This window comes from Balaenoptera musculus, chromosome 13 (genome assembly GCF_009873245.2).
Source record: "Balaenoptera musculus isolate JJ_BM4_2016_0621 chromosome 13, mBalMus1.pri.v3, whole genome shotgun sequence".
Lineage (NCBI taxonomy): Eukaryota > Metazoa > Chordata > Mammalia > Artiodactyla > Balaenopteridae > Balaenoptera > Balaenoptera musculus.
Window position 1 is genome coordinate 31,838,851 of NC_045797.1, and position 144,179 is coordinate 31,983,029.

Genomic DNA, 144,179 nt, shown 5'->3' on the forward strand with positions numbered 1-144,179 from the left:
TTGCCTCAAATGATAATGAACAGTCTTCCACAGTCTACCTTGCTTCTCAGTAAACTCTAAAGCTTCTTCCAGCAGTAAAATTAAATGATAATTATACCTTTACTACTTTCAACCAATACATATTCTCCAGTCATTATGATGAAACAGAAATGCTTTCTTAGGCTAATGTCTGACAAGGAGTTAATGAGTTCTATAGAAAAGTTCAGGAATATTAGCTAACCTGTCATCAATTCGAGAAACTACTTAAAGGGCATGATTAGTCACATTTTCAATAGTTTTTCATTTTTTTCAGCATAATGATGGCCACAGAGAAGACATGACATTTTTGAGTTAGATGGAATTAGATAAAAATGACATAACCTTAAAAAGGAAAAGTTTCAAATACACACCTAACACCAAATAAGGTTTTATTTTTAAGTATCTCTTACTTAAAAATAAGTAATTGTGTAATAGTATCTCTTACACACATGTATAATTAACACATATTTCATTAATATGCATACAAGGTCCTCATTATTTTCATTTGAAGTTTTTTAACTTTTAATATTTCAGGTGTTATTGATGGTTATAGTAGAAATGTTTATAAGGTTTCTTGTGTTATGGATTTCTCTTTCTCTCAGCTGATATGGATTTGGATTCTGTTGGCTATAGAGTAAGTCAGTTTCTCTTCTAGAGCATTCATCTTCTCAAAGCCACAAGATCTAGATTCAATTCACTGGGAAAAAACCTGAAAATCAGCTACGTATACAGCACGGGGCTAAGAACTGTGTGAGAAAAAGAGAACAAAGGTCCCGCCCTCAAGGAAACTGGACCCACATGACACTCCTAGGATGACCGCCCTTTCCCTGCTGGGACAGGGGCTTCAGTTAGAAATAACGAAACCCCAAAGAGTTCTGAACGCCCTGGTGACACTTCCTCTCCCCTTCCTCAGGACATCTCAAGCCTCAGCTGTCCACACGCCATGCCCTGTAACTGGAGGCTGCAATTAGCTGCAATTGTTTTCCATCAGATGCATCTCACCATGCCTCGCACCCGTTTGCCTCAGTCAAGTCTAAGATCATCCCTCACCTAGTATCTTATACCTATGTGTTCAATGTGTATACAAACTTGACTTGGTTTCTTACTCCTTCCCAACCCCCAAACTTACCCTCTGTAATTCATGCTCTGTCCTCCCCCAAATCTGCTAAATGCTCACCTCTTCTCTGAACGTCTCCATGATCTGGCCCTCCGTGCTCTGGCTCCTGCCTCCCTCTACGAAAGGGAGAAATCTCTTATCCCTCCTGACCTCCTACTCCTCCTCTCAGCCTTGCTCGTTCTACCCTAAGCACTCAGGTTTTCTTGATGTTGCTGGAACTCCCTAAGCTCCTTCCTGCCTCATGGCCTTTGTACTTGTTACCTCTGTTGGGAATACTCTTCTCCTAGATCTACACGTGGCCACTGCCTTGCTTCACTCGTGTCTCTACTCAAATATCACTCCTCAGGGACACCTTCTTCTACCACTGATCTAAATTAGCCGCCACCCCTCACACCCACCACAAGTCCCCACCTCACCACTCCCTATCTCTTTTTTTATTTTTATAGCACTTATTACATTGCTATCATCGTCTCTGTTTTGCTGGCTTATTTGCCGTTATCCTGCTGGAGTATAAGCTACGTTTGGTAAAGAACATTGTGCCAAGAACAATGTCTGCCTCAGTTATAGTTACTCAATAAGTATTTGTTGAATGAAGGAGTGAATGAATATTCTAGAATTTCTAGAATGCTCCAGAAAAAAAGTCATGGTTACATAGGTTTCATAAACAGTAAATACTATAAACACAATTTTGAAGATTCACAGAACAAATTTCCTTATGCAAGGCTATGACATGGCTCAGAGTGAGAGATCCTTTTAATCCAGCATTTCACAAACTTACTTCATCACTGTATTCCTTTCTGAGCTTCACCTATAAACACCCTATAGAATCAGAACTCCACTTGGCAAAGGCTGTCGTTGGCTATGGAAATCCATTGAGGATATTTTAGAAGGGGAATGACATCTTCTGACCTTCAAGTAATCCCCTTCCTTCCAGCTCCAATTTTCTAATTTCTTTCCTAGACCAGGAACAGAACCTCAGTCTCAGTAGTCCAGGCTCTTGGAATCTGGGACTCACATGAGAGAACAAAGAGTCTATTTGCTGGTGGCCACCTGGGAGATTTTGTTACCCAAAGAGCCACATGGAGACAAGCAGTGTGACACCCAAGCTTGTCTCACACAGGTCACAGGAACCTTCCATATGGCAGCATCCAATCTTGCCCAGTTCCAGCTTCCTCCCAACACTGAACCACTCTCCTCGTTGGTAAGATGTGTGGGTTGAGTGACATTGTTAGGAGAATGAAGATAAATCTACTTGCCATTGCAACTTGCTACTTTCCCCCAGAAGATCATTGTACTGTCTTCCCATGAGCCTTAGTTCCAGGAAGTACTGCAGTCAGAGCCTTTGGGAGCCTTCCATAGGAAATATCTGGATCATGTTACATGGCCCCAAATCTCCACGGGGGCAAAGTGAGTGGTTGAAGACAGAGAAACGCAGTCTAGAGTGCTCTCTTCAACTTAATTCTAACTTCTGATGCTTAAGTGAGAGCCCACCCCCAAAAAACCCTCCCAATCTTAATTGAAGCCCCCTAACAAATTCTTCCTAATTGATTACTCTTCTTACTTTCTCTCTGCTCTGCAAACCCACAACCAGGTTATTCTACCTGCCTTGGTAGCAGTTTAAAAGTTCACCTGGAAATATGAGAAATTTTAAGCATGAAAGTGGTGTCCAAATGTTTGATTGCACACTGCATGAACAAGAAATTTTGAGCATGTATATTTTTATTTTTTATAAATTTTGAGCAAGTATTCATATAAATACTTGACAAAGTATTTATATGCACCACCATATTAATATATGCACTACAAAACACAAAAAAATTTTTAATTTTAAAGGATGAGGTAAAATTGAAATAATATTTTTAACAGGATTCTTTTGTCTTCAAATTAACTAGTATAGAGCTATGCATCACTTTCTTTTGTATTTAAGAAATCACCCCCATGTTTTATTTTCTTTGTTCTAAGACTTTTAAAGAAAGTTTTTTCAGACACACAGAAAAGTTAAAATAATAGTATAATGAACATCTGGATACTCACCACCTAAATTCAACATTAATTAACATTTTTGCCACATTATCCGTGTGTGTATATGTGTATAATGGAACCATTTGAAAATAAGCTAAATATATTATGCCACTTCAGCCATAAATACCTCAGCTTGTTATCTCCTACAATTAAGAACATTCTTCTTCAGCATCAAAATGCTATTATTGCAGCCAAAGGAATTAACAATAATTTCCTAATATCATCTAATATTCGGTTCATATTCAAATTTCTTTGACAGTCCTAAAAATATCTTTTATAGCTATTTTTTCCAAAGAAAGATCAAATCAAGATTTATGTATTGCATGTGGTGGTTATAATTTTTTATTCTCTTTAAGTCCAGAGTGGCCCCACTACAATCTTTTTAGAACATTGTCTTTTTTTAAGAGATCAGGTAGAACATCCCACATTTTGTTTATCTGATTATTTTATTGTGGTGTCATTTACCACGTTCCTCTGTCCACTATATTTCCTGTACCCTGAGAGTTAGGTTCAAAGGCTTAATTAGATTCAATAAAATATTGTGGTCAAGAACATCACTTCAGGAAGTACATAAGGTCATATTGGTGGGTGAAACTTATCTCTCCATTGTAAAGCTACATTTTCTCATTTGTAAATTATCTGCAGGATGACACTTTTCAGGATGTGTTGATGGCCCTGGTCTGAATTCATGGTTACATTGCAGGGTTAGAAAATGGTGATTTCCTAGTTCTCTCATTTCTCCTCCTTTTATTAGCTGGCATTCTACTGTGAAAAACAGATTTCTGTCATCTACTGGGGCTGAAATACAGTTTTTCCCCAAAGGCAGGATAAATGTTTCTTCAAGTTTGCAGAGTAAGAAGTTAATGAGTTTTTTCCTTCTTTTACTTTGTAAGAAATATTATTAATAGTAGTAACAGTAGTATCTCTATATACTCACAAATTTGTATTTATTTAATATTTTGTTATGAATTAGAGTCACTAGTTTTTTGTTTCACTTCCAACTTTGGTAGTTTAAAGCTATACTTAAATCTCTAATCAGCTAAATAAATGCTGGTGCACTGGGATCTGAAGATCTGCAAGAATTTTTTTCCTTTAAGAAGACCCTGTACATATTTGAGCTTAAGAAGCATTGAAATAGCACCTGTATAAAAGAATAAACTTTGAGACTCGTTACTTGACAAAATGCCAAGAAGTTCACCTTAAAGAGTTATATCAGATGTTTTAAAAGACAAACAGTATTTTTTCAACATTTCTACCTCAGTTTGCTTCCTTAAGTACTGACTTTTGGAGAAAACAGGAAAGGAAAGATCATAACAAATATTGATGGCTAAAATTCCCTTAATTAAAAAAAAATTCCCTTAATTAATTGAAAACTGTAGTGTTGATTATATAGCTTAATCATAGTGTACACTTTAGTGTAATAATTAAAAGGGTTTTTGTTTTTTCCTTTTTGCTGGATGCAGCAGACATCAATTTTGGCTAGCTTAAGGAAAATAAAAAAGACCCTGTGGCACTTCAGTCAAAGGTCTGGGGATCTGCTCTCTAGACGGCCACAGTGCAATTGCCCCAGCTCCGACTCCTCCCTTCTGTTCTTATCCAGGACAAATTCTCTGGAAGGAACACCTGATGGGCCTGTGGGGTCTGGGTTCACCCTGCATCAGTGGCTGAGGTCAGAGAGGTAGGATCCTGGAGCTGGGACGTGGTCCCCAGAGCCACTCTTGGGCATGTTCTCAGAGACAGCAGATCATCACCAGCAGGCAGCCTCTACTAAGCAAACTTCAGATGTTCTTTAAAATGAACTGAGAGTGGCTGTCATTGGCGAGATGATGTGTTGAGTGAAGATGTGGGAATTTCATTAACTGTCATTCTGATTGTGTCGATAGCTCTGTTTTGTTAAAACAAAACAACTTAGGTGACTGTGATTTTTACCATTTAGAGGGACTATAGGTAGGGTGTCAGTTTGGAAAAAAAAGTTTGGGGGAACAAACATGTATCCTTGATTAGGAAAATTTTACCTAAATATCCAGACTGCTACTTCCAGACATTTGTTTATTTCACAGACCAGTAAACCTGCTAAGTCATAAAAGTGTCATCTCTTTATCAGGTGGCATGGTTAATATTTAGGCATAGGTGATTTGTGCCATCTTGAGATGGCAACCATTAATCAGAAATAACAAGTGCTATATCTAAGAAGAAAACAATAGGCAGATTGATCTGTGGCTATTAATTAGACACACCAAGCAACGTGATTTTATCTCCTGTCAGTTAGCACTTAGAGAGCACTGTCCAAAGAATGTAAATCCCTCCAGCATGTAATCAAGGGTGCTGGAAACACAGTTTGCTTCATCTCAGTTTTGGAAGAACAAATTTCTCTTTCAAAAAAGAAGGGATGAATTCCAATTATATGCTTTCATTAGGCTAGCATTAACACAATTATGGAATATTCTGGACTTCTCACGTCAGCACTGGGATGGGGTGGGGGTTGTTTGGAGTCTTAATTAGCTCACATTCTTCAACCTGCATTTTCTTAGCCAGTGGTCAGTACCAGTAGGTGAAAACCCCCCTGGCTTTTCACCTTGCCCTGTTATAATACACAGAATAACAATGATCATGGCTGGGTGCTTGCTGACCTAATGATGCTGACACAGTGGAGGAGTCCAAGCACCAAGACCTCCAGGAGAACCCGGGCACTCAGTATTTATGACAGATGTTAAACATCACGGAATGTCCAGAGATTTCCAGGAGGAGGGGTGAAGGTTCCTTCCAGAATAGAGGATGAGGATGCAGCACTGAGTGGGTTCATCCCATTGTACCTTACGATGCTCCTTCTCCAGCTTCCCCAAACTCCTCACCCAGGAGTTATATTGACAAGTGCTTGGAATCTGGAGGGAACTGGGGAAATTTAGCTTAAATTTTTTTTCTAAAATCTATCAGATTTTCTAAAATCTATCAGATTTGGCATGGGGTATGCCTTGAATCCATAAAATCTCTTACATTTCTACTAGCTAAATTGTTTTTGTTTGAATTTATGTTTTGGCAAAACCCCAGGAGCCATGGGCATAGGGGGATTCGTCCTGGTCACTAAAATAGTTTTCATTGACAGAAATGTTATTGACAGCAGCAGAAATAATGCATGTGTCTGAGGGCTTTATCTTGAGACCGTACTGCTTATCTCTTTCACTGCCAGCCTCGATTGGGATCCTCAGCAATGATTTTTTTTGGCCACAAGTGATAATTGAATATATTTTTGTTATAATATAATAATATATTCTGGGAATACATTAGTACATGGGCTGAATTTGACAGTCCACCCTTACTCCCCTCCCCCTCCCACATCCATTCCCATTCTCACAGGTAAGTACTATTAACAGTTACCTGTATCCTGCTTTTTTTCTATTCAAATGTAAATAAATATACACAGGTACTTCTTCTTTACATAAATGCAGTCATACTGGCCTCGTTATTCAATGACTTCTTTTTTTTTTTACAAACAGCATTTCTTGGAGAGCTCTTCATATTTGTACATAAGTCAAACACATTCTTCTTAATGGCTGCATAATACTCCACAATATGGCAGCTTCATAATTTATTCAACTATTTCCCTATTGATAGATGGAAATTTAGGTTCTTTCCTTTTCTTTTTCTTATTAGAGACAAAGCTGCAATGGACTTTTTGGAATATTCATCTTTATACTCGAACACAAATTTTTTTGTAGTACTGTTTCCTCAAATAGGAACCTGAGTCAAAGGGCTTGCTGTTTCCTCAAATAGGAACCTGAGTCAAGGGGCTTGCACTTTAAATATTTGTAACTATGGTGAAATTGTCTTCCAGAAAGGCTTGACCATTGAACACTTCCTTGTTATCACTGAAAGTTGTCAATATTTGAGATTAAAACTTGGCAGTCAAGAACTCTTTCATCATGTTAACTTGTACCTATGTACAGTGAGGCTGAACGCATTTTCACATACACACTGGCAAACTGCTTATCTTCTATGAATCACCTGTTCATGTCTCTTGTTCATTTTTCTTTTACATTGTTCATAGGAGATTTTTATGTGTATACATTACATATACTGCAAATATTTTCCCTCAGTCTGTTGCTCTATTAAAACAAAATTTCTTTATTTTTGAGTGATGTGTCGTGTTTTTTCTTTATAGATTCTGAAGCGTGGGTTTTGCTTAGAAGGGCTTTCCTTAACATTAGGTTAGGGAACTATTTTACATTTCCTTCCAATATTTTATTTCCTCCATGTTTTTTCTTTAATCCAACTGAATTTTATTTTTCAGAATCTGAGGCAAGAGTATAATTTCATTATTTTTCAACTTGGCCCAATTGGTTTAAAATTGCACTTTTATCATAAGTTAAATTCCTATATACACATGGGTCTGTTTCTAGAATCTCTACGCTGTTTCATTCATCTGTTTGTCTCTTCCTGCATTAATAACAATTTTTTAAAAGCACGTATACCTCTATTGTTTTGATATAGACATTTTGACTAGGTGGTTGAGTCTTCTCATTGTTCTTGTTCAAAAATTATTAATTTGTGTAGTATTTCTTCAAAATGAACTTTAAAATTGCAAACTTGTAAAAACTTTAAGGTGTAAAACTCTATAAAAAATACATTCAAAATTTTACTTGAGATTTCATTGAATTTACTGATTAGAGAGATTTATATATTTTTCCACTTCATTGAGGTATGATAAATAAAAATTGTATGTAAGGTATACAACGTGATGTTTTGACATAATATATATTGTGAAATGATTACCACATCAAATTAATTAAGGTGTCTTTCAACATTGCGTTTTTAATCTAGAAACATAGAGTGCATTTCCATCTATGTCAGTCTCTCATGTCCTATAAAGTTTTAGTATCTAATTCTATAGGTCTTACACATTTGTGTTAGGTTTATTACTAGGCATTTTTTATTTTGTTGCTCTTCTGAATAAGATACTCATTCATTACATTTTCTAACTTGTTCCTGCAGATGTATAGGGAAGCTGTTAATTTTTGGTGATCTTGTATCTAGCCAATTTAAAAAATATCCTTGTTAGTTTTAATAATTTTTCAGTTCATGTGTTTCCTAAGTAGCCAAACATGTTGCAGATAGTAACAGGTTTTGTTGGGGTTTTTTTCCTATCCAATATGGAAAACTCTTATTTCTCTTCATTTCTATTACCTGGGGAGGAAGACTCAGAAGACCATGAAACCGTAAAGGTGGTCATGGAGACCCTTGTCTTGTTTCAGACTTCTTCTCTGGGAACACTTCTAATGTTTCCCTACTAACTGCAATGTTTGCTGTAAACTTCAAATAAATACTTTCATCAAGTTGAAAGCAGTTTAATTCTACTCCTAGCTTACCAAGTGTTTTCTTCTTGTTAGTTTGTTTTTTGAAGAACAATGTTGAATTATCCAGTACCATTTTTGGCTTTTCAGGAGGTCATGATAAGCTGCTCCTTCTTTAACCTGTTAATGTGATGAATCACATTAATAGATTTACTGACACTGAACTACCCTTATACACTCAGCATAAATCCTGGTGCATCATGATATCTTAATGCACTGTTGGAGACAAGTGAGTAATTATTTAGGATATTTATGTCTATGTTCAAACTGAGATAAGTCTAAGTTTTTCAGTGCTGTCTTTGGCTGATTTGAAGAACTGGAGAGTTTTCCATGTTTTTCTACACTCTGTAATAGTTCTTACAACAGGAGGACTGTATGTTGAATAAAGGTTTAATAGACTTCACTTGTAATTCCCAGCATTTAGTACCACAGTAGGGGCAGATCTTTGAATAATTTCCATTTCCTCTATAGCTATTGATCTATTCAGATTTTTAAATCTATTTTAAAGTAAATGTTGATTAAATTATATTTTTATAGAAAGTCATACATTTATCTAGATTTACAAACTTACTGACAAGAAGTTGTACATATTATCTTACAAAAATTTTACAACATTCGTATGTATAGTTCTAACCCTTTTTGTTTCTAATGTCTTTTTTTGCCACATGTCTATTTTATCAATCATTTCAAAGAATCTATTTTTGTGTATTACTGATCAAGTCTATTGCTTTTTTGAATCTTTTATTTCAAGTTTTCACTTTACTAATTCTGTCCTATTTTCCTTGGGTTTATTTTGATGCTTTTGTCTTGCTTCTTGAGAAGACTACTTAGTTCATTTATTTGTATTCTTTTTTCCTAATATATACATTTAAGGCTATATATAACTGTAGAGGCCAAAGACTGAAGCAGGGAGCCCAAGCTGATAGCAGTGGAAGTTCAGAGATAGAGTCAGATTCTGGATATATTCTGAAAGTAGAACCATCAAGATTCTGCTGAGTATGGGAGAAAATGGAAAGTCAAGAATAATATCAAGTTGTTTAGCCTGATCAGGAGAGGAAGCTTTGGGGGGTAGCGAGGAGGGCAGTTAGAATTCAGTATTGAACATGTAAAGTTTGAGATGTCTGTCATACATTCAAGCAGAGATGTTGAGTAGACAATTGGGTATGTAAGTCTGGAATTTAGGGAAGAGGTCAGGTCTTGAGATACAAATTTAGGAGTTATCCGTACATAGAAAAAACATAACAAAACAAAACAGAAGATTGCATGAAATCACCAAGCAAATGAATGTAAATAGGAAAATGAAGACCAAGGACTCTGCTGCAGGGTACTCAGCATTAAGAGCTCATGGAAAAACTAAATACCCAGCAATGGACACTGAGAGTAAGGCAGAAAAATCTCAAGATACTCTAATTTCCTAGAAGTCAAATCAAGGAAGTGCCTCAAGGAGGTAGGAGTGACTTATTGTTTCAAATGTTGCAGAAAGTTCAAGAAGAATGAGGGCTGAGAATTGATCATAGGATTTAGAAGAGTGATCATTGATGCTCTTGACCAAAGCAGTTGCAATGGAGAGGTGATAAGGAAAGCTTGAGTTTCAAAGGTGACAACAAGTATAGACAACACTCTTGGGGAATTTTGCTGTTAAGGGGAGAAGAGAAATGTAATAGTAAAGCTGTAGGGAAAAGTGAAGTCAGAGGAAGATTTTCATTTGTTTTCAGGATGGAAGAAATATTCTTTACATGGTGATGGGAATGGTTCAGTATATAGGCAAAAACTGATGAGATGAGAGCAAAAGGGAGGAATTACCAGTGTGATATCCACGAGCATGAAAGAGGTGACTGAATATGGGGGATTGGCTTTAAATAGGAACACAGACAATTCAACTGTAATATCAGGAAAGACAAGAGAGAATATGGGAATAGCTGGGAGATAGGTAGATACAGGTGAGAGTCTGTAAATTCTCATCTAATGGCTTCAGTTATCTCCATGAAGTAGGAAGTCAAATCTAATCTCAGTACTTAGGCTTGTATCCATTCCGTAGCAACTGACAATGTTCGCTACTTTCTCTTTTAATAGTCCCTCAACTTTTAGCTTCTGCAACACAGCAAGTTCCTGACATCTCTCTTCTCCAATTCCTTTGAAGTCTTCTTTATCTTCCTACTCCTAAAATGCTGACACACAAGATCTTGTCTTCAACTCTCTTTTCCATATTTATCACTCACCCCTTCAGTGATTGTAGACATTACTAGTGTTCACTCCATCTGGTTCTCATCTTTTCTGGGCACCCAAACTGTACTTTCCAGGCCCCTTTCAGTGGGCAAGGAGATGTGACTACTTCTGGCCAATGGGCTGTGAGCATGGGTGACACTTCCAGCATGAAGCATTTAATTAACAGGGTACAACCCTCCACTTTCTTTGTTCCCCTTGCAGTCATGATTGGTAAGTTTTCATGTTCCGGTGGTGCAACTACAAGATGACAGAGGTTCTGAAAGCCTGGAATGATGAGTTGCCACGTGAAAGACACTGGCCTGAAGTCACCCAACACAAAAACCTTGGCTTATGAAAACTTTCCTTGTGTTCAGGCACTGTGATTTGGGGATTACCCCACCATAACTAGCCTAGTTGAATGGTACAGTGATCTAATTGAGTGGTTCTCAAAACATTGAGGCTTAAGACTCCTTTAACTCGTAAAAATTATTGAGGACCCTAGAGAGCTTTTGTTTATGAGGGTCATATCTATACTTACCTGTTTTGAAATTATAACTGAGAAATTTAAAATATTTATTTGCAAATGCTTTTAAAAATAATAAATCCATTATACATAAACATAAATAATATATTTTATGGAAAATAATATTTTAATTTAGTGAAATGAGTGGCATTGTTTCACATTTTTGTAATCTCTCATTTTGTAAATCTCTTTAATGCCTGGCTTAATAAAAGACAGATTCTCATGTTTGCTCTCGTATATTGTTTTGCTCAAAGTATATAGAGAAAATTAGGCCTTATACAGATATATAGTTAGAAAGGGAAGTATTTTAATAGGCTTTTCAGATAATTGTGAATATTATTTTCAAAATGTCACCCAAAATAGACAGATAGCAGCTTCTGAGATGTTAGGTGCAATGTGTAACCTGAAATCATATTAATGAATTTTACAGACTCTGCTACACTAAGTTTCATTGGTCTATCTTATGCCTTGAATGGATCTTTTACCCATGCCTGATTTTATAACACACACTGGTCATTTGGAAAATAATGGCTTGCTCAGTTTTGCAGATCTCCTAAATGTGGACACATTTCATTGTATTATAACACATTTCATTGTATTATATCACCATCAATATCATCAGAAGAGTTTTTAAAGTTTTGGGAAGCTATCAAGCTCACAGCGACATACACAAGTTTTCTAAAATCCTAATTTTTTCTTTGAAAGCTCTATTTTTACAATTATAACATATACTGTTGGTTGTTTTCCTTGAAAAAATAGGCTAAGTTCATTTTTGAGGAATTGTCTGCCACATACTCAAATTTGAATAACCACAGTATGTCTGCCAGTCACTCTTGAAGATAAAAATTGTGTTCCATGAAAAAAATCTGCTAGTTCAGATTGTAACTCAATCAGACAAAGGCTCTTCCTCAAGAATGAGACTGTATTTCAATATACAGCAAGACAGGACATTTAAATTATACTCCAGCATTCCTTTCTTGGACTATTTCATTTCTACCCATTATGCTATTTGCATACTTGCTTCACTGCCTTTGTGAGCTCTCTGACTGTAGACCCCGTGTCCTTTTCTTCCTTGTATTCGCCACAGTGTTCGGTAGTCACTGTCACTGAATGAATAAATATCCTATCTTCCCAAATAGACTGTAAGGACGTTGAAAACAGAAACTCTATGTTATTCTTCTTTGAATCGCCAGCACCTAAGACAGGGTCTTGGGCACAACAGAGTACAACTGTGGTTGTTTATGATAATCAAGTTTATTATGCATATTATATCAAGATGGCCGGTAACGATCTCAGCAATTATTATCATTTTTCTTTCAATACCTACTGTAGAGCAGTTTCATAAGTTAGGTTTGCAGATTGGCAGGAAGAAACCAAACACACATCCACACACACGAAAGAGAAATTAGTGGAACAAGGTGGTCACACAGAGCAGGGTTGGATATAGCATGTTGGTGTGTGGTTTCCGCCTCCATGGGCTGTGTTGGCGACACTGAACTCTGCATAGGTAAATCAGAAGAAAGTCACTATCCATTTATTGTCAGCTTTATATCACCATTCTGGAAAAATTATGCTCACAATCTATTTGCTTTCATTACAATGAATGTTTACAACCACTAGGATCTTCTAGTTCTAGAAACCAACAGTATCAACAAAGCCATCCTCAACCTGGGAGAAATGCAGAATCAGCGCCCATGTGTCACTGAAAAATCTTCACGTCTCCAGCTTCCCAAGGTCCCAGAAAACCCACCTCCCTTCAAGAAGTCAACAAAAAATATCTGCCTTTAGAATTAAACATGTAGGTGAGAAATGTATCTGTTATCATTTTTAGCTTGAAGGAGGAGGCTGGGATATAGTTTAAATTCCATGACCACCACGATAGGGAGAGTTGGCTCTTATCCACGTTCAGGACAGCAATTAACTAAAGAATCAAGTTTTTGTTAATATTGCTTTTGAGCCCACAAATGTCATCAGTTTTCCCTCTATTTTGAGAATCATAGACTTAAATATAGTCCAATTACAAGTGGCAAATTTTTCTTACACTTTAGCCAATTGAGTTACATATTTATACCTTTGTTATACTCAAAAGTGTCTTCAGGATGATTATGAAAGGCACATCAAACTATCCTTAAAAAAAAGCTACCATGAGTTATCACATTACTCTGCTTCCAGGAAGAATATATTCTGATATTGAATGCTTTTTTTTCTTTCTAAAAGCCAAGTGTCACCTTTTGCATTCTTTTTTTTATAATACCCTTATTGAGATATATAATTCATATGCCATAAAATTCCCCCTTAGAAAGTGTATAATTCAGTGGGTTTTAGTATATTTACAGAATTTTGCATCATCACCACTAATTTTATGACATTTTTATCAATTCATAAAGAAAGTCTTCTATGCATTAGGAGTCACGCCCTACCCCCCTCCCTCCTCTAGACCCTGGCAACCACCGATCTACTTTCTGTCTCTATGGATTTGCCTATTTTGGATATTTCATATAAGAGTTTATACAATTTGTGGCCCTTTGTTCTGGCTTCTTTCACTTACCATAAGGTTTCCAAGGTTTATCCATGCTGTAGCATGTTTCAATCCTTCAGTTCTTTTTTATGGCCAAAAAATATTTGGTTGTAGAGAAAGACCACATTTTGTTTATCCATTCATCAGCTAATGGATATTTAGGTGTCTCCCCTTTTTTTTTTTTTTAAGTATTTATTTATTTATGGCTGTGTTGGGTGGGTCTTCGTTTCTGTGCAAGGGCTTTCTCTAGTTGTGGCAAGTGGGGGCTACTCTTCATCGCGGTGCGTGGGCCTCTCACTGTCGTGGCCTCTCTTGTTGCGGAGCACAGGCTCCAGACGCGCAGGCTCAGTAATTGTGGCTCACGGGCCCAGCTGCTCCGCGGCATGTGGGATCTTCCCAGACCAGGGCTCGAACCCGTGTCCCCTGCATTGGCAGGCAGATTCTCAACCACTGCGCCACCAGGGAAGACTTTTTTTTTTTTTTTTAATTTATTTATTTATTTATTTTATTATTTTTTTTGGCTGTGTTGGGTCTTCGTTTCTGTGCGAGGGCTTTCTCTAGTTGTGGCAAGCGGGGGCAGCTCTTCATCGCAGTGCGCGGGCCTCTCACTATCGTGGCCTCTCTTGTTGCGGAGCACAGGCTCCAGACGCGCAGGCTCAGTAGTTGTGGCTCACGGGCCTAGTTGCTCCGCGGCATGTGGGATCTTCCCAGACCGGGACTCGAACCCGTGTCCCCTGCATTAGCAGGCAGATTCTCAACCACTGCGCCACCAGGGAAGCCCTCCACTTTTTGACTATTACGAATAATGCGTCTATGGACATTGTGTACAAGTTTTTACATGGACACATTTTTAATTCCTTTGGGATAGATCTATGAGTGGATCAAGGAACACTTTAAGGATTAACTTAGTGCAAAATGAGAATAAGTTCAAAGAATTTTTTTCACAGGTTTTTCAAGCCCCCAGGACTAAAGGGACATTAGGAAAGAACATTAGTTCCTAAATAACAACAGAGAGAAAATCAGAATAATAGACAATAGAGAAATACTTACCTTTTCCTTGCTGTAATTTAAGTAAATTTTAATATTATACAATTTCTTGAAAACAAATTTAAAGACACTAAGAAAACAATTATAAATCTGTCTTGCTCTTTTTAGATATACATTTTTAGGTTCTTTTAGAATAGAAAATATTAGTGTTTAACAAGGAAACTTTTGGTTTATGATTTATGATTTCAATACTGTATCTACTGTGTTGTGTAGATACCCAAATTAAAGATTCTAAACTATATTTCAAAGATTCTAAGTCATCTAAAATGAAGAGTATTACAGAGCCTAAAGCAGTTTAAGAACAGAGATACAGGGACTTCCCTGGTGGCACAGTGGTTGGGAATCCGTCTGCCAGTGCAGGGGACGTGGGTTTGATCCCTGGTCTGCGAAGATCCCACATGCCATGGAGCAACTGGGCCCGTGCGCCACAACTACTGAGCCTGCACTCTAGAGCCCGTGTGCCACACTACTGAAGCCTGCACACCTAGAGCCTGTGCTCTGCAACAAGAGAAGCCACCTCAGTAAGAAGCCTGTGCACCGCAAAAGAGTAGCCCCCGCTCACCACATCTAATGCAGCCAAAAAAAGTTAATTAAAAAAAAAAAAGAACAGAGATACAGAGATACACTACATAAAATTGGAGAAGAAGGAGTTTCTTCTTGAAATAAAAGGCCAGCATCTTGAATGCTGGCAGACAACTTGCTACTTTCATCTGAGGATAAAAGAACTAATATCCTTTGAGAAAATTATGGTTAAAAATAATTTCTTTATTCTTAATGTAAGGACAGCACATTGAGAGCTAAAATAATCAGGCAGGACTTCAGTTTGAAATAGAAATGGTCAAATTCTTTGAGTTTTCCTAAATACTTTTAAACTCAGACATACAGTAAATTACAGAGTTGGGACACAAAATAACATCCCCAACATGGTGGACATTTCTCTTCTACAGTCTAGTTGAATCTATTTGCAGTATCCATTTGGTACTGATTTCCCTGTTTCAAAGAATAAAAGTGGTAAATGAAATTGCAAAGCTCACATCTAGGGTTCTAGAAAAAATAACAGCCATTATATGATGGCTGTTATTTTTTAAAGCCTGGTTCTGCTTGAAGAGTTACTTTAACAGGAATGAAAGAAGCATGCTTTCCCACCAATTATGTAATCTGCCTGGTTATACTGGCATAAGTATTCTATATAAAGACAGAATCTTTGGAAAAAAGAAAAGAGACCAATGTTTTGTGCAACCTATGGCTTTTACTTTTATTATAAACAAACAAAGTACATGAAAAATATCAATTATTTCTTTTTAACTCTCTGTTTGCTTATTTCCAGATGCTTTAAATAGGATAGAAAAAGCAAAGCAACAAAACAAATTCCATCCACTACACTGAAGGCTGACATTTTAGTGTTTCACTTGTAAAGAGTCAATAGTAAAGTCATAACTATAAAAAGAAGGAAAACAATTATCACTTAAGTGCTTCCTTAGTTCCTGAATTATTTTTCCACAAAGAAATGGTAAATATGAGCCATATATTACTGCAGAGAAGAGTTACTTTTTTCTTTTCATAAACTTTTTTGCTTCTTTCAAAAGCCCTTCCATATCTTCCTTTTCTAGGTCTTCCTTTCCTGGTTCCCAGTCGGAATCTTCATCTGTTGGCTCATATTCTTCTTCCTCATCATCTATAATGCTGTCATTCAGGTTGTACTCACTGGGTTGCCCAACATTGTCATCTTCATCTGAAATGTTTCTCACTGAAAAACAGTTTAGTACATAACACATCAATTGCCACTCAACCTGGGATTAGAAACATCTAACTGTAAAATATCCTTTTCTGCCAAGAAGAATTAATTTTACTTAATACAAAGCTAACTACTACAAATTTCTAGAAAGGGGGCTAAAGCTCTCATTTGATATAATTCTAACTTTTTTTGAAACATTTGCTTAATTCTAACTTTTCCTACCATGAGGCTCCCAAGACTAAAATGTCCTCTGAGATTCATCATAATGGTTCCTTAATAATATCATAATCATATTCATGCTACCCTACCTTCCACTGTGGTAGAATGTATTTTTGTCCCAGTAATCCACTGTCGCTCCCTGTGATGTGATTCTATTTATTCACCCCCACTGACATCAGACTTGGCCAAAGAAAAGTGAGTGGAAGTAACAGCTTCCATGGAGAAGCTTTAAGGGCCTTTCTGTGGTTCTGCTATTGCCATTTCCCCTCTGCTAGGAGAACAGTGTGTCCCAGATAGAGGCTGATCCTTCAGCCTGGATTCAGGATGAGAACACACATGAGACAGAGCCACAGCCAACATGCAGCTACATACATGTAACATGAAGGAGAAATACACCTATTTATCGTTGTAAGGCACTAAAATTTGAGGACTGTTATTGCTGCAAACCTAGCACAATCTGATTGACACACCAGGGTTGTGACCAAATGAGGAAATATAAGCTTATATACTTTGGAAAATTTAGCTCATGCTTCAATAAGACTAGGATTACTATGGTAACAGCCATTAGAATTTACAGATTTCTAAATAACATTATAATAGTAGAATTACAATTCTAGAATTCTTCTGCCTCAAAACTCATTTCTTCCCTCATCCCCCTCTGTTTTATTTTCTTTCCACAGTGAGCAACAGAGTTGGTTTAAAATAAGGCAGTGAGAGACTCTAGGATGATGTGGAGCATTTAAGAAACAGGTAGGAAGATTCTATCTGGAAATCTTCTGAATGGAAGAGGACAATCCCTGTGATGAAGAGCAAATGTATGGGTTAAAAATGTTTGTACTTTTGTATATGCTTTAGCTAACTTCTTCCTAAAACGTTCATATGTAATAGATATAACTTAAATGAAAGTTAAGAAATTTGATGGGGAAAAAATTTGATGGGAGAATGATGACAAAGGAAGTAATTTATCTGTCTTCTTAACTTCCATAGCCCAGACAATTATATTTTTCTTAATAATCACTACTCATTCCAAGAGGATTTGAGATAGCTTATAACAGTAATAATGAGACAATAAAAATACAAATAAAAGTAGAAACTAAGAACAAAGAAAGCAGAATATATGTCAACCTCAATTTTTAACATAATTCATATAAATTGAGCATCAAATTTCTCCCCGAGTTTCTTGGTAGCCAAGGCTAAAAAGGCTACATAATAATTTGCACAATTCTCATTAGCATAAGAAGCACACCAGTTCCTTAAGGGAAGTCTGGCATTATATTTATTTTTGTACACTTCTTATCTCCTGTAAGCATCCTGAGGGCATGTTTTATGTCTAACTAATCTCGACTCCCCATATAACTTTTATGATAGAATACAACTGAAAAACATTTAGAGGGTAGTTTGCAGATGGGGAAGGGAGTGAGGAGGGAAGAACAGCAGTATTTCTGTTCTTGTCCATTTTACTCTTGGAAGTATCTCGTATATGTAACTAATGACATCTCAATAAAGAGTTTCCTTTCAAATTCTGAAATTATCTTAGCAGATTTATAAGAAAAATATATATAAAGCTGAAACAACTTCAGGTTCTCCTACTTTATTGGCTGCTCCTTCTCCATTTCCTCTGCTGGATCTTCCTCATCTTTCCAACCACTAAATTTTGGAGTGCCCAAATTTCAGGTTGGGGCCTCTTCTCTAACGTACTCCTTAGATGATTCCACCTAGTTATATATCCTAAATTCCCAAATTTATTATACCTTAAGCTCTGACCATTGCCTAAAGTCCAGACTCATTTATCTCACTGACTATGTATTATCTCTACTTGGTGACTAACAGAAATCTGAAACTCAACATTTCCAGAACAAAACTCCTGAGGTATTTCACCCAAATCTGGACATTCTCTTATCAATCCTGAATGTATAACTCCTCCAACTTTCTAACCTTCCAGCTGCTTTGGCAAGAAATCTTGGAGTTACCCATGAATATCCTCTGTAATATTTAATATGTCAAAAGATCCTATTGGCTGTACTGTCAAAATACATCCACCACTTCTCACATCACTCCAATACCCTGGTCCCTATACCACCATTTTCTTCCTGGTCTAATCCAATATCCTCCTAACTGGGTTCCCTACTTCCACTCTTATCTGTTCTCCACAAAGAAGCCAGAAAACCTTCCAATAGCTTTTTATCTCACTCTAAATAAGATCTGAAGTCCTCATTTGTAGCTCTTGGCCTCCAAGACCCTACAAAACTGGCTCACTTCTAGCTTTTCTGATCTCATCTACCATTCTTCACTTACACTTTGTTCCAATCCTACCCTCTCTTCGTTGCTCTTTGAATAGTCCAAGCAGGATCACCTCCAGGGCTTTTGAAGCACCATTCCCATTGCCTGGCATACTCTTCCCTCAGAGAATCACCTGCTTGCTCTCTCCTTCAGCCCTTTGCTCTGATGTCAAATTCACAGAGTCCTTCTTTTACTGTTCTATCTGAAATGGGACCTGCCCCCCACCCTCATGCACACCCTTGCCATTCTGTCCTCTTACAAAGCTTTATTTTTCTTCTTAGCAATTATCACTACATGACATCATATAATTGTTAACATGCGCACTGTCCACTTTCGTGAAATACTACAAAAGCAAGGCTTTGTCTCTATTGTATCCTCAGCTCCTACAACAGTGCCTAACACGTATAAGGCACTTTATATACATATATTTGTTAAATATATGAATGAACAAATGAACCATTTGCGAATCAACTGCTGAACACCTTTAGTTTACAGAAACCCTTCTTATTTCAACCTACACTTTTAATCACGAGCCTGCCTGTCAACACAATGTATTACATTAAAGACTTTTATTTAAATCCTGCTAATTGAAGGAGCTTTAAAGCCTCAGTGAACGCTGGAAATCTTTAGCAACTTACTGGGTAGGCTCATTTGTTCAAGCGATAAGGATGTATTAATCAGAAGACTTACACTTGTTTCATCAAAAATTTGTTTTTCTCTATCAAATCATCATTACACTTGATGTTTACGTAAACATCACATTAATGTTCTTTTAACAGGAGGTTCAGAATCTGAAAAAACCATAGGTAACAGAACTCAATGTAGCTGGTAGTCAAATTCCAGAACGGGTACTTTGTGCTTTAAGTGAAAGCACCTGAAGAGCCAAAGTCATGATAAGGGCAAGTCAGTCAGTGCCAGAACTCAGCTCTGTGTCCTTTGTTAGTGGTCCCAGGTCGACATTTCAGGATTTTGAATGCTGACATCTTTGTGGAATCAATTAAGTGGGCCCTCCTGTAGCAAATTCTGTAGTAGTGACTTTAAATATTCCACAATACAAATGCCATCCGATGGGAGGGGTTTTTTTTTTTTAAGTGCTGAAGGTATTTTTAGAGAAATAAGTTTCTGCCTTTCAGTGTAACTGGGCCATAGAGATAACGAAACTTTACTTACTTGGAAAATGCTCTGAATCAGCGCACCTGTTGATCTGAATTATTTCATGACTTCCTGAATCGTGGGAATAATCTCAGGAGGCATGGTTCTGAAATAAATATGACTAGCACCTAACCTAGGAATAAAATGTCTGTCTTTACCATAATAATTAATAAGTTTTTATGCAAAGGGAATTCAGAGAAAGCAAGAGAAAACACCCGTGCAAGTATTTTCTGAGCAAGCTGAAGCATGGTATCTGAATATCTGGATTTAAAGTGATGAAGCCAGTAAAGTTCATATAAACCCTCCTGTTTGCTACACACAAATTTCAAAGAAAGCCTCTCAGACAAGGAAGCTTGTTGGTTAGAAAATCAGACAACTCAGTCATGGGAGTCACATCATAGAAGATCCCAAGCCAAGACCCCAAAACTGTACACAGAACACCATGGTTAGTGAAAAGCTTATTGAAGTACAAAAATAACAGGAGAGGGAGTAGTAGCTGTTTAATATTTTTAATCAATAGCAAAAAATAATTTTTGTAGTTTTATTTTTTGTAGTTGTGACTTCCAATAGATTTCCACAGAATTAAATAGTGTAATACTGTTTTTAAAAAAATAAGAGCCTACATTTAGCATTTTCTTACATTGCAGCTACCTTATTTGAAATATAATTGTTGAGCATGTCTAAGAAATCAGAAGTGAGCTTGTTTCTTCCAAATCAAGGTGAGCTTGGAAAGAATAATTTTTCCTCTATCTTCACATAAGTCACTTTTAAGTTTCTAGCTGCTAGTTTTTGCTGTTTTTATGTGGTGTTCCATTCCCCTCACCCAACAAGAAGTCTCTTCAAAAAATAGCATGGTTTAAGAAAAAGAGATAGACTAGGAGGATAGAAGTATAAAGATCTGCATCATGAAGCCCATGACAATGAACAAGGCATTTAATGGAATTTATCTTTTTATCTGTGAATCAAAGGATGTTGATTAAATGACCTCAAAGATCCTTTCCAACTCCAAAGTTCTAATTTTAAGGACAAAGCAGGAATTTTCATTTTCTCTACATGAATATGAAATGTAGAGACAGGCTGACAGCTTGACTACTTGAAAGCAGCACAAGAGAAATAAGCTGTCACTTTTTTAAAAAAACTGATGGGTAACACTGTTCTACCATAATAATGAAAAATAACAACCTCTAGAAAAAGTAACAAACTCTTTAACATATTTGAAACAACATGCTATTAACTATTTGGTATTAGGATATGGTCATTTCTGACTTTTCTATTTATGCAGAGGAATTTATAATAACAGAATGACAATTCTGAAGTTTGTATCCAATATTTCCTGTACAATTTAAAATTTCACCATCAAAGTCTTATCCGAAGAACCAAGTCTGCAGAGCTACTGAAGAGTATACTGTGTCACACGCATGCTGGAAGATTTTTACATGGAGAAAAAAGTCTTTCCAAATTGCTGATTTTCTCCAAATAGTTTTCTGGTAATAGGCAATAATAAGACAGATGTCTCATTACAGCTTAACATCAATAATTCTTCAGGTTTTATTTTCCTTTCTTTTCCAGTATATCTTAGGACAAGTTAGGATATTAATTTTCATTTAAGTGAAAAAATACTTTAGCCCAGTATCTCTAAAGATGAAAGCTTACTACGCTACAAGAATAAACATTTTTAAATGCCTCATTTTACTACTAAAGACCAAGCTACTAGTTGGGTATTCATATTTTAACTTCGGGAAAGCAGTTTGTGCAGGTCTGATCCACTTTATTATACATTAAGTTTATTTCTTTTTTAAAACACCATTGCATTAGCCTTTTTCATGTTCCAAAATCTCTCAGGTTTCCCCACAGTAAGCAGCAGTTTACAGAATCTCATTTAAGTTTCACCAACCTTCCTTAATAGCTTTCTTTCTAGATCTTTTAATTTCTACTTCTGAAAAGAAAAAAGTCTACATAAGCACATGTGTGCATACAATTGCAGAACTAGAGAAATATGAAAATAGCTATCAGTAGGACATTCTAAATTTTGAGCCATGAATGGTACTGATCACCTAGAATCATGACTATCACATAATAATCAAAGCCAGAAAGAATGACTCCAATAATCAGGTCATAAAATGCTGATGATAATTTCTTTCAAATGCTGTCAACAAGTAAGGTAGCTAAGAAAGTTTAAAATAAAATTTTCCTGGCATTGATTACTCTTGTATTCAATATGTTGTGCTAAAACTGCAGCACTATGAAAAAGTGTGGAAAGTTAGTGAAATTTTAAACCAATTAGATATACAAGAAGCTTAACAGATGATAGCAGTCAAACCTACAAAAATCGGAATACACTGCATGAACTGTTACATGTGTGGACGAACTTTACAAACTGAAGTGTTTTAGCAGTGCTACAAATCAGAAATTAAATAATAAGAATTTCATGAAGTTATTTTGTATTATAAAATTCTATAGTATTTGGTATATAGTATATGGGTCTATATTAACTTTTATTGTTTTATTATGTATTTATGATACCCCCACCTCAAATTTAACATGTGTTAAAAAAAAATCCCACAAACTACCTAGTTCTTCCTCCCGATCTCTATTATCATCTCCAGTCTCCTGATCATTTATACTTTAATTTTCAGTCACTCCTATTTCCTTTACCTCATCCCACCCCCCACACCACAACCAATCAGTTGGTAAATCCTATTGACTCTTCCTTCAAAATCTCACTTGTATCCAATCCTATCTTCCTACTCTCATGGTAGCCTAGTTCTGGTCCTTTATTCAACTACCTAACTAATCTCCAGAAGGCTTCCCCTACTCTAATTCAGACTGCTCATCACCAGGGGTAAAATACTGGCTCACCATTATTTGTCAGTGCACATACCTCTTTGGTCTAGCTTTCAAGAGCTTCTATAATCTGACCTCAATACATCCCTTTAGTATCATTCACAGTGACTTCAGAGACTCTCCCTGTCAGTTAAACTGATCCACCTTCTAACTCCAAACACAACTTTCCATTTTCTACTCAATGTCCTTGACTGATCTATTATTCACTTTGTCTGGGATGTCCTATACCCACCCACGCAAAGCTAAGAAACAAAGATAATTGAAATCCTACCATCTTAAAGACCAACTTAAAATTCCCTTATCAAGTCTACCCTGATAAACCCTGGCAAAAAGTGCTCCATGCCTTTCCTCCAAGATTTTAGAGCATCTCACCCCAAGCATGTAGAGCCAGAGCTGGTTCTCATGTATCTCTGTAACTTTGCTCACTTGGAAGACACATAATAAATGAATAAATGAGTGAATGAGTAAATGAATTGTTACATAAATCAGATTAAGATCTTGGGTAATGTTAAACTTTAAGATTTGGGAAATAAGAAAAACAAGTATGTTAGAATTTTATTTTAGATATCTCTAAATTAAGAAATATGAGACCTCAACATTTAATATTTTAAATACCCCAGACACCTTAATTTATAGGTTTTTAGAGTAGGAAGAGATATTCTGACTATATTGCCACATAACAACTCTTGAAAGTACATTAAATATATAAGGCTAAACTGTTACATTAAAATATCATACTTAAAAAAAACCTGTCTTTCCAACAAAATAAACAGTTTTTCTTAAGAAAAGTTAATTGTTCTAAAAATACATTCTTCATTCAGAAGACACTTCAATGATAATTCAAAGAGGTTTTTCAAAGAAAATTCAGATACTTTTAACTATGCCATATGATGCATATTGACGGTTTTAGGAAAATGGTTCCTAGTTCTGTAAAGATATACAAATGTGTCAAATGCTCTTTCATGGGGCAGTGCTGAAATTTGTCAATAAAATAGAGTTTTAATCAAATATTATTACATTATTGTTCAAAGGAAAGTTAATTTAACAACCATAAATGCTATAGCTTTAGATACAGCCCCAATAAGGAAAAGTATAACATATAAACTCCGTACCATATTAGCTCAGATAAAGTGATTAAATCTGTATCTGGAGTATTAAAGCACTGAAGTGTGTTTCAATAAGAAATAGCAAATAGAATTCCCTTGTGGTGAAATTAATTATTTTTATCACTTGGTTACAAGTTGGCTGTGTTTATACATATACAAAGGCAAGTGGGCATAGCCTGGATAGTACATTTTATTCTCTCCCTCTGTGGGCATAAATACTGGATGCTGAATTGGCCTCTGCATTATATAAATGATACGAAGAAGCCAGAATTTGTTAAAGGGAAAAAATATTAGAGTTCAGAAGCAGGGGAAACAGAAGGTAAAACAGACTGATGTAAACAGGACTGACAGTCATTCGATAGTTGCATCTCTGGTGTCTATCTCCCCTTCTCCTTCCCCAAGACTAGTTTCTACTGGGGATCCCTGTGGTTCTGAAGAAAGGGACTCTGCCTTGGTTCCAAGGGTGGAACAAACTAATCAGTGGTCACAGTGATTAATTCAAGAATAAGAATGTAACCTAAGCCAGTTTAAAAAAAGTTAATTTTATGATTTTTCCTAGGAATAGCGAGAGTCAAAGTTGTTCTCTCTCTCTCCCCTTACATGTAAACATGGGGAGTTTACCATGTTAAATGGAGTTTAGCCAGTTGAATAAGGATGCATATAGTTCCTTGGTGGGGAGAGGAGCCAGTCTTAGGATAAAAATCACCCCTCTAAAGACAGGATGATGGAAGGAAATTGGGTTGTTGGTGACATTACTGACATTATTAATGAGCCAAAGCAACAAATCTTGTCTAATCTAGCCTTACTTCTGGACTTTTCAGTTATAGAAGCCAATATGATCTCTTTATCATTTAGGCCAGTTTGAGATTTTGTTTTAAGGTACCTGCAAACAAAAGAATCATAACAGATACCAAGGCAAATATATATTGTTGGACAATGATTATATAAAACGTCTGCTATATAAAAACTCATCAGTTATTAAATCTAAGAAAATTATTAAAATCAGCAATTCAACAAATTCACAGAAGCAGAGATTAAAAAAATTCACAATAACTGGAAACTGTATCTAGGTTTAACAGTAGAATCCATTTGAAGGTTTCATTTGGAGTTTCCTGAAGTAAAATTACTTACCTGGAAATGTACTATGTCTATATTCTATCTTGTGCTGGGGATTCTTCCTTAAAAAAAAAAAAAAGGGGGGGGGGAGAAAGAAAGCAAATATAAGGTCTAGTTTGACAATCACTGAAAAGGAACAGGACTATTTAAATTAAACTAGAGCACTCATTAACCTATGAATAAAATTAGCAGTAAACCTCTTATTGAAAAGCATTTGCTTTGTTAATGTTGTTGCTGTTAACTATAGTCACCGTGCTGTACAAAGCATTTGCTTTTTAATTACAACATTTACTGAGTGCCTACTCCATGCCAGGCATACTTCTAGATGCAAAGACACAGTGATGAACCAGATAAAGTGCTGCCCTCATGACTGACATTCTACAGAAAGGCAGTATGAGACAAATAAAATATAATACAATATACTGTATTTCTAAAATGTCAATGCCATATATCACATATATAAAGATATGAAGTAAATTAGTATATAAAGTATATAACACAAAATATCAAATTGTGTGTGTGTGTGTGTAATATCTAAAAGGATACTTCTAAGGCTCTTCTAGAATCCAAAGACAAAAGCATGTAAGTCATGTCTCTCCAAAGAACACCAATCAACTGTTATGAGAAAACAAGAAAGTCAGTTTGCATCGAGAAATTTATAATAACATAACCCAAAGTCAAACAGAAACTACTGTTTGAATATCTACTTTTGATTATATATATTGATGATCGCTTCTATCATTTAATTAGACAAATGTTTGGGTACACTGTGTATACAACACATTCTCCACAAAGTACAAAACTACCCAGGCAGCAAAACCCCAAAGCAGCAACTGGTTGATCATGACCCACTTGGTGGGTACCTTTCTCCTAGGGGACTGACAAAGGAGAGCCAGGGAGCGCTGACGGTAGACATGTGCTGAGGTATACAGTTCATATGAAACTGTTGTGAGGATTCAGGAGTAATACACAATAAGTCCTCCGTTTAAGGGCGTAGTAGGTGGTAAGTAATTAATGTTAGCCATTGATTCATTCATCAGTGGTCCAAGAATTAGGCATGGGCCACTTATTACATGCCAGGCTCTGTGCCAGGTGTCAGCGACGTTTCTTATTGTTAATATCTCTTCTTTTGGGGTAACTCTTCCTACAATATGAGCATTAAACACAGTACGAGAGTGCAACCACACAATTAACTGGGGTCATAACTCAATAGTTTTGAAAAGTGGAAAAAAGATTCCCCAAAAGATTGTGTGTTTGGGGTAATTAACCCAAATTTGACCTTTTGATGGAAAAGAAACTTCAAAGTTGAAAGAAATAAACTGGATAAATTAAACGTGATGAAGGGAGCTGCAAATGAACAAAGCTGCCATGATGCTTTGTGGGAAGATCTTCCCTTACTGAACATGCTGGCACAGGTCATTAACTGGTTTAATTCAGTCTTTATTAAAGTACAATTAATGTTGGACATCAGGGGAGGTAGAACAGAAAAATGGGGGACATTAATACCAAAGGTATTTTTCATCAATAATCTGGAAAAAATTGCTGATCCTTTGAGATTGCTTTTGGTAACCTTTCTAAAATCTTTTTTTTTTTTAAATTGTGGTAAAATATACTAGTAACTTTTTATTTTGAAAAAATGTCAAACTACTGAAAAGTGGCAAGATTAGTACACAGAAATTCCATATATCTTCATCAAGATTCTTCAAGTGTTAACATTCTACACAGATGCCTCATTATTATTATTATCTATCTACAGTCATTTGAGATTTAAAGGCTTTTTCTCCTTCCTTTTAATACATGTTTGCTTCAGGTACCAAGAAGTCCTAACCTTTTCCTGCTTTGCCCTTAACAGAGCAGGATTATTGAAAAGTTCAATATGGTCTTAATTGTTTGCTACTGGAGCCTCCTTCAAAAGCTGCTTTAGAAACTTTCAAGTAACTAAATGTCAGACTTTAAAAACAAGTATAGAAATGAAACCAAGTGAGTTAATGGAGACAAGTACAGTTTGTGTACCAAATACCAGTTAAAAGACTGTGGACATCCACTGTCAGGCTAGCAAGATTGAAAGGAAGAGTAACTTTTTTAAAAGGCCAAATGAAGACACAGTATCAGGATTGACATGTATATATTAATATGTATAAAATAGATAACTAATGAGAACCTGCTGTGTAGCACAGGGAACTCTACTTCACTGTACAGTAGAAACTAACACAACACTGTAAAACAACTATACCCCAATTAAAAAAAAAAAAAAAGAAAGAAACCGTGGTGGGGATGGAGGTAATGGTTCAACCCAAAAGTTGCAGAAGGTGGTTCCCCATCATCTTGGTACACATCCACAGGTGCACTCATATACTCCATTTACATAATCTAACCTCACACACTACCTAGGAAAAGGCAAGCCATTTCAGAATAAACGAATAGGGAAAAAAGTTTACACTGGTATATTGCAAAAAGGAAGAGCAGAAATATGTGTTATGAAATTTTGTGCTCAGAAAATTTCAGCTCCATGTGCAGATTCCCATCTGCCTTAGAGGGGGAAAAGCTGTTTCTCTGAGGTTCTGCTAATAGCTTCCAGCCTTTCCTAAGAGAACTTGCTATTTTCATTAAAAGGCAGATGTTAAGACTGCAATGTAGACCAGAAGAAACTAGCTGAGTTGGTACTTTTCCACATTTAACTTAGAGATCAAACTTCCAATTTAAAACAAAAGTATTAATTAATTAATATCAATAGAGATTCTGCTGGTTAATTCATTGAAAATGAAGAAAAAATATCCTCTGGGACAGGTTCAAAAGTTTCCTGTTTTGGGGTATTTTCAAAAATACTTTATTCTTTCTTGATGCTATAACTCACAGAATAGATAGACTTCAATAAGAAAATGAGCCAAAGCAGAAACAAAAATGTATCATCACATTTATGTGCAAAAGCACATACTCAAAAACAAATTTTAGGCATGTTTTGTTTACATAGCAATTTAAATGTAAAGTAGTTAAGTATTCTGAATGTTAAATTATCCTCTCCTTCAAGGTCCCTCCATCTTTATTTACAGCCCAATCCTTCATTTCTACTTTGGGAAAAAAGTTTTTTATTTTTTGCCATTTATAGGCACTTGCTCACAGCCTTTTTTTTTTTTTTTTAACATCTTTATTGGAGTATAATTGCTTTACAATGGCATGTTAGTTTCTGCTTTATAACAAAGTGAATCAGTTATACATATACATATATCTCTGTATCTCTTCCCTCTCACGTCTCCCTCCCTCCCACCCTCCCTATCCCACCCCTCTAGGTGGTCACAAAGCACCAAGCTGATCTCTCTGTGCTATGCAGCTGCTTCCCACTAGCTATCTATTTTACATTTGGTAGTGTATATATGTCCATGCCACTCTCTCACTTTGTCCCAGCTTACCCTTCCCCCTCCCCGTGTCCTCAAGTCCATTCTCTAGTAGGTCTGCGTCTTTATTCCCGTCTTGCCCCTAGGTTCTTCATGACCTTTTTTTTTTTTTTTTAGATTCCATACATATGTGTTAGCATATGGTATTTGTTATTCTCTTTCTGACTTACTTCACTCTGCATGACAGACTATAGGTCCATCCACCTCACTACAAATAACTCAATTTCATTTCTTTTTATGGCTGAGTAATATTCCATTGTATATATGTGCCACATCTTCTTTATCCATTCATCTGTTGATGGACACTTAGGTTGCTTCCATGACCTGACTATTGTAAACAGAGCTGCAATGAACATTGTGGTACATGTCTCTTTTTGAATTATGGTTTTCTCAGGGTATATGCCCAGTAGTGGGACTGCTGGGTCGTATGGTAGTTCTGTTTTTAGTTTTTTAAGGAATCTCCATACTGCTCACAGCCTTTTTGCCAAGAATATTCTTCTAACTCTACACTGCTTGTCTAAGTACCTTGTGCAGGAAAACAACTCTGATAATTACTGGGAAATATCTTCAGAACATCTTGTCCATATCCACCATTTGGTACTTACCACATAATTTCTTATACTGTCATCTAAATTTTCAACACAAATGTTTGTGTGTGTGTGTGTGCACGCGTGCGCGTATTATCTCATCATCTGTCAAATGAGCTGCTGGAGGTCATGGGTTTTTCTTACATTTTTGAATATCTTTTATAGCACTTACAAGAGTACCTTTTACAAGGTGGCATTCAACTATATTTTTCATAAATTATCTACCTACTACAATATAATCAACTCTTTTCCTTCAAAAAGAGTTTTTATTTTAATTGAGCTTTTACATGAGTTTCCAAAATGATGAAATATTTTCTATTTTCCTATTTAAGAGGAAAAAAGACATTTTTTTTTTCTACCTATAGTATTATTTCTTAAGAAAATGATTGTTGAAAAAAACTTGAAAGAATCATTTGCGGGACTTCCTTGGTGGTGCAGTGGTTAAGAATCCACCTGCCAATGCAGGGGACACGGGTTTGATCCCTGGTCCGGGAAGATCCCACATGCTGCAGAGCAACTAGGCCCGTGTGCCATAACTACCGAGCCTGTGCTCTAGAGTCCGTGCTCCACAACTACTGAGCCCACGTGCCACAACTACTGAGCCTGCGCTCTAGAGCCCGTGCTCCACAACAAGAGAAGCCACCGCAATGAGAAGCCCACACACCACAACTACTGAGCCTGCACTCTAGAGCCCGTGCTCCACAACAAGAGAAGCCACCGCAATGAGAAGCCCGCACACAGCAACGAAGAGTAGTCCCCGCTCCCTGCAACTAGAGAAAGCCCGCGCACAGCAAAGAAGACCCAACGGAGACAGATAAATAAATAAATAAATAAATAAATAAATAAATAAATAAATAAAATAGAAATGTCAATCTTTAAAAAAAAAAAAATTCATTTGCAATACAAACCAAAGTTTAAAATTCTCATTGGTTGGTACAAAACACAATTTCTAATAACTTCTAGACTGATGAGTTTTCCTACATTAATGTTAATTTTTTTTTTTTTTTTTGGAAATTGTAATCCATGGATCGTGATGTTTTTAGAAGTCTATCCCTTGAAAGGCAGTTTTTCTGTTGGATATAAGCCAAGGAATGCCTATTCTCATTAGGCTGAAAAGAATGTCAATGTGCTGAAATTGCTCTGCATTCACACCTACAAAGTTAATAATCAAAGTACTCGCGGAAGCTTTTTACACAAACCTAGGACTAAAATATGTTAGAATTTCCTGCCATTAACAATTCATATTACTTCCGCAGGAAACAATGAAAATCCGACAACCATATTAAGCAGACTCCACTGCAATCAGGTTCCTGAGATACTGACTGCTCAGCATCATAGGACACTTAGCTCTAGTCAATCAATCACTCCGGTTAACAGGAACACAGAGTGTCCTTCACAGACGCTTAAGAGACAGATGCCACTGTGACTTGGACCAGTTCTCATCTGGCTTGTTAAACTTTAGATCACCAGCATTATGCTGTGGAAGGGGTTCAGGTTTCGAGATCAGAAGAACCAAGTCTGAATTCAAACTACACTGTTTACTGGTTATGTGATTCAGGGCAAGTCCTGTGACCAGGGCTCCACTTCCTCATCTGTAAAGCAGGGAAAATACTGCCTACCTCACACAGGGTTGTTTGAAGCATTAAATGAAGTGATGTACATAAACATTTGTAGGCCATTAAGCATTTTACAGGTGTCAACTATTTTTATAGAAACAGAAATCAATTTTACTTTAAGATAGCCAACAATGTCTAAAAATTCTATGTGCCAGTAAAAGTAATTGCCAACTAATACTAGAAAGCTGAATTTTTCCTTCAATAATACATATAATTATTTTTGTTGAATATTTCCCCAATTGCATTTCACATATTTATAGAATATTTTATAACATTTGCCCATGCATATCCTATTTTTAAAAATCAGTTATTAATAATAAAGCACAAAGTCTTTTTCATATAACCCTGGGTTAAGGCTAAGTGGCAATACTGTACAGCTCTTTGGGGACATATGAACATCTGAAATAACTTTCAAGGACAATGCAAAATTCCACCCAGGACTTTTTCCTAATAATGAATGGAAATACTTAGAATTCATTCACAAAAGATTTACACCAACCTTTTCCACAAATAGCATTTTCTGTAACTCAGCAGGCCTCAAAATCCTGATTTTTGACTTTTTTTTAATCTTTGGGTTCTAAAGATAGACGTATACACCCATAACTACACCAGGTTTTTATGAGCTGTTACATTTTAAAATATACATTTTCCAAAGCATTTCTGGTCTTAATGATATAGACACATGAATAACAAATACATATCTGAAGGAAGAACACTCAGTAAGAGAAAATAAAAAATGTCTTCAAATTTGCTATGGCCCTAGGGTATTTGGAAAAACACAGATTTGTATAGCTCAAGGAGAATGAGGGAGAAGGAAAACAGTAGGCAATGAAGTCAGAGAAGAACTTGTAAGCCATGGTAAAGAGTTTTGTGGGAGGCTATCGGATGATTCTGAGTAAGAAATCAACATGATATGACTTATTTTTAGAGAATTGCTCTGGTTGCTGTGTGGAAAATGAACTATTAAGGGGCAAGAAAAGAAACAAGGATATCAGTTAAGAAGCTATTGCGGTACACCAGGTCAGAGATGATGGTGGTTATGACTAAGACGACTGAAGTAGAGGAAGTAGGAAATGGTCAGGTTCTTAATGTATTTAAAGGTTGAAATGGCAAGAACTGCTGATGGATTGAATGCGTTATGTGAAGAAAAGAGAAGAATCAAGGGCACTTCTTGGTTTGGGGCCTAAACACTATGTGAATGGTGAAGTCATTTACAAAGGTGGAGAACACTTGGGAAAGAGTTGTTTTCATGACAAAAATCAAGAGGTCTGTTTCTGATATAAGTTTGACCTATTTTATAACCAAGTGCAGGCATTTAAACATTTGAGTCTGAAGCCATTATCCTGAATTAGCTCACCTAGGGAGTAAGAAGGGAAAGGATCAAAGAACTGAACCCTGGGCTCAGCAATAATTACAGGTGGGAAAAAGGAGGCAGCAAAGAAGGCTAAGGAAGAGTAGCCATGAATGTAACTGATCTGACTTTATGAATATGACTATATTTCTCTCTGTTCTAGATTTCCCCACTATTGAATGGAGGCCCCCAGAGCACAAATGATCCAACCTTCTTGTTTTCATGAGGAACTGAAGCCTAGGAAAATCAAACGACATTCAAAGTTTTGCTACAGAATTGGCATAACCATAACTAGAACCTAAGTCTGCTAATTTAAAAACCCATTATCTCTCCATCATAAAGAGCTACCTAAAGATTAACTAGGCAGTGACAAGAACAGAATAATAATTTTTATTTTTGTTTACTTCCAAAAATTTGATAACTTAATACCAAACCTACCACTCAAAATTTTAAAATGAACCTAAAGTACTGTTTTACATCAACTTCTACAAAACTGACTAGTACATCAGATGCTCAATATCCACTCAATGAATAAATGATCATACTATATGTTTGTTTTCATTCCAAAATAATTTATCTTGCACTTCTGAAATTCAACACTTATTTTAAAACCTAAAGCAAAAACATGAATCCTATGTTTTCAAATATTTAAGTCTCAAATTTAGGAGAAAAAGGAAAATTAACAAATATGGTCTGTATTAAATACTGAAAGAGTAAGCCAGCATAAAATAAGAGAAAGTAGTCAATCTGCTAATTGAAAGTCATTACAATTTACTATCTCTGCCAAGAGAGCTCTGAAAATTTGTATACATGTGCAATTAACACTAAATATAAGAAAAACAAACATTAATATGAAAGAGAATGTATATTCAAATAAAGGAGAAAGAAAAACAAAACCACAGAAGACACTCCAGCACATTTTGTCAAGGCTATATGACACATTACATGTCAAGTAGCAATGTTGTTACTGCTACCTCTTTTTTGTTGTTGTTACTACTATTTCTTTTTTTTTTTTTTTTAAAGAAATTCACGTTCTTTTATTTATTTATTTATGACTGTGTTGAGTCTTCGTTTCTGTGTGAGGGCTTTCTCTAGTTGCGGCAAGTGGGGACCACTCTTCATCGCGATGCGCGGGCCTCTCACCATCGCGGCCTCTCCTGTTGCGGAGCACAGGCTCCAGACGCGCAGGCTCAGTAATTGTGGCTCACGGGCCCAGTTGCTCCGTGGCATGTGGGATCTTCCCAGACCAGGGCTCGAACCCGTGTCCCCTGCATTGGCAGGCAGATTCTCAACCACTGCGCCACCAGGGAAGCCCATTACTGCTATTTCTAAATGAAGTTAAACAAAAATTTATAGCCAAGTCTCAGGTAAAACTGTGCAGACAGCGATTAACATTTACTGTAAGATACTTTCTTCTAAGATTGTATTCTTACACATGATTAAAAAACCGTAAGCGTGGCAAGTGATGACAGGTTACTTCCTATATATGCAGAGCCTATAAAAATGTGATCAACTTTGATTATTCTTAACTACAAATAAAATAATCGACAGTCTCACATGACTGATTCTGGGAATCTCAACTATGAGGCAATTAGAGTTTCCCTATTAAAACCTATTTATTTTGCCTCAAATAATATAATATGAATTTACACTAAACACACACATTCCTATTTTTTTATTAAGCAGCTTCTAAAAAATCAGTATCTTGTAGTTTAAGGTGTACATTTGCATATAGGATCAATTAAGATAATACTGCAATAACTTGAAACACTTTGAAAATAAAAGAGAAAATAGCAAAAGACTAGATCATAGCTATAAATCTGGATCAACAAATAAAAAAGATAGTAATTTTAATATCAACGAATTATGCTTGTGGCAAAAACACTTATGTTTTTTCACACTATACAGATCATATTGCAGATTCACTACAATCAGAGCACTTATAGTTGATCACTGATACACTTCCTTACGTCATCCCTCTTAGAAGGTATTATAATTAATAAAAAAAAAATGGGGCATTGGCTTCTGGAAAACATGAAGGCAACAACACTTTCATTTGTATAATACATGCCTGCCTAAGGTTTTATAAATCTAAGACAATATACGTGTTTGACTTTACATTTTTACACTAAGCTGGTTGAAGATGGATTCTGTTCATTTTAGTGTATACATATTCTAAGTTTAGTGCTTAATTTAACAAATAAGAACAGGAGTAATGCACTGAAAAAAATCCTATTATGCACCAGAGGAAGTGAGTCAGAGGCAAGCACAGCAATCACTGCATTATCCTGGGCATTAAGTATCTAATGTTCTAATTTAGACAAGTACCTTAAGCTAATCAAATGCATTAAACAGAACGAGTCTTCTGACAGGCTGCAGTGTACAGCGCAAAGGGAAAAAAACTGGTTAAATGCGTGAGATACTGAAAATGATAACAACTAGTTCTTTCAAATTATCATTTTTCAAGTTGATTTAATTTTGTTAGATTTTTAGAAGTATAATGTCAGAGAAAATATTAATAATGCCTGTAGTTTTAGAGAAAATAAAATTTAATAATTAAAGATCCTTTTTTCAACATCAACCTCCTATATTATATGGGCTATGGGAATCTTTATTTTTACTATAGAATACATTTATTAATATGTGAGCCATATCTGTTTTTCTATTTTACTCATGTTTTACTCATTGGATGAAATGTCTGAAAATCAGGTATACCCATGTATGTACAGTTTTATGTTTGCATATTTGCTCTCTAGCGATAAAAACTTTGACCATAGATGACAATACTTGTAACTACAAAACAATACCATATAAATTTAGGTAGCTGATACAGTATAAGATTAAGATTATTTAATGTATTATACAACATTTGAGATCACCTAGATTTATCAAAACGAGAAACTGACTTGGACACATTCAAGGGATTAGAAGGTAAGATTGGGAAGCAAACAAATTAAAAGCCAACCTAGTATTTCACTTGAGAGAATACTTGTTTTTACTTGAGAATAATTCTTATCCTGTTTTGTGAAGGCAAATTTTTAAAGATAAAAAGCAAACAAAGATGTTTCAGCTCATGAATTTCATCTCTCTTCCAAATGTGTCTGTCAACCATCATGGAATACAGGCTTATCACAACTTTACTTTTAGAACATATATATCTTTACTTTTCTAAATATATTAATTTCTGGCTGATTTCGTGGGTTATTTTATGATCAGTGAGGCTTCAATATTTTTCTTCTATGGCTACAGGAAAAATCTGGCATGCATTTACATAAAAACTTGCTTTTAAGCAAGCTAATTTAGAACATTTTATCATTCTGATACAGTAGGCTTATATTCTAGCGCTGTTGAAACAAACATCTAGGACCAAGATGGAGCCACTCCTGCCTAGGGTGCCATGTCAGCAAACTGAAACTTAAGATAACTTTCAGGTCCCTGTAAATGCTCTGCTTGACCAGAGACACCGTGTATCCAGTCAGCCAATCCCCACAGGCCAAATCAACTCTGGGCTCTATACTTATTTCTTTGTTCCTTCTCACCCCAAACAAGGTTGACTATGGGGCCCCAGCCAATCAGACATTTTCTATTTTCCTCTTCCTTGTTCTTTATTCTTCATCCTATAAAAACTTCCTGTCTTCTGCCCCATGTTGCACTTCTCCAAATGGAGACTGTCTGCTTCATAAAGTGTTAAAGTTAATTTGTATCACCCAAACTGTCTTCTTTAAATCATTTTTTAACAGCACTAAACAGTATATGGCTAAAAAAATAATTTATTCTTGCAAATCAAGATTGTTAAAGAAAAAATAGCTCACAACATCATATCAATTTAGTTAGAGAAATGATACAACATAAATTTACTAGATGTGTTTTTTGCTTAACTAAAAATGATAACGTGACAAGAAAGGATATATAAATATGTATCATGCTTCTACAATCTAGTTTCTAGTATCTTGTTGATTTGAAAAATTCACGATTTCTTCAAAGTACTTTATCTGGGTTTTGTTTTTTTTTTAACTCCAAAATATTATTTTGCCATGTGGCTAAAAAGGCAAGCACTATCAATACTTTAGAAGCGCTAACAATGGTGGAATCAGGCCACAACACAGAGAAATGCTGGACTGGAGGAGGGAGGAGACTTGGTTTTGAGCTTGCTAGCTTTGCAGTCTTAGGCAACTCAATCTTTCTTTGCTTCCATTCCCTTATTTGTAAAACAGTAGTCAGAGTAAGCAATCATATCTAACATTCTCCAAGAGTCTCTCTGAACTGTAATTAAAATTAATGAGGGAGCAAAAAATCTTAAGATTTTTATCTTCAAGTGGAAACAAGGACCCCAAGCAGCTCAACAGATGAAAAAGAAAAATACAATATACATACATGTAAATATATTTAGATATAGATATGAAAGTTTCTACTAGTACATGTGAGTCACTGGCCTTTGAATAATTTCTCTTGACTACTCCCTACCCTGCCCCCATTTAAAGAGACTGATGAAATAAAGGCAGCAATTTTTGACATCATTATTCTTAGCAAGGCTTTGCATTTTGTTTTTATTCTCCTCGAGAATAGGCATATTTGTATTTTGCTTCTGAAAAGGGTGCAGGACATCATGGCAGACCAATACTCTTGTTTTAACAACTAGAAAAAAAACCCTGATACATGGTTAAAAATATATTTATGAGAGAATTGTGGGAGCAATGAGAATTTTATATTATCTAAAATTCCAAAGAGGAAAAAGTCCTTCCTAGGTGAGCTGACAATAACTGGCTCCTTTCTTCCGTAGAAGCCTTTGACAATTCTTAGTGTGGGCTAAGGATAAGATTTGGACCAAGTGGAGGCACACTATTTTAGGAAAGAGAAATTAGTACAGCTTATCATGATCTCATGGGGTTGTCATAACAGTCTAGAAACTAAAGGAACCCCAAACACAAGGCTGATTTTTCCCAAGAAATATTTGCTGAGTTCCTGGGAGGTCTGAGAGGCTTAAGTTCTGAATCTGAATCTTCAAAAAGGCAGAGTGAAATCTCTAACTCAGGTAGTGTTTCAGAGACAAAGTACTACTAGAAGTAAGAGATCTGTAACAAACACATAACTAGCTTCTAACCATCAATTATGAGGAAATACAACGGAACATAATGAATGACAATTTGGTAATGCAATCAGCAAAATCCAGACTAAGGGATACTCCTCAGTACAAATGGTCAGCTTTCCTACACAAATATATTGCAAGGGAAAAAACAAAGAGGAACCTATTGATTAAATAACTTAAGAAACATGGCCACTTTTTGTCATACACGGACCTTAACAGGATCTGGATGCAAAGATACAAAAGGAAAAAAAAATATTATGAGACTGTAAAGGAATTGGGATACCTGACAGAATATTGAGATTTAAAGATTTATTTAATAATGGTATCATAGTATTGGGTTGGCCAAAAAGTTCCTTTGGTGTTTAAAGTAAAAATAAAAGACGTATTTTTCATTTTCACCAAGAACTTTACTGAACAACATATTCACCGTTTTGTTCCACTACCATCTGCCATTTTTCAGGCAACTTCATAATTCTATCTTCTCAAAACTTTTTATCTTTTTGAGCAAAGAACTGTTCCAGGTGCCTTTTACAGTCTTCCAGGGAACTGAAATTTTTTCCGTTAAGAGAATTTTGTAAAGATCGAAATAAATGGAAATCTGAAGGTGCAATGTCTGGTGAATATGGTGGATGAATCAGAACTTCCCAGCCAAGCTCTAACAGTTTTTGCCTGGTTATCAAAGAAACATGCAGTCATGCATTGTCCTGAAGGAAGATTATGTATTTTCTGTTGACTAATTCCGTATGCTTTTTGTCGAGTGCTGTTTTCAGTTGGTCTAATTGGGAGCAGTACTTGTTGGAATTAATCGTTTGGTTTTCCGGAAGGTGCTCATAATAGAGGACTCTCACCATATACACAACATCACCTTCTTTGGATGAAGACCAGCCTTTGGTGTGGTTGGTGGTGGTTCATTTCACTTGCCCCACGATCTCTTCCGTCCCACATTATTGTACAGTATTCACTGTACAAAAAAAGTGTACAGTGTACACTTTTCATTGCCCGTCATAATTTTAAAAACGAAACGTTTTTGTTACATTTAAGTAGAGAATTGCATGCGGAAAAAAGGTCAAGGAGGATTTTTTCGCTTAACTTACGTGGAACCCGAATAAGGTGACATATGGTCATCTTATCTTTGATAAAGGAGGCAAGAATATACAATGGAGCTCAACATCAAAAAAACAAACAACACAATCAAAAAATGGGCAGAAGACCTAAATAGACATTTCAGCCAAGAAGACATACAGATGGCCAAGAGGCACATGAAAAGATGCTCAACATCACTAATTATTAGAGAAATGCAAAGCAAAACTACAATGAGGTATCACCTCACACCAGTCAGAATGGCCATCATCAAAACATCTACAAACAATAAATGCTGGAGAGGGTGTGGAGAAAAGGGAACCCTTCTGCACTGTTGGTGGGAATGTAAATTCAGCCACTATGGAGAACAGTATGGAGTACAGAGGTTCCTTAAAAAACTAAAAATAGAACTACCATATGACCCAGCAATCCCACTACTGGACATATACCCTGCCTTCTTATTGAAAACCAAAACATAGAAATAGCAACAATTTCAAAAACGGCAGTAGGTTCAGTAACCTGTATTCCAAAATTATCTAAGAAAGACAGTTGTCTAGAATTAAAGCTCTCTAAGAATGGAATCCTACTTCTCTCTTTGGTAGTTTGATTTATTTCAAGTTCATTCATTCATTCAACAAAGTTGCAGATAAAAAAGTCCTTACTGGAGGGACTTCCCTGGTGGTCCAGTGGTAAAGAATCTGCCTTCCAATGCAGGGGGCGCAGGTTCAATCCCCGGTCAGGGAACTAAGATCCTACATGACGCGGGGCAACGAAGCCCACACGCCATAACTACTGAGCTTGCGCTCCTCAATGAGACAGCCCACGTGCTGCAAACCACAGAGCCCATGCGCTCTGTACCCTGCGTGCCACTACTACAGATCCCACACACCCTGGAGCCTGAGCGCCACAACTAGAGAGAGAAAACCCATACTCTACAACTAGAGAAGCCCGCGCGCCACAACGAAGAGCCGGCACCGCAACAAAAGATCCCGCACGCCTCAACAAATACCCCACATGCCGCAACTAAAACCCAATGCAGCCAAAAAAATAAAGAAAATAAATAAATAAAAAGGAAATAAATTTAAAAAGAAATAAAGATTCTTAAAAAAAAAAAAGTGCTTACTGTCAAGGAACTTAATGTCTGGAGGAGAAGCCAATCCAGGAAAGAACTAAACACAATCTCATGAGATAAATTCTACTGTGCATGATACAGACAAGTACACGATGCTATGGAAGGAGAGAGGGGAGGTACTGTTTCCTTTTAGGGTTGAGTTTCATGTGCTGGCAAGAATGGTGGACTGGCAGGCGTTGAGGGAGGCAGAGATAACATCCTGAATTGATTTATGTCAAAGTAAGGAGTCTGGATAGAAGGTATAATGGGGTAGCACTGACAGCTTTTAAATTATCTGATTTACACTTTAGAAAGTTAGAAATGAGGAAAAATTTTAGGCATTTATAATGTTAATAACTTCAACAATTTAGAATTATCTAAAAGAAACATTACAATCCTACCTATTAACAAAATGAAAACCTATTACCTACGGAAGTCTAAAAACTAAAAGTTAAAGGCTTGAGATGAGAAGCTTGCCTGCAGTTTCTCCTGAATAAGTAACAGAGATTAAGCAGAAAAGGAGTATAACCAAACACTTCAGGTTTACGTACCTATAACAAGATGCTCCATAGGGACATTCGGGCCGGTCATCAGCCTCACCTTGACACGTGATGTGTACACCTCCATAATCACTATCACCAGGGTGACTGAAGTGTTGAAAATGGACAGGATTCTTCCTACGAGAGTGATAAACATACTGTCAGAAAAAATAATTAATAGGATATAGTAGACTTCTAGATAAATTAGAAAAAAATAATAGGATATAGCAGGAAACCAAACAATACACATCTGATTATTCTAGAACGTGAACCAACATGCTACATGACATTTAGTCAGTACGGAACTCTCATGGTAGCAAAATAAATTTCTGGTGACATGGGGAAGATGATGAATGTCAACGGACAATCTGCAAACAGTACTTTATATAGGCTATATACAAAAGAATATACAGGATAATATAAATAGTATAAGCATACATAGCTTTTAAAGACTTTTAATAAAGTGAACACATCTACACTCCCTCTGCTAAGATAAAAAACAATATTAGCAACATTCTAGAAGCCCTGCATGTCCCCTTCGAATCATTAAACCCATTTTACTACCCAAAGATAACCACTATCCTGTCATCTGCAACAGTGTTTCTCAAACTTTTAAGTCTCAGGAAAAAAACTATTAAAACTCCAGAGAACTTTTATTTATGTGGATTATTTAACCTATTAGAAATTAAAAATGAGAAATTTTTAAAATAAATTTAATTTATAATAGTAATAAACCCTTTACATATTAGCATAAATAGCACATCTTAATGTAAATATCTATCTTCCAAAAAAATTCGTGGAGACATTGTTTTATACTTTGGAAATTTCTTTAATGTCTGGCTTAATAGAGGGCATCCAAATTCTCCTCCTATCTGCTTCTGCATTCAATCATTAACACAAATCATGTAGCCTCTGGGAATACTGTATACTTGTGAGTGAGAGAATCAGAGTGAAAAAGGCACACACATACAAAGTATTATTATGAAAATGGTTTTGGCCCAACAGGTTTCCTAAAAGCATCTTGGGGACCAGGACCTGCAAGGGCCTCTGGAACATACTTTCAGAAGCAATGTTACAAACAACATATTAGTTTTTCCTGTATTTGAATTAAAATGGAAATATATAGTATGTACTTCTTCGAGAATGACTTTTTATGTTTGTATGATTACTCCACATTACTGCATGTAACAGTAGTATACTTTTATTACTGTGTAACATTCCACTGTATGAAAGTGCTATAATTTATTTGTCCATTCTACTATTAACAGACTTTTGGACTCATTCTAGTTATTGGCTTTTATAAATAATACTGCCGTGAACATTCTACTTTTGGCGTACTGTTAGAAGTAATAAACTAATTCAGCAAAGTTGGAGGATACAAAAATCAACACCCTAAAACCAGTTGTGTTCCTATATACTTGTAATGAACAATCCCAAAAGGAAATTAAGAAAACAATTCAATTTACAATAACATTTAAAAATAAGATAGTTAGGAAATAAACTTAAGTAGGCGAAAGACATACACAGGTTTAATTTCTATTAAAGAAGACACAAATAAATGGAAAGACATCCCATGTTCATGGAATGGAAGACTTAATATTGTTAAGATGTAAATACTACCCAAAGCAATCTACAGATTTAAAGCAATCCCTATTAAAATCCCAATGACATTTTTCTGCAGAAATAGAAAAATCCATCCTAAACTTCATGTGAAATCTCAAGGGACCTCAAATGGACAAAACAATCTTGAAAAAGTTGAAGGTTTCACACTTCCTGATTTCAAAACTTATTACAAAACTACAGTTATCAAAACAGTGTGGTACTAACATAAAGACAGGCATATAAACACATGGAAGAGAACAGACAGCCCAAAATAAACTCTTGCTTATATGGTCAAATGATTTTTCAACAAAGTTGCCAAAACCATTCCAAAAGGAAAGAATACTCTTTTCAACAAATGGTGCTGGAAAAAGAGGATATTCACATGCAAAAGAATGAAGTTGGACCCTTCCCTTACACCATATACAAAATTAACTCAAAATGTATCCAAGACATAAAAGTAAGACCTAAAATATAAAACTTCCAGAAGAAAACAGGGGGAAAGCTTCATGACATTGGATTTGTCAAAGATTTCTTGCCAAATGCAAAGTCAAGAAATGTAAAAGTTGCCTAAGTTCCATGAGACTGCCCAAAACTCTGCCTATCCTCTTAGTCCTCAGTCTGAAGCACTAACAAATTGGCAAATGTCACAAGAGAAAAAGAAGCCTCAAGGTCCTGACTGCCTCTAATGGTCTCAAGCATGAGTGTTCCGCTTTGCTAGTTGTTTTCAGTGGGAGCTTTGGTCCTCAATAAGACACATCACCTTTATTAGAGATAAAACCCTTATTTTATAGACTATTAACTCATAATTTATATGACCTTATGGAGATAAAATCTACAAGTTTTAATTAAGGTATAAATTTCTTACATGTTAATAAGAGATATTTCAATTTCTGTCCAATTTTTAAAAGCAGTTTACTAATGGAACCATATGCTATTAAACAGAAAAACTATATGGCCCCAAAAGAACAAAATTTTCAAAAAGAATTTTTTGGAGGCAACAGTTTCTATAAAGTTAAATGCTATTTTGTTGTTTTTTTGTTTCACAAAGGATTGAAATAAGATGTGACTGCTTTAGACAGGTTGAATTTGAAGTGCCTGTGATTTAAGTGGTGATTATCTGTATCTAAAATTTAGTATAGAAATCTGTGTTGGAGATACAGACTTGGGAGTTAATACCATAAATCAAGGGAGTGAATAAGACTACCCCTGGGCAATAATTTTCTATTAAGACAGAACATGTAAATAAATAATTAGAAATCAATGATTAGATAGTAAGTATCAGATCTAATATCAAATATTAGAAAGTGTATGATGAGGAAATGTTGTGTAGAATAGAAGATGAGCAATTTAGGGAAGAATGAACATGTTAGAAAAGGACTAAGAAAGGAACTGAATGTGTCTTTAAGCAGGATAGGAGAGAGGAAAAGGGAACAGCACATCCAAAGGACCTAACAACAGCATGACAGCATGGTGCATCCAAAGAATTACTGGGAGTTCAGGGTCTTCTAGACTATGCTAAGAAATCTGGCCTTTAGCCACTGAAGGATTCTGTAAAGGAGAGTAATATTGTCAGAATTTTTTCTCTCTCTTCTTTTTTATCTTTGTTTTTATTTTCTTAGCCAGATCATTCAGGCAACAATGAGGAAGGAATATGAACCTGACGGAAAGTTTGGAGACTTAGGAGATTATTCACTTGTCCCAGAGACATTATGGCATGAGCTAAAGCAGTAGCATTGAGGCTGGAAAAAAGATACATTTAACTGATTGTTAAGATGCATGTATATAACAAGAACTCAATATAGGTTATTTTTCCCCCTTTGTTACAAATATAAACATTTTGTTTTCAAGATTTCAGTGGCAAATATTTCGCAAGTATTAATTATGTATATCAAAATTAGTGAAAAAGTAAAAAAAACTATTCATAAGCTATGACTGGTTAAAACTAATGTGTATCATCATCAAATATTATGAATTCATTATGATCTTGATAAAACATTCAATCACATTTAACAAAGACAAATACCAGCCAAACACTGTTATGGACTGAATTGTGTTCCCTACCCCTAAATTTATATGTTCAAGCCCTAACCGCTAATGTGACTATATTTGGAGATAGAGCCTTTAAAGAGATAATTCAGATTAAATAAGGTCATGAGGGTAGGGCTTTAATCCAAAATGACTGATGTCCTTATAAGATGAGGAAGAGACTCCAGAGATGTGCATGCACAGAGAAAAGGCCATGTGAGGACGCAATGAGAAGGCACTGTCTGCAAGCCAAGGAGAGAGCCTGCAGGAGAAACCCAACCTGCCAACACCTTGATCATAGGCTTTCAGCCTCCAGAACTGTGAGATAATAAATTTCTGCTGTTTAAACCACCCAATCTGTGGCATTTTGTTATAGCAGTTCTACTGAACTGATACAGATACCAAACAGGATTTTTCAAAAATCCAAAATAACAGAAGGTTTATATACTTCAATTTCACAAGTTTATAAATTATGTTCCATATGCAGGACTAAGGCCATTGCAAATAGACAAAATTGTGAATAAACGCATAAATTATAATTGTTGAAATTGAAAAATATAATTATTCAGGTGTTATAATGGCACTGCATTTTAAAGAGAGATACAATGAATGAGAAATTAACAGAATATGTGATATAAATATGCTATCAAATAGAAGACAAACTGTACTAGAATGTACTGATAAGATACTTGGTTTGATAAGTTGGAATGGCAAAGAAATACTTCTGAAATAGGGCTAGGTAATTATAAACATGCTAGAATAAACAGAGAGAAACTATAGCCTAAAACTAATTCACAAAGCATGAAATTAGAAAATATGGTACAGTGTTATCAAATGAAGTAAGTATAGGAGAAACCAATCAATCCAGAAAATATATATTCAGTTGTTTTAGAAGGCATCACGGTGACTCAAAAGCACCATTAGAAAAATATAAAGGAAAATGCACAAATATAAGATGCTTAAACACAACTTAGAATTCTCTTGAGAGTTATACTGTATACAGCAACTATTTATGAAGCCATCTTTCCAACATCTAAATAAGACATTACATAAGCAGGTATTTGGATCTGAGTGATTCTGTTTTCAAGTCTGGATTCCCCAGTTCAGATCCCTGTATTAATCAGCATATCTACAATGAAACATTTAATTCCCCACAATATTTTAAAAGCCTCTAGCAGGATTTGCTAGAATGCATACTGAGAAAGTGCAAACCAGCAGCAACATGATAAAGCCCCTAACCTTTAGGCCAATGGGTTTTATTAGGCTTTTAACACACTATAGCATGTATCTACATAGCTATTATGCTGTTGAAGTAATGGAATTATATGCTAGCTGTAATTTCACTTCATACCTGTAGCAGTTTGCCCCATACATGCAGGATGTCCTCTTGACCTTGTTTTCTTCAGAACCCTGTGGCACTGAACCAGCTGCCTTTGCATGCAAAGTTTCAGGATCGGAGGGATCAGAGCCAGACTCAGGATGAGATCTTTGAGGCTCGTCATGGAAGGACTTGCCTTGGGCACTCAAACAACTCTCAGAACAACTCCTCGCCTTGCTGTCTTTATTTGCTGTTCCCTTAGTGGTGATTTTATGTTCAGGAACCTTACCAAGTTCCTCTACTGGGATTTCATTTCTCTGTGCATTAGTCTTCATGTTATTTACCTCTGTGTTATCTAACGTGATTGCAGAAAATGACTGTGACATTTCCTATAACACAAATCAGAAAGTAAATAATAAAGCATGTTTCAAAAGAAATACGTAAATTTAAGCATAAAAGCGTGAAACTACAAGATTCATGCAATATGTATATTTTAAAACTTTAAGATTCACATTTTAAAGTTATTAAAAATACCGTTATCTCTGTCTCTAATTTAATAACTTTGAAATAGTCTACTGTTATTAGAAAAGGAATTTATAGCTGTATGAAACCTTTACAATCGTGTCAAACATTCAGTGAAAAATAACCAGAAAAATACAAATGAAACATAAGAGAACACAAGAGTTGCTTTCATTTGAATACAATCTTTCCCAAAAAACCTACTAGGCTCTTAAATTTCCTGTTTAAGAACGTGTCACACTCTTATGCCCTGTTCTTACAATTTCTTATAAGTTACTGTAATACTTTATTTCTACCCTCTAAATATAATAATGATTGTTTTTCCTACAGCTGAATGATGAAATTGCTCCTCCTTCACAGAAAGATTTGCGTTAAGTTATGAGCAACTTAGAAAATAAATGATTCCTTTGAAGTGGTAGGAATAAGTTTCAGTTTAACCAATTAAAGGCATCTTAAATCAAGTAAATATTCTCATTAGCACTACAGAACCTTTTTTAATGTGTACTTACCACCAGTAAGTACAAAGAGTAAGCCTAGTCTTATCCTATTAAAAATGACCTCTTAATTACTTATACTTCCTGTGGAGTGAAAACATTGCTCAGATAAACCTCAGTCCTCCTGGTAAGGATGCGATGACCACGTACTAGATACACGTGAATGTTCATGCCCATGTATAACTAAGAACTCATGTATGCTGGCTGTCTTCCAGAAAAAGCTGGTTTTAATGTTATGTGATATCCAACAGCTCAAATTTCTTGAGAAGGTATCAGCATAACTTTTTTTTAGACTAATTACTTAGGTGTTTTGATAGGTTTTTCTTTTCTAAGAAACACAGTATGTCAACTTTAAAATGTTATCCAAACTGACTAAAGACCTTGCAAAAAGAACCTAGATCTAATCATGGCTCTCATATGGTAGGTAACAGATAACCAATCACGTGACTACCTCTTGGAGCTGGCCCTCAGCTGGTGGCATTCATGCCACATCCCACTAACATATACACTCTTTCCTCCGAAGCTGCTCAAGTACACCCCAATCTCACCTCCCTCTGCTACAGGACCAACTAACACATGCCAGGATCTGGACCTGGAGGGGGTGGGGTAACAGAGTAATTCTGATCCACCTCCCCACTTGGCAGCCCCCCCCCACTGCGTCAACGCTCACCAATTTTCTTTTTTTCTGTTCAGACAGTAATGGGGTAAGTGAGCAAATCCACTGGCTAAGCAGGTCCAATAAAATGTCAGTCTCTTGTTCCTGTTGGCGTCTCAAAATGCCACAATAAATTCTCTTAGAGCACATCTCTTCTCTTGATTCTAGAAAGGGAGAAAATAACTTCTTCCCCCAAACACAGCCCTCTCCCAGATCTTAAAACCTCCTTGTCTCTCAGTTCTCTTTGTATAAAGCCTGGGGGTGGGACAGTGAATACTTCTCACCCCTTCCAATAAGCCCCACAGGGAAAGTCTAGCTCTCACTGCTGGGGGGCTCCTTTCAAACATGAGATACTTGACGGTACTTCTGTCCTCAGTGTTGGGCCTCAGCAACAGTTTTGTTGACAATAGGGAAAAATATCCCATTCAACGTCCTGTCACATTTAGTATACGGGGAAAAAAAACAACACAACTAGGGAAATGGTTAAATAAAGTAGAATACATTCTTACTATGAAACACTGTGCAGAGGTTGAGAAGAATGAGGTAGATCTATATATATCTAAGGATTTTAAAAATTAAACTATATATATATACTATGATTCCATCTAGCTTGTAAAAAAAAATTCCCTATATATCTATGTGAGTACTTACTTGTGTAAATCCAAATGAAAAGATTTAGAAGGATGCAAACCAAAATACCAGTAGGCAATAAGACTGAAGGATGAGGCAAATTAAGATTTTCATTTTACTTCACATGCGTCTGAATAGTCTAATTTTTGACAATAAGCATCTACTATATTACCACTTAAAAAATGAAAAGCAAACCAAAGAAATGAAATAAAAGATATGAAATGTAAAGCATCATATTTCAACTCCCTCTACTTCCATGAAATGTAAAGAAGGATTTGTTTTTTTAATATCTTCACGAGGAATATGTTGAACATGTTAATTTATTCCAAAAGAGAAAGGAGTAATGAAGTCACAGATATCAATACTATGGATCAGGGGTTCTCAAATATTTTAAGAGGCATAAAAACTGGAATTCATAATGTTCTTTATGGAACTCCATGAAATATTGATATTCAGTAGGCCCTTGGCATTCAAGAATTTAACATTTGTGGTTTCAATTATTCATAAACGGTCTCAAAAATCTATTATATGCAGTAATTTGTAAGTTTGCTGAGACATAAATTCGTACTGTGCCAATTATAAAACTCATGAGCCAGAGCAAGTTACTGAACTGGCAAATGAGAGAAGAGGAAAGATGGAGGGTGCTCTGTACTTGGAAGAAGTAGGGGAAGGCAGAGAGCTCCACATTTTATGGCACCCACATGGCTTGTGTCCTAGATGAGAGGAAAATGTGAAGAATGAAGTGTGGGAGGCTAGAGATTCATGACAGAAGAGGCAGGCCTCCTACACTTTGTAAAAATACATGCTAGAGACCTCAGGGATCGGGGAGCATGGAGCTAATGGAAGGTGACCCTGGTGCTTGAAGGTGGCTAAAATGTACCATATTAAGGCTATTAAAGTAGCCTGTTAACTTGCCCAATAAGCCCTCCCTCGTCCCTCAACCATCTGAAGTTTTTTTTTTTTTTGGCCCCGCCATGCAGCCTGTAGGATCTTAGCTCCCCAACCAGGGACTGAACCAGGGCCCATGGCAATAAAAGCACAGAGTCTTAACCACTGGACTGCCAGGGAATTCCCCATCTGAAGTTTTAATACACTACAAGGGACAGGATAAAGAACTTTCCCCGATACAAGTTCAATGAAGTAATTTGTTGTTTCCAAGCTGCCCTTGGAAAGAATGTCTGTGCTAATAAATTGCCTTAAAACTCCTGCATCAATCCCATTAGCACCCACATGCTAAGGACTAAAAAATCCTAAACTCCAGCCCCAGCCTCACTCTTGAGCTTCAGACTCATATATTCAACCACTAGCTGGACATTTCTTCCTCAATATCCTATGCACCTCAAACTCAAAATGTCAAAATTGAAATCCTCCCTCTGTATTCTGTATTCTGGCCATAGTTTTGGCCAACATAATTTATCTATTCGTTCTAACCAGAACCTTGGAAGTCTATCTTTCATTTCTTCTTTCCTTCACTTTCCCCAGATCTAAGCAACAAGTGCTGCAGTTTGTTTCTTAAATCTTTCTCTAATCCAATGCCTTTGCATCATCCTTAATGTCAATGCCTTGGGTCAGATTCTCTTCATTTCATGACACTGTCAATGCCCTTATCCCCCATTTTTATCTTATTCTCTTCCAATCTCTCCTCTGAAGAGCTGGCTTATGTAGTCCTCCTCAAGGTTCCCATAAAAATCAATGTGTTGTCACTTTATTTTAGGATTTGAATCATCTCCCCCATAAAACTATTTGCTTCTTATCAACTATGTCTTATTCATCTTTATTCATTTAATCCCATATTCTAGCATACTGCCTTGCATATAACAGAAAGACTGCTTTAGTGTAATGATTATTAGAATGGTCTTTGAAATAAAAGAATCAGATTTTGAATATCAGCTTTGCTATTTCCTAACCTTTGACCTTGAACAAGTTGATTTAAACTTTCAGACTCCCCTGGTCTGTAAACCAGGGATATTATCAACCAACTTTACGGATTTTTTAAAAATTAAATGAAATAAATATATCTTGGTACTGGGTCTAGCCGATAAAAAGGGCTCAATAAATGACTGTGGGTGTTTTTTCAGTTCTTGTTGTTAATAGCATTATTAATGCCACCATATTACTACTATTTGTTTAATGAACGCTTGTTAAATGAATGAATAATTGAATGAATGAAAAGATGTTTCTGTGGGACTGATCAGAGGCATGCTATAAATGGTACAACCTAAATGTCCGATCAGGAGTAAAGGATATAGGATTCTTTGATGCAGCAAACAAACACTAAGGAGCTCTGGGGGACACAGTCTTACTTAAGAGATAGCTATGTAAATAAGAGTTACACTCTTCACCTCTCCTGTTATTTTGGTCAGCCAAGCCAAGAATCTAGTATACTCAAGACAAATGAAGATACTCTTAAAATATCACCTCCCTACCAGCTTTCAGGAATAAACAACCTATTTTTGGTAATGTTTCAAAGATTGTATTGAACATCTAGATCTTTTGATATTCCTGATAACTTAAAATGCTTTCTTTCTGAATAACCTTGATTGCAGTCCTTACAGTTGGCAGAAAAGGTTTGACCTTTCTTAAAGGTTCACTTGTGATTATCAAACTTTATGGGTTGGTATAAACATAGGAAAAAGTGTATACTACAGATTTTCCTCCAAAAAAATATTTCTCTTCTTGGAAAAAAAAAAGGGCAGTTATATTGATATTGTAAAAAATCAATAAAAAGAAACCTCAGTTAAATAGTCAGGATCCCAGAAAATGGAGCTCTCATGCCCTGTAATGACAGCAAAGCCCAACAGAAAGAAGACTCCTCTTCTTTCCTGGAAATGATTCAGCCAATAAAAAGCCATGGACTCTTAGTTTACTATAGTCCGCCAACCTCCTTTTCCTCTCTGTAAATAGTTCTCCTTCCCTTGTAAAGCGAGAACCTGCAGCACATGGCTTGCCATGGTTATAGACCTTGAATTGCTGATCACAAATAAAACCATTTCTGCTGAAGAAATATCTGGAAGTCCATTTGTTTTAGGTCAACATTTTGGTGGCCTGTACGGGGATCAGAGAAGACCCCCAATAGCTCTAGGGCTGGTGAGCAAACAGGTGCAGTCCCCACAATTGAGCCCACTGTGCTCACTGATTTTTCTCGCAGACCTTGGAGTTTGAAGGTACATGTTTCTCCATTTTGCATTTGAAGCTCTCCAGGCTTTATCTGGAATCTATTTTAAGGTTCTGTCTTCCAGGTTAAGGCCTTGTTCTGCATGAGGGTACTCATTTGGCACTTTGGTCTGATTTTGAGATCAGATTGTTTTAACTGAAGCTGGCTGAGAAGCCTCTGGCCTGGCTTCTCCAGGACCAAACTGTTTCCTTAGAACTGGCTGGTATTAGACCTGCGAGCTGTTTGAGTTGCGAGTTGTTTGAATTGAGCTGTTTAAACTGTAAGTTGTTTAAGCTGTTTGAAAACTGTTCTTTTATTATAGAGAAAAACCTCTGAGAATTGGGATCCCAGTTATCTAAATATTTTGAGGGCAACCCACCCCACAACAGGTACTTCAGCTGATTTTGTGTTTAAAAACCACAGTCCTTCCTCACAGGCATTTCCAATGGACCAACCTGACCAAAGGCAATTTAGAATACCAATGGCCATTATGGGACACTTTTGGAATCCTCAAATTAATTTTCTTAAAACCAAACTGGATTACAATAGCTCAAAAACTTCCAGAACTGAATGGAATGACTATTTTGATTTGAAATTTTGAGGCTTCCCAATGTTATCAGAAGTCTAAAATTGCCTCTCTGCAAAATAAGACTTTAAGATTAACTGAGGCAAATTATTAAAGAAAAACAAAATAGCTTCTGAAGCTTCACGATCTTCTTCCTTAGCTTCTTCATCTCAGGCTTCACCTCAGGTGCCATCTTGTCTTTCTCCCTCAGCTCCTATGGTCAGACTCTGCCTCTGGCACAAACTTCCTCCTTCCTTTTACATTGTCTACACCTCCTCTGTACCCTCAGTGTCCCCATTACTAATTTTCTTGCTAAACTTCCCCTTTTCTCTGAAACTCTCCCTACTCCCTCTTCCTTTGAAATTGCCAGAACCTGTTGCTTTAAAATTAAGCCTTCTGAGGAGCCAGAGGCTAAACCCTTAATTTCTTATATTCCCTGGACTAAAGCTGAACTGTGAGCAATAGTCAAAGATTTTCCCAAAGTAAGAGAAGATCCTCATAGATTTGCTGAGGAATTTAATATAGTCATTCAAACTTGACAACCTGGTTTCTCTGACTTACATCACCTAGTTCATATATTCGTCAGTGAAGGCCAGGCCCAGCATTGGGTAAAAACTGCTAATTGGGAAAATCTTGAAAGGTCTCTAGCATTACAACTGGGAGACCAGCCCAGTAACTTATTATACGATCACACTTAAGCAATCATGAGGCGACTTCATCAGGTAATTCCTACGGCTTTTCCAAAGCCTGTTGATTGGAACAAAATTCACGCTTGCACACAAAAATCTGATAATCCTGTTCATGACTATTACAATCAACTCCAGATTGTTTTAAAAGAAAATTCTGATCTTCTTTCAGATGTAGATTCCATCTGGGTATCTGTTATCTCTATGTTTATTAATGGGCTGAACTGGGTGCTTTCCTTTCTAGTAAAAAGGACCAGGATAGAATGGAAAATGATGTCCACTCCAGATTTAGCTAACCTAGCAAACCAGCTCACTCAAACTCTAGGTGGGTAACCCTGCCCCCCCCCCAAAAAAGACTACTAAAATTCTTAATCTTCAAATCCAGCAACTAAAAGACTCCTAAACAAAACCAAAACCCTCCTAGTTTCTGCTATTATTGCCAAGAGCCAGGACATTGGAAAGAGACTGTTAACAAGTGTAAGTACTTCAGGCCTTCAGCCCTCTAACCAGCCTTTCCAACATCTGCCCAATTCTCAATGACAGGACTCTGATAAACTACAGGGGCTCTTCCCAATCCTCCCTCTCAATCAACTTGGAGAAACATTTCTCCAGATTGGGGATGAATCTCTTCTAGTCTTAACTGACCCTGGAGCCATACTCTCAGTGCTCAACCCCACTACTATAAAGCAGTCCCTAAAACAGCTCAAATAGTGGGATTTCTAACAAGCCTCAAGAGTTTCCTCTCCCTGAACCTATTCCCTTTTGTTTAGGCCCACTGAGAGACGCACACCCTTTTCTCCTTAGTTCCTCTGCCCCTATTCATTTATTAAGCTGATACTTCTTAAAGAAGTATCATGCTGGAATTTCTTTCTCCCAAAAGGGGGAAATAATTCTAGAATTTGACAATAGTCATCAAAGTAACCAATCAGGTGAATTAAATGATCCTTTGACATCTTTTATTTCTTTTGCCTCTGATGGCACTAGAGCTAATTCTGGAAACACTGATCATTTGCCCCTAGTGAATCAGCTGCCACCCTCCTTATGGGCAAAAACTCCAATTGATACTGGCAAAATTCACAGCGCACCTCCCATCAAGATTCAAATAGAGCCCTCAAAACCACTTCCCAGAATTAATTAATATTCCATAAAAAAAGAAGCCCTTAAAGGCATAAAGCCCATAATAGAACATTACAAGGCTCAAGTTCTCATTATCCTTTACACCAGCCCAGTAAGAAAACCTAAAGGCTGAGGGTGGAGGTTCATCCAGAATCTCTGAGCAGTAAACAACATTGTTATCCCTTGACACCCCGTTGTTCCTAATCCCCATACATTACTAATATCCATTCTTACTGGAAGTAAATTCTTTACTGTTACTGATTTATATAGTTCATTCTTTAATATTCCAGTTGATGAAGCCGGCCAATACCTTTTTGCTCTCACTTGGGAAGAAAAACAATTCCCCTGGACAGTAATGTCCCAGGGGTTTGCTGAGAGTCCTTCTTATTTCTCACAAATCCTAAAGGCTGATCTGGATTATATAAAGTTCCCTAGAGGTTCTACTTTGTTGCAATATGTGGATGATTTGCTTCTTTGCTCTCCTTCTCAATCTTCCTCACAGGAAGACAGTATTCACTTGCCAAAGTTTTTAGCCTGAAATGGACATAAGGTCGTCAAAGAAAAATTGCAGTTTGCCCAAACCCAGGTTTGATATTTAGGGCATCTGATATCAGAACAAAAGCTACATGTAGACCCAGATACACTTCATGATGTCCTAAGTTTTCCCAAACTCCAAACTAAGCACCAACTGCAAAGTTTTCTCAGGATAGTTGGTTACTGCCAAAATTGAATTCCAAATTTCTCTCTTATGGCCAAACCTCTGTATGCTTTATTAAACAATAACAACCATGACTCAAACTTATGGGAAGAACCAAACAACATAGCCTGTAAGGCCTTAAAGTTGAGTCTGATGAACCTGCCTGCCCTTGAGAATCCCAATGATCAAATTCCCTCTTTTCTTTTTTGTATATAAAAAGGAAGAGAATGCCCTTGGGGTACTCACCTAAAACCACGGGGTCCACCATCAACCCACACTGCATTATAGCCAGTAACTGGACCCTGTGGCATAGGGATACCCTGCTTGCCTTAAAGCCATTATGGCCACTGCCCTTTGGGTTAAGGCCACCAAGAAAACTGTGGGATCCCCTCTAACCATTTTTGTACTTCATGCAGTAGAAGCCCTCCTGAATTCTCATCACCCTCAATATTTCTCAGCCAGCTGCCTCACCTCCTATGAAGTAAGTCCTTTTGTTAACTGCTCTTCGCATAACTCTTTTTTTTTTTTTTTTTTTATAAACTCTTTCAAAAGTTGAGATAACTGGTTTTTGTTTTTTTTTTTTTTTAAGGTTTGCATTTTTTTGTTTAATTTATTTATTTATGGCTGTGTTGGGTCTTCGTTTCTGTGCGAGGGCTTTCTCTAGTTGCAGCAAGCGGGGGCCACTCTTCATCGCGGTGCGCGGGCCTCTCACTATCGCGGCCTCTCTTGTTGCGGAGCACAGGCTCCAGACGCGCAGGCTCAGTAGTTGTGGCTCACGGGCCCAGTTGCTCCGCGGCATGTGGGATCTTCCCAGACCACGGCTCGAACCCGTGTCCCCTGCATTGGCAGGCAGACTCTCAACCAGTGCGCCACGAGGGAAGCCCCGCATAACTCTTTTATGCTATAATAACCTTAACCCTGCTACTCTTCCCCCCCTCTGTCACGGAAGAAGTCCCTCTTGACTGCTTAACACTGACTGATCACCTCCTGACTCCTCATGATGATTTACAGGAAAGATCTCTCAGTAACACTGACTTCTCATGGTTCACTGATGTTCTTATTTAAAAGGTAACAATGGCAAATATTATGCTGGGTATGCTTTGCAACTCCTTTTTTTTTTTTTTTTAAATATTACTTTATTTATTTATTTATTTATTTTTTATGGCTGTGTTGGGTCTTCGTTTCTGTGCGAGGGCTTTCTCTAGTTGCGGCAAGTGGGGGCCACTCTTCATCGCGGTGCACGGGCCTCTCACCATCGTGGCCTCTCTTGTTGTGGAGCACAGGCTCCAGACGTGCAGGCTCAGTAATTGTGGCTCACGGGCCTAGATGCTCCGCGGCATGTGGGATCTTCCCAGACCAGGGCTCGAACCCATGTCCTCTGCATTGGCAGGGAGATTCTCAACCACTGCGCCATCAGGGAAGCCCCTGCAACTCCTTTTGATGTTGCTGAGGCAGCATCTTTACCAATGGCTACTTTGGCCCAACAGGCTGAATTATACACTCTCAAATGGGCTTGTACTTTAGCTAAGGGTGAAACTGCCAATATTTATACTGATGGTACACAGTTTAAGAGTAGCTCATGATTTTGGAATACTGTGGAAGCAATGTGGCTTCCTTACTTCCAGCGGAAATAAAATTTTAAATGGCTCTTATGTTCAGGAATGCAATATTTTTATCTGCCACTTTAGCTATTACTAATATTCCGGGGCATTCTAAACTTTACTCTCTGGAAGCTAAGGGAAATCACTTTGCTGACATTTCTGCAGGGAATGCTGCCCTGAAAGGGGCTAACCGCATTCTGGTGGTCCAAAGGAACATTCCCCCAAATGATAACTTAGAAAAACTGGCTAAAGAAGCCCAACAACTGGCCTCAGAAAAGGAAAAACAAGATTAGAAATTCAAAAATTGTTGGTCTGATAAAAAGAGAAAGCTCTGGTTTAGACTAACTAACAACCCAGTCCTACTGGAGACTCTAAAATCCCCACTCATCACCTCTGTACAAGCATTAAACCATTGGTCTACTGACAAAATGATAGCATTCATGAATCAATATTGATGGGGAAACACTGACAAATCCACCAAAAGTATCTACCTCACTTGTCCCACTTGTCTGAAATACAACCCAGAGAAGTCTGTTTGTACTGCTCCTAAACAATTTAAACTGTCCAATGGGCCACTCAAGGTCTGACAACTTGCTCTGGCTCATGGATATAAATGTTTTAGTAATGGTCTATGTGTTTTCACATACAGACAGGCCTCCCTTGCAGACAGGCTACCACTTCTTCTGTGGTTAAGGTCCTTTTAGAAAAGATTATCCCTACCTGGGGAATTCCTCTCAAATTTCATGGTGATCAAGGAACACATTTTACTGATCAGGCACTGCAACAAGTCTGCTATTTAGCCAGTTTTACAACACTTTCACTGTGCTTACCACTCTGAATTCTCGTTTAGGTGAATGCACTAATGGCATTATTATGACTCATGGCAAAATTTGTAAAGGCCCTCTAGATACCTCGCCACTGGTCCTTCTAAATCTCAGATCCACCTCTTCTGGAACTCATAAAGCTCTCACCCTTTAAGACAGCCACAGGATGCTCAATGCACTTGGCTCCTGCTTCTTTTGACTCACAACTGATAAAAGGAGAGATACTCCAATATTGCAAAGGCCTAACTGCTTCTATTAAAAATAACCATGTTTTGGTAGAGCAATCTTTTCGTAGTGTACTTGTGGGAGATGATGACCTTAAACATCACCTGGCAACCTGGATACTTCGTCTATTGGAAAAAAACACCTCCAGAAGAACTCTCTTCAACCTCACTGGAAAGGCCCCTATCAGGTACTGCTAACCAGCCCTTGTGCCACCAAACTCCAAGGAGTGGACTCTTGGATTCATGTGACACACCTAAAAACTGCACCGAACCCTGACTGGCCCTGCACATCATCTGATGACCTGAAGGTAAAGATTTCCCATAATTGAAGCCGCATCTGATGAGACAGCTTTCCCAAGATATCCAGACCAGGCCTGTTGGAAGCTTGTCTGCCAAACCTTTGATGATGACATAACACTTCAGATGCTCTCCAATCTCTATGATCTTGATAACATAGAGACTTTAGATTAAAAGTGCCTGAAAGTTCTTCCTCCTACCTCTCCTTGATACTTGAATGTGACTTCAATAGGTTTCCAACCTGTACTTTCTCTCCAATGTGAGACACCACACCCAGCAAAGGCCCCTCCTCGCATTAAGGGACAAAAAGCCACTGAAACCAGAAAACCTGATACTTGATCAGTAGTGCTTCAGAGAAAGATCTTGATCAAAAGGGGGAAAATGTAAAAAATTAATAAACAGAAACCTCAATTAAATAGAGTTGGGAGACCAGAAGGCAGAGCTCTCATGCCCTGTGATGATAGCAGAGCACAACATGAAAAAGAAAGACTCCTCTTCCTTCCTGGCGAGGACTCAGCCAATGAAAAACCATGGATTCTGTTTACTATAGCCCTCCCAACTTCCTTTTCCCCTCTCTAAAAGCATTCTCCTTCCCTTGCTGTGCAGGAACTTGCACGTGGCTCATCCATGGCTGCAGACCCCAAACTGCACTGATGATCTTAATAAGTCTTTATAGCCAATATATGAGTCAGAATACATTTTGTTTTCATTTATTAAACTTGACTCCATAAGTAAGCAAAGGAGTTGAGCCCTTAGTGATTATACCCCACTTCTCTAGCTTGAGGAAAGGATCTTCCAGTGAGGAGCAGGATCTTCTCTAATGGGAGAGGAGGCAAGAGTGAGGGGAGAACTATAAAAGGTCTGACTCCCTGGGATAGCTGCTGGAATTTCCATCAATCCAGTGCATGCTATTCTAAAACCAATCTTACTCCTATGGCTCTCAATGAGACTAAATAGATGGGGACCCACAAAGCTTAGCCACAGGTCTACAAGGATCATGAAAACTGTCATCTAAAGCCACCCTACTCCTGAAAGGAAGAATACCTGGTCTTTTTGTCCTAGGGCCATCTCTCTCTTTTTTTCCCCTTCTCTCTCTCTTTTTAAACTCATCCAATAAATAGGCCTTATTTTCTTAGAGTATCCAGTACCAAAGAATGCTTCAGTCAGCCAAACCATTCTAGTGACTTAGCAAAAACTGAAAGAGGAAAGAAAAGATTTATAAATACTGCAAGTTAGTCCAGAAGTAATCCTGCAACAGGCTGTTAAGAACTACCCATTTGTTGTTCCTCTCTTCATACTTATCAAGAAAAAGGTAGTTACAGGCAGTCTGAGAATGACCAATAGAAGAAACCAGATTTTCAAAATGGAGGTACCAAATTATGACCAAAGCCAAGTGTTCTCCATCTTTTTTTCAGTCTGAAAATTTCTAAATTAAGTAGCTTTGTTTTCTACATTGCAAGTGCTATATTAAAGATTAGTTTCAGTAAGCCAAAAACCAAAAACAAACAAAAGAAAAACTGGGGCTAGTTTTTATCTTGATAAACTCAATATAAAAAGCATTTTTGAAAAAAAAAAAAAAAAAAGCATTTTTGGTTTTTCCTTGATATATACAGCATATAATTATTCCTAACTAGAACACCTGATGAAGAAAATAAACAATCAAATTATGAATTTTTTAAAAATCACCTTGGATGAAATGATAGACTCTTCCTGGTCAGCATTTTTGCACTTTTTTCCTGTGTCTTGCTCTGCTGATATACTTTCTGTGCTTCCTGATGAAATTAATCGCTTTCTTCCCTGCTGTGTGATGCTTACTTGGGTTTTGTCTCTGCAGATTCCTTCTTTTCCACTTTCCTGGATTACATTATTATCTTAATCACACACAAGTACATAAACACAAAGAAAAAGAAGAAGAAAATTATCTCCTGTACCTTCAAATGTCAATAATCCATACCAAAAAAAAAAAAGACAGAAGGAAAGAAAAAAGAAAAAGGATAAAAGAGCAAGTACATTTAAAGTTCTATTCATATTAAGGCCAATCTCCAATCTGAAAATGCATATTTGCAAATCTCAAAAAGTATTAAGCAGCACCATGGCCAAGAGCTCCAGCCCTGAAGTCATCCTGGCCAAGATGCTAATGTGGGCAGACTTCATCCTTTAACTGTTTCACCTCACCTCTCTCAACTTTGGTTTCATCATCTAGAAAAAGGGAGTTATAATAATAACTGATGGAGTTATTAGGAGGAGTAAATGAGGTAAGATATATAAACTCTCTCAGAGTACCACATGTATGTTAGTTATCATATACATTTTTTAAAATTTTGGCATTGAATTTCTCTAACAGAAAATCTGACATATAGCTATCCAATGAATTTTACATATACTTACTGAGCCTCTATCATCCACAGTGAGGAATACAACTTAAGTTACCTTAAATACAGATTAAGTACCTAAAATAACTGAAAAGGAAGAGCAACCTCTACAAACTTCACTGTTAAAGAAAACAAGTCTCAATAACAATGGACACTGCATTGCCATAATACTTATTCAAGGTTCAATGTAGTGGGGAAACTTAAATCAGCATCATATTTTGTTAACAAATTCATGAATTGTCTAATCAGAAAAGAAAAAAGATCTACTTATTTTAAGAGGAAAATCTTCATGGTTAGTTGTCTTTCTCCTCTACTTCATGAGGGCAGAGACTTTCTGTGCCTTGTTCACTGTTCCCCATTTTGTGTCTCTAGTATCTAGACCTATGCCTATCACAAAATTGATACTCAGTGAATATGTTTGAGTAATTGAATTGTTAGCATAAACAGAAATTGTCCAAAGATCCTTTGAGAGACTGGATACAGGTATGTAAGGCAATCTGTAGTCACTATTTTAATGTTCTAAAGCAAAGGTTAGCAAACTTCTGTAAATAGCCAGAGAATAAATATTTTAAGCACTGTGAGCCATATAATATTTGTCACAACTACCCAACTCTGCCTTGTAGTGTGAAACCAGCCATAGACAATACATACATGGATGAGTATGGCTATGTTCCAATAAAACTTTCTTTACAGAAACAGGCAATGGGCTGAATTTGGCTCATGGGCTGTAGTTTGCTCACAGCTGTTCTAAAGGATATTCAAATGCTCTGAAATAACACACCCTCATTAAATTCAGAAAAGAAGTACTAATAGAATACTGGCCATATTATTGAACAGGAAAATCACTGAACCAATATAAAAGTAAAGTATTTATCAAAGGAAACTTATGAAAAAACTATCTAATAACTAAACTCAGCTTCAATTATTTAAATCTTTGTTTTGAATCTAAATTAGGGAACATTTCACATCATTTTAGAAACTGGCAGAAATAGGACTAAATAAAACTGACTATACAGTTTGGTGAAGCAAATGACCAAATATTACAACAGTTATGAATTAGTGAAACCAAGGGAAATAATCAACTATGATACTGTTTACTATGCTAGGAACTAAAAAACTGTATATTAAATAAGGCACAGCTTTTCCATAAATGACAGTTCACCACATTCCAAGTGTCACAGATGTATATAAAATTCTAAAATTAAATATATGTATATTTAAAATATTCAATTCTTTAAAATTCCAAATGATATACTATAAATATTCCTTCTAGGGACCAGAGCTCATTTTTTTTTTTGCATAGGAAGAAGTCATTTTGATATTGTTAAAATGCTCTTCACAAAGTGTATATAAAATATATAAGTTAATCGGCTCATAACAATCTTTATATCTGGCATATAAAATATTTTTCTAAATCCAGGATAGGTATACTTAAATGACAGAAATATAAAAGAAATTAGCTATTAGAACAAATCAGTTTATTTTAAACAATTACTAACTGCATTTATTTACATGAGCAGTTACACTAATACTATATGAATGCTAGCTCAACTATATGCATATATGTCATTAAAATTACAACCATCCAATTTTATCCTCCAAAGAAACCACTCCTAACAGTTATAGTAACAATTTGATGCGTATCCTTCTCAACTTTTTCCTAAGTATAACCAAATATATTTACAAATACATATATATATATACAGGGCTAAAAGTATACATGCTATTATTTCTCTGGGATAAATATCTAGAACTGGAATTTCTGGACCAAAATGTGTTATACATTTAAAGATTTAAGAGATATTGGCAAATATCTCTATTTAATGTCTCTAAGTAACTTTAAAAGGCTATGCCAACTTATACGTCCACCAACCATGTTTGCTGATACCCATTTTGGTCAGTACTGAATATTATCAATTGCTTAGATTTTGATGAGCTTAATAAACAGAAACTGGTATCTGGCTGTTTTAATTTATATTTCCCTATCTGATAGTACTCGTATATTTATTGGCTTTTTGTATTTATTCTTCTGTAGTACAGCATATAAAATGCCCAAAATTTCTACCAAGTTCTTTCTTTTGTGTTACTAAGTAGACAATTATTAAAAGCCTTCTATCTATTTTTATAACTGTGACAGATAATATCTCCCAGTATATTGTCAGTCTGCTATTTGCCTCTGACTTTGTTTACAGTGTCTTTTGCATTAAAATGTTTTTTTTACCTTTAATCTAAATAGATCTGCCAAATTTTCCCTTATGGTTCTAGGCTCCCATCATCTTAAGAAAGTCTCCCAGAAGTAATAAAAAATATTTCCCCCTTTTTCTTCAAATGCCTTAATAGTTTCAATTTTTACATTGGTTATTAATTCACTAGAAGTTTATTTATGAATATGGCATGAGCAGTGAGTGCTCTATTATTATTTCTTCCAAATGGAAAGCTAATTCTCCCAACATCGTATTTCATAATGATGCATCCTTTCCCCATCAATTTGAACTGATAATTTCTTATATATTAAATGTGTGTTATTCTAATCTGCTTTGGGGTGTTTCATTCTTTTTTACTGGTCTAACCTACCTATTCCTATGCCAGAACTATCAACTACTAAAAGTAGGCACCAGCCCAGATTGTGATAAAGGAAAGTTCTATAAAGAAATGGATATTTCTGTTATTCAAACTGTCCTTGAGCATATATAAAAAATCTCCTAATGCACTTTATACAATGCTGACATAGCTCTAATGTCAAAATCTGACATGGATGGCACAAATGGAGAAAAATACTGACCACACTTATGAATATAGATACAAACGTCCTAAACTAAATATCAGCAAATCTAGCACAGCATAAAAATAATAAGTCACCACAATAAAATTAACTTATTCCAGGAATACAAGCATGGTACAACATTCGGAAATCTACCAACATCATTAATTATATTATCATATGAAAATGCAGGACTGTTTCTATACCAAAAATTTTTTTCAAAGAATTCAACAGTTATTCCTGAAGGAATCAATCACCCTAAATATGATGAGTATCAGAATCAAATACCAATCATATTAAATGCTGAAACACTAACAGAATTACTGTTAAAATCAGGAATACAGATGCCAATTTTATCCATTTTTATTTAAAATCTATAGGATCTAACTTATAAGAAATGTTTTTAAAAGCAGTAAACAGATCAGAAGAGCCAAAATTATTATAATTCTGTAGATATGACTATACAGCTAGAAAATCCAAGAGGCTAAAAAACGATTAGAATTAGATCATTTAACAAGGATGCTTAAAATAAAGTAAATGTAAAGAATAACTAGAGCTTTAAGTAAACTGAACCATAATCAAATTAAACAATGTCAGTTAAATATTTATAATCTGTATTGAGTTGTCATACAGAAAATATTCAGAGTACAAAATTAAGTGTAAACTAAATGGTTTGGGGACTACTTACTACTTCAACCTTTATCAGCATGTGCCACTTTTCATAACTCCATGTTGGAGGGTTAGAAGATGGGGAAAGAAGAATACTAAAGGGTAGCATGATAACCAGTGAAAATATAAAAGCTCCCTTTTCAATCTAGCAAGAGTGTCATACCCTAGGAGTTCTAACTTGTCCTGGGGTCTAGAAGGTTGAGGAAGCAAATGGAAGCAAAGAGAGGGGAGGCTCTGATACCCTTTGCCCAAATATTTATATTCACTTACCAATCACTAAGGGACATGGAAAAATTTTAGCCCAGGCCTGAGAAACGCATGATAACATCTAAGGGCTAGTACCTGGGGACCCAGAAAAGTAAATAAATTAGAAGTATACTGGCTGAAAAACAGAAAGGATAGCCTGATCACAGCAAACATCCATATACATATAAGAATTAAACTAACAGTTAAACTGAGAAAAGATCTAGGAGAGAATGCAAGGGCACATTAATAAAATAAAAAGCAAAAACAAAACAAAACCAAACCCCCAAAGCATACAGAGGGTAAATTTAGGTGGCCATCCAGGTATAGTGATATAGCTCAGAGCATGGGCTTTAGAGTCAGACAGAACTAGTTCTCAATTATAGCTCTGGTATTTATTATGATCTTAGATAAGTTAGTTAACATCAATTAACATTATTATTTGTCCTGTAATTAATGTCACAGATGGTTCCAAAATATCAAGATGGTTTCAGATAGTCTAAATAAAGATCAATGAACACAATAGAGTACTAAAGCTGCAAAAGACGTAAGAAAGTATCCTACATCTAAATGAGCCTAAAATGCATCTTGGAAATTGATTTTTCAAAATCATTAGCATTGGTCTATTGACCTGGATGATATATTACTTAAACAAACAGAACAATAACAATAATAAAAACTACACAGCAGAAAAAGTCAAATTATTCCAACCTTTAATTAGCTGGATTCAAGTACTAAACTGTCCTTTACTTCTAAATCTTTCTGTCTTTAAAGGAGTTAAGTAACCTAATTTTGTTTTTGTAAGTATTCTCCCAAAGTCTGAATTTATAAGACATGCCTGAATGCAAAGACTTTTTTATCTTATTTTGAAGCTTTAGCATTTTAAGTATATTATGTACTATATAATATTCCTGTCCAAATCAATGTCAAATTACTCTCATTTGTATTTTCAAGGTGAGGTGCCCAAAAAAGTGCTTCTTATTTTATATGGTGCATTTATCAAGTGAAAATTAATGGATATTTGCTTCAAATTTATAATTTGAAGCAAATATATTTTAGACGATTATAAGTCATGTAATAATGGTAGTACAGAAGCAGATACAGTACAAAGTAACTCTGAAAGAAAAGAACTTGTTTGCAAGGAGGCAGTTCACACTGGTCCAATTTCTGGTCAAATAATATTCCTTCTATATTAGAGAAAAGGTTCTACTGAGGGAAAGTGCTGCCCCCTCTCCACTACCATCCCCATTCCCTTCCTGCAAACTGAGAAGAACCACACTTAATGAGAAATGTTACTGATAAAAATATATTATACATGTAATGATGGGGCGTGGGGGATTGAAAGCCACTGTCCTGGAATAAAACACTTAGCAGGAAATCTTAGATTTAAATATGAAAATTCTCTAGATTAAATCACATCTCCCTCACCACATGATATATAAGCTATTTTTGCCACAAGATCACTCTGATCCTACTACAATCTAAATTAGCATTAAATAAGGAATATTCTGTACACAACATATTTGATCAAAAACTTTAGAGGACTTTTATGACCACTATGCTGAACACGAGAAATAGTAAGAGTTGGAACATTCAACTAACATATATTGTGCTGTCACTTGTGCTGTTAATTTATAAAAGACAATGTTCAAGGTAAAAAGGCAGATTGACTGAACTGATCATCCCAAACAAAACCATTACAAATTTTAGACAAAGTATTTTTTTAAAAAAAAACTATTTGAAGGCACTAGAGAGTAACCAAAAAGGCAGAAATGAGGAGTCTGACCTTGAAAACTTAACTACAGTCTGTGAGGTTTATCAATTTGTGGCTTTTTTCCTGAGGGCATCCCCCAATTCGCAGGTGACAGAAAGCTGCAGCCTTACTGGCTTAAGTGGTCAGAGGGCTGAGTTTGAGGCTAACAGAGTAGGTAGAAAGTTAAAGACAAAATTCCAGAAGGAAGAAAGGCTTAGAGAGCCAAGAACCAAAATCTACATGTAAAACTGACCCAAATCCCTGGCTGGTTGCTAAACTACATGCGCAGAGACTGCAGCTGCTGTCCACACGGAGGAAACAGAGTTTAGGGCCTGAATTAAATGCCCATTAAGAAAACAGGAAGTAAATTTCCTATTAGGCCCAGTTAATTGCCTATTAGAATAAAAATATTTATTCAGAGGGATACAAAATTAAAGTCTCTGTACTCTATCATTCATAACATCCAATAGCATAAACCAGAAAATGTGACCCATATAAAGGAAAATAAGCAGCCAATAGAAACTAAACCTGAGATGACTGAAAAGTTGCAAATAAAATGCAGACTGAATAATACTATGTAGCAAACATTTTAATAATCTTGAATCAATGGGGATACCCAGCAGATGACATAAAGCATTGTGGTATCTGCTATGACAGTGAACTATGCTAGGACACTGGTCTCATCATCTTTGACTCCTTCAGCACATATCATTGTGTGCCTGTAGTTTTTTGTTTAATTAAATTAATTTTAAACACTCTTACTGTGCTTGTCTTTTACCTTAGACATGACCCCAACAGGTCTGTTTGAAAAGCTACTTTAATAAGTCGTCTGTATTGCTTTCAGTAGTAAAATGAATAGTATTTTTCTATTTTTTTACATATGTAAATGGCACATATTGTAATGGGTGAAACCTAGGGTTGACCAGGAAACAATTTTTCGAAAGTTTTTTTTTCCACTGTAGTATAAAGGGAGTGCTTTAGCAACATATATCATGATCCTTTAATATTTACACTTTTTGATCAACTAATTTCCTTTCTACAATTTAGACCATAGTAATAATAAGAGTAGACTTCTAAGATACTCACAGTTTTTAATTGCACTTATTAATGACACTGCAATTTGGGACAGTGAATAAATGTTCAATAATAAGATAATTCTTAAATGATGATGTATTAAGAGAGAGGACAGGTACAGACATTACTGTGGTTGGCAGGATTCTGAAATGAACCCTCCCCGAGATTTCCTGCCCTAATCCCCAGGACTGTGAATAAGATGAGATATCATGCTCAGGATTATGTTAAGTTATATGGCAAAATAAACATTGCACCTATTTTTAAGGTTACAAATCAGTTTACCTTGGGTTAATTAAATGGGAGATTATGTACATGGGCTTGATCTAATCAACAAATCCTTTAGAGCAGAGAGTTTTCTCAGCTGGCCACCGAGGGGAAATTAGAGAGACGCAAAGCTGGAGAAAGGTCTGTTGTGCTATGCTGGCCTTGAAAATGAAGTGCAAGAACAGAAAAATGCCCTCTAGGAGCAGAGTGAGCTCCAGCCAACAGTCAGCAGGAAAACAAGTCCTTTAGTCCTCCAACTGCAAGGAAGCAAATTCTCCACAACTGGAATAATCTTCTAAGGGGATTCTCCCATGACACCCAGGTCAGAACCCAGCCTGACAGACACCTGGATTTCTCTTGTGAAAATCTCAACAAACAACTCAGTTGAATCTGCCCGGACTCCTCATCTTTAAAACTGTGAGCTAGGGCTTCCCTGGTGGTGCAGTGGTTAAGAATCCGCCTGCCAATGCAGGGGACACGGGTTCGAGCCTTGGTCCGGGAAGATCCCACATGCCACAGAGCAACAAAGCCCATGCGCCACAACTACTGAGCCTGCGCTCTAGAGCCCAAGAGCCACAACTACTGAAGCCCACATGCCTAGAGCCCATACTCTGCAACAAGAGAAGCCACCACAATGAGAAGCCCTTGCACTGCAACGAAGACCCAATGCAGCCATAAATAAATAAATAAACAAACAAATAAATTTATTAAAAAAAAACCCTGCGAGCTAATAAATGGGTACTGTTTTAAGCCACTAAAAAATAATCATAATCATGATAATTAGCAGAATGGTGTTTGATAAATGGCATAAAATAGTTTATGTTTAAAATTAGACTTCATGAACACATCTAAAGAAATGTTAGGCTAAGTTATACACTTACATAACTGCTATTTCTGTCTTCATTTGTTCAGAAAAACTTTCAAATTCTGTTAAATATTTTCTTGAAACAAAACCTACCTCCACTGATGACTGGTACGGAAAGGTTCTGATCACTTAGATTTTCTGTTAACATCCACGCTGGAAGGATTCTTTTCCTCTGGGAAGGGTTTGGCTGTTGCTTACTCAAGTCTCTACTTTCATCTAGGAAAGACTAAAAAGGCACCTATATATTAATTGCTAAAAATAATCCTGCATCCTTAATAAAACCATAAAAATTATTTACTTTGCAGAAAACTACCATTAAAAAAATCCATCTGCAACTGTGGACTGAGTTGGTCAAAGTTCTCAAAGAAAGAAATTCAATATCGCTATTAGTTGAAGTGTTGGTCTAGTGTGATATTCTCTAGAGCTTAACTTAAAAACAGCAAAAGCAGATCAATGCTAGAAATTTTGTCATATGTCTAATACCAGTTGTCTTTTCTTTCCTTAAGGAACATGTTATAAATGGATGAGATCTTAACTTTCTTACCACAGTATTTGCAGTGGTCTGGGTCTTTCCTATTTCTGTGCTTCTTTCCAGCTGTGGGGCACCAGGTGTCTCATCAGGCAAATCAATCAAGGAAGATTTTGGTGTTTCATTCAATATATCATCTTCATCAAGTATTTGACTATTTCTATGAAATACAATTGAAATTCATTTATTAATCACTTAAATTTAAAACATTTCTATTGCCTATCATGCCATTATGTGATTCTCCCAAGTACATCTAACTAATGCGTTATGCTACTTTTCTCAGACTTAGGAAGACAAAAAAGCAGATTATAGTATGCTAGAATAAAATATATAGACTAGAATATGTTCTTCATCTTCTGCTCACTCTATCACCATAAGATACCGTAATCTTTCCAAAACATGGGCCTAGAAACCACAGCTATTTATAAGATGGGCAGTGGTCATCTCTATGAAGGCTTAAGAGTTATTTACTTACTATATAGTATTTGTTCAGATTGTCCATAAAAGTTAAGATCGCCTCCAAGTATCCAAAAAGAAAATGCAAACTGTAAGAACATCAGCTAAGCTAGTTAGGGTCTTGAAGAAAAAAGAAATAAAATCCTGAGGTCAAGTTCACACACAGCTGCTACTGGGGTCCTGGCCAGTGCAGCCACTTGTGAAATCTCCCCAAACTTGTAGTCCGACACAGGAGCATCCATGGTCACATGTGGAACATACTAGCAGAACCAATTACCTCCTACTTGCTGCAAAGTGTGGTAAGATCATCCAAAGTTCTGGATCATTATTCTTTATGTATGCATAGAGATGATCCAACAGACTTATTTTTTTGAAAATTTGAAAATATAGATGGAAATACCACTCAGAAATAAAAAGGAAAGAAGTATGATATGTACAACAACTTGGATGAATCTCAAAGGCAGTTTGCTAAGTGAAAGAAGCCAGACACAAAAAGTACATTTCGTATGAATCCATGCATATGTCATTCTGAAGAGGTAAAGCTACAAGGACAGAAATCGGATCAGAAGTCACCAGAAACAGTGGGTGGGGGAGGGGAATGACCACAAAGAGGCAGGAGGGAATTTTCTGGGGAAATGAAAATGTTCTATATCTCACTGTGGTGGTACTTACATAACTACACAAATTTGTCAAAGTGCATTGAATTATACATTTAAAGGGGTGAATTTTACTATTGGTAAAATGTTCCTCAGTAAACGCTAACGTTAAAAAATTTGTCTAGCTGAGAAAAGAATAATTAATGGCTTGTTTTATTTGTTTTAGTGTATCTTATAGGAATAACCTCCTTCAAAGGCAGACTCGAATTCATGGCAGGAATCAGTCAAAAGAGAACAACTTACTTAGACTAAATTTCCCTGCAACACCACTGTTTTTGTTCATTCAATAAATATTTTTAAAATACCTAGGGTGTGTCAGACACTGTGCCAGGCACTGGGGACTCAGAGTTGAAAATGTATGATTGCATGAAATTGCACTCCCATCACAATATTCAAATCCATTTTACTCACAACACACAGGTGTGCTTCCAAATTCTGATTTTTTCCCTCAAATTTTCTTAATATTTAATTTGAAAAATATTAAGAAACACTCCAGAGAAATGCAATGGCTTTTCACAACTTACAGTGTTAAAAATTAAGTAACATCATCCATTCCATTTCTAGTTTTTCTATTCTGGCATACATTCAAGACTAATACACACACATCCTATAGCCATAGGGAATTTTTATTAATATTTACCAAGAATAAATATAACAACAAAAAAAATCCTATCCCAGAACAAAATTCCAACATTTAGTTTCAAATAGGTCAAAGTGCAAATTATTCTACTATACTTCTATTTAAATATAAATACTGTCACTGTGATATGGACATATTCTTATATTATCTTCAAATACTTCCTCAAGCAATCAACTATCACAGATTTATAATACAGTGTAACCAGAATTTGTTAAAAAATAAAAATAAAAACCTGGAATTTAATCTAAATACAATATAACAAAGGTAAATGAGTTACCCTTTTCTTTGGTAATAGCTATCAAGACATAATTCACATAATCATGAAATTCGTGCTGTTAAAGTATAAAATTCAGTAGTTTTTAGTATATTCCAAAGTCGTACAATGATCACCAATATCTAACTCTGGAACATATTCACGACCTCAAAAAGAAATCCCATGTGCATCAGCAGTCACTTCCCATTCTCTTCTCCAGCCTCGGCAACTGCTAATCTACTTTCTGTCTCTAGGGATTTACATTTTCTGACACTTCATATAGATGGAATCATACAAGTTGTTTGTATACAGATGTTTTCAATTCTTTTGGGTACATTCCTAGGAGTGGAATTGCTGTGTCACATGTAATTCTACGTTTAAAATTTTGAGGAACTGCCAGAATGTGTTCCAAAGAGGCAGTAACACTTTACAACCCACTACCAAAGCATAAGAGTTCCAATCTCTCCACAACCTCACCAACACTTGTTATTATGTCTTTTTTACCATAGCTATCCTACTGAACGTGAAATGGTATCTCATTATGGCTCTGATTTGCATTTCATGTTGAGCATCTTTTCACGTGCTTATTGGCCAGTCGGGTATTTTCCCTGAGGAAATGTCTACTCAAATTTAGTATGCATTTTGAAATTGGGTTGTCTTTTTATTACTGTGTTGTAAAAGTTCTTTACATATTCTAGATAGAAGTCCCCTATCAGATATATGACTTGCAAATGTTTTCTCTCGTTCTGTGGGTTGCCTTTTCACTTTCTTGATGGTATCCTTAGAAGCACAGAAGTTTTTAACTGTGATGAAGTCCAATTTATCTATTTTGTTTGCTTGTGCTTTTGGTGTTATATCTAAGAAATCATTGCCTAATCCAAGGTCACAAAAATTTATACTTGTGTTTTTTTCTAAGCATTTCATAGTTTTAGCTCTTATATTAGGTCTCTGGTCCATTTTAAGTTTATTTTTTCTATGTTGTGAGGTAGGAGTCCAACTTCATTCTTTTGCATTTGTCCCAGCACCACTTATTGAGAAGACTACTCTTTTCTCCATTTAAATGTTTTGGCACTCTTGTCGAAAATTAATTGGCCATAGTGTAAGGGTTTATTTCTGGACACTCAACTGTATTCCACTGACTTGTATGTCTTTCTTCACACCAGTACTACACTGACTTGATTACTGTAGCTTTGTAGCAGGTTTTGAAATTACGAAGTGTGAATCTTCCAACTCTTTTCTTCTTTTTAAAGATTGTTTTGGCAATTAAGTTATTCTTAACTCTTAAAAATATATTCCAAGTTATATTTAAATATAAGTTATATATTTTGTCTTTAATACAAAATGTACTACTAATATGTATGAGCTGTATCTAAAAGTAAGTTTTAAAATAATTATAAATGAATTGTAAACATGCACGCTTTCATATTCAATGGCATTTTCATCAACATTTTATTGTTTTGTCCTGTCCAAAATTAAAGTGATTAAAATTACCTATTTATATGGAATCTAAGTATTAAGAACTTTAACAATTTGAAAGAAAAAAGTAATTTGGTACAAAAGATTTACTTTCCTTTCCTCAACAGTGTTTTAAAGAAAATAATCCCTTTAGAGAGAGAATGTTATACTTCCTTATCAGCAATGAAATTCAGATAAAGAAAATGTTATACAATATTTCATTCATGTATTCAAGAAACCAATGCCTGCTAAGCACCCACTACTGGGGAACAATAGGAATGGAAAATTAATGTTGGTCCTTCTATATGAAATACATCAAAATTTAATTAGCTAAAATCTAAGACTTTTTTTGGCTTTCTCTTACTTTGACTTCTCAAAAAAGTATGGATTTTAGTACTTCTCACAGAATAATTTCACAGAAACATATACAGAAAAGAGTGAAAAATGAACACACTAGAGCTGATATGTATAGACCCATATGTTGTCATTGAGTTCGTTATGAATGGGATTGATTTATTATACAGAATCTAAATAATACGTGAAAAGCATGTTGACATGAGTGAAGTGAGAACCTAAAGAAATGACAAGCTTTTGTACTGTTGTTTTGTTGTTCAAATCTCTTTCCTAAATTCATAACTGGTTGGAAGAAAAAATTTACAATGATATCAGGGGTCCTTACAACTGACACAAAGCACATAGGTTTTCTTTTCTGTTCTTATTCAAATTTAAAAATATTTCAACATGTAGAAATATAGAGAGAATATAATATATGTATTCTATCTACCTATCTATTAATATAAATACTTCTATATCCACCACCCAAATAGAAACATTTTGTCATATTTGCTCCAGATTAATTATAAATACAATCAAAGCTTCCTCTGTGTCCAGCCTCAATCTTGTTCCTCTCCCTCTCATCCCTTCTTTGAAGGAAAATTATTCTGATTTTATTATTCACATGCATGTCCTTATACTTTTACTACTGTATGTATATATCCATTACTTGTGTATATATATATACACATTATATATTATTCATGAAATAATCCAAATAATCCATAATACACATGTATAATATGTAATATATATCTGTATACAAACAGTGTATGCTTTATATATTTGTAACCTTTTTGTTTGTTTTTTTCCTCAACATTACATTATGGAGATTTATCCACATTTTAACCTGGAGCTCTCTCTAGTTCATTCACTTTCACTCCATTTTAAAACTACACCAAATTTATTTAGCCACTCTCCAAGTGTCTTCACTATTAGAATGACTGCTATAGTAAGCTTTCTTGTACAGTCAGGGAAGTCAGTAAGAGCTATAGTCCTAGTCAGCTTGTGTTTGAATTCTCTGCCACATATTAGCTATGAGAACTTGGGCAAGTCTCAAACCTTCTGTGTCTCAGTTTCCTAACCTGTAATATAGGGATTTTAACAGTACCTATTCCTTATAAAGATGGTTGTGAAGATTAAAAAGTTCATACACGTAAATCTTATACAACAGTACAACGGTGTTTTTATGAGGTATACACTGCAAAATGGAGCTAGTTCTAAAACATATGAGAATCCCAATGGTATCAAAAAATGTCTAAAATATATTTCAATACTTCCACAGTCTAAGACATGGTTCACTCCCCCTTGCTAGAGGATAGTAGCCTTTCTTTGTCTGGAGACCAGGTAGCTGCCTCCTAATGGTATACCTGTCATGATGATACTTGCCTTCCTCAAGACCTGCCCTCCCACCCCTCGTGGCTTCTATTCCAATAACCAAGGTCAACTTATCATTACCTGACTAGAAAAGTACTGTCCCTACTTCAACAGGAAAGCAAATATTTACTAAAGAGCTACAGGACCTGGCTAATATGTACTGACAGAAACCAGAAGAACAGATCTTGAAGATGCTAGAACAGGGGATGCAGAATAAAACTGGATAAAAAACACTGCCCTGCAACCTAGGATTTAAGGTACTGGCAAGGACATCTAGAGCCAGTCCTAATATACAGTAGAAATGGCTTGTTCATGCTTGGAAAAAGAATATGTTTACAGTAAATATGGTAGAAATAGAGAATGCCCTGGCATGATATTGAAAAGGGGGTCAATAGGCTCTAAGAGGTGGGCATGCTAAAATGGACTTATTACATGAGACTAGAGAATCGCCCACCTGACCATGTTCCCCAGAAGGGCCCAGAACACTAAGCTATAAGGTACACACTAGTGAGGCAGTGTTGAAGAACTCAATGGTAACTGCCTCTATAGGTCAATGTTGATGGTAGGAGAGGCTGCCAAAAACAAGGCTCTTTAGCATCAATGGAGAGGACAGCATTCTAGAATTGTAGAGGCCAGGTGGTTAGCATTTAACCATCAGAGGCTAAGTGGACATTATTTGCATAACAGACAGCAAAGTTGTAATGGCACTGATCTATAAGCACCTTTAACAATGGCTATCCACCCAGCTGGAGATTACATTGCCCAGATTTCCTTGCAACTCCGTGTAGCCATGTGCCAAACAACCCGATCAAAACGAGGGCAGAAGACCCAAATAGGCATTTTTCCAAAGAAAACATACAGATTACTACCAGGAACATGAAAAGTTGCTTAACATCACTAATTATTAGAGAAATGCAAATCAAAACACCATGAGATATCACTTCACACCCGTCAGAATGGCTATCATCAAAAAGCGTACAAATAACAAGTGTTGGTGAGGATGCAGAGAAAAGGGAACCCTTGTGCACAGTTTAAGAATATAAATTGGTGCAGCCACTACGGAAAACACTACAGAGGTTCCTCAAAAAACTAAAAATAGAACTACCATATGATCCAGCAATTCCACTCCTGGCTACGTATCCGAGAAAAAAAACACTAATTTGAAAAGATACATGCACCCCGATGTTCACAGCAGCACTATTTACAACAGCAAAGATATGGAAGCAGCCCAAGTGTCCATCAACAGATGAATGGCCTGTTGTTATACAAAGATACATACATACATATATATATATATATATATATATATATACACATACACACACACACGTACACACACACACACACACACACACAATGGAATATTACTCATCCATAAAAAAGAATAAAATTCTGCCATGTGCAACAATATGCAGGGACCTAGAGAGTTTTACATTAGTGAAATAAGTCAGACAGGGAAAGACAAATACTGTACATTATCACTTATATGTGGAATCTAAAAAATACAACAAATGAATGTATATAGCAAAACAGAAAGAGACTCACAGATATAGAAAACAAACTAGTGGATACCAGTAGGGAGAGGGAAGGGAGGATGGGCAAGGTAGTGTTACGGGATTAAGAGATAAAAACTACGGTGAATAAAATGGATAAGCGAAAGGATATACTGTACAGCACAGGGAATTACAGCCATCTCTCAGTAATAACTTTAAATGGAGTATAATCTATAAAAATACTGAATCACTATGCTGTACACCTGAAACTAATACAATATTATAAATCAACTATAATTTTTAAAAAGACAGAGAATATATCCATCACCCCCAAAAAGTTCCCTTGTGGCCCCCTTTCCTAGTCAATCCGCCAGAAATAAACATTGATGGATTTTGGCCCCTTGTCAGTATAAATTAGTTTTCTTATAATAGAATATAATATAAATGTAACTATACAGTAGGTATTGTTTTGTGCCTTGCTTCCTCAGGGTTTTCTAAATAGACAATCATGTCATCTGCAAATAAAGACAGTTTTGCTTCTTTCTTTCCAGTATGATGCACTTTATTTCTTTTTCTCGCTTTACTGGACTGGCTAGGACCTCCAGTAAACATGGAATAGAAGTTGTGCAAATGGATATCTTTGTTTTGTTCCCAACTGTAGGGAGCAAACTTTTCAACACCCAACTATTAAGTATTTTTTTATAGGAAGGAAATTTCCTTCTTTTCCTAGTTTTCTCTAAGGTTTTTTTAACAGGTATTAAATTTTTGTCGCAATTGTTTTTAGGCATCTACTGGAATGACAGTTCTTTAATCTGTTAAGTGAATTTCACTGATTGTTTTTTTTAATATATACGATAAATTCACCTTGCATTTCTCAGACAAATTTCACTTGGTCATAGTGTATTAAAATCTATTTCACACATTGCTTGTTTTGACTTCTAAATATTTTGTTATGAGGAATGTGGGTTTGTATTTACTTTTCTTGTAATATTCTTGTCTGATTTTGGTTATCAGGATTATGGAAGCCTCATAAAATGAGTGGGGAAGTGTACTCTCTTCTATTTTGGAGAAAAAAGTATAATATTGGTATTATTTGTACCTTGTAAGTTTAAGAGAAATCACTAGTGAAGTTCCTTGCAGGAAATTCTTAAATTGGGAACTCAATTTCTTTAATGGACATATGATTCATCAGATTTTCTATTTCTTCCTGTATCAGTTTTGGTAAATCGCATTTTTCAAGGAATGCATCCATTCATTTAGGCTATCAGTTTTACTGGCATAAAGTTTTAAATAATTATTTCTTTATTATTCTTTTAAGGTCTGCAGGATCAGTAGTGATATTGCCTCTTCCATTCCTGATATTGATAATTTGTGTTTTCCAGCTTTTTTTTCTTGGTAAGCCTTGTCAATTTTATCAATTTTATTAGTCTTTTCAGAAAACTAACTTTAGGCTTTGTTGATCTTCTTTGTTATTTGTCTATGTTCTATTTCGTTGATTTCTAGTCCTATTCTTCTTATTGTTTCCTTTTTTCTGTCTATTTTGGGATTAATTTACTCCTGTTTGTCTATCTTCTTAAAATAGAAGCAAAGGGCATCAGTTTTACCTCTTTCTTCTCTTCTAATATAGGCAATTAATATAAATTTCCCTCAAAGGACTACTTTAGATATATTTCACAAATGTTTTTGTTATGTTTTCAGTATTATTCTGGTCAAAATGTTTTCTAATTGCCCTTGTGATTTCTCTTGGATCCAGAGGTTACCTAGGTGTGTGTTGTTTAATTTCAAAACACTTGAAGATTTTCCTAGATATTGTATTTTTATTGATTTTTAAATTTAATACCAGTGCAATCAAAGAACACACTCTATATAATCTGTCCATCTACTTCTATATGTCCAGTTTAAGTATTCTATAATTTAAAAGCTAACACAAAGGCAAATAATCCTGCTAATGACTGCCTCAACAAAACTAGTGCATTAATTTCAATTTTATATCAGCTATTTATTGTAACCTCATTTCATCCGTTTCCCTATTCTATATTTTCTGTTATTCTTATAAGAAATAAGAGTTATACAAGTATAATCTAAAACAGAGGTTAATACCTTAAGAAAATTTTAAAAACTAAAAAAAAAGATTAAGAAAATGTGGTCAGTTTCAAATTAACTATCCTGGTTATTGTTAGATGCAAAATATATTCTAAACGCAATGGTAAAAGATACAACATATGGAAGCAATCACTATTGAGGCATAAGTTTCCAAAATCAAATGTTTTCTAGAAAAACACACACACACACACACTCACCATGTAAGACCTATCGCCAATATAGTTGAATTCTAGAGTGGTTTCTACTGAAGCTTTTGTGGATGACTGAGGAATTAGATTACAGATACCATTACTTAATTGCATTTTATCAGGCAATCTTACCTTAAAGTGCATTCCATTTCCATTTCAGAATGTGTAGACAAAACACGGAAAATGTATTTGTCAACTAATAAAGAAAAACTATCTCCAGGATTCAACCAGTGCCATAGATTTGTCTTCAATGGTAAGAGCTGGCTCTTCTCAGAAGACTGATAAAAGCATGGATTTGTATGTATCTAGCAAATTAAAGAAAAAGAATACAGTGATGTAGTAACTCAAAATCATGACAAAAATACAACTAAATACGAACTGATTCAACATTTGTGTCAAAACAATTCTAAGTATAAGCTTACACTTAAAAGTCTAATAAATCTGGCACTTCTAAGTATCATAATTATTATCTAAACGTAAAAAAAATAGTTGTAATATACCTCCCATTTCTCTAGGAATCAAAGAAAAAAGCAAAGTTATCAATTAACTGGTTAAAAGATACTTCTATTTTGTTTGAGACATGACTGGACATTGGAAAGAGAAACATGAAAAATAATTATCAGTATGGAAACTGAGTCCCCCAGTTTTGATATCCAAAATTCACTAATCCCTTGAAAATTCTCTTCTGCTTATTTTCCCCTAATAATTTCTTACTATGATTAAAAAATGAGAAACTATGGGAAGGAAATTCTTGATCAAATTTCTCAAGCAAACAACATACCTTTTTTCTTTACTCCTCACAGAGGAATCTTCTTATTTTGTTTAAATGAAATTCCCCTCTGAAGATCATCATCCATATTCAAATTGCAAGAGGTAAATATATCTCAATGTCAAAACTATTACAATATCCCCTATTTTGAATTATGTTTCCACTGATTACCTCATGTTAGCAAAGATAATGAGAGCTGCCTCCATAATTAATACCTATTGAAAGGCATCTTAAAAATTCTAACTAAAATCAAGCTGAGTTTAGCCATCTCCAGAATAGCCTTCTTGTCATCTAAACCATTGGGTCTTTTAATAAGCTTTAGCATATACCAAAGCAATCCACATTAATGCAGATCTTCAGTTTTTTAAAAGAATTTTACATAGAGCAACTCCCCCTACCACCCATTCATCTGTCTACTTCATCAGTTTAAATGACATTTTTTTCTAGAGACATCAACCATCTCTCCATTTATAGCAAGGTAAATGCCACCCTGAGACTGGACATATGCCAAACATTCTCAGTTTTTCTATTTATACTTCATTAAAGTATCTTGAGATACAACTAAATTTTCACACATCAAAACCTTTTCTGATCCCAACCATTTAATATATCTATAGGTGTTAAGATACGTTTTATTCACCCTGAGTTTGAACAGACTAGAAATGAGTATAAATTCAGCAGGTAAAAACTTCTGTTCCTACTGTAAAAAATATTCATTATGGAAAAATTAAGGAAGCTTGTAATAGTCCTCTTTTTAATGTATTTTGAAATTCTAGAAATGCATCAGTATTTTTTTTTCTTTTTACCCCTCAAAAATTTTCTTTTCATTGGGAAACTTGGTTAAAATTTTTATCAAATATAGTTACTGTCATTTTTTAAAAATCTTAATCATTTATGGAATATAAACTAAGTAAGATATAAACAAGTCTAGAATATTGTTATAAAACATGAAGCAAATAATGTTGTTAAGTTAGGTAGACTACTTTGCATTATAATTTATTTTTCATGTTTTTATTTCTTAAAATGCCTATTTCTATGGAAAAAGAATAGGGTATTTCAAGGGTAAATACAAGATATTCTGATTTAGTTTCAATTATATATTAAAACACACCAAAATATCCACAAACTTTTATTGAACATCTACAACATTCTTTCATTCCATTCAAATGTCAAGCCCCAGATCATTTACCTCTGAAGTATCCCGAGTCCATCTCTCTTTAGCATTTGCAATCACTGCCCTAGTTCAAGCTCTTACCCACTGCTTGCATTTCTTGCTTGTGCTAACATCACATCAAGTCTCCCTGATTTCCTTTACCTCACTGCTTCCTAAGTTATTTTTTTACATTGCCCTACATAAAGCCTCTGATGCTTCTCCAATATAAGCAAAGCACAGCAGTGTAGGCTCTTCATAAATCTACAGTGGTTTGCAACCTCATCTCTCACCTTCATACACCAAAATCTTCACCCTATACATACAATCTTTGATCCAATCATTGAGACCTACTCAAAAATGCCCTTTTGTTTACTACAGCCTCAGTAATGTCTTATCTCACCCCACCTTTCTGCTTGAACTATTGGAACCAGTCCCTATCAGTTCAAAGATTACTATAGTCATCTGATAAATCACCACTAGACTCCAAGGTCCATGGGTGCAGATAACTACCTAACACAGTTCTAACAGTCTATGATTAAAATGACTACAGAAGTCTCTAGCAGCAGGAAGAATCAATGATATTTCAACTGTCAGCCATTAGTGAATAATCTCAGGAATGGTTCCAAATAGTTTACTATAAGAAGTGAGGCTTGAAGCCTAATGTACTTAATAAAAATGCTACCTGTTGAGTCACTTAAATAGATTCACCCCTAAAACTTTGTAACTGCATTCTCTATATCATATTACATGACTTTTAAAAATTATAAATGGTACAATTAGGTAAACTAAATTTTAAACAGAATCCACTTTCATCTGCCAAAAAGCTCCTGGTAGCAAGCAGCTCAGCACATGAGCTTACTGGCTTTCAAAATCCCAAGAAAATCACAAAAGTAACTTCAGTTGTCACTTCACATGACTTCATCTGATCAAACACCATAACATACTTTCTTTAAAAAAATTATTTATTTATTTATTTTCACTGGATGACTTGAATAATACATATATATATATTTTATACAGCAGGTTCTTATTAGTCATCCATTTTATACACATCAGTGTATACATGTCAATCCCAATCGCCCAATTCATCACACCACCATCCCCACCCCCCACCGCTGCCCCCCCTTGGTGTCCGTACGTTTGTTCTCTACATCTGTGTCTCAATTTCTGCCCTGCAAACCAGTTCATCTGTACCATTTTTCTAGGTTCCACATATGTGCGTTAATATACGATATTTGTTTTTCTCTTTCTGACTTACTTCACTCTGTATGACAGTCTCTAGATCCATCCACGTCTCAACAAATAACCCAATTTCGCTCTTTTTTATGGCTGAGTAATATGCCATTGTATATATGTACCACATCTTCCTTATCCACTCATCTGTCGATGGGCATTTAGGTTGCTTCCATGACCTGGCTATTGTAAATAGTGCTGCAACGAACACTGGGGTGCATGTGTCTTTTTGAATTATGGTTTTCTCTGGGTATATGCCCAGTAGTGGGATTGCTGGATCACACGGTAATTCTATGTTTAGTTTTTTAAGGAACCTCCATACTGTTCTCCATAGTGGCTGTATCAATTTACATTCCCACCAACAGTGCAAGAGGGTTCCCTTTTCTCCACACCCTCTCCAGCATTTGTTGTTTGTAGATTTTCTGATGATGCCCATTCTAACTGGTGTGAGGTGATACCTCATTGTAGTTTTGATTTGCATTTCTCTAATAATTAGTGATGTTGAGCAGCTTTTCATGTGCTTCTTGGCCATCTGTATGTCTTCTTTGGAGAAATGTCTATTTAGGTCTTCTGCCCATTTTTGGATTGGGATGTTTGTTTTTTTCATATTGAGCTCCATGAGCTGTTTATATACTTTGGAGATTAATCCTTTGTTTGTTGATTCGTTTGCAAATATTTTCTCCCATTCTGAGGGCTGTCTTTTCATCTTGTTGATGGTTTCCTTTGCTGTGCAAAAGCTTTGAAGTTTCATTAGGTCCCACTTGTTTATTTTTGTTTTTATTTCCATTACTCTAGGAAGTGGATCAAAAAAGATCTTGCTGTGATTTATGTCAAAGAGTGTTCTTCCTATGTTTTCCTCTAAGAGTTTTATAGTGTCTGGTCTTACATTTAGGTCTCTAATCCATTTTGAGTTTATTTTTGTGTATGGTGCTAGGGAGTGTTCTAATTTCATACTTTTACATGTACCTGTCCAGTTTTCCCAGCACCACTTATTGAAGAGACTGTCTTTTCTCCATTGTATGTCCTTGCCTCCTTTGTCGTAGATTAGTTGACCATAGGTGTGTGGGCTTATCTCTGGGCTTTCTATCTTGTTCCATTGATCTATGTTTCTGTTTTTGTGCCAGTACCATATTGTCTTGATTACTGTAGCTTTATAGTATAGTCTGAAGTCAGGGAGTCTGATTCCTCCAGCTCTGTTTTTTTCCCTCAAGACCACTTTGGCTATTCGGAGTCTTTTGTGTCTCCATACAAATTTTAAGATTTCTTGTTCTAGTTCCGTAAAAAATGCCATTGGTAATTTGATAGGGATAGCATTGAATCTGTAGATTGCTTTGGGTAGTATAGTCATTTTCACAATATTGATTCTTCCAATCCAAGAACATACCATAATATACTTTTAAATTAACCACAGAATCATGGAATTTGGGGAAAGGAACCAAAAACTACTTAGCTAAATTAGGAAAGAAAATGACTACATTTTAGAAGCTAAACCATCCAAACAGTACATTTAACCAAGGCCTGGGGCAGGCTGGTGAGACTAATACAGAATAGGGAGTATTAAAGCAAAAGCTGCCAGGAAAATAAGCACTGTTACCTACATGCTCAAATTAAAGAAAAAGAAAAAAAAAGACAATTCTGAAAGCTGCAATGAATATAATCTATCTAGTTCTGGCAATTAAAATTCATGAGGATCTGGCCTTAAGTCCTTCCTAGGTGTTTCTGCAATTGGAAACATTTCTATTTCCTTTAAGTCTGTGTTAAAAGAAAGAAGTAAACTAAAATTTGGAGAGGAAGGGTAGAAGTAGAAATTAATAACAGAGGCTATATAAATTTGGTAGGCAATTATTTCATTGGTCAGTCATTTTATAAACTATATTAATATAAAATTTTATAAGCAAGATGGCATAAGAACGGAGATGCAGTGTAATTTATGCAACATCATATTCCTAAAAAGACCTGTGAATGTTTGATTTTTTTTTAAGTTATAATTGAAATGTAATGTTTAGAAACCTTCATTATGTTATCAGCCACCCCTAATTTATCTCTCAGTGTGGCTCTCTGGCATATGGCTAGAGCTTTTGAGTGTTTTTGCACGTTGCTGGGCTTGGAAATGCTCCCTGTTACTCCTCAGCCTTTTAAGTGAAGCCTCCCCTTCCTTGGGTATATGCCATGGTCACCAGTGAGGAATGGTGGGTAGCAGGAAGGACAAGAGTCAAAACAGGAATATACATATCTTCTGCCTGAACCCTGAATATTTTCTAAATGAGGTTCCCTTCTTACAGGCTAAGAGAAGACCATGTTCTTATTCATGAGTATTTTAAAGATTCAAATGAATCTCTAAACAATATTAAATAATGATATAGTCCTAAGTTTATAAAAGCTAAGATGTTAAATACAAAGGCATAAAATTGTAAGAGAAGAAAAGGTAAAATACTTAAGAAAGGAAACTGATTACATTTCTTTAAAAAGACATCACAAACCCAAAGTCAAGAAAACAGTCAGTTTGAGTATTTTTTCCTCAGCTGAAAGCACTTAATATTTAAAAGATAGGTGGTTAAATATTAGGCATTTAGCAAATCATCCACAAAGAAAGTGGACCAATCTGTGTGGTCCGTGATCATCTTTTTCTTTTCCTAAAAATGTTCATACAGGAGATCCCAGAACTAAGAGCAAAAATGACATCTCAAGAAATCTATGTTCACTCCTAAAACTCACATCTAAATAAATATTACTCATTGAGTAAGCTCTTTAAAAAAATCTATGTCAAACTATATACACTCCAACTAAAAAGCCACACATACAAGAAGTCCAAAACATTGTTTCTTAAGTTATAAAATAGACAAAAATTTATCAAAAAGGAGAAGACAGACACAACATTTGGAATGAAAACAATGACATAAGTACACATAAAATAAAACTTTTGAAAAATAATAGAATACTATAAATACTTTATTCCAATATATGTGTAAACATGGCCCAAACTGACAACTGTCTTAAAGAATATACACAACGGACTTTTAAAAAGAAAATGGGAAAAAGCAGCCCTGTTATTCCGTGTCACCAGAAGAGAAACATCAAGAGCTCTGAGAGTTCCTTTATGTAGAAGTCTCAGTCTGCCCCATAGGGGAGGCAACCTGGTGCCCAGCAGTATGTGACCAGGTGATACTCAAAATGCATTAATGGATTCAGGGAGCCAAAAACCAAGTATTTTTATCACAGAGGAAAAGCTTGATTTACAAGGTTTTTACTGAGAAGAGACCTTCAAGATGGAGGAGGAGTAAGACGTGGAGATCACCTTCCTCCCCACAAATACATCAGAAATACATCTAAATGTGGAACAACTCCTACAGAACACCTACTGAACACTGGCAGAAGACCTCAGACTTCCCAAAAGGCAAGAAACTCCCCACGTACCTGGGTAGGGCAAAAGAAAAAACAAAAAAACAGAGACAAAAGAATAGGGATGGGACCTGCACCTCTGGGAGGGAGCTGTGAAGCAGGAAAAGTTTCCACACACTAGGAAGGCCTTCGCGGGTGGAGACAGGGGGCGGGGGGTGGCAGGGGGGAAGCTCTGGAGCCATGGAGGAGAACGCAGCAACAGGGATGCAGAGGGCAAAGCGGAGAGATTCCCGCACAGAGGATCACTGCCGACCAGCACTCACCAGCCCAAGAGGCTTGTCTGCTCACCCGCCGGGGAGGGCGGGGGCTGGGAGCTGAGGCTTGGGCTTCGGAGGTCAGATCCCAGAGAGAGGACTGGGGTTGGCGGCGTGAACACAGCCTGAAGGGGGCCAGTGCACCACAGCTAGCTGGGAGGGAGTCTGGGAAAAAGTCTGGACCCGCCACAGAGGCAGGAGACCATTGTTTCGGGGTGCACGAGGAGAGGGCATTCAGAGCACTGCCTAAACGAGCTCCAGAGACGGGCACGAGCCGCAGCTATCAGCGCGGACACCAGAGACGGGCATGAGATGCTAAGGCTGCTGCTGCAGCCACCAAAAAGGCTGTGTGCGAGCACAGGTCACTCTCCACACCTCCTCTCCCGGGAGCCTGTGCAGCCCACCACTGCCAGGGTCCCGTGATCCAGGGACAACTTCCCCAGGAGAACACACGGCATGCCTCAGGCTGGTGCAACGTCATGCCTGCCTCGGCTGCCGCAGGCTCGCCCCGCATTCCATACCCCTCCCTCCCCCTGGCCTGAGTGAGCCAGAGCCCCCTAATCAGCTGCTCCTTTAACCCCGTCCTGTCTGGGTGGGGAACAGACGCCCTCAGGCGACCTACATGCAGAGGCGGGGCCAAATCCAAAGCTGAACCCCAGGAGCTGTGCGAACAAAGAAGAGAAAGGAAAATCTCTCCCAGCAGCCTCAGGAGCAGTGGATTAAATCTCCACAATCAACTTGATGTACCCTGCATCTGTGGAATACCTGAATAGAAAACAAATCATCAAATCATCCCAAACTGAGGAGGTGGACTTTGCGAGCAACTGTAGACTTGCGGTTTGCTTTCTGCATCTAATTTGTTTCTGGTTTTATGTTTATCTTACTTTTGTATTCAGAGTTTATTATCATTGGTAGATTTGTTTACTGATTTGGTTGCTCTCTTCCTTTTTTCTTTAATATATATATATTCTTTTTTCCTTTTTTTCTTTTTGTGAGTGTGTACATATATGCTCCTTTGTGTGATTTTGTCTGTATAGCTTTGCATTTACCATTTTTCCTAGGGTTCTGTCTGTTTTTGTTTTGTTTTGTTTTTTGTATAGTTTTAAGCACTTGTTATCATTGGTGGATTTGTTTTTTGGTTTGCTTGCTCTCTTCTTTCTTTTTTTTCTTTATTACTTTAAATTTTTTTTATTTTTAATATTTTAAAATATTTTTTATTTTACTAACTTTATTTTATTCCTTCCTCCCTCCCTCCCTCCCTCCCTCCCTTCCTCCCTTCCTTCCTTCCTTCCTGTGCTCCGGCCAGGTGTCAGGCCTGTGCCTCTGAGGTGGCAGAGCCGAGTTCAGCACATTGGTCGACCAGAGACCTCCCAGCACCACGTAATATCAAACGGCAAAACCTCTCTCAGAGATCTCCATCTCAATGCTAAGACCCAGCTCCACTCAACGACCAGCAAGCTACATTGCTGGACACCCTATGCCAAACAACTAGCAAGACAGGAACACAACCCCACCCATTAGCAGAGAGGCTGCCTAAAATCATACTAAGGTCACAGACACCCCAAAACACACCATGGGACGCAGTCCTGCCTACCAGAAAGACAAGATCCAGCCTCATCCACCAGAACACAGGCACTAGTCCCTTCCACCAGGAAGCCTACACAAGCCACTGAACCAACCTTAGCCACTGGGGGCAGACACCAAAAACAAGAGGAACTACGAACCTGCAGCCTGCGAAAAGGAGCCCATAAACACAGTAAGGTAAGCAAAATGAGAAGACAGAGAAATACACAGCAGGTCAAGGAGCAAGGTAAAAACCCACCAGACCAAACAAATGAAGAGGAAATAGGCAGTCTACCTGAAAAAGAATTTAGACTAATGATAGTAAAGATTATCCAAAATCTTGGAAATACAATGGAGAAAATACAAAAAACGTTTAACAAGGACCTAGAAGAACTACAGAGCAAACAAACAATGATGAACACCACAATAAATGAAATTAAAAATTCTCTAGAGGGAATCAATAGCAGAATAACTGAGGCAGAAAAACGGATAAGTGACCTGGAAGATAAAACAGTGGAACTAACTAATACAGAGCAGAATAAAGAAAAAAGAAAGAAAAGAATTGAGGACAGTCTCAGAGACCTCTGGGACAACATTAAATGCACCAACATTCGAATTATAGGGGTCCCAAAAGAAGAAGAGAAAAAGAAAGGGACTGAGAAAATATTTGAAGAGATTATAGGTGAAAACTTCCCTAATACGGGAAAGGAAATAGTTAATCAACTCCAGGAAGCGCAGAGTCCCATACAGGACAAATCCAAGGAGAAATATGCCAAGACACATATTAATCAAACTATCAAAAATTAAATACAAAGAAAAAATATTAAAAGCAGCAAGGGGAAAACAACAAATAACATACAAGGGAATCCCCATAAGGTTAACAGCTGATCTTTCAGCAGAAACTCTGCAAGCCAGAAGGGAGTGGCAGGACATATGGAAGTGATGAAAGGGAAAAACCTACAACTAAGATTACTCCACCCAGCAAGGATCTCATTCAGATTCGATGGAGAAATTCAAACCTTTATAGAAAAGCAAAAGCCAAGAGAATTCAGCACCACCAAACCAGCTTTACAACAAATGCTAAAAGAACTTCTCCAGGCAGAAAACACAAGAGAAGGAAAAGACCTACAAAAACAAACCCAAAACAATTAAGAAAATGGTAATAGGAGCACACATATTGATAATTACCTTAAATGTAAATGGATTAAATGCTCCAACCAAAAGACTGGCTGAATGGATACAAAAACAAGACCCGTATATATGCTGTCTACAAGAGAGCCAATTCAGACAAGGGACACACACAGACTGAAAGTGAGGGGATGGAAAAAGATATTCCATGCAAATGGAAATCAAAAGAAACGTGGAGTAGCAATTCTCATATCAGACAAAATGACTTTAAAATAAAGACTATTACAAGAGACAAAGAGGGACACTGCATAATGATCAAGGGATCAATCCAAGAAGAAGATATAACAATTCTAACTATTTATGCACCCAACATAGGAGCACCTCAATACATAAGGCAAATGCTAACAGCCATAAAAGGGGAAATCGACAGTAACACAACCATAGTAGGGGACTTTAACAACCCACTTTCACCAATGAAGAGATCATCCAAAATGAAAATAAAAAAGGAAACACAAGCTTTAAATGATACATTAAACAAGATGGACTTAATTGATATTTATAGGCCATTCCATCCAAAAACAACAGAATACACTCTCTTCTCAAGTGCTCATGGAACATTCTCCAAGACAGATCATATCTTGGGTGACAAATCAAGCCTTGGTAAATTAAAGAAAACTGAAATCATATCAAATATCTTTTCTGACCACAATGCTATGAGACTAGATATCAATTACAGGAAAATATTTGTAAAAAATACAAACACATGGAAGCTAAACAATACACTACTAAATAACCAAGAGAACACTGAAGAAATCAATGAGGAAATCAAAACATACCTAGAAACAAATGACAATGAAAACACTAAGACCCAAAACCTATGGGATGCAGCAAAAGCAGTTCTAAGAGGGACGTTCATAGCAATACAACCTTACCTCAAGAAACGAGAACCATCTCCAATACACAACCTAACCTTACACCTAAAGCAATTAGAGAAAGGAGAACAAAAAAAAAAAAAACCCCAAAGGTAGCAGAAGGAAAGAAATCATAAAAATCAGATCAGAAATAAATGAAAAAGAAATGAAGGAAACAACTGCAAAGATCAATAAAACTAAAAGCTGGTTCTTTGAGAAGATAAACAAAATTGATAAACCATTAGCCAGACTCATCAAGAAAAAAAGGGAGAAGACTCAAATCAATAGAATTAGAAATGAAAAAGGAGAAGTAACAACTGACACTGCAGACATACAAAGGATCATGAGAGATTACTTCAACCAACTATATGCCTAAAATGGACAACTGGAAGAAATCGACAAATTCTTAGAAAAGCACAACCTTCTGAGACTGAACCAGGAAGAAATAGAAAATATAAACAAACCAATCACAAGCACTGAAATTGAGACTGTAATTAAAAAATCTTCCAACAAACAAAAGCTGAGGACCAGATAGCTTCACAGGCAAATTCTATCAAACATTTAGAGAAGAGCTAACACCTACCCTTCGCAAACTCTTCCAAAATATAGCAGAGGGAGGAACTCTCCCAAACTCATTCTATGAGGCCACCATCACCCTGATACCGAAACCAGACAAAGATGTCACAAAGAAAGAAAACTACAGGCCAATATCACTGATGAACATCGATGAAAAAACCCTCAACAAAATACTAGCAAACAGAATCCAACAGTGCATTAAAAGGATCATACACCATGATCAAGTGGGGTTTACCCCAGGAATGCAAGGATTCTTCAATATACACAAATCAGTCAATGTGATAAACCATATTAACAAATTGAAGGAGAAAAACCATATGATCATCTCAATAGATGCAGAAAAAGCTTTCGACAAAATTCAACACCAATTTATGATAAAAACCTTCCAGAAGGTAGGCATAGAGGGAACTTACCTCAACATAATAAAGGCCATATATGACAAACCCACAGCAAACATCATTTTCAATGGTGAAAAACTGAAACCATTTCCTCCAAGATCAGGAAAAAGACAAGGTTGTCCACTATCACCACTATTATTCAACATAGTTTTGGAAGTTTTAGCCACAGCAATCAGAGAAGAAAGAGAAATAAAAGGAATCCAAATTGGAAAAGAAGAAGTAAAGCCATCACTTTTACAGATGACATGATACTATACATAGAGAATCCTAAAGATGCTACCAGAAACCTACTAGAGCTAATCACTGAATTTGGTAAAGTCACAGGATACAAAATTAATGCAAGAAATTTCTTGCATTCCTATACACTAATGATGAAAAATCTGAAAGAGAAATTAAGGAAACACTCCCATTTACCATTGCAACAAAAAGAATAAAATATCTAGGAATAAACCTACGTAAGGAGACAACAGACCTGTATGCAGAAAACTATAAGACAATGATGAAAGAAATTAAAGATGATACAAACAGATGGAGAGATAACCATGTTCTTGGATTGGAAGAATCAACATTGTGAAAATGACTATACTACCCAAAGCAATCTACAGATTCAATGCAATCCCTATCAAATTACCAATGGCATTTTTTACCGAACTAGAACAAATCATCTTAAAATTTGTATGGAGACACAAAAGACCCCGAATAGCCAAAGCAATCTTGAGAAAGAAAAACGGAGCTGGAGGAATCAGGCTTCCTGACTTCAGACTATACTACAAAGCTACAGTAATCAAGACAGTATGGTACTGGCACAAAAACAGAAACATAGATCAATGGAACAGGATAGAAAGCCCAGAGATAAACCCATGCACATATGGTCACCTCATTTTTGATAAAGGAGGAAAGAATATACAATGGAGAAAAGACAGCCTCTTCAATAAATGGTGCTGGGAAAACTGGACAGCTACATGTAAAAGAATGAAATTAGAATACTCCCTAACACCATACACAAAAATAAACTAAAATGGATTACAGACCTAAATGTAAGGCCAGACACCATCACACTCTTAGAGGAAAACATAGGCAGAACACTCTATGACATATATCACAGCAAGATCCTTTTTGACTCACCTCCTAGAGAAATGGAAATAAAAACAAAAATAAACAAATGGGACCTAATGAAACTTAAAAGCTTTTGCACAGCAAAGGAAACCATAAACAAGACCAAAAGACAACCCTCAGGATGGGAGATAATATTTGCAAGTGAAGCAACTGACAAAGGATTAATCTCCAAAATTTACAATCAGCTCATGCAGCTCAATATCAAAAAAACAAACAACCCAATCCAAAAATGAGCAGAAGACCTAAATAGACATTTCTCCAAAGAAGATATAGAGATTGCCAAAAACACATGAAAGGATGCTCAACAACACTAATCATTAGAGAAATGCAAATCAAAACTACAATGAGGTATCACCGTACACCAGTCAGAATGGCCATCATCAAAAAATCTACAAACAATAAATGCTGGAGAGGGTGTGGAGAAAAGGGAACCCTCTTGCACTGTTGGTGGGAATGTAAATTGATACAGCCACTATGGAGAACAGTATGGAGGTTCCTTAAAAAACTAAAAATAGAACTATCATATGATCCAGCAATCCCACTACTAGGCATATACCCTGAGAAAACCATAATTCAAAAAGAGTTATGTACCACAATGTTCATTACAGCTCTATTTACAATAGCCAGGACATGGAAGCAACCTTAGTGTCCATCAACAGATGAACGGATAAAGAAGATGTGGCACATGTATACAATGGAATATTACTCAACCATAAAAAGGAACGAAACTGAGTTATTTGTAGTGAGGTGGATGGACCTAGAGTCTGTCATACAGAGTGAAGTAAGTCAGAAAGAGAAAAACAAGTACTGTATGCTAACACATATATATGGAATCTTAAAAAAAAGAAAAAGAAAAAAGAAAAAAAAATGGTCAGAAGAACCTAGGGGCAAGACGGGAATAAAGATGCAGACCTACTAGAGAATGGACTTGAGGACACGGGGAGGGGGAAGGGTAAGCTGGGACGAAGTGAGAGAGTGTCATGGACATATATACACTACCAAACGTAAAATAGATAGCTAGTGGGAAGCAGCCACATAGCACAGGGAGATCAGCTCGGTGCTTTGTGACCACCTAGAGGGGTGGGATAGGGAGGGTGGGAGGGAGGGAGATGCAAGAGGGAAGAGATAAGAGAACATATGTATATGTATAACTGATTCACTTTGTTATAAAGCAGAAACTAACACACCATTGTATAGCAATTATACTCCAATAAAGATGTTAAAAAAAAAAAAAAAAAGAAATGGTGTAAAGGATGCATTAGCCCTGAAGGACTAGAACTAAAATACAAATCAATTTTCTAAAGCTTTCTCTTGGAATTATCATTAAACATTAAACAAAGATTGATGTATACCGAAAAAAAGAGCTCCTCTTATTCTGTGTTTTTTTAATTTGGAAAGCATTTTTTTTAAAACAAAATGAGTTGTGGAAAAGCTATTTTAGTATTTTATAGCTGTTTTACAAGTGCACCCATAATTTCATGGGAAGCAAAACAATCACAACTCAGAAATTTCAATGTGCAATAGAAAAGATACAATCACCCAAAGCTGCATATTTTGAGAATCAATACCAAATGGCAAAAAATACATATCTTTTGCAATTTATACACAGTTATAGAACTACTCTCTCAATCATCCAACAACCAAACAGTAAGTTTTTATTAAAATGAAATAAAAGCATTGACAGCTATGAATTCACCCTGATGACATAACTAACCACTGGTGATACAGTCATTTACAAAGAACATCATCATTTTGCCTTTAGAATGCATTTTCTCCCTGCTGATACCAGACTGTACATTAAATTTAAACGACACACAAAAAAGCTAACATCATCTCCTCATGAGCTAATATTATCTCCTCATGCACTATTTCCAAGAACTGCTAAGAGCTAGAGCCTTTTCTAAAGGGAAATATTAGAGCAGGAAAAAAAGACAAATTCATCCAATTTAAAAGCCCAACTTAGTTACTGCCCTAATTGCATTCATCTATCATTGTCAAAGCTACTTTTTTATTTACTTAGATTTCTAATTAGAGAGAAAGCAAAAAAAGATTTAATTACTTAAACATAAAGTGGAGTATACAGCATACAGAAGGGGTCATCAAAACAAAATATCTGCTATATTTATTTATATAATTTTACAAAGTTTTTTAAACTAAATCTTCTCTCTCAACACTTTATTACAGTTGTATATATAATTTGCTTTAGCAGATCAAATAATTTGTGATTGACTAGAACAGAGAATAAGTGATATTTAGCACACATTATGATAAAATGAATAAACTGGAAGTTATTTGTCCATCTCATACTCATTATTTCTCATCTTAAACTTCCATTAACAAAGTCAGTGTTAGAATTCCTCTAAACTTCTCTAAATTGCACCTTGAAGGTGCAGCTACAATAAGATGCTGATTAAATAAATAAATCTATTTCAAGGGGATAGGTATTTTATTGAAACTATATTAAGATAAACAAGAAATCAAGCATTACATAAAGCAAAGAACCCATACGTATATCACTAAGTCCAAGAAGCAGCTTTCCTTCAACTAATATAAAGTGAATTTCATAATTCTTGGAATAAAATTCAAAACCCAATTAAATATTTTTCTAAAAGGGCAATCAAATTCTAGTACGAGAACTGCACATTTCCTTAAAAAAACTTTTTTTATGTCTTCCAATGTTTGGTAGTTTGGCATTACAGAAATAACTGCAATATACTGTACTATTCTTTACCACTTTTTCATGTTATAAATATTCCATAATAATTTTTTAGAGACATAATACATGTAAGATATTATGTGTGGACCCACCACCCAGTTTAAGAATATTACCATTACCTTTGATGTTCCCAGTGAGTCTTTACCTAACCACTCTCTTCTCAGTTTCCTCAGATGTAATTATCCTGATTTTTGTGTTTATCACTTCCTTGATTTTCTTTATGGTTTCACCACCTATGTTTATGACCCTGAATATATTGTTTACTTTGTAGAATTTTTAATCTTACATAAATGAAGCCACACTGTAAATATTCTTCCAATGCTTGCTTTCATCATTCAGTATTATGTTCCTGATTTTAATCCATGCTTTTTCAGCTTTCACAGTAATGTATCTTCACTGTTGTACTACATTTCATTAAATGAATATATCACAATATATTTATTGATTTTACTGTTGGTGGAAATTTATGTTGCTTCTAGTGTTTTGCTATCATATAAACAATTTTGCTCTTCAGGCTCTTGTACATATCTATTGGTACAAGTGTGTACCAATACACTTGTATACACACACTTGTGTGTGCGTGAGGTCTGCTTTCAGGGAATACAAGCCTTCATCTTTAGGAAATAGCGTCAAGCTACTTTCCAAAGTGGCTGCACCATCTAAGCTCCCACCCACAGCTCATAACTATTCCACTTGTTCTACCGCTCCCCCAACACTTGACATTGTTAGACTTTTCATTTTTGCCAATCTGTTGGGTGTGGAATCGTATCTCATTGTGGTTTCATTTATTTCTCCATCTAATAAGAAGGCTGAGCACCTGCTTTTCATGTTTACTAGCCAGTCAGGTTTCCAGTTCTGCAATGTGCCACTCAAATCTTCAGCCCATTTTTCTATTGGATTATCTTCTTCTCATTGACTGAAAGCATTTGCTATAAATTTTGGATATCATTCCTTTGTCAATTATATGTGTTTTAAGTATCTTCTCCCCGTTGTACTTTTCATTTTCATTATAGTGTCTTTTGATCAGCAGAGGTTCTTAATTTTAATGTAATTGGCTTTTTTCCAGTCTTTCTTTTACAGTTTCTGCTTTTTATATCTTATTTAAAAACCTTTCCCTACTCTAAGGTCATAAAGGTTTTATCCTACGTTATCTTCTAACAGTTTTACAGTTTTGACTTTCACATTAATCTATCTGGAATTGATTTTTGTGTATGGTTTGAGGTAGGGGTCTAATTATTTTTTTTATTTTTTTGCCCAAACAAACAACAAACCGTCCCAGTACCATTTATTGATGAAAAGTTCTCTTCTCCATTGATATGCAATGCCAGCTATGGCCCAAATCAAATTCCTACATACAAAAGCCTGAATCTAAGATTGTTTTCAGTTCTAAAGTTCTACTCAACTGAAGGCACTAAAACGTCTTGTGAAGATAAGTTGAAACAATTAGTTTTAACTTCAAGAATTTTTTTTAAAGAAGAGAACATGGCAAAAGAATCCTGACTTGGAAAATGTGATGAAAATAAAAAAATACTGCAGAGGGTTCAAAGAACCTGAGTTCTAATTCTCATTTAACAACTTGCTGACTATGTAGAATTAGACATTCTAAGTTGTCAAAAATAATAGTACCAAGAAAAGGGTAAAAACACCTTTTTCCCATGTGTATACGGTCACATACTAAAAGTTCATAAAATTATACTAAATAACATTTAAAAGATAAATATAAACAAAGGTATAGTTTAAATAAAATGTTACCCTCTTAAATTTTAGTTTTAAAAGTCTATAATCTAATGTGGAATTTTTGCTCTAACTTCTAATTTTGTATCTACCACAGTTTGGTGCTCAAAAGACACTTGTTGACTTATATCAACACAATCTAATTAAAGACCAAGCAAGGTAAAGAATGTTTTCTAAAAGGTGTCTTCTTTGATTGAACATTGTTAAACACCCATACAGAAATCTGACCCACTTCATAAAGGATAAAGTTTAACCTGAAGAAAGAATTTTCCATTAATAAAATCACCTTTAAGTATATTTATTTTATATTATCGATACTCTTTTAAATAGTCACAGAAGTTCAAAATACACCTGAATACTTTTCATCCAAGTATAGACCTGACTCCAATTAAGCATCTCTATTAAGCCAATTTGGAAAATACTCTAGGTACAGAAATCTATTGAAACAAGCCTATAACACTTAAGTGACTTTGGTTGCTAACCCATCCTCCAAAAGCCAACCATTACACAGTTATGGACTTTCTTATAGAATCTTATTTGTAATACCTACTCATGAACAAAATCATAACGTACACATGAACTGGTAGTCACCTTTCATTAAGATTCTAACTACATAAATGTAGCACTGCCCCACGGGAAAAAAAAGTAGCTTAAATAGTTTAGATCTTTATCTCCCAATTATCTTCTGGCAATAAGAAAAACATATTACGACATTAATTCCCTATTTTCATAACCTTAAAAATAAGCCCCTCCAATCAGGAGCTGGAAACACGTGAGAGAGAAAATGTTAAAATAAATCATTAATAACATATTTACCGGTTTGATTCGAAGCTGACCACCCACCACTTCAAGAATGGCATGTCTTCTGGACACTCTCTTATCTGTTATCTACAGGAGAAAAAAAATTAAAATTTCAAACACAGCCACCTCCCTAAAAAACAATAACAACAACAACAAACCCCACAGCAATGTTTATGAAATTAGTAGGCTAGATATGAAATCTATTATTCATTCAACAACTGTATATTGAAATGACTGTCCTCACTGAACAAATCACGAAACAACTCAGAGATTAAGGGACCTGCCCAAAGTCACAGAAAAATAAACAGTGAAGCAGAGACTCAAGGTTGGAAACTAACAGATCCCAAAACCTTTCACGATGGTTTCCATTCAAGACAGACATTTAGTGGGGATTCTTATCAATAAAATTCATAAAATGAGAAAAAAATCTATATAATATGTACTTATCAGGAAGCATTCCAAATACAGATAAGATACAGTATGTTATAATGACAGAAGGTCTCAAAAAGCAGCAGTCTGGTAAATGTAAAAGGTAAGACTACAAGCTTTGGGGTCAAGCAGACCCAGGTCAGGCAGACCTGCATTTGAGCTCAGGGCCATTAGCAGTAGTTAAGAGAACAGGAAGGTAGGAGAGGGAGCAGTGAAAACCAAGTATTTACAGTCAAGAAAAAATTTTTAAATATATATTTGCTTCCTGTTTTGAGCCAACACTGTTCTACTTACTCCCACCATCACTTCTGCAAACCAAAGTTTAAAAATTGGGGACTTCCCTGGTGGCGCAGTGGATAAGACTCCACGCTCCCAATGCAGGGGGCCTGGGTTCGATCCCTGGTCAGGGAACTAGATCCCATATACATGGCGCAACTAAGAGTTCACATGCCACAACTAAGGAGCCCGCCTGCCATAACTAAGACCTGGTGCAACCAAATAAATAAATAAATATTTAAAAAATAATAATAATAAAATAAATTGTAACCTTCACTTCTGCACTTTCTATCTCCCCTCTCCACAATTTAAAAAAAAAAAAAATCGCTTGCACTTTCAATGTTGAAATTGCCAATCAAGCCTTCCCTGCATGGCTATTAACAGAACAGTTAAGATTACCTTTGTAATTTGTGACTTTACGTAATGAAAACATTTTAATCACCAATTTTACTTAGCACCATAATTATCCGGCCTATCTCTTCATTACCTTAGTATCTATCACTTCATCTCTGACCTTATCCACATCAGGACCAAAATTATCAGTAAAAGCAGACTGTAGCAAAGCCTAAATTCAAGTAAACCCATTAGTTCTACAAAAACTTGCAAAAATATGAAACTTCCAGGAATCAGTACTCATTTTTTTAGCCAAAGACTAATTCCACACTTAAGGCTGTGACTATATAAAAACAGTAACATCAAGCATCGCAGTGGAAAAAATTCCACATAGTGAATATTCCACACAGCTACAGTTGATTTTTAGAACATTTTCTAAAATAAAGTATCTTAAAGGTAGCCTATTTAAAATATATCCACTATTAGCCACAATGGCTATTTCAGAAAATTAAATATAAACTAGTAGCCTATTCAATCAGAAAAGAGAGGATAGAAATTTGGAGGTTCCTATATTCTTCCCATAATGTGCCTTAGTCGGCCCAAAACAGCAGTTCTCTAATAATCCACTTTACCATTTGCACAGATTTTATCATTTGCATAGAACTTTCACTTAAATATTGAGCTTCACCCTAATACTGTCATAGCTATTATTCACATTTCACATATTTGGAAGCTGAAAGTCCAGAGAATTTAAGTTGCTTGTGTAGGTAACTCTTCAAGCAGGTGGGACTCCAAATCCATACTTATTAACAAAAATAAATACCTGAGAAAAACAGTCATATATTACTCTATGCCTACAGGTAATCGTTCAGAAGTAGTTTCAAGAACTGCAAATTATTCTGTGGTGAGGAATAAGAAGTTTCTATTTATAACTTGGAGAGTAATAGCTCATTGTTAACTTCAATAATACAAATTGATTTTCTAACCGACAGAGTAAGAAACTGTCCAATATAAAACCATGACATATAAGGATGGTTCCTGTAATAGTCCAGCTTGGGTTTCTTTCTTTTTCAAACCATATTTTTGCAGGAAGCAATAATATAAAAGTATAATGTGACCTCTAGCGGACACATGTTTCTACAACAATGTAATTTCATCGCAAGCTGTGCGTTTCTATAGCACCCACAAAAGTGTTTTAAAGAGTCTTTGAAATTAACATCATTCAGGCATTTAGCTATACCTGTCCCTTTTAAACCACACCTCTAAATAATGAGTAAGTTACAAAATAATAATTTATGCTTTTTCAATGGAAAGTTTAGAGATTTAACAAATTATCATTAAAGCTTATTTGAATTTCAGGATGTGGATGGTGAGAAGCGGGTAAGGTCACAAACAGATCCTAAAGATCTGATGACCTGCTTTATGTAACAGCAATCACTGCTCCTTGTGCAGAGTAAATATTCATACATTCTTATTACCATACTAACTGTAATGGCAATTATTTATCAAGACCAAGGCACTGCTCTATATTTATCACATATATCTTTTTTCATCTTCACAAAACCTGTGGAAGATACTACTATCTTTATTTTTCAGGTGAGAAATGGAAGTGCAGAGAAGTTAAGCAACTACTTAAACTACTTAAAGTTACACAGCCAATAAGCAGCAGGACCAGGATTTGTGATTCTAAAGACATCTTTGCTCTTGGTACTGTACTGCTTCCCTCATTATCATTATGTAAAATATCATTTTTAGATGATTTAACATCAGCTTGAGTGTCTGAACTAAAACATACTAAAAAACTGGAAATAAGGAAGAATGGCTATTTATTAAGCAAATAGACATTCTAAGAAAACTCAAGCCCTAAATAAAGCTCTAAGAGGCCTTCAGGCTTTCACATGGTCCTGTTTATTCTAAGATCACACCCAAGTCTAATGAGATGAGTTATCTGAATTCCCAGTTGTCTATTCACAGCAGATAATAAAGTGCATAGGGTTTAGCAGTCAGTGCATTAACAATGATGTTGGTCTGCAGGTGGAAAGAAAAAGGCTGTAGAAAAACAAAGAAACATAAAGACTCAAAGGAGTACACTGGCTAGAGACTACTGGGAGTAGGACGAACGGCATAACATCCTTCTAAAGGAACTAAAGGCTTATCTGAGTTAACTTATTGATTACCAAGAGTCACCAGGTTTAAACAAAAACTTCATTTGAAAGTCAGACATTTCGCATCTTAGAAAACCATAAAAGTAGATAAAATAGAGGAATTCCAGTGTCCTACCAAATAATTGTAGCCACCTAACTTCTAATCACACCACACATCCTCCAAAAAATCAGAGATCAACAAATACAGCAAATAAAACCACCTATTTTCCACATCTAAAGCACAACTAGGAGACAGATTACCACTAACTTTAATTTACATGTAAGAGGGGAAAGAAATGCCAAATGCGGATGAAGCTTCAGGATCTATGCTGGAACAGAATTTAAGTGGCAATTCGGAGGAAGAGAGAAGACAGGGAGCGAGAACCACAAAAAAGTCACCCCTTGAGTGGGAAATCCTGAAAATGCATCCCACATCCAAGAGTTCAGAGATCCAGCAAAATTGAAAATAATTTGGGCATCAATATGAATAATAATGATAATGGAATATAACACACTCAATACAAAATAATCCATGAGTTCATACTGAACTCAAGAAAGGGGCTGGGGTCAGGGCTGGGAGAAGAAGCCTTTCTTTATAAAAGAATGACAGCTAACATAGAAGAAATGATGGAATGAGGAAATCACAATTTTGTAACTACTAACATTAATTGACTCAGTAAAGTATCAATGGATGTTAATTTTCAGGTGAAAGCTTGATGGGAAGCAGAATACTCCTGAAGTCTCAAAGCATCACTCACAGATTACTCACAAAAAGAATAGCATCTTCTCTGGAGAAGTCTGATAGACACCACCTTCCGCAAGTGATCACATTTATAACCACCAACAACAGGACAAAGAGAGAGAGACCTGGGCCTCCTGACATGCTGCTCTGAGTTCATATCACCGATGGAATGTTCTTGCCCAAAGTGTTTAACCTGAATTAATTATGTGGAAACAATCAGACAAATCAAAATCCTGGGCGTTCTATGAAACAACTGGCCTGGACTGCTAAACGCATTAATGCCATGAAAGACAGCTCTAGATTAAAGAAGATAATATATATTTGATTGGATCCTAAATTTTTTTAATGCTGAAAAGGGCATTATTTGAAAGTTGGGTAAAACTGAATATGGAATATTAAAATTTACTGCACAATTACAAATTTCTCGAGTATAATTTATATAACTTACATATATAATGTATATAGAAATGTCCTTGTTTTTAGGTGATACATGTTGGCATATTTAGGGATGAAGTGCCATAACGCATGCAATGTACTTTCAAATGAGTTCAGGAGAAAGAGAAAAAAAAATGTATATGTATATATATATATATATATATATATATATATATATATATTTATACATATGAGAGATAGATAAAGAAAAAGTAAATGTGACAAAATGTTAACCATTAACTAACCTAAGTTAAGGATACATAGGTGTTAGTTGTACTAGTCTTTCAACTTTTCTGCAGGTCTGCAATCTTTCAAAATGAAAAGCTGAGGCAAAAATAGTTAAAATTTCAAAAATGTTGGTACATTTTTGGTTGGTACTAAAAGGGTTATCAACAGGTAATAGAAAATGTAGTGTACACGATTGCTAAATAACGTGATAATTGAAGTGTGATTTAATTTACACCTGTTCCAGTGAAATTAATAACCCTCTATTTTCTATATGCTCTTTGTATTTTCTACATTTCTATATGCTGTTTTAAAAAATTTCTTTGATTTAGACTAAGCACCACAAACTGGTAGCCAACACACCACAAATCACTCAGACAGTATCTTTTTTAATTTTTACTTTGAAGAGTGTATGTACCCTCCACCTCCCCAGAGTGCCCAGCACTCCCTATAATCTTCCACTTAGCCCGCTTCACTCTGTTGCATACCTGGCCTCTGCAGGCACGTGAATTTGTAACTCATGATTTAAACTACACCTATACTTTTTAGATGCTAATTCTTCACACATGACACTGCGCACCAGATGCTACTAGTTGCTTAATCAATATCTATTCATTTCTTCTTTCATACTACTATTACTTCAATTTTGTTTAGGGTAACAATGTACCCAGTTAAAAACATCCAAATGCCCAGAATTCCTCATAGCTATGGATGGCCGAGACACAATTCTAGCCAAGCACATAAGAAAGAGTGTGTATTAACCATGTTTTCCAGTTTCTGTATCTGATGCTTTGATAGCTAAAACTTTCCTGACTAGGGAAAGACTACCCCTCCCAGGGTTACTGATTCTAAGAAACAGTAAATGACTCACCAGCAAGTGCACCTTTCATATGCAAATGAACCCATCCAAAGCCACACCCCCAATGATGGCTTTACCTAGTTCTTACACTGCCCTAACCACCCTAGGACTAGGCATCAGACAACTAGGGGTGGCCCCTAAAGCCCAGAGCCCCATAAAATTATTCAAACTAGATCATCCTCTGTTTACCCTGCCTTGCCCATTCACTCCAAAGAGAACCACAATAAAGACTTTCCTGCAGTTCCCCTAGCTCTCTCTGCCTTCCACCAACCTTGTGTGGCCCTGTGTGGCATGGTGTGTCCTTACTTCTCTCCGGAACTATGAGTAATTAGTTTTTCAACAATAATCATCTCCTGGTCCATTGGCCTCACCATACCTAACAAAACAATAAGACTACATTTCAAAATATAGTGGAGCTTCTGGGAAGATTAGTGTCTCCCTGATAAAAAGGAACAGGCTCAACTGGCCTGCACCTTTTTCCCTCTGCCTTTCTCTTTTTCTTCCTGCTTATGTGTAACACCTCAAGGTACAGCAGCCATCTTATGAGGACAGAGGCGAAAGCAATACGCAAAGGATGACCAAGGAGAAGCACAGAAAAGCCTGTTCCTTGAGCAGCTGCACCCGCCCTGGACTGACTGCCCAAGATTCTGTTACAGAAGAAAAGTTAATTTGATTAAGCTGCTGTTTGTCACATTTCTGTTACTTGCAGCCGAAGCAATTATGGTTAACGCACACTACTCTAACAACTGTTATTATTGATACTGGACACTAATAGCAAATTCGTTTATGCTCAGCCAGTGAGAGAAGGAATATTAGAAAACAGAAAAGCTAACTAAATTAAGCATTCAAATACAAGAACATTTAACATTAAAAGAACTGCACAGCATACAGCAGGAGCTTAGAAAAGAAATTCTGAAGGATACACAGGCTGAAGAATTACGCTGAAATCACTCCAATCTCTTGTTAGCAACAGCTAAAATGACAGTAATTTTTCGCCAGATACTATAGAAAAAACCCTTTTTACTTGAATTCTTCAGACTGTGTCTTGAATGGGGACAGGGATCTCTGTTTTTATATGACTTTTGTATTAATACAATGTGGATCCCTTATCTTTAATTTTCTGGCTTTGAATTGGATATTTCATGTATTATGACACATGTACAAGTTTTCTCCATTTTTAAGACATGGAGTTTGTGGTAGAAGAAAAGACATGAAAACATAAAAGAACTGTTTGTGATTTGTTTGCCAAATATTTATTTTTGGCATTTACTGAAGTCAAACAAAATGAAGATTTTCTTATGCTATCAGCAGAAATGTTTAGATATTTTGAACCAAGGTCTCTGACCTATTTGTTTATTATGTCCAAAATCCTAAAAGTAAAAAACAAACCTGAATAAAGTAAAAGTAGAAAAGCTACTGGACCTTTCATTTCATTTTTGTCCATACATAATATTTACTGAAAAACCAACATCAGTTAATTTTTCTGACAATGTTTTCCTAGAGAAATTTCTGAATATCACAGACAGGAATAATATACCTCATGAATTCAGTGTTCCCATTTAGCCTGGTTCCTATAAATGGAAAAACAGAGAAGAGGAAAAATTTGTTTTTTTCAGAATAAGCTATATAACAAACCACAGGCTAAGATAATAAAAATTTTCTTGTACAATACTTTGTTATCACATAAGATTATCTGGTTTGCTCTATCAACAACAGACAAATTCAAACTTTCATAGTAGAGAAAAATAGAAAATTATCTGCTATGGGATTTAAGCCTGTATTATGAGAAAAAGCCTAAACCTAAAGAAGCATGGGATCTATTTTAGGCATAATTTCCATAAAATTCTTTCCCCAAACTTATATTTTGTGGCAAGTAAGCAAAATCTAAAATTAAGACCTGAAAATCACAGCAAGATCCTTTTTGACCCACCTCCTAGAGAAATGGAAATAAAAACAAAAATAAACAAATGGGACCTAATGAAACTTAAAAGCTTTTGCACAGCAAAGGAAACCATAAACAAGACCAAAAGACAACCCTCAGGATGGGAGATAATATTTGCAAATGAAGCAACTAACAAAGGATTAATCTCCAAAACATACAAGCAACTCACGCAGCTCAATATCAAAAAAACAAACAACCCAATCCAAAAATGGGCAAAAGACCTAAATAGACATTTCTCCAAAGAAGATATACAGATTGCCAACAAACACATGAAAGAATGCTCAACATCATTAATCATTAGAGAAATGCAAATCAAAACTACAATGAGATATCATCTCACACAGGTCAGAATGGCCATCATCAAAAAAATCTAGAAACAATAAATGCTGGAGAGGGTGTGGAGAAAAGGGAACCCTCTTGCACTGTTGGTGGGAATGTAAATTGATACAGCCACTATGGAGAACAGTATGGAGGTTCCTTAAAAAACTAAAAATAGAACTATCATACGATCCAGCAATCCCACTACTGGGCATATACCCTGAGAAAACCATAATTCAAAAAGAGTTATGTACCACAATGTTCATTACAGCTCTATTTACAATAGCCAGGACATGGAAGCAACCTAAGTGTCCATCAACAGATGAATGGATAAAGAAGATGTGGCACATATATACAATGGAATATTACTCAGCCATAAAAAGGAATGAAACTGAGTTATTTGTAGTGAAGTGGATGGACCTAGAGACTGTCATACAGAGTGAAGTAAGTCAGAAAGAGAAAAACAAATACTGTATGCTAACACATATATATGGAATCTAAAAAAAATTAAAAAGGAAAATGGTCAGAAGAACCTAGGGGCAAGACGGGAATAAAGATGCAGACCTACTAGAGAATGGACTTGAGGATACGGGGAGGGGGAAGGGTAAGCTAGGACAAAGTGAGAGAGTGGCATGGACATATATACACTACCAAATGTAAAATAGATAGCTAGTGGGAAGCAGCCACATAGCACAGGGAGATCAGCTCGGTGCTTTGTGACCACCTAGAGGGGTGGGATGGGGAGGGTGGGAGGGAGGGAGACGCAAGAGGGAGGAGATATGGGGACATATGTATATGTATAACTGATTCACTTTGTTATAAAGCAGAAACTGACACACCACTGTAAAGCAATTACACTCTAATAAAGATGTTAAAAAAAATAAAAAATAAAAAAGATAAAAATAAAATTAAGACCTGAATTGAAGAGAGACTGGTTACTGTAAACCAGTTGGCAAACCATAAACTTTTCTTACCTAGAGTGATCCCCAGTATTGGGTCCTTCCCACACTCCAAAGCTCAGACATCAACACTAAGGCTGCCATGATATTAGATGATAAGTAGACCTTATTTCTCAACAGAGCAAAAGCTAGTTGATACAAGATGTTTAATATCATCCCACGTGGAATGTACCAAAGTGCAACTGCTGATACTAAGAAAAGACAAGTTTGAGGAAGTGGACTTGATTTTGGCCAGAGGCTCTCTAGGCAGACTCCAATTTATGCATGATCTCTCTTTATAATATACTTTCTCACATGAGTAATGGTGTAAATAAGAGGTAGGTTACCAGGCTACCTGACAGACACCCATGTAATCCACAATACTAATGAAATATGGATCATTTAGACTTTTAAAAGTAAAATCCAATACTTTCTGAGCTCCTTCTTCAAGGTTGCCAAATTGTTAGCCAGTATGATGAAACTGTGCTGACTCACTGCCATTGAAATTTCAACTCACTCAATCCGTTTGGCTTGCAATTCTGCTTGCACAGTGAATGCTATAGAAATGTGACCTCATCTTTAATATATTATGACAGAGGCAACATAGTGAGTAAAAATATAAGCACAGCTTAGTAAGATAAAACTGGGTCTAAATCCCCACTTGGGACTTTGGTAAATGAAGCTTTCTAAATACATAAGTACAGGTCAGCAGACATTTCTTAAAGACCTATTCTGTGCCAAGCATTCCACTTAGTGTGTCCAAAAGTGGTTTTCAAATCTAGTTTCTCGTATTCACATTAAGTGGTACCCGGGAGATGGCAATTCAAAGAATTAAATTTGAAAATACATATGAAAAGCAATTTACTACACACCTGCTAGAATGGCCAAAATCTAAAACACTGACAACACCAAATGCTGACAAGGATGTGGAAGAACAGGAACTCTTATCCACTGACAGTGGGAATGAAAAATGGTACAGCCACTTTGGAAGACAGTTGGCAGTTTCTTACAACACTTAACACACTCTTGCCATACTATCCAGCAATTGTACTCCTTATTATTTACCCAAAAGAACTGAAAACTTATGTTCACACAAAAACCTACACATGGATGTTTACAGCAGCTTTATTCATAATTGCCAAAATGTGCAAGTAACCTAGATATCCTTCAGTAGACAAATGGATAAACTGTGGAACATCCAGACTGTGGAATATTACTCATCACTAAAAAAACAGGAAAAGACATGGAAGAACCTTAAATACATACTACTGAATGAAAAGAAGCCAATCTGAAAAAAAGTCTACATATACATACTGTATGATTCCAACTATATGATACTCTGGAAAAGGTAAAACTATGCAGATGGTTAAAAAGTTCAGTAGTTGCTAGGGGTTGCAGGGGAGAGGGAAGATGAACAGACAGAACACTGAGATTTTTAGGGCAGTGTTCTGTAACACTACAATGGTGGATACATGTCATTTACACAGTTGCCAAAACCGACAGAATGTACACCAAGAGTGAACCCTAGTGTAAACTGTGGGCTTTGGGTGATAATGACATGCCAATACAGGTTCATCAAATATACCACTGTGGTCGGGGATGTTGATAGAGGAGGTTTTATTTTTAATAAAAATAAAAAGCCTATTTTTAAAAAAGAAAGAAAACTAGTACATGTTGTAAAAGCAATGTCTGTAAAAGTTAAACAGAATCACTGATGTAATGTGATCATCCCACAAGTCTACTCAACGTTTATCCAATTATCCAATGTGCCTTACACTTTCCAACCTTAGAGCCTTAAATCATTCATTTAGCCTTAAGGGCCCTTCCCTTCCTATCTACTCTCGACCTATCAAAATTCCAACTGTTCTAACACTTTAAAGTCAGCTCAATATGTCAGTGAGTTCACGAAGCCTTCTCTGACCCCTCATCTTAATTGTGGGTTCCTTCCTACACCTCTCTGTATCACGTCACACCCTTCTGTTTGGCTCAAGGTATTGAAACAAAACTTTTAATGTGACCTTTTAAAAATCAGAGGTTATATCTAAAAATCTAAATTTCTTATTACTTTTGAGAAAAATGATATGACACTTACTAGGTAGGAATGGGGGTGAGTAGCAGAAACTGCATTACGCAGTCCTCTCCTTGTGGCCTCCTCAACACTGAGGCAGTTGTCATTTACGACACCGCTGTCATCTATCAGTGTGTCCCTGTGTTATTTTTCTTACTCTCTCCCACTTCACTCACTGGAGGTGCCTGCCTAGCTCCCCTTTCCAGTTACTTGCTTCTATGTCTCTCATACCTACTAACTATAAGTTTCCTGAGAGCAAGGACTTATTTCTCCTTCATTCCTCCCATCTAACTATAGTATATATTCATTAGCTATTTTCTGAATTTACTAATTAGTCAACAAAATAGAAAAAATGCTAACACAATCCACCATGAATGTTGCTCCTTAAGCTTTAGCAGTTGGTAGCACTGCCTCGTTACTTTATTTATATTCACTTCAAAACTCTACGCTCTCCTTTTTACACCTAAGTTGCAAGTAGGCTCTTTATGAGGGTTGGAAGAGTGAGGCTGAGATGCAGAAAAGGAAGAGATCATGTGTTGAAGGCCTACTATGCATCAGGAATTGTACTAGGCTCAATAACTGAGGGCAGGGCAAAGCTAGGAGTGCTTGGCACGTCCCTAGGGACAAACCTTGTCAGACCAGACAGCCGCAGCAGGTGAAGTCTGGCAACAAGTAGGAACAGTGCAGAGTTGCCAGGCCTGGGAGTGCTTCCTTTGTATAAACTTTGTGGGACACTTACAACAGTCTTAGAAGTGGTGAACTGATGCCTGGTGAAGAGTCTGCACTACAGCCCAGGACTATCCCCATCCCCACCTGGGGGCCCTTTCTCTTTTTAATTAGAGCAGTAGCTTCAATTACATCTGCCTTCAGGAAATCGCACTAGATACCTGGTGCTGTCCTATTTCCTTGGAGGAAAATAGATCATAAAGGAATGGGTCCTATAATCCCTGCTATCAAAACAGAATAAGGAAAATTTGAAATCAGAAAGAGTAGTTTTCATTTAAGAGCAAAATCGGATTTAATTAAAGAAAAACCATAAAGCAAATAATTGGGCCTAATGGTATTCTGTTGTTTGAGATGCTGTAAAATCTTTTTTTAAACTAATTTTTTTACTTAAGATAGTTGTAGATTCATGGTTAAAAGATACATTACAGAAAGATCTCTTGTACTGTTTACTGTTTCCCCCAGCAGTAACATCTTGCAAAACTACAGTACAGTATCACAACCAGATATTGATATTGACACAGTCAAGACACAAAACAAATCCCTCATTGTTGTTTTACAGGCATACCCAATTCCCTCCTGCTCCCCTCACCTCTTCGTTAAGCCCTGGCAACCACTAAGTTGGTCCCCATCTTTATAATTTTGTCATTTCAATAACATTATGTAAATTAAATCATACAATATGTGACCTTTGGAATTGTTTGTTTTCACCTAGGATAACTCCCTGGAGATTCATCCTGCTGTAAAACCTTTTAAATGGTGATCAGGAAACAGAATTACAACTTAGTAAAATAAAGACCTTGGGTTCCCTGATGACTTACACTAAAGCAAAGGGAACAAGAAAATGAAATTTCACTGTGCTCTGTTGTCTACAAGTGTTCTCTATAAGGATTTTCCTGCCACTGTAAAGACATGAAGGCATTCCCACGGTCAAACTGTTTTACCACAAAGAATGCTTTACACATTGGTATTATAAACCTAAAGGTTGTGGCCATGAAGGTTCGTGAAACTTGTCTCCAAAAGACATGGCTAGTTAAGAGAGTTCAAAAATCATCCTGATTATAATTAATCACTTCAGATAGATATGAATTTACAATAAACTCCCTGAGTTTACTAAGTCTGCTCTCTCACACACTACAAACAAAACAAAACAAAACAAACCAACCAACTCACTGGAATTGCTGTTGTTTGAAACAGCAGCCCTCAGGTGGAGTTTAAACCACTGCCGAGAAGAAACACCTGTCTGTCAGCTCCAAAATCTTGAGAACCACATGGTAATTTGTTTTTCAAGGTTTTCCTTCCACACATCTAGGATCGTTGGTAACCACTTCTAATAACCTGCCAAACTTGGCAACAGAATCTCATCACTGAATGACTATTCAAAAAGGAAAACCTAAATCCCGACCAGATAACTGACTTTCTATTCCTTACCATTTTTAAAAAGAGAAACCAAATAGGTTCCTCTCGCATTCGCAAGCCTATAACACAAAGATCAAGCTACAAATAATGAATCGGTCTGTGACCCGATGCCAAGTTTATAATACAGAGGCCTAAAATTCATCCATCATTTAACCAGATCCTCAGCACTCTGTGTTAGTGATACAGTATGTTAAGGAAATTAAAACTCATTAGTAATCAGATGTAAGATTTCTCGATGAAGCACATACTCTGTTTCTAACTGAGATAAAGTGAGAAAGAGAGAGAAATAACGGGAGGGAGGGGAGGAGGGAGGAAAAGGGGAAGGAAGGAAGAAAGGAAGGAAAGAAGGGAGGGAGGAAACCTTCATAGGCAGTTCCACCAAACGTTTGTATAGGTTAATAAACTATGAAGAAAAATAACAAACATTTAAGTAAAAACAAAACAAAACAAAACAAAACCCCACAAACAAACCAGCAAGTGAACTTGGAACTTTCTCAATAATCTTACCACATACACATATACATACATACACATACACCCACACCCCTTTAGAACTGACTTCCCCGTCACCACCTTGAACCACCACTCCTTTTCCTGCTTGGAGAGGAGTCCTAAGGCTAATACCTATGGTTCCATTTAGACACTGGAGGTTAACAAGGGTAAAAGAGCACGCTTCTTACTCCCTGGTATTGGCTCACTGACACAGGTGTGTCTGGACAGTCCAAGAGAAAACTGGAGGGCAAGGACCCATTCATCTCTGTGTAACCCACAGTGCTAGGGTCTGCACGACATGCTGCGCAAAGCAGGCACTAAACAAGACATGCTGAATGTTGAGAAAACAATATATATGTATTTAGGGAGAGATCTACAAAATTCCAGAATGGTACAGGCAAGTTTTCTAGCTCCTAAACATCCCAGAGGAAGGATACATAGACCAGTGGCACTCTGCGTCCAAAAGCTTGTGTGTGCCCTTTAAATAACCAATCCATAGCTCAATTTTCTCATGTGAACAATGAAGATAATAAGAGCACCTAACTCGTAGGGTTTGGAAAGGATTAAGAAGTTGGTACAGGTAAAGTCCTTACATCAATGCCTGGAATACTACACACTACAGAAGGGTGAGCCACTGTTGCTGAAAAAGGCTACTACAATAAAAGTAAAGCCGACACAGTACCACCGAAGGAGCCAAAGCTTAAAAGAAATTATTCTAGAAAAGCTAAGATCAGAGGTTGGCAAACTTTTTCTGTAAAGGGCCAGAAACTACTGTAAACATTGCGGCTTATCAAGCCAAGAGGCAATATCCCCAACCCTTAGAGCAATTATTCTCCCTGAAACGCTTAATATGGGTTTTTTGTTTACGTTTTACATTTTAAAATTTGAGAACCATTCTTAGTATGTGGGTGCAAACAAAAGCAGGCTGGATTTGGAGCCAGAGCCACAGTTTGCCGACCCCAGGGTAAGAGTATAATGATGATAACCCAAGTCAAGTTGACTGAAAAACGTGCTGCCCCCAAACTTCTAAAATCCAGACAGGCCTGGCCGGCGCGGTGGGGAATCGGGGCAGGACCCCGAGTAGGGCCTCAAGAGCCGGCCAGGATCTCGCGGCTCTCCGGGGCCGCCGAGCCTCCGCCACACTTACTCCCAGCAGCGGCCCGCGGCCGATCACCGTCTCCCCCGGCGCCAGGGCCACCCGGGGGCCGCCGTCCTGCGGCTGTAGTTCGAAGGCCCGGGACATGGCGGCGAGGATTAGACCCCTTCGCGAGGAGCCGGACCCCGCAGCCGTTTCCGCCTTCCATGGACAGGCGCGGGGCCTACGCAGGCCCCCGGAAAACACAGGGGGAGGTGGAGCAAAGACTGCCCCTGAGTGTGACCAGGCCGCAAAGGAGCTGAGGCCCCGGCGCGCGTACAGAGTCCCGCCCCTCCACTCCGACCAGTGACGAACTCAGGGATTTCCCCCCTCACACCACCTCCAAACTATTGTTTAAAAGCCCCGGTTAAACCCCCCCCACCAGCCCTTCTCACCGCCCACCTGGCTCGGTGGACACCGGTCCTTGTAGTCCGTGGCGCCTCCACTTCTCCTCGGTTGTCGAGCTGAGACGCCCTGGGAAAACTACCAATCCCAAGAGGCAATGCGCGCTCCTCTCTGCGCCTGTGCGAAAGACCAGTCAGCAGGGCGGGGCTAGAATGGGCTGGACGTGAGGGACTTGCAGGGGAAGGATTCGAAATCCGGAAGATTTAAATCGCTGAAGGAGAGGTCGCTACGGCACAGTAGGTAGGAGGGTCTTCGCTTCCGGCTGACTTTGGGCGGGTGTGCTCGGGGGCGCGGCCCTGGCGCTAGCACAAACTTCCGCTTAGCCGGCCGGAGCTGTGGTGACAGTTGGTGCTGACGGTTGTTATTGTTGTTATTTACTTGTCAGTGCCCCGTGTGGTTTGGACTCCGGCAAATGCAGTCTGGGCGGGACACGCCAGGAGGTTGGCTCAGAAAGGACGTGGGGCCATTCCTTCCGACCTGCGGGGTCCGCAGGGGATGAGGGCTCCCCGAGAGCCGGGCGTCTGCCCTCCCTTCCGATCCCTGCCTCCGTGTGACACCCGAAAGAGGGGCGATCTCTTACCTAACTAGAGAGGTAATTCAGCAAAGTTTGGTTCAGAAAGAAGAAGGGGCAGAAGAGGATAGGTTTCTAGGCATCCAGGCAAAACTGGACTTGAAAGAAGAAAAATGCCTAGTGGGATTTTAGGAGCCTCACCAAGGCACCCCCATCTGTTAAATTCAAAAGCTTTCATCTGCCTCCTGTGGTATACCTGTAAAGGGAGGACGCATTTTATCCCCAGTGAGATCTTGGGAGAAGTAACAAATGTGCATTTAAATGCACAGTAACTTTTTCCTAATATGAGATAGAGTAGTTTGGTTTTGGTTTATATTGATGGGGCAGGAGGGTGGGGTGACAAAAACTTGACTCATGAACTTTTTTTTACCAGTTTGCTATCTTACTTACCCAGACTCTCAAGAGGAAGTCCTCTGCTGAACTCAGACATTAAAATCCTAACCACCAGAGCTAATTTGGATCATAAACCACCAAATGAATGGGAGCGTCTGTGGTCTTGGCAAGTACAGAAACATATAGGTGAGTAGCACATCTGGAAAGGGGAATTTGTCATTAACTGAGCTAGAAGAAATATTTAGCTGTATCTGAAACCCCTCCTGTGATGCCACCCCTCATTATAAAAGGAAGTGCAAAATGGAATAAACTGATTTTAAGTAAATATGAACTGTCTTTATGTGCCAGAATAGCTCGATGCTTTCAACTGATTTCAGAAGCCTACACCGTGCACCTTAGGTAAATTAGCTGAAACTGGACTTTAAATTTTTAGTCACGTGCTATACCTCGATGAGTTATAAACATTGTTTATAGTTGTTAGTCACTGTTGCTTGATGGCCTCAGTGACTGTTATCTTAATTCATAATTGACTATGCATGTAGTGTAGCTTCAAAAAGCCATTTCTAGGGGCTTCCCTGGTGGCACAGTGGTTGAGAATCTGCCTGCCAATGCAGGGGACACGAGTTCGAGCCCTGGTCTGGGAAGATCCCACATGCCGCGGAGCAACTGGGCCCGTGAGCCACAACTACTGAGCCTGCGCTCTAGAGCCTGTGCTCCGCAACAAGGGAGGCCGCGACAGTGAGAGGCCCACGCACCGCAATGAAGAGTGGCCCCCGCTCGCCACAACTGGAGAAAGCCCTCGCACAGAAACGAAGACCCAACACAGCCAAAAATTAAAAAATTAAAAAATAAAAGCCATTTCTAAAACACTACTCTTATTGAATATTTGAAATTTTGTCAGTATAACCCAGACCTCAACTTCTTGTCTATTTCAGATAGTATTTGTGTCAAATGTGAGCACCTACCCATTAGATATAAGTAGATAAACAATTCTTATATAAACTACTAAAAGTTGATCAGGTTTATGATTAAGTCACAAACTGTAGATGAAGAATTTAACGACAAGGCATTGGTTCCCACAGACAAATATTAATGGGTTAAATAGAATCGAATACTTTTCAAAAGTATTTTCCAGTCAATACTTGGAATCGAATGTGTTCTCACAATATTCATTTCTACTGCTAAAAATAAATTATAGTCTGTGAAGAATCACTTCTCTTTTTTAAGATAATGTTCTTTGGGAGTAAAAAAAAACCCCAAATATTTAGAAACAAACCCATTTACCAAAAATATCTAAAAAGAAGAAAGGAAGTAACATGTGTTGGGTGCCTCCCACGTGCAATACAGATGTGGGGCTAGATGGGTTACACATTATCCCTGTTCATCCTTGCAAGAACACACCCCAGAGAAGCATCATTGGCCCCATCTTACAGACTGAGAAGCTCAAGTCAAGAAAGTTAAAGTTCATTAAATCATACCCAGGGTCTTCCCTGGTGGCGCAGCGGTTGAGAATCTGCCTGCCAATGCAGGGGACACGGGTTCGAGCCCTGGTCTGGGAAGATCCCACATGCCGCGGAGCAACTGGGCCCGTGAGCCACAACTACTGAGCCTGCGCGCCTGGAGCCTGTGCTCCGCAACAAGAGAGGCCGCGATAGTGAGAGGCCCGCACACCGCGATGAAGAGTGGCCCCCACTTGCCACTACTAGAGAAAGCCCTCGCACAGAAACGAAGACCCAACACAGCCATAAATAAATAAATAAATAAATAAATAAATAAATAAAAAAGAAAAATCATACCCAGAAAGTATCTGGCTCAGAGTAGGATCTATAGTCTGATCTAAAGGGAGTGAGTATTTTTAACTTTTGCCTTTTAGGTTACTTATGAGGATAATTCACTAAAACATCAAGCTATGAAGAAAAACTCCAAGAGGAGCCACAGTTCAAGGGTTTCTGACCTAGAATTGAACTCTGAGGATGCTGAGAAGGAAAAAAAAGAGCGTCAAAATAACTTTGTTGAACTGCTGCCTCCAGAAGTTACTTTTAAAATTTTCAGTCAGCTGGACATCTGGAGTTTGTGTAGGGCTTCGGTGACGTGCAGGAGCTGGAATCACACAATAAGACACAGCGATGCCTTGTGGAAACCTCATTGCCTGACTGTGAGAGCTGTATGCCAAAGAGAGATAGATGATGATCTAGAGAGTGGTTATCCCTGGAGGGTAAGTTTAACCTATGGAGTCTGCAGTGTTCTTGACAATATGGTGGTCAGTTTGAGCCCCAGCCTACCTTCTGCTTGGAAGAGGGAGGATTTCATATACAGAATGACATACAGAGTGTGTTGGCTTTGGGAGTTAAAGTTGAATTTTTTTTTTTATATTTGCATTGTCTAGTTTATTTTGAGTCTATAAACTTGATATAAGTCCCTGAATAAGTTATTTATCATTTTATCTAAAGTTAAAATCTTTCCACTAAGTACACAGCACAATTCTTCTTTAAAGTGAGCTGAAAATTATTATTATACAGACCCAATAAATGCAATATATAATACTTAATACACAGTAACTGTCATTAATAATTTTTTTGCCATAACGGCTTTTGAAGAGTTGTATCACTTTTTTTTTTAATCAGTCATCAATTTTATACACATCACTGTATACATGTCAATCCCAATCGCCCAATTCAGCACACCCCATCCCCACCCCACCGCAGTTTTCCCCCCTTGGTGTCCATACGTTTGTTCTCTACATCTGTGTCTCAACTTCTGCCCTGCAACCCGGTTCATCTGTACCATTTTTCCAGGTTCCACATACATGCGTTAATATACGATATTTGTTTTTCTCTTTCTGACTTACTTCACTCTGTATGACAGTCTCTAGATCCATCCACGTCTCAACAAATGACTCAATTTCGTTCCTCTTTATGGCTGAGTAAGTTGAATTTTATTATTCTTTTCCTGCAAACCACACTATCTCCCATCCATCCTTTTACATTTTGGGGGCATTTACCTCTGTTAACCACAGTAGCTACTTCATTTCACTCTGCTTTATCCAAAACCCCCGGCAGACTCTGTGACTCACTCTGTTCTGTACACACACACGCACTTATTGGTATATGTGTATATCGATGTAAATACTTAATCTTTTCAGCCCTCTCAATCAGCTTCTCTAGTTTCAAACAAACTCACTCACCAACCACTGACTACCTTCTTTAACAATGGTGGTTTACCTCTTTCAGGTAATACTACTGAGGAATTACCAGAAGAGTAAAGTGAAACATGAATGGCTAAGTGGCAGATATAGCAACATATGTTCTCCTATCAGCCTACCAGAAAAAATCATGTACCCAATGGATGCAGACACATGGGGGGAAATTCTAGAAGCAGAACTGGAAAGATAAGCAGAAAAATCACACACAGATCTCCTAACTTTGAGAGTTTAAAACTAAAATGACTCTTAGTTTATAAAAGGTATATCTTTAGCCGTCCATATTTTTGTTTGCCTTTTTACTATTTAACATTTAAAAGAAAACTAAGTAGAAAATATTATAAACATAAAGCTTTGATTTTATTTTGCACTTTAGTAAAAAGTACGTTTCTGGTTTTATTGTAATGTGGAAAAATCATGAAATGCTATTTATATAAAAATACTATACTGATAGAGTGATTTCAAAATGTATTGTTTCATGTATTTGTGTTAGTCTGTTGCAGTACTTTAATGACAAGAGAGTTTGATTGGTATTTTCTGCTTAATGATAATTTGAAAATGCAGGAAACCATTTGAAGAAACTGACTTAGAGATTTATTAATTAGTAGACATAACTAGGCTCATGGGGAGACTCCCTAAATGAAATTAATAGCAATATGTTTAAATGTATAATAAACTTATACTTCAATAACTTTAAAATTTCCATTTCAGTGGAATGAGATTGAATTGTCAAACATTGAAACCATTTTGTGTTAAACTTGTGGTTTAATTTAAAATGAATCTGACCAGAGGGCTAAAACTTGTGAGATTAAGATTCCAGTTACTTGCCTACAAACCTAGAATTGCTCTCAGGGACTGAAAATATATGGAAAGTTTTCAGCACACATAATGGCCATCAGAACCTCCACACTATTTTTCTTGGTGAAACTTACATTCTTTCTGACAGCCTTATAGCACCATCTAGTGTACTCCTTGTAGATAACCAAGACAAAGGACCAGCTCCTTTCTGTTTTCTCCACATTGAAGAGAAAGAAAAATATTATTTTCGAGAAACCTGTATACTTTGTTGAAGTTTAGAGCTTTATAGGCGTCTTTAACTTTTATTCTCTTTCTTAAAAGTAGATGATATAATATTCACAGTTCCAAATTCTTCATTCCGAATCTGTGATCAGCACCATAGATAAAGTGTCTACAAAACCTTTTAGTTAGCATGGGATTTTCTTAAATGGTGCTCTATAGCATGAAAAAATGAGTCCAGGAAATCGGTATTTCCCGAATAGGCAAATATCAGGAAGATGCCCCACTCTATACAAATTCCCTTTGTTGGATCAAGTAGATGATGATTGATTGTCTCCTACTGTCTTCTTGGGGTTGGAAGGGGCCTTGAAGATCGGGCAGTCCAATCCCTGGGACTATTCAGTCATCCCTGCTATAGGAATGTTCTTCTTCTCACCCACCATTAATTCTTTTCTTGGCAAATTCTTTAGTAAAATATATCATCCTGACCTGGAAACCATCTCAAACTTCTACCATTCTGGATTAAGTGACCCTCTTAAGGTTCCCATAGTTCTTTGCACATACTGTTCTCAAAGCTGCATACTACATTAAATTGTGTTTTATTTGTCTATCTATCTCCCCTTTTAGGCTGTGAGCTTCTTAATAGCAGGGTCCATTTATTTATTTTTGTGTTCCCAAACCTGGAACATAGTAGGTACTCCATAAAGATTTGTTAAATTATTTCTATATTATTTATTTTAATCCTACCCAGAATGTAAAATAAAAATAATTTAACATATTGTTAGTGGATAAGATTGTATTGAAATGCAATGTACAACTCATAAGATATATGGGATGCTTAATATTAATGCTAATATATGAAGAATTATTCTTGTTTTCTCAAAAGCTGTAAGAGAAAAATAGGAAAAGTTGAAACATTTTTTTAAATTCTTTGAATAAACACTTGCAAATAAACTTCACCCGAAAGTTTCACTTATTTTTCATTATTGGGTCACCCCAATCAGTCTTAAGTATTATTTTGTTATATAAATAATCTTTAGTTCGGTTTTTGTTTTAGTATTATACCACTAAAATAATTCTCTGTATAATAAGTTATAAACTATGATCACAGTCTACACTGAAAGGAAAGTTTTGGAACTTAATGACATTTACAGAATGGGCTTAGAATGAATTGTACATTTATCAGACCAAGCCATTAGCATCTGAGGACATGTGTGGGTGGAGTAGAATGAAAGGAAGGAGTGCTTTCACTCAGAGATAAATAACATGTTACATATACACAGTTTGTAAAAAGAGGCAAGGTTATTGGGGATAGAGGATTAAAGAATTTCCAATGTTGTATAATGTTTGATCAGCTCAAGACCTAGTTTCTTTGTTTGTTTGTTTGTTTTTAGAAACCTTTCTTTAGTTGCTTCTAGTTTATAACCCAATCTTAAACCAGGATAATCACTAATAAAATCTATGGGAATATAAACTTTAGATCTTAGAATAGTCATGTATAGAAGCCTAATTTGAAAAATATACCCCTAACCACTTTAATTTCATCTTTGCTTTGACTTTACATGATATCTTCTCTCCAAAACTTCCAGTGCCCTAATAATATTAACAAAAATAAGATGAGTAGTAACACTAGGAAATGGCTTGGGAAGAATATATAAGATGGAAGATCACACATTTTTATTTAAAGTAGAGTTGAAAGAACAAAACCATCAAATGGATGAAATTAGGTCAACAATGGACAAAGTTGATTAATTACAATAGCCAACATTTACTGAATGCCTACTCTGCCCCAAGCATTGTGCTTATGTGGGGGGTACTCTAACTCTATATCCATTTTATGCATGAGGGAACTGAAAATTAGAGAATGATCTTATCTGTCTAGTTCAACCCCACTCCTCAGCACCTATAAGAGTAATACATAGTAGGTGCTCATTAAATTTTTATTTTGAACAAATTAAAAACTAATCTGAGAACAAGTAACTCAAATGATAGAGCCAAGACTGTTCCTTCAACTTTTTATTTTGAAAGATTTCAAACCCACAGAAAAGTAAAAATACATGAGAAAAAACTCTTACATGTAACCTTCACCTAGATATACCAGTTGTTAACGTTTCCACATTTATTTTATTATTTATTTTTGCTGAAACATTTGAAAATAAGTTGCAGACATGATACTTCACTCCTAAATACTTCAGCATGCATCTCCTAAGAATAAGTACAGTCTCCTAAGTACAATTTCATTAGCACATCTTTTTTTATATTAATTCAATAATATCATCTAATTTACAATCCCTATTTAAATTTACCCAATGGTTCCAAAAATATCTTTTATAGATTTTTTTTCCCCAATTCAAAATCCAGACAAGGTTTACATATGCATATCATTTTTTATGTTCCTTTAACCTCTTTTAACCAGAAGCATCTCCCTGCCCTTTGATTTTGTTTTTTCAGGATATTGTGTTTTTTTTGTTTTTTTTTTAAGAATTCAGGCTGGTTATCTTATAGAATGTTCTGTAATTGATTTGTCTTATTGTCCCTTCATGATCTGATTAAGGTAAAACACATTCAGCAATTAGACTACATAGGTGATGTAACATACTTCTTATTGTACTACATTAAGAAGCACATAATGTCCGATCACTTTACAATGTGAGAGGGTAATCTGATCATTTGCTTGAGATGATAATCACCAAATCTCTCTATTTAAAGGGTTATTTTTTCCCTGGAGCTAAGATTTCTTTTTTCAACAACACATTTCTAGATTATTCCCCCATGGCTACCCTATGCTAAATACTTTACAATTTCATCTTCACAATTAATTAGACTTTTAAAGAGCATAGGAAATCATCACCAAGTTCTTTGCCAGGTAATCTAAAATATAAATATAAAAAGAAAATGAAAACCCACTATTTAAACACAGATCTCTTTGATTTCAGAGACCAAGCTTTTAACCACTAGAGTATAGTGTCTTTTATAAATTCAGCACTTTGTTCTTATGTTGAGACAACATGACAGACTAAGACTAACACGAAACATCTCCCATTACAAGTATAAAGAGAATCTATGGGAAATTAATATTAAATATATAGAACTTACATTTCTACTAATGGCAGAACAGATAATTCTGACAAGATATCCTACTCAGGACAACTCAAAAACCTGGGGGGCGGGGAATTAATCTATTTGAAGGTATCCCAGAGCTAATAAGATAGAAAGGAAATATTGGACCAGTTTCTGGGGAAAGAAAGAGAACCAAAGAGGTAAGTCAGTAATTGAGGTTACTCTTGCCATGAAGCATTTGCCAATTTCTGCAGGAGCAGCTGAGAGATTAAATAGATTTTGAAAGCCTGCAAGGCTACGAGGACAATGAGCAGAATCTAGGACTCACTAAGAGGAGGGGAACCAGTAACCCCTCTCCTTAGTAATCCACCTTCTTGTGGTTTGGGACCCAGAAGGACAGCATCCTAGGAATGGAAGTGACCTGGAAGTACATAGTACCTCACAGGAAAACCATGCACCTTCAAAACATCTCAACCTCTGAAACTGGAATGAGAGGATCCCAGAAGAATAATGCCCTAGACACCTGGCAGAAGCAAAAAAAAAAAAAAAAAAAAAGTCCTCCCTGGAGAAACATATCAACATTTTAGGCTTTATATTATCTCTACAAGCATTTTAAAAAATCAGTGTCCGATGTGCATACACACACACACACACACACACACACACACACACACATGAGGAGACATTATAATGAATAAAATCAAATAGAAAAGACCCACAGTTGGAATTATCAGATGAAGTCTCCAAAATAACAAAGCTTGAGGTAACCAATGACATAAAGAGCAAGTTGAGAATTTCATCAGAGAAATAAAAATAATAAAAAGAGCCAAATGGGAATTATACAACTAAAAACCAAAATAACATGCTAAGAAAGCAATAGATGGATTTAACAGCAGATTAAGCACAGCTAAGAGAGGAGAAAGTATTAATGAATCTGAAGATAAGTACAAAGAAAATATCCAGAATGAGGCAAAGAGAAAAAAAGGATGAAAAATACAGAAAAGAGAATAGTGGAAAAACATTTATAATGAAGTGAGAAGCTCTATACATGTGTAATTAGAGTTCAAAAAGACAAGGAGAGATAGAATGAGGTAGAAGCAATTTTGAAGCAATGACAGCTAAGAATTTCCCCAAATTTTTGAAAGACCTTAAGTCACAGATTCAAGAAGCCATACAGTCTGCAAACATGGTAAATAAAAGATACACCCTCCCCTTAAGCTAAATATGCTGAAAAGTAAAGACAAAGAGAAAAATGAAAGCAGTCAAAGAAAATGGACAAACTACCATTGGCTGAACAATAATTGAATGATTTCTTCTTAACAAGAACAAAAGGTTGTTATCTTCAAAAAGCTTTCCAAAAAAGAAAAGTACCAACTGAGAATTCCGTACCCAGAGGAAATACTTTTCAAGAAGAAAAGTGAAGCAAAGACATGCTCAGGAAAACAAAAACTGGGAGACTTCTTCATGAATGGACTTGAACTAAAGTATATATTGAAAAGGTAAAAAGAATATGTTCCCAGACTTAATCTGGTTGGAATACAGGAACGAATAGAAAGCAAGAAAAGTGGTAAATATGTGGACAAATCTCAATGAATGCCAAGTATAAGGCAATAATAAAATCTGCAATGGAAAGACAAAGATATTAGACTGGATTTTTTTTTTAACTGTGTTACCAAACTGAACTTGGGTCTGCTTGCCTGATGCACAGCAAAGCCAATTTACTGACACGAGGTTGTGGTGAAAGAAAATACAGCATTTATTTCAGGTGCCAAGCAAGGAGTACAGGCAGCTCATGCTCAAAAGGCCCAAACTCCCTGATGCCTTTCTGGGAAGCATTTTTAAAGGCAACATTTGGGGTTGAGGGTTGCAGGATGCATGAATTTCTTCTGATTCGTTTGTGGTGGGGTAACAGGGTGGTTTTCAGAAATCTTAATCATCAACTTTCTGGTTCCAACCAGTCTGGAGTACTATCCTCCACCTGAGTGAGGGAGGGGAGACTTAGTTCCTGAAGAACAACTTAAAGATATCCATATCTATCAGATTTTGTAGCTATCTAAATATCTACAATATCTGATAGATTATGATATCTGATATCTGATAGATTATGATATCTATCATATCCTTTGAGAAGGAACTAGGACTTTGTTTTATTGCTGAATTATTGTCATTGCTTTTCTTGTTTAACTGTTTTTCCTTTGTTTCTGCATTCCCTCACTTCCCTAATTAGTAACTGCCTGTGCCTGCTCTTTGGAACTCAGGGAAGGCCTAGGAGACTAAAGTTTTTTTTCTACAAACAAGAAACAGAGGACACAGAGGGGCTTTTTTACCCAGGAGGGCTCCAAAGTGTCCTGCTCAGTTTCATTCCCCTTTTCTTTGGCACTCCTCAATCTTGAGGGGAACAGGTGTGGGACAAGAAAGGGGGTAAAGTTTTGTATAGAGAAGTTAATCATAAACTCAGCTGAGGAACTCAGTTTTAGGGAGACTTGTTTCCAACTATATGCATTTTACAAGAGACACATCAAAACTTAAGGATATAAAAAAGTGTTAAGTAGAAGGATGGAAAATTATATGCTATGCAAACACTGACAAAAGAAAAAAGTTGATGTATCTAACTAATATCAGTCAAATTAAACTTTAAGGAAAAATATATAACTGGAGTATTTTTTACAAAACTATACAATTATAAAAAACACAATTCACCATGAAGATTAAATCTTTTCTATTTGTATGAATTTAATAATACAGCATGAAAATATAGAAATAAAAATTAACTACAAGAACAAGTAGAAGAATCCATAATCACAGTAGGACATTTTATCACACCTCTGTCAGCAATTGATAGAAAAACCACAAAAAATATAATAATGATATATAAGAGCAATGCTACTGCCTCAAATAAGTAGAAAAGACATAAAACAGAAAACATCAACAGAAAGGCAATGGAGAGCTGCCAAAGCAACCAGAGCTAGAGGGACCAAGATTCTGGAGAAGGATGGACCTGGAGAGGTAAGTCGATATTCTGCAGTTTTCTTTTCCCTGAAAACATTTGGCAATTCCAGGTGTGATGCAAAAAAACTGAGAATCTGGCCTTTGTTAAGATAGAGGACCTTGGCAGGGGAGGCAGGGAATCTAGCAGAGCTGTGGGTGGTCTCAAGAGGACTGAAGAGACAAAATTGGAGACTTGAAGGCTCAACCAGACGGGAGAGGCGGAGAGCTAACTCTTAAGACATTTGCCAAACTCTGAAACTCTGCAGAATTGGAGGCTAAGAAGCTAAGCAGAGAGCCTCTGAGAAACAGAGCAGAGTTTTCACACAGTCTCACTCTGCCAAGGAAACAATAATTAGAGTTGGGGTCCACCCAACAGAGGGGCCCAGGTGAGCATCCAGGTTCTCAGTTTAAACCCCTGGAGGGCTCCACAAAAAAGTCTCCAGCCTCAGTTCAGCTAAATCTCTAATTTGATTAAGATGAGCAAACCCCTGGGCCTAGCAGAAGACACTTCCTCTTTAGAGGAAGATAACATCACTTGGAGCCTCTATAGGTTATAATATACAATGTCTACATACAATAAAAAGTTACCAGGCATACTAAAAGACAGAACTAAATGATGGAAAGTCAAGAGAAAGGACCCAAGTCAAAGGGAATTAGTGGAGTTTGCCAACAAGGACTTCACAATAACTATGTTTAATAAATCCAAGTAAATGGAAGAAAAGAGATAACAATGAAGAATTTTACCAGAAAATTCTAGAATAAAAAAGAACTAAATGGAAATTCTAGAACTGAAAAGTAGAACAGCAGAAAGCAAAACTCAATATGTTGGTTTAATGGCAGATTAGAACACTGCAGAAAAAAGACGTTTGTGAACTGAGGAATAGAACAATAGAAAAATGTTTTGAGCCAAAGCACAGAGAGAAAAATTATTTTTTTAAAAAAGGATTTAGAGATTATGAGTCAGAATACAAAACTTTAGTATATTTATAATTGGGCTTCCAGAAGCAATGGAGAGACAGAAGTAACCCTCAAGTTTCCTCAGCTCAGTGGGACATGCAGGAGACCATTGAAAAGGATCCCATGCTCCATGAGAGGGCTATAGAAGTAGCTGAAAAATAAGGCAAAAGGACCCCAAAGCAGAACCCTGGGATTGACAACTGAAACCAGGAGCCAAATAGAGGATGCCACAGAGTTCTTACAGCTACATCAGTGCAGTAGGATTTGCAGTGGGCCAGAGACAGCAGTGGCAGGACCCCCATGCCCTGAGCCCTGATCGCTCCCAGAGAAGAGACTGCAAATTACAGGGACAAGGGATACGGTGTGAGGAAAAGCTACTGCCCACAGGGAAAGAGGCCTTTCAGGAGGCTGCTAGAAGTGAAGGCCTCACGTAGGCTGCAGGGCAACCAGAGGCTTTGCCCTTGACCCTGTTACTCAAGCTTCCTGCTCTGCCTGGATGCCAGGAAAGGGGAAGGAGAAAGGAAAAAGGAAAGAGGAACTCCAAATAGGATTGCCAGATTTAGCAAATAAAAACACAAGGTGGGGGCTTCCCTGGTGGCGCAGTGGTTGAGAATCTGCTTGCCAATGCAGGGGACACGGGTTTGAGCCCTGGTCTGGGAAGATCCCACATGCCGTGGAGCAACTGGGCCCGTGAGCCACAATTACTGAGCCTGCGCGTCTGGAGCCTGTGCTCCGCAACAAGAGAGGCCGCGATGGTGAGAGGCCCGCGCACCGCGATGAAGACTGGCCCCAGCTCGCCACAACTGGAGAAAGCCCTCGCGCAGAGGCGAGGACCCAGCACGGCCAGAAATGAATAAATAAATAAATAAATAAAATTAAAAAAAAAAAAAAACACAAGGTGCCCAGTTAAATTTTTTTTTTTATAAAGATTGATTGATTGATTGATTGCTATGTTGGGTCTTCGTTTCTGTGCGAGGGCCTCCTCTAGTTGCGGCAAGCGGGGGCCACTCTTCATCTCGGTGCGCGGGCCTCTCACTATCGCGGCCTCTCTTGTTGCGGAGCACAGGCTCCAGATGCGCAGGCTCAGTAATTGTGGCTCACGGGCCCAGTTGCTTCACGGCATGTGGGATCTTCCCAGACCAGGGCTCGAACCCGTGTCCCCTGCATTGGCAGGCAGATTCTCAACCGCTGCGCCACCAGGAAAGCCCCTAAATTTTTATTTTAGATAAACAACAAATCATTTTACTATATTGAATAGGATATACTTACACTAAAACATAAATTGTTCATTTTTTTATCTGAAATCCAAATTTAACTAGGCATCTGTTTTTTCCCTGGCAACCCTAACCCTGAAAGACGGAGTAAGGTGCTGAGCCTGAGTTAACCTGGAAATGACTGGAGAACGTTTAATAGGCAAGGTTAGGTCTCACAGCGTGTCCCATCCCCCCTCCCAACTCCACACCCCTCAATGAACACCAAATGGTTGCTGACAAAGCCGTGACCCTGGAAGGTAACCCAGCCTCTTCTCAGGCCCACTCTGCCTAAGCACCCTCAGCATGCCCCTTTCCACTCCCCTGCTGCTGCCTCATGCTGTCACAGGACGTAGGCGTTCTCCCAGGTTTTTGGAGGAATATAGAATGTTCTGTCGTGAAACCCCTCAAACATGTCTGGGGTTGGGGGCTCCACTCTCAGGGAATGTAGGAGAAGGACTCTCAGAGGCGCCCCATATAGACATCCTTTAGTCTTCTCCGATTTTCTTCTTTCTACCAACTGGCAAACATCTCAATCGCTTTTTGAGTGGGAATGCTGAACTTTAGTTGTATCTTGCATCCTCCCTATTTTATGGTAGTTCATTTAGTAAACACTGTTCTAGATTTATTTAAAGTGAATCTTTTGGAATTCAGAAGACCCTTCTCAAGTGCCTGGATCTTTGCATTGAAAGCCTGACTATGAAAACCTTTGTTTCCTCTGTGCTTTTTTTTCTTCTTCTTCTTTTAGTCTTTTGAAATTCAAAGCAGCTCTGACTCCTTTGTTCTTAGCTAAATCCACTCTCCCCACAAAGCTCTGGAGGCCTGCCTTCACAGGTGGAGAACAGCAGAGAAATAAGACTTACTGGGAGTGGAAAGTACAGTGCGATGTGTTACCAAAAAATCAGCTCATTCTATTATTACTCTACACAATAAAACAATTCGGGAAAAGGAAGAAAGATTAAGAACAGCAGAGACTGAAATGAGACCAAAGAAGGTCATAGTACAAATGAAGGATGCAAGTCAGGTCTGATTAAAGCTCAGCATTTTTGTATTCAGCCCTACTATAAATAAACCCACTTTTTTAATAAACCCATTTTGCATTTTCCAGCACCTCCCTAGTCCCTGGCAGTCAGGGCAGAATGGATGATAAAATAAGATAAAACTAGAGGTTTGCAAACCACACCAATTATGCTGTGTTACCATAAACATTAACTTGTCAAGGAGACTTTTTTTAATATCCATTTTCTAAGGCCTGTTTTTCAGCTATGGGTCTTCTGAGCCATGTAGAGAAGAAACCGACTGCTGGTTTCCCAATCTGCTTGTTTTGATTTAGTTTTAATGGGACAAAATTATCTATTTGATCATCAGTGAAAGCCTGGGAGAAAATATTTACATAAACTCATAAAAGAAGTTTTCTAAAAATCGCATTTGAAAATTTCTCAACTTAATGTGGTGTCTTGTGGCTTTTGTTGCCAGTAAGTAGATTAGGCAGACTTTTCTGTCTTTTCTTTATTCTCATAAGAATAATAATAATAAAAGAATTTTTACCATTGTTTTTCCATGTGTGGCCTATTGTTTTAATCAGTTCAGCTTCTTTTTTCTCTCCTAGACTTCTTTTATTATATATTTATTAAATTTACCTTTTCCCTAAATGTTTTGTTGAAAAAATTCAAACATACAGAGAGTTGAAAGAATAAGATAATGGTACAATCACCTAGATTATCCGGTCGTTAACTTTAGCCACATCTGCTTTATCTATACCAGGTTTCAAAACCTTGGCACTATTGACATTATGGGTTCTTTAGCGGGGTGTCCTGTACTTTGTAGGATGTTTAAGAGCATCCCTGGCCTCTACTCATTAGATGCCTAGAGTACCCCTTCCCAAGTAGTGACACAAAACTGTCTCCAAACATTGCCAAATGTCCCTGATATAGAACTGGTCTATAATAAAAATACATACCACTTCCATTGAGCTGAAGTATTTGAAAGTAGGATTTCAGGCCTCATATTTTACCCATAAATACTACAGTATGTTTTTCCTCAGGACACACACATACGCACTCCTACAAAACCACAGCCCCATAATCACACCCAAGAAATTTAACTTTCATACAATAATATATCATCTAATACCCCCAGCTCAGATCCAAATTTCACTCAATTGATCACAGAAAAGTATGATTTCAAGCTTTTGAACGCTCGTCAATCTGTTAGTAAGAAATGATATCTTCATGTAGCTTTTTGCAATGATTTATTATGAACTTTTTCAAACATACAGTAAAGTTGAAAGAACTTTCTCACTGTAGATTTGATTTGCATTTCTCTTGTCAGAAAAAAGTTCATATGTTTAAAGGTGCTTATATTTTTGGTGTGTCTGAATCTTTGCTTTTCTCGACTTCTGAGTGCTTTGTAAATAGGGAAAGTTAGCTCTTTATCTATGGTATATGTTGCAGCTGTATTTCTCCCAGTTTGTCACTTGTCTTTTGATTTTGCTTATAGCGCTTTTTCCATAAAACTTCTTTTTCTTAACATAGTCAATTTTGTTGATGTTTTCTGCTATTGCATCTGGATGATGAGTGTATTTTAAAAGTTTCCCCCCACAGCAAGACTATGAATAAATTAACTTGGGGTTTTTTCCTAGTGCATTTTTGGCTCATTTTTTCATTTGAAGTATGAAATATGTTATGGATCCCCAATTTTTTTTTCAAATAGCTGTGCAGTTGTCCTAACAGCATTTTTATCAAGTCTGTCTTTAACCCAGTGATTTGAGATGCCACTTTACTCATTAATAAAGTTTACTTGGTTCTATTTCTGAATTTTCAATTATGTTCCCAATCTATCCATCTATTCATGCCATAATGTTTTAGTTATAGAGGATTTATAGTGTATTTGTATTTAACAGGGTTATCTCTCCTCACTGACTCTTTTTTCCCACAGATTTTCCTATATATCTGTGTTCATTTTTCCATGCAAATTTAGAATCAATTGTCTAGTTTCTAGAAAAATACTTGTTGAAATTTTATGGAAGTAGTGTTAAATTAGGGGTAAGTTACATCTTTTTGATGTCAAGTTATCTTATCCAAGACCAAGGAATTCGTCTTTCAGGAATGTTTTACATTTTTCATAGACATTTCTTCTTAAGTTTATTTTTCAAGTATTTTTATCTTTTATGCTGTTATTGTAAATGGGATTTTCTCTTATTTCATTTTCTTTTTTTTTTTTTTTTTTTTTTTTTAATTTATTTATTTATGGCTGTGTTGGGTCTTCGTTTCTGTGCGAGGGCTTTCTCCAGTTGCGGCGAGCGGGGGCCACTCTTCATCGCGGTGCGCGGGCCTCTCACTATCGTGGCCTCTCTTGTTGCGGAGCACAGGCTCCAGACGCGCAGGCTCAGTAGTTGTGGCTCACGGGCCCAGTTGCTCCGCGGCACGTGGGATCCTCCCAGACCAGGGCTCGAACCCGTGTCCCCTGCATTGGCAGGCAGATTCTCAACCACTGCGCCACCAGGGAAGCCCCACTTATTTCATTTTCTAATTGGTTACCATTACAAACACACACACACACACAAACGCACACACACTATTAATTTTTGTACGTTAGTTTTGTAGCCTGCTAACTTACTGAATTCTTTTGTTCATATTAGTATTGGGTTTTCCAGGTGTATTATCATATCACTTGCAAATGGAATTTTCCTTTTTTTCTGATATTTATATATTTTTTTCCCTTTAATGAATACACTGACTAATGCATCCAGTATGTTGTTAAACAGTGAACATCTCTGCCTTGTTCCTTACCTTAGTAGGAATGCTTCCAGTATTTCTCCATCATAACATTCCCTCTCTCTATCATATATATATATATATGTCATACATATATAATATGTATATGTATAATCATGTTGGGGGAGTATCCATTAATTTCTATTTTATCTAATACTCTCATTAGGAATGCATACTGTATTTTATTAAAGGACTTTGGGGCATCTATAATTTAAGTTATGCATTTCTCACTTGAGAATTTTTAAGAACTTTACACATGTTATGTTAATATTCTATACACTATAAGAATAGCTTTTTAGGTTGACATAACACATGTATGTTTTCTCAGATCCAGAAAACCAACAGTATTGAAGATCATATGTTACAGCTTTGAAAAACTTGCTGAACAAGCTGGCTTTCTTCTCCAAAACTGTCTTAATAATACCTTTCATTTATTAAGTACCTTTTATGAGACCATTTACTCATAAAACAGTCTTGAAAGGTAGTCTTTTTAACATTACTATTTTAAAGATGCAAAAATCAAGGCTCATAAAAGCAAAGTAACTTGAATAGTATCAAACAGCTTTTACATGGAGGAGACACCCTGACCCTAGGTCTGACTCAAACTGTTTCTGCCACACAGTCCTTGAGAGCTGGTCAATGCTAACTGGCTGCCAGCAGAGGGAGCAATGTTTCTATTGAAACCTAGACAGACAAAGAACTTGAGTCAGAGAGCAAAGAGCTCATTTCAACCCTGTTTGCTGATTGGAAAATTTCAGACACAGAATTTGTCCACAGGCTTTTAGTTGCAAATGACAGAATTGAAACTAGTCCTGTCCATCCCAGGTGAGAGGGATGGACTGAGAGTGGAGTGGAGTCTTTCCTGGAAGAGAACATTTGTCGATCCAAAAATGACAAACAGATTCTACAGCTAGAAAGTTAAGATGTCAGGAAACATAAGACTCCAATGAAGAGAATTCTCATCCTAGACCATCCTCCACTCCTGGCCTGACCATCCAAAGGGTTTCTACCTTCATCTAGAAAGGCACAATTAAGAACATTTGAATCCAACTTTTTTTTTTTTTTTTCAAAAAAAAATATCCAAGTCATTATTCTGTGTAGATGTTTTTCCATAGGGGTATTATTTCATTTTCCATGGGTTTGTTCTCCAAATCTCCAGTTCAGTGCCTCCACTGATTCTGTAGCTCTTTGAGGTTGGGCTGTAGTAGTGAGTATATTATACTGAAGTAATGAATGCAAGCTCTGAGGTTGTCGGCTCTAAGAGCTTAGAATTAAACATTTATGGTTTAACAGTCTTTAGGTGTAAAGAAATTTCTCACCATTTTACTAACATTGTGAATAAATTCCACTCCCATATATGAAAAGACTATAAAAGGAATTCACCCAGAGGTCAAAGAATCATGTTTTATTCTTTCCCTTTGAAACTTACTTGGGCAGATAGAGTGAGCCAAGGACCTTGAGGAGTTGAGCAAGGTAATCAAAATTCACATGCAAGAGTCCATTTCATTTGAAAACACACCTATCGCATGTAAGTTTTGAAATTCATCTCCTGAATTACACACTTTATTATGTATACAATATCCACATCTCCAAATGGAAAGCAAAATGTGCCCCAGTGTGATGTAGAATTTTGTCTCAATATGACTTAGTTTTGACTCAATATGACTACTTTCCTGACCTTGCTTAAAGCACAGTATATTTGTGATACAAAAATCACCACTCATGTTTAATGCATAGATATTTACAGCTACCCTAAGGTAGGTGCTTACTATGGAGAAGGTACCCTCCCAACAACCCTTGAAGATATTTCATTCCTGCAACTGTCCCTTATTAACTATGTGGGCAAGTTGTATATACTTCTGATTTTCATCTATAAAATGAAAATTACAAAAGTATCCACCTCATGGAGCTGCTATGAGGGTTAGCAATCATGTCGCATCTCCCCAAACTTCCTGCTCTGCCTCAACCACTACTAATCTACTTTCTGTCTCTATAGCTTTGCCTATTCTGGACATTTCATTTCGAGTTAATTTCTTGATACAGTTGACCCTTGAACAACATGGGCTTGAACTGCAAAGCTCCACCTATACTCGAATTTTTTTACTAAATATGCACTATAGAACTGCATGATCCACAGTTGGTCAAATCCATGGATGTGGAATACAGAGGGCAGACTATAAAGTTTTGTGTGGATTTTGGGCTGTGCAGAGAGTGGGCACCCCTAACCCCTTCGTGTTCAAGGCAACTGTATAGTATGAATTAGGGGACTTCATTCTTTTGCACCTGGTTCTCTGGTTGTCTGGGCACCATTTGTTAAAAAAACTGTTTCTTCCCCATTGAGTGGTCTTGACATCCTTGTTGAAAATCAGACGACCATAAAAGAATGGGTTCATTTCTGGACTTTCAATTCTTCTCCACTGATCTATCTATCCTCATGCCAACACTCCATTATCTTGATTACTGTAACTTTGTACTAAGCATTGAAATCAGGAAGTGTGAGTCCTCCCACTTTGTTCTTTTTAAAGATTGTTTTGACTATTCTGGGTCCCAGGAGGATAGTTTGTTTTTGTTTTCTGTTTTTTGAACTTCACCTTAGTTGGCTGAGTGTTTCATAAAGAGGAGAGAGAAAAACTGTCCCCCCCCAAAAAAACAAAACAAAAAAAACTTCCAAGTGATTGGGCTGTCTTTCCCGCCAATCTCAACCTCAAGTATATCTCTTTTGTAGCTGAAGTTGCAAAGTCATTAACAATTCACTGATACTCAAGGAATATTTTTCTTCTGGTGTTTTCTATATTACACACTTCTGTGCAGTAATAAATAGGAGCAGAGTTAGGGCAATACGAATATTACTAACACTAGTTAGTAGTGCCACTTCAGGCTGATTACTTGCTGTTGACCAATAGCTGCTGGCATTAAAGAGGCACTTGAGGAATCACAGACCCTGGCAATTCAGGCCATCTTGACCTTCTAGATGCTCTGCTGGAGACCCCAACCCACGGGAGTAACTTCAGCCCAGAGGTCGGTCACTCTGAGTAACTCATGTCACTTGTCAGCTTTGTTGTTTTTTTTTTTTAAGTAACGGGAACTTACTTTTCCAGACCTTCATTCCACAGATACTTGGGGACTTGGAGTTAGATTTTAACAGGTTTTAACATTTCGATTTTATACTGTATACTTCTTCCTTTGGTATTTTGTCACCTCTCTATTTCTGTTCTCTGTATTTATCCTTTAGCTTATTTTAGCTTTGTCATGATTTTACCCTTCTAAATCTTGGGGTCTAGAATTTTTATCTTTTACCATGTCTATTTTTGACTTTATAGTGTATATTTTATCCTGTTTATATTCTTTTTTATTTAGCCCTAATTTTTATCCTTAATTTGTGCTTCACTTTTAGTTATGTCCATTTTCATCTTTCCTTTTTATTTTTTTAAAGTTTCAGCCAAATATATTACTTTAATTTTCTGATTCATTCTGGGCTCAGACCTCTTATTTATAGTTCTTTTTTTAAAATTATTTTAACTTAAATTTCTGCTGACATGTTTTTCTTTTTGAATGTTTTCTCTTGTGTCCATAGTAATTTTTAAATTTTTTATTCTTTTTTTTTAACTCTCAAGCTATAATGGTGGGCAGGATTTATGGGTCTAGGAGTAACATAGCTGTGGCGAGGTCCACACCACAAACAGAAACGTTGAATAGTCTTGTCCTTCTAGCTGTCTCTATGCTTACCTCTCTGGCTCTGCTCGGCAGACCATCTGTCTTAGTCAGTGTTTTTCTCCAAAAATAAATGTTAACTGGGTTATACCAGAAACTCAGGAACGAGAACTCCTTCACGTGCCTCTAAACTTCCTACTTATGTAAAAAGCATATTCGAAATTGCTGGAATGAGGGCCCTTTATAAGGAGTTACATGTTCTAAAATCTATAGTCTATGACATATGAAGCTAGTCAATATATGGGGTAGAGATTTAGGTCGAGAGTACCTCTTCTTCCTCCAATTTTCCCTTTAGCAGCAAATCAGGTACCAGATGCTCAAGCCAGAACCCCATGAGACATCCCGCAGCAAATTCTATCCATTCTGCCTCCATACATCCCACATTTGTCCCCTTCTCTTCAACTTCACTGCTCACCTGGGCTACTGTCATATCATCCCAACTTTGCTTCTAAATTTCACCCCTTCTATTCATATAGCAGCCAAAGTGATTTATTAATGTATCAAATCATATCACTCCCTGAGTAAAACCTGTCAATATCTATTTTCCCATTGTACCTCAAATAAATCAGTACTCTTTACCAGAGCCTCCACTTGGTGACCTGGTCCCTGGCTGGCTCTTCCCCCTCACCTTGTTCTTTGAGCTTCCTCCCTGCACTGACTCTTCCCTGACTATGCCAGGCTCTTTCCCACAGCAGAGCCCTTGTACTTGTGATTCCTTCTTCCTGGAGTGCTTGTTTCCTACTCTTTGTAAAGCTGGCTCTTTCTCATCCTTCAAGCAGGGTGAACAACCATCCTGGTTTGCCCAGGTCTAAAGGGATTCCAGGGATGCAGGACTTTTAGCTTTAAAACCAAGAAAGTCCTGAACAAACTGTGTCCGTCAAATTGATCACTTATTTTCAAGTCTCAGCTCAAGTATCATTCCTCAGCAAAGCTTTCCTGGCCCATGATGTCCTCAGTGGGTTCCCACCCAACCACCCATTAGTTCTCATTTCAACGTACTGTTTCCTTCACACGGAGGACATACTACGTATACTTTGCACTTACTTTATGTATGTCTCTATTTGCTTTCTCTTTGTCTCATTCCCAAATGTCTAAGTATCATGGGGTACCAACATGCCTGTCTTACTCCCCATAATCTCTCCAGTGCCCAGCACTGGCCAGGCACACATTTGTTGAATGAAAGAAGGGAAAAAGGATGAAAGGAAAGAAGAGGGAGGACCCCTTAACTTAACACTCAGGCTTACTTTTGTAAGGAACCGTATAATGTTTAACCTTCCCCCAAAGCCCTATGGAACGAGGCAAACCCATTCTTCACAAGCCTACTTCTGTGTATTTTAATTGGATGTGGGTCCATTTTTTAGGGAATTACTAAAAGAACCTTTCAGTGTCTGAATTCAGTGTGTGGGTTTCTTCACTCTCCGCCCTTTGAATTCCTTTCAGAGTCAAGTAGCTCCTGAAGAGTCATTTGATTTCTTTATATACAGAAATTATAAACCCCAAATGCCTTCAGGAGCCAAACCGGCAATATACAGGAATGAAGCAGGCTGAACGTAAGAAAAGTCAACTGAGGAAACACATACTCAAACATATCTTGTTTTTATTCAGCTATGGCTTAAGCACACAATCTCATACACATTTGTAAAATATTGGAAATTTTATTTTAAAAATGAAATGGAGGGGCTTCCCTGGTGGCGCAGTGGTTGAGAATCCGCCTGCCAATGCAGGGGACACGGGTTCGAGCCCTGGTCTGGGAAGATCCCACATGCCGCGGAGCAACTAGGCCCGTGAGCCACAATTGCTGAGCCTGCGCGTCTGGAGCCTGTGCTCCGCAACAAGAGAGGCCGCGATAGTGAGAGGCCCGCGCACCGCGATGAAGAGTGGTCCCCGCTTGCCGCAACTAGAGAAAGCCCTCGCACAGAAACGAAGACCCAACACAGCCATAAATAAATAAATAAATAAATAAATAAATAAATAAATAAATAAATAAATAAATAAATAAATAAATAAATAAATAAATAAATAAATAAATAAATAAATAAAATTAAAAAAAAAAAATGAAATGGAAATCCAACCCAAACAATGAAAAATAGAAATATAATTACCCTGAATACTGTCATAGGTTTTACACAACTTATATACACCTAGAACGGTGTTTTTCCTTTATTTAGCTCAGTGATCCCCAACCTTTTTCGATGGGGGGAATGGTTCAGGTGGTAACGCGAGTGATGGTTCAGGGGGTAATCTGAGCGATGGGGAGCAATGGGGAGCGATGGGGAGCGGCGGATGAAGCTTCGCTCTCTCACCTGCCGCTCACCTCCTGCTGTGCAGCCTGGTTCCTAACAGTCTGTGGACCAGTACCGATCTGTGACCCAGGGGTAGGGCACCGCTGATTTAGCTGACATAACTGTGTTCCTTGCAAGCCCCTACCGCTGAGTTTCAGAAGGGGAAAGATTTACTATCCAATCCGTTGTTTAAACCTTAGACCAATCCAATAACAGAAAGTATTATTAAATTTCAGACTTTTGAGAAAAATGCTCATTACCTTGTATTTCCATTGCTTTCTACCCTACTGTCATTCAAAATGGTAAAGAATTCCTAGGGACAGAGGGATTCACGTGATTTTGCACCGGAAGAAGTCATGTGACATCTGTTCTCCTGTCATCTGGTCTTATGGCTGCTGAAGCATACATATTTGACTGGGACTGTCCGAGGGCTTTCTACTGGCATCTACTACTGACATACATCTACTGCATACATGGTATTTTCCCTGCTGTCTCATGCTGCTCAGGTCTACCTTTGCCTATCGCTTGGCTGTAGACCTGAGAGTCTCCTCCGGGTCCTCCACACAGTCTCATAGCCAATTGGTCTCCCACCCTCAATATCTGTTGTGGGGCAACCTGCTCCTACCAATGGCAGGCGTGATGACAAGCCCCCTGGCTCTCAGCATGGAACCAAGAGAGACTTGGTGTCTAAACTAGAGCTACTCTCTTCTTGGCCATGCCCAGCAGCTCTCTTGGCTGTGTTGGTTCACCCTTATTGGCATGGAACCTCTACACAGGAGTCTCCTTCAGAATCTCAAACTGGGAGCAGGAAAAGCCACTCTCCCTTCCATTTATCTGACTCTTGCCACTGTCCACACCAAGACCCAAAGATGGGCAATCACAACACACTCCTTCTATCCCTCCTGATTCTTTCTCTCTGCCTTTCCCCACAATCCCAGAACTAGAATGGGCGGGTTTCCATGACCACCAGTGCTTTCTGTGCTCTAGCTTCACCACCTCGCCATCCCAGCAGTGCCTTCTTTACAGTAATGATCTCGGTGTTCAGACCTTAAAAAAAATTAAACCCTTTCCCTCTCACCTTTAACTGGATTTTAAGCCTACTGTCTTGCCATAAATTTCAAAGAATGTCATAAAAGGAATATTACCTTATTCTTACTCTCACATTTCTTCTGTAACAGATCAAGGTTAACCAGGGAAATGATCATATACTAGAAAAGGCACAATAATACTTTTCTCTAAATGCCACTTCTGTTAAATTACATTTTTTAAAAAATAGGTTACTCCTTTAATTTGGAACTAAAATCTCACGCATTTCCTTCCTCACTAAGACATCACTGTCAGGTTTGTATTTCTTGTTACAGTTTGCAATGCAGAATTTAGCCTTAAATCCTTTAAGTAAGAGAGATACTCATTTTTATTCATAATGAAATCTGCCGACCACAAAAATAGGTATTTCCAAATATGGATATAATTTTTGCACCATGGTTTTTATATCTAGACTAACCACTCAAGATATTTGTAAAATTCTGTTCTTCTGAAATCCCCTTATTTCTTCTTTATGATTTTGTTTAACTGCAATTTAGTAACTTCCCTTTGTAGCAATTTTCCACACTATCAATATTCAGTTAGATGGTAAAAAGAACAGTTTTAGCTTATTTTCATAAAGTTTTAAATCAGAGAACTTTTTGAAATTTAGTTCTTGGTTTCACAATTATACTTCATATGATGATTTCTATTTTTGGAGACTGAATTCAGTGTAGCAAAGTGGGTCAGATTATTATGTGCCAGTTGAGTTTCCTCAAGAAAGACTTCTCCAGGAATGAGTAGATTACATACTATGTTTATGTCACCACCTAAGGATGCCCAGGCAGGATAATATTCAGTGTGATGAGTTGAAATGTCAACTAAATGACCAAGTCTTTGATCCAATCTTGCTGATTATTTAAGGTAGGGATTCTTTTTTAATGGCATAAAACAAGTTGGTTTGTTTGCTTTGTTTTGTTTTACATTTTAAACAGTCTCTTCAACATTTTGCAGAACTAAATCTTCAATTGCTGCTGTCACATTGTGCAGCTAATTTATTAAGCAGAGTATAGAATTATTTGGGTATTAAGCAATGGGGCCATGTTAGTTCATAATGATGCTTTCATAGTGTTTTCCAAAGTTTATTTTAAAGACAGAGTGTTCTTGATGACTCTGTAATGGACATCTAAATGCATCAGATCCATGAAAAATATTTTGTCTCTGAATTTAAGTTTTGTAATAAGTCCAGCATTAACACCAACCTTTGCAGGAGCATAATCATTTTGATCAGCTTACACTGAAACATTTAATTCACATTAAAACATTAATTACACATTAATTACATTAAAACATTTTCACAACACAGGATTAAGTAGATAAGGTCCAAGGATTGAGCCCTGAGACACCTCATGATTCAGAAATGAAGAGGGTGAAGAGGAGACAGCAAAGGAGACTGAGAAGTGAAGTAGAGGGAAAACTAGGAAGTAAAGTGAAATACTTTAAGGAGGTAGGCGGAATCAATGACATCAGGTGCCACTGATAAGTCAAATAATAGGACCACTGGGACCATTGGTTTGAACAATGTGGAGGTCACTTATGTGTCTAAGAAATTGATAGGTGTAATTTATTGCATTTATAAATCTAATTGGAAATATTGTTACTCGAGAGTTGAGAAAATGCCTGAGAACTTATAGGACACATTGCATGGAAATTTTCACTTATTTGTGGTATTTCCTAAAATGGTCCCATATGACCTGGACTCCACTGATGCTTTGATCTTACCTTCAGGACCTTTTTCTCCCCCACCTCCCACTCATATTTGCCTTTGCTGTACTGGCATCCTTGATGTTCCTCAAGCATACTCCCACCTCATGGCCTTTGCACTTGCTGTTCCCTCTGTCTAGGATGCGTTTCCTCCAGATATCACCATGGCTCAATTTCTTCCTTTATGTTTCTGCTCCAATGCCATCTTATTGAAGAGGATTTCCCCGACTTCTTTCACTAAAAGAGTACGGCTAGCCACTGACCCCCCCCCCCAACCGTTTATTCCTATTATCTAACTTTTTATGTAACAATTATTGCCATATTATAATTTATCTATTTATCAAGAATATAAACTCAATGAGATCAGAAACCAAAGCAATGCCTGACACAGTGGTTATTCAATGAATATTTTGAATAAACATTAATTAAATAAATGAAATGAATGAAAAATAACTGGCCAGGATATTTTCACAGTAACTAAATACAGCATAATTATTCATCTGCCAAGAACGGTGAAAACACCAACTTTGGTTAAGGGGCATATTTTTAGAATCTACAAGGCAAATGTGTTGCAAACATCCGCCCACACATACTTTTATCTATCAGGATGTAAATGGCTACCTGAGAGCATTCTCTTCAAAGCTCTAGTGTGAATTCTTTCCCATGCTCTGAATACTGTCCAGTTACAACTGTTTCTGAAGTTTTTGATTCCATTTAGCTTTTGTTTAAACACTGGTTAATAGAAGAATTATACAATAATAATGCCTATATATTCCTTTCAATTTTCTTTCTTTTTAAATGGTAATTTGCCTAAGTTAACTCTTTAATAAACTATACATACCATATTTTATTTTGAGGCTTCACTATAATAGCTTCACTTTAACTTTTTACTTCACTTTTATAGATTTTAGAAATTTCAGCTTTAAAAAACTTTCAAACTTTGTAAGAGAAGGTACACAAAGCATTCAACCAATTAGCATTTTTAGCCAACATCCAGGTGTCCAGATAGAGTAGAAAAGATAAATAAACACCTCACATGCGGGCGCCATATGTACAGACACCGTGGACTTTAGAACAGCATCCCTGGCACCCTTGCTTCAGTGTCATATTGAAACAAGTCAAATAAGGGGACATCTGCATCTTTGCTGACTCATTTGACAAAGGCAAGAAATTCATAGGTAAATGCAAATGAAGAGTGAAGGTGGAGAGAATGTGGGATGGGGTGAGGGGGATCGACTGTGAAGGTATTTCCAATTTCTGATAAGACAGTGGACCTGAAGAATCATCCATATAGAGAGAGAACACTTAGAACAGATGCGTGAATGGGTAATAATAGCCACACAAATGTGTGAAAATGTACAAGTAACATGATAGAGTTAACAACCTGAATGTGCCTTACTCTTTTGCCTTCCTGAGAATAAAAACCTGACCTAGTCATCTACCTGCATGGAAAGAATAGGGAATTAGAATTGCCAATAGGTTGTAATAAAGGCCGTTTTAGGGGTTTACCATTGTTTTATTTTCTCAGCCTTGCTGAGAGCAGGAAATCAAAAAGTATCTGCTGAAAGACTGAATGAATGAGTAAGTAAAACAAAAAGGAACTTTCCATTTTAAGGGAGCAGGGTGAAGACTTTTATGCTCTTACTTGCAGATTAACCCAAAACAACACGAAGAAAAAGAAACAGCAATACAAATTGCATCTTCGTTAAGACTGAATCACAGTATGAAAACAGAAAATACATGGAGGAATGGGAAATGGTTTGGTAGAGAAGGAGGAAGAGGAATCTTCATTGCCTGCAGGGGGAGATACCAAAAGGAATGTGAGGGAAGAGCATGGTGGAAACCCGGAAAGGCTCAGAAATTGAAGGTACAATGCCTTAAGGAAGACAGAAATATAATTCCAGGTCAAAAATAAATTTTACTCAGAATTTTGAAGGCATTGATCCATTGTCTTATAGTTTTAATGCTGCCGTTGAAGAGTCCAATAAGATTCTTATTCCCAGTTCCTTCTGTGTGCCCTATTTTTATTTCTTTTTTCCTCTGATATTCTTAAATTTCACAATGATGGGCCTGGAAAAATCAATACTACGCTCTCTATTTAAAAGCTTCCATTTTTATACCATAAGCTCTTTTAAAAAAAGAAGTTTAAGTCAAATCCAAGTTTAGGATTTTTTCAGCCTTCATCCCATTGCCTTATTTGTGATCAAACTGCATGTCGGTTTTCTACTTCTAAATTACACAGGATTACAAAATTACCATCATAATAGCGGTGCTTCACCAATGGAACATTAGAGATCCTATGTAGTTAAGAGAATGGGGACCAGTCAACCTTGCTTAAAATTAAATGCAGCATAAACAACCTTAATTGTGTGCCTTATCTTACCCAGAAAATATGTTTTTTATAAGCGTTGTCTAAAAATTTGGAAAATGCCCCATATATACTGAATCATTACCATTGAAGAACTTTTGCTGGACTGTCTCACCAGAAGAATGGCATAACAGGCAAAGGGCAGAAGTCCCAGAAAACAAAGACCCAGTCCACACCAAAGACAGAGCCAGCCTTCTGGGTTAGTCAAGGAGGTCGCTGCATATTTGTGATGCTTCTGGAAAGGTCCTTCTCCATCAAAAGGAAAAGAAAACTATTTGAGGGTTGAGTTGAACTTGGTGTTTCTTGAAATGGAAGTCACAACCGATTTTTCTTTCTTGATGTGCATTTTGCCATTCTTTTCCCCGCAGAAACCTATGTTTCTTATTCTTTATAGCTGAATTTTCTCTATTATATTTCAAAGAATGGCCAGGACAAGGAGGTTGGATCGTCATGAGGCATGTTATCAACATGAGCATAAATTACACCTTAGTGAGCACTAAGTAAGAGGACTCTTTTATCCAAGAATAATCGGTACTAGGAAAAGCCCATTGAAGGAGATGCCACTTGAAAATGGGATCAAATTTGATAGTGAATAGTTAAGAAATTTTTTTGATTGGGACTTTATCTTGAAAACTTTAATTATAAAGTAAGAAACTATCATAGAATAATAATTGTGGTAGGCAGGATAAGAGCCCCTTCAAAGACATTCATATCCTATTCCCAGGAACCTGTGAATATATTAGGCTACTTGGTGAGACTTTGAAACAGAGAGACCACTGGATTATTCAGGTGGGCCCAATGCAATCACAAGGGTACTTAAATGGGGAAGCAGGAGACAGAAGAGTCAGAAGCAGGCAGATGGCATCATGTGGCCATTTTTGGCTTTGAAAATGGAAAGGGATTCTGAGCCAAAGAATGTGAGAAGCCTCTAGAAGTTCAAAAAGACAAAATAAAACACAGCTTCTCCCCCTAAAGCCTCCAGAAAGGAACGCTGCCCTGCCAACACCTTGATTTTAGCCCAGTGAGGCTCATCTGGGGCTTCTAACCTCCAGAATTATCAGATAATAAATTTGTGCTATTTTAAACCATTAAATTTGTGGTAATTTATTACAATAGCAACAGGAAACTAATATAATAAATTTTTATTGAAAGACAACATACAATTAAATTCAAAAAGCACATTAATCTTAAGTGTGCAGATCAAAATTTTGTCTTCCACATATGAATACACAACTCCCAGTTATAGAACGTTCCAGCATCCTATAAGATTCCATCCTGCAATTTCCCAGATTATATACCGCACTCCTAAAAGTAATCAATAGTCTGACTTTCATGAACATTAATTTTGCCTGATCTTAGACTTCACATAAAGAGAATCATACAGTATATATTCTTTGGGGGCCAGTTTCTTTCATGCAACATAATATCTATGAGGTTAATCCATGCAGGGTAATAATTTGAAATATTGTCAGAGCCCATTTTATTCCTGGCAATTTTTATTACTCCCTTAGGCTCTTCAGAGGGGTGAGCAGAACCCAGCTACAAAAAAGGGAAACAGTGTTCAGCTTTTAGTTCCAAACTAGGCTTTCGATACACATTTTCGAGATAATAGTTACGGAAGCCAATGTTTTCATTGGCAAGTGCTCGGTTTTATTGGGAGAAGAAAGGAATTTTATGTTCAATTGAGTCAAAGCTGCAAGACGAGATGGAGTTCATTTAAAAGTTAACTAGACACAAGGGAAATCTCAGGGTAAGATATAGAAGGACATTTTCTGTAATGCTTTTTAAAAAATCCATATAGACCAAATACCTTTCCCCAACTGCTGTGATGGTGCATATAGACACCACGGCCCTCACACAAGCAGATATCACCTTAGAGAGAGACAGCCCTGCATCTGAATCTTGAATATTTAGAGCAAATGAAAAGAGAATCCAGAGATGATTCTTTTTTAAGGACCTAATTTTTGTGACTAAAGAGTATGATTGCATAACACAAGATCCTTCTTTTCAATTTACTTTTTCAGCATGAACTTAAGGTGTTCTGTAGAAATCTTTGTGGCCTCAACATTTTGATCTTCAAATCATTCTCTTTTGAAGTGTCTATCTTGCATCAACACCACTGAATTTTGCTTCTTCCAATATAATCTTTTTTTTTTAACATCTTTATTAGAGTATAATTGTTTTACAATGGTGTGTCATTTTCTGCTTTATAACAAAGTGAATCAGCTATACATATACATATGTCCCCATATCTCTTCCCTCTTGCATCTCCCTCCCTCCCACCCTCCCCATCCCACCCCTCTAGGTGGTCACAAAGCACCGAGCTGATCTCCCTGTGCTATGCGGCTGCTTCCCACTAGCTATCTATTTTACATTTGGTAGTGTATATATGTCCATGCCACTCTCTCACTTTGTCACATCTTACCCTTTCCCCTCCCCGTATCCTCAAGTCCATTCTCTAGTAGGTCTGCAACTTTATTCCCGTCTTACCCCTAGGTTCTTTATCGCTAGCTTTCACATTCTTTGAGCCACTGTTGAAACGCTTTTATCGGTCTCCTAGAACCCTGCGTCCTTTGGGATTCCTGCAAATTTTTTTTTTCACTCTATTACCAGATATTTATCCCAGCCGACACCCTGGCTGGCCAACAATACACTCATGTGATGTGAGGCCATGGACATTAAGTGGGAAGGATGTTTGAGAGGGGCATAATTTTATAAACGGTCTGCTTTCTAGTTAAATTTTTGTGTTGTATTGGTTTTGTATCCAGTAGAACCTTCTGGATTTGGTGATTGAAATAAGCAGTGTTTGACTAACGAGGACTCCCCATAGTTCACTAGTGTTCATCACAGAGTTTAAGCAAGGGAATGGTTAGAGATGAGGCTGAGACTTGGGAAATGGGTGGGATTAAATTTTCAAGAGTCCTTCATCCTAAGTGGAGGAGTTTAGAGTTAAAATAATTGACTCTGTAGGAACAGAAAATATGTTGAAGGGAGCCAATAATAGGACAGCAAAACCAGTTAGGAGGCTCTTGACAAAATCCAGGCAAGCTAACGACAGAATTGTGAAGATGGAGAAAAGAGGGTGGCTTCAACGTACATTAAGGACTTGGCAATAGTTGGACTAGGATAGGCTCAAGAAGGACAAAAGGGCTTGGAGGATGTGTCAGTTATCAATTTGTTCACTCTCAGCCCCAGATTCACCCTTCATTGCCTGCTCCGTGAAAATGGAATGGTCCCTTTAAATCATTTTCTTTGCCAGCTGGTGTGATGCTAAACTTTATCAGCAGAATAGAGTGGACACTTAGGTTTCCAGTGTGTTCTCTCTGCAGGTTCCTGCCACATGCACCCTATCTCCAGCACCAGGCACCTATGTGCAGGATGATCAGCTGTACCCTTTGGCCAGCATCTTGCCCTAGAACCACCCGCAGGCCATATCCTAGCAGAATCCCTCCTCTGAGACCTCCCTGTGAACAGCTTTCCCCAGTATCCTGGAGGGTGGATTTCCAGCAAGTTCTACCAGTGGGGCACCTGAGTGAGGAGTGAGGTTACTCCTCTTCCACCCCTTGGTTCTCAGACACAGCATCGTATAGAGGTCTCTGATTCAGTTGATATTTGGTATCTTTTTTATGGACCCCATCTTTGCAGAGTATTACCTCTGAACTGTCATTTCTGCTATGTTTTAGCAGGTCATTCCAATGTTCTACCACTCCAGCAGCTTCTGGATAGTATAGCATGTTATATGACTAATGGAGCCCACGGTCATGGGCCCATTTCCTCACTTCCCCAATTGTAAAGTGGGTCTACTGGTTGGATGCTATGTTGTACAGGACCCCATGCCTCTGATCAGGTACTTTGTAAACCCTTGGATAGTGATGCTGGTTGAGGACTCTAGGGTCAGAAAATGGAAACCCACACCCAGAATCAATGCCTGTTTGTATGAGACTAAATCATTGGTCCTTCCAAGATAGAAGGTGTCCAATTAGTCAACTTGCCCAGTGGCTGGTTTGTGTCCTTGAAGAATAGTGTCATACTGGGCACACAGCATTGGTCTCTGTTGCTGACAGGTTGGGCATTCAGAGGTGGCATTAGCTAGATCAGCCTTGGAAGATGGAAGTCAATACTGTTGACACTACGCATAGCCACCATCTCTGCCACCGTGGCCACCATCTCTGCCACCGTGACCACTCTATTCATGTGCCAGTTATGCCAGTTCTGTAGCGACTTTAGACAAGGACAGGCGAACATCAACTGGCCAACTAGTTTTAGGGTGGATGCTTTTGGGGTGTTGACATACATACAAAAATCTTCCCACTTCAGGCCACTCCCATATGACCATACGCCACTACCCCAGAACTTCTTGTCTCTGATCTTCCAGTCTTTTTCCTTGCAGGACCCTGACTACCTGTACAGGCCATTTGCCACTGTCCACGAGCCCATATGTATTATCACCTTGGGCCATTTCTTCTTCCACATGAAGCTCAAAGATCTGTCCATTGGGAAGACTACCCTCTACCACGTCTTCCAAGGCCACCCTAGTCAGACTTGTATTGCAGTCTGAAGGCTTTCCTTACCCAGCTCTGCTTTTTTCTCCTTTTATCTTTCATGAGATTCCCCTCCCTCCTCCCCAGTAAACCTCCTCCACTCCTGATTCTGTCTCAGTTATCTGCTTTCCAGAGAACCCAGCTGATGTGTTAGACCTTTGGCAACGGGGTGTGTGAGGGAATGGAGGAGGAACTGTGCGCACCTGTAGGATGAGGCTGTATGTAGAGAGTGAATAATAACTGCTGTATTTTAGGGGGCAGGTGATGAGAACTAAGACAGGAGAAGAACTCAGAATGAGAAGGGATGAAAGAATGTCAGTCTTCAGAATTTTTGGAAAAATTGGTGAGGTTGCTAAAGACAGTTATACAGGGTTAAATCATTTTATGTGGCTGCTAAAAGAAAGGGTAACCCTAGAGGCTAGAGAATTCCTGTTACAGTGGATGCTAAGTAAAGCAATGGATTTGAGTGACATCCCCAGGAAGAGTGTGAGGAGTGAAAAAAGAGAAAACGTAACATTGACTAAAAGTGCAAAATATGGGCTTGAATCCCATTTCTGCTCGTCTAATCGTGTAACCTTACTTCACCCTTCTGTGCCTCAGTGTCCTCATCTGTAAAATGGGCATAATAGGAGGAACTACCTCAGAGGTTTAGAGGGAGTTTGAAATAAAACAATGCTTGCAAAGTCCTTAGCAGAGTTCCTGACCCAGGCTACATATTCTGTAAATGGCTGTTATTTTATTAAATCCTAGGAAACTCCAGTATCACATGTGTCACACCTCAAGGAAAAAAATGATAGCGTGCATTTTCCCCCAGAAGAACTGCAAGCATGTGCTTAATATAGTACCCACCCAAACTGTACCACCTTTGCCCTTGCAAACAAATCTGCCAGTCCACAAAATAACTTCAATCCGTCATTCGTCCCCCAAGAAAGACAAAGGACGTTAAAGAAGCATGACCAGGATTCTTCATTATTCTCTCACGCATGTACACAGTATTGCTATAGCTCAGGTAGAACCTATAATCGGAGGAAATTTCAAAAAGAAGGACATATTCACTAAATGTCTTAGAAGGTATGCATTCTTTCTACCCTACATGTGCCACATGGCAAATTAAACATTTCACGTAGCCTCACACATCATTACGTTGAACACGTAACATAATGTTTCATCAGTGCTCATTTAAATGTATGGACACGCCACCATCAGAAAATGGGAGATTTCCAAATTGCTTACCCTCTAGTCAGGGGCAGTGGAGGGCAGCTCATTCCCTTACTTCCTGGTTTTTCTGGTTTTCATTTGTAACTGGGTTACTACAAAAGCGATTGCATCGCTGCTATGGGCTTATGTAATAAAAAGAAAAGATATAACAAGTAAAAAGTGGAAGAGGCCCCAGGAAAACCTTGCGTTCCATCCCAGGACTTGGGCTTTCCCTCTGTTGCTTCTAATTCTCCACATCAAAATTTCCACACCTTGCTCGCCTTTGCATAGACCTTGGTTTTCGTTTCCTGACCAGCTCCTTCAGATCAGGGGTGTATCTTGTCTCCTCAGTCCTCCAGGGTTCCAGGGTTCTCCTGAACTGGCATGGCTGGTGAGGACCTTCAAGGCAATATTCTGTACCTGAAGTGGCCCAAAGACGTCCAAGCAGGAGCATCTGTTAACATTGTGCTAAAAATTTGCTTTGCTTAGTGATTTCTCATCCTGGTACAGTCCTATTATATAATGATAACTTTTTTTTTTTTTTTTGTATTATGTGCTGGGAACTGTCCTAAGGCATTTACATGAATTTTTAATGGAATTCTAACATTAATCCTATGTGCTATTATTTGCATACACATTTTGCTGATAAAGAAACAGAGGCTAGGGGGCTTCCCTGGTGGCGCAGTGGTTGAGAATCTGCCTGCCAATGCAGGGGACACGGGTTCGAGCCCTGGTCTGGGAAGATCCCACATGCCACGGAGCAACTAAGCCCGTGAGCCACAATTACTGAGCCTGCGCGTCTGGAGCCTGTGCTCCGCAACAAGAGAGGCCGCGATGATGAGAGGCCCGTGCACCGCGATGAAGAGTGGTCCCCACTTGCCGCAACTAGAGAAAGCCCTCGCACAGAAACGAAGACTCAACACAGTCATAAATAAATAAATAAAAAAGAACGTGAATTTCTTAAAAAAAAAAAAAGAAACAGAGGCTAGGATAAGTAACTGACAGAAGGTCACCTACCAGGAAGCAGCTGCTCTGCGGCTATACCACCTTCCAGGGATACTTCCTGGGGAAGACGGAACATCTGAGAGACGCTCTCAGTTATTATTCTGTTCATTCTACTATTGGAACAGGCCCTAAGAATGTGGCTAAGCATCCGCCTCTTCACACATATCCATATTTCCCACTTCTAAAACAAGAGTATGTTCTTTTTTTAAATTTTTTATTTTATATTGGAGTATAGTTGATTTACAATGTTGTGTTCATTTCAGGTGTACAGCAAAGTGATTCAGTTATACATATACACATATTTATTCTTTTTCAGATTCTTTTCCCATATAGGTTATTATAGAGTATTGAGTAGGGTTCCCTGTGCTATACAGTAGGTCCTTGTTGATTACCTGTTTTATATATAGTAGTGTGTATTTGTTAATTCCAACCTCCTAATTTATCCCCCCCACCACCTTTCCCCTTTGGTAACCATAAGTTTGTTTTCTCCATCTGTGAGTCTGTTTCTAATTTGTAAATAAATTCATATGTACATATGTAAATTCATATGTATTTTTTTATATTCCACCTAGAAGTGATATCATATAGTATTTGTCTTTC

The 144,179-nt window shown here is 37.0% G+C and overlaps 2 protein-coding genes across 6 annotated transcripts; one reads left to right on the forward strand and one right to left on the reverse strand.

Moving 5' to 3' along the window:
- Nucleotides 1-16,027: 16,027 nt before the first annotated feature.
- Nucleotides 16,028-108,461, reverse strand: APLF (aprataxin and PNKP like factor). 5 transcript variants are annotated; one of them, XM_036872970.1, is made up of 10 exons: nt 108,145-108,461; nt 93,670-93,741; nt 76,036-76,208; nt 66,965-67,109; nt 66,514-66,646; nt 58,106-58,290; nt 44,991-45,346; nt 40,025-40,150; nt 25,266-25,312; nt 16,028-16,545 (listed from the first exon to the last, which is right to left on the reverse strand). In XM_036872970.1, the coding sequence occupies exons 1-10, from the start codon at nt 108,238-108,240 to the stop codon at nt 16,343-16,345; spliced, it is 1,536 nt and encodes a 511-aa protein (XP_036728865.1). In that variant the 5' UTR covers nt 108,241-108,461; the 3' UTR covers nt 16,028-16,342. The 5 variants fall into 5 exon arrangements, with proteins under 5 accessions (XP_036728865.1, XP_036728867.1, XP_036728869.1 ...); XM_036872974.1 differs by having other exon boundaries at nt 16,417-16,545; nt 25,266-25,308; nt 40,074-40,150; nt 108,145-108,453; XM_036872971.1 differs by having other exon boundaries at nt 16,417-16,545; nt 25,266-25,308; nt 108,145-108,453.
- A 225-nt stretch (nt 108,462-108,686) lies between these two features.
- Nucleotides 108,687-114,616, forward strand: FBXO48 (F-box protein 48). The gene is made up of 5 exons (XM_036872358.1): nt 108,687-108,777; nt 108,923-109,129; nt 109,503-109,627; nt 111,315-111,656; nt 112,672-114,616. The coding sequence occupies exons 4-5, from the start codon at nt 111,351-111,353 to the stop codon at nt 112,831-112,833; spliced, it is 468 nt and encodes a 155-aa protein (XP_036728253.1). The 5' UTR covers nt 108,687-108,777; nt 108,923-109,129; nt 109,503-109,627; nt 111,315-111,350; the 3' UTR covers nt 112,834-114,616.
- Nucleotides 114,617-144,179: the final 29,563 nt, after the last annotated feature.

What these genes read in the sequence shown, in the direction of transcription:
- FBXO48 (XM_036872358.1), top strand. Translation starts at nt 111,351, where the DNA reads ATGAAGAAAAACTCCAAGAGGAGCCACAGTTCAAGGGTTTCTGACCTA. An exon ending in AGAGTGGTTATCCCTGGAGG is followed by an intron (nt 111,657 to 112,671) that starts GTAAGTTTAACC and finishes TACCTCTTTCAG; the next exon opens with GTAATACTACTGAGGAATTA.
- APLF (XM_036872970.1), bottom strand. Translation starts at nt 108,240, where the DNA reads ATGTCCCGGGCCTTCGAACTACAGCCGCAGGACGGCGGCCCCCGGGTG. An exon ending in GTCAGCTTCGAATCAAACCG is followed by an intron (nt 76,209 to 93,669) that starts GTAAATATGTTA and finishes TTAATTTGCTAG; the next exon opens with ATACATACAAATCCATGCTT. An exon ending in CGTACCAGTCATCAGTGGAG is followed by an intron (nt 58,291 to 66,513) that starts GTAGGTTTTGTT and finishes TGTGTGATTAAG; the next exon opens with ATAATAATGTAATCCAGGAA.